The 113,585-nt window shown below is 37.9% G+C and overlaps 10 protein-coding genes and 3 pseudogenes across 10 annotated transcripts; 5 read left to right on the top strand and 8 right to left on the bottom strand.

Annotated features, from left to right (window-relative positions):
* Positions 1-13,057: 13,057 nt before the first annotated feature.
* On the bottom strand, positions 13,058-22,557 carry LOC121762242 (metal transporter Nramp2-like). The gene is made up of 6 exons (XM_042158056.1): positions 22,517-22,557; positions 21,626-21,670; positions 16,472-16,873; positions 15,876-16,012; positions 14,623-15,275; positions 13,058-13,258 (listed from the first exon to the last, which is right to left on the bottom strand). The coding sequence occupies exons 1-6, from the start codon at positions 22,555-22,557 to the stop codon at positions 13,058-13,060; spliced, it is 1,479 nt and encodes a 492-aa protein (XP_042013990.1).
* LOC121761725 (cytochrome P450 81Q32-like) lies at positions 18,766-21,421 on the bottom strand. The gene is made up of 2 exons (XM_042157354.1): positions 20,531-21,421; positions 18,766-19,731 (listed from the first exon to the last, which is right to left on the bottom strand). The coding sequence occupies exons 1-2, from the start codon at positions 21,419-21,421 to the stop codon at positions 19,111-19,113; spliced, it is 1,512 nt and encodes a 503-aa protein (XP_042013288.1). The 3' UTR covers positions 18,766-19,110.
* A 90-nt stretch (positions 22,558-22,647) lies between the features above and the next one.
* LOC121761724 (cytochrome P450 81Q32-like) lies at positions 22,648-25,257 on the bottom strand. Its single transcript, XM_042157353.1, has 3 exons — positions 24,686-25,257; positions 24,115-24,445; positions 22,648-23,292 (listed from the first exon to the last, which is right to left on the bottom strand). The coding sequence occupies exons 1-3, from the start codon at positions 25,255-25,257 to the stop codon at positions 22,672-22,674; spliced, it is 1,524 nt and encodes a 507-aa protein (XP_042013287.1). The 3' UTR covers positions 22,648-22,671.
* A 1,156-nt stretch (positions 25,258-26,413) lies between these two features.
* LOC121761083 (cytochrome P450 81Q32-like) lies at positions 26,414-29,594 on the bottom strand. The gene is made up of 2 exons (XM_042156676.1): positions 28,670-29,594; positions 26,414-27,244 (listed from the first exon to the last, which is right to left on the bottom strand). The coding sequence occupies exons 1-2, from the start codon at positions 29,573-29,575 to the stop codon at positions 26,624-26,626; spliced, it is 1,527 nt and encodes a 508-aa protein (XP_042012610.1). The 5' UTR covers positions 29,576-29,594; the 3' UTR covers positions 26,414-26,623.
* Positions 29,595-32,756: 3,162 nt separating this feature from the next.
* On the bottom strand, positions 32,757-35,049 carry LOC121761240 (annotated as a pseudogene).
* Positions 35,050-40,209: 5,160 nt separating this feature from the next.
* LOC121761804 (agamous-like MADS-box protein AGL104) lies at positions 40,210-42,627 on the top strand. The gene is made up of 11 exons (XM_042157475.1): positions 40,210-40,394; positions 40,465-40,518; positions 40,759-40,774; positions 40,872-40,942; positions 41,047-41,077; positions 41,327-41,388; positions 41,475-41,577; positions 41,660-41,707; positions 41,976-42,118; positions 42,235-42,419; positions 42,533-42,627. Exons 1-11 carry the CDS (start codon positions 40,210-40,212, stop codon positions 42,625-42,627), a joined length of 993 nt encoding a protein of 330 aa, XP_042013409.1.
* Positions 42,628-44,057: 1,430 nt separating this feature from the next.
* Positions 44,058-46,531, top strand: LOC121760222 (putative cyclin-A3-1). Its single transcript, XM_042155869.1, has 7 exons — positions 44,058-44,642; positions 44,978-45,210; positions 45,324-45,476; positions 45,570-45,603; positions 45,686-45,835; positions 45,923-46,057; positions 46,149-46,531. The coding sequence occupies exons 1-7, from the start codon at positions 44,355-44,357 to the stop codon at positions 46,218-46,220; spliced, it is 1,065 nt and encodes a 354-aa protein (XP_042011803.1). The 5' UTR covers positions 44,058-44,354; the 3' UTR covers positions 46,221-46,531.
* A 336-nt stretch (positions 46,532-46,867) lies between these two features.
* On the bottom strand, positions 46,868-54,533 carry LOC121762072 (WD40 repeat-containing protein HOS15-like). The gene is made up of 14 exons (XM_042157834.1): positions 54,367-54,533; positions 52,706-52,851; positions 52,162-52,615; positions 51,907-52,001; positions 51,744-51,790; positions 50,922-51,066; positions 50,749-50,812; positions 49,624-49,782; positions 49,380-49,501; positions 48,746-48,820; positions 48,530-48,583; positions 48,388-48,461; positions 47,435-47,509; positions 46,868-47,352 (listed from the first exon to the last, which is right to left on the bottom strand). The coding sequence occupies exons 1-14, from the start codon at positions 54,425-54,427 to the stop codon at positions 47,133-47,135; spliced, it is 1,791 nt and encodes a 596-aa protein (XP_042013768.1). The 5' UTR covers positions 54,428-54,533; the 3' UTR covers positions 46,868-47,132.
* A 6,170-nt stretch (positions 54,534-60,703) lies between these two features.
* LOC121762241 lies at positions 60,704-64,274 on the top strand (annotated as a pseudogene).
* Positions 64,275-65,497: 1,223 nt separating this feature from the next.
* On the bottom strand, positions 65,498-66,924 carry LOC121760089 (transcription factor MYB44-like). Its single transcript, XM_042155694.1, has one exon. It carries the CDS (start codon positions 66,739-66,741, stop codon positions 65,863-65,865), a length of 879 nt encoding a protein of 292 aa, XP_042011628.1. The 5' UTR covers positions 66,742-66,924; the 3' UTR covers positions 65,498-65,862.
* A 23,346-nt stretch (positions 66,925-90,270) lies between these two features.
* LOC121760098 (probable carbohydrate esterase At4g34215) lies at positions 90,271-91,623 on the top strand. Its single transcript, XM_042155706.1, has 2 exons — positions 90,271-91,075; positions 91,251-91,623. The coding sequence occupies exons 1-2, from the start codon at positions 90,494-90,496 to the stop codon at positions 91,521-91,523; spliced, it is 855 nt and encodes a 284-aa protein (XP_042011640.1). The 5' UTR covers positions 90,271-90,493; the 3' UTR covers positions 91,524-91,623.
* Positions 91,624-92,880: 1,257 nt separating this feature from the next.
* LOC121762240 lies at positions 92,881-93,721 on the top strand (annotated as a pseudogene).
* An 11,738-nt stretch (positions 93,722-105,459) lies between these two features.
* LOC121760139 (cyclin-D3-1-like) lies at positions 105,460-107,420 on the bottom strand. The gene is made up of 4 exons (XM_042155754.1): positions 106,889-107,420; positions 106,604-106,805; positions 105,998-106,128; positions 105,460-105,915 (listed from the first exon to the last, which is right to left on the bottom strand). The coding sequence occupies exons 1-4, from the start codon at positions 107,300-107,302 to the stop codon at positions 105,688-105,690; spliced, it is 975 nt and encodes a 324-aa protein (XP_042011688.1). The 5' UTR covers positions 107,303-107,420; the 3' UTR covers positions 105,460-105,687.
* Between the last annotated feature and the right edge of the window lie 6,165 nt (positions 107,421-113,585).

Raw genomic sequence — 113,585 nt, 5'->3', positions numbered from 1 at the left:
TAGTACCTCTCAAATATCGAAGGATCCATTTAACTGCTTCCCAATATTGCTTGCCCGGATCACCCATGAACCGGCTCACTACTTACACTGCTTGTGCAATAGCAGGCCTCGTACACACCATTGCATACATAATACTGCCAATTGCTGAAGCATAAGGAATTTTCTTCATTTCAACACGTTCTTCTTTAGTACTCGGTGACTCCTTCTTTGACAGCTTAAAGTGACTGCCTAAAGGCACACTTACTGGCTTCGAATTATCCATGTTGAATCTTTCCAAAACCTTACCAATGTAAGTAGCTTGCGAAAGATACAATTTTCCTGCCGCCTTGTCACGCTCGATTCTCATGCCCAAAATTTGATTAGCCTCTCCAAGATCTTTCATGGAGAATCGTTCAGACAATTGCCTTTTCTACTTATCCATCTCCTTTTGATCACCTCCTGCGATCAACATATCATCAACATATAATAACAGGATAAGATAGCTCTTGTCAAACCTCTTGTAGTAACAACAATGGTCAGCGTAGCATCTTTTATAGCCAATCTCCATCATGAATCCATCAAACTTCTTGTACCACTGCTTTGGAGCTTGCTTTAAACCATACAAGCTCTTCTTCAACTTGCACACAAGATTTTCCATTCCTTTTACTACAAATCCTTCAGGCTGTGTCATGTACAACTCATCCTCTAAATCACCATGAAGGAATGCCGTCTTTACATCCATCTGATGTAACAATAGATTTTCTGCAACTACCATACTCAACACTAAACGAATAGTAGTTAGTTTCACAACAGGAGTGAACACATCCGTATAATCAATACCGTATCGTTGCTCAAATCTCTTGACAACCAGCCTAGCCTTGTAACGCTTGCTACCATCAGCTTCACATTTGATTCGATAGACCCACTTGCAATTCAATGTCTTTTTCCCTTTAGGAAGTTCCACAAGCTCCCATGTGCCATTCAGGAGAAGAGAGGCAAACTCGTCATCCATGGCAATTTTCCACCTTCGTTTATCAGGGCCTTCTCCTGCCTCTGCATAACACTCGGGCTCACCACCATCAGTAAGTAACAAATAGAAATTAGAGGGCGAGTACCTATTAGGTGCACGTCGCTCTCTAGTCGATTTAGGCAGCGGAATAGTCGGTGGTGGAGTGCTTGGTTCTTCTTCAAGCACCTCTTCAGCATTCTGACTCTCACGTCGCTCCCACTCGAGTTTGAGATGTCTAGCTCGACCACTTGTGGCTCAAAACTGTTGGGACTCGACGCCTCCAATCTATCCTTGTACAATACCTGTTCATTGAAAATGACATCTCTACTGTGAATAACCTTACGGTTCTGCTCATCCCAGAGTCTATAACCGAACTCATCGCCTCCATAACCAATGAACGTACACTTAATAGATCTAGCATCCAACTTACTTCTCTCAACGGAACTAACATGAGCATAAGCAACACAACCAAAGATGCGTAGGAAAGATAGATTTACCTCTTTTCCTGTCCAAACCTTCTCGGGTATCCGAAACTCTAAGGGAACTGATGGACCTCTATTAATTAGGAATGCAGCTGTGTTGACTGCATCTGCCCAAAAACTCTTTGGCAATCCACTTTTCAATCTCATGCATTTTGCTCGCTCGTTCAACGTTCTGTTCATGCGCTCTGCGATTCCATTCTGCTGTGGAGTTCCTTTCACAGTTTTCTCCATGCGGATTCCATTCTCGGCGCAGTACTCCTTGAACTTTGCAAGTTCATATTCTCCTCCATTATCGGATCTTAGACACTTCACCTTCAGCACGGTTTCAGTTTCAACAAGGGCTTTCCACTTTATAAAAGCGTCAAACGCATCGGATTTACTCTTCAAAAAATAAACCCATAGCTTTCGAGTAGAGTCGTCGATGAAAGTCATATAATATTCAGGGCCTCCTAGGGACTTCACAGGTGCTGGTCCCCATAGATCCGTGTGGACCATCTCCAACTTCTGTGTCTTCAATTTTCTGCCTCCTCTTGAGAAACTCACCCTTTTCTGTTTCCCAAACACGCAATCCTCGCACAGGCCAACTTCAACAGTTTTCAGGCCAGGCAGTAAACCTCTTGAGCACATTATCTTCATCCCTTTCTCGCTCATGTGGCCAAGACGACAGTGCCACAAATCTGCATTATTTGCCTCACTTGCAATATCAATGCAATCTTTGGAGTTAGTTGTGGTATACAACGTACTCTCCTTCTTACCTCGAGCTACTATCATAGCTCCCTTGGTAATCTTCCAATTGTTGCAGCCAAACGTCACGATGTACCCTTCTGCATCAAGCTGCCCAATCGAAATTAAACTTCTCTGCAATTCAGGAATGTGTCTGACTCCATTCAGTTTTATCACAGATCCATTGGACGTCACTACCTTCACGTTTCCCTTTCCCACGATATCTAAGGGCTCGTCATCAGCCAGATGTACCTTCCCAAAATCGCCAGAAACGTAGTCTTCCATTATCTCCACATTGCTGCAGGAGTGGAACGACGCTTCAGAATCCAATACCCACGATTCCATCGGACTACTGACACTCAAGACCAACGCCTCGCCATCGTCATCAGACATGGTAGCGTTTGTTGTCTTCTTGTTTTTCTGATCCTTATTCTTATACTTCTTCGGTGCTTCACACTAATTTCTAAAATGCCCAAACTCATCACAATTCCAGCATTTAACTTTATCCAAATCCTTCTTGGATTGGCTCCTTCCTCTGGAATTTGATCTTCCACGATTTTGCTTTCCCTTCGATCTGCCTCTCTGTTCTGTATTCAGTGCTGATCCCGAAGTAGAAGATCCTGATTCTCTCCGGCGAACTTCCTCACCAATCATCAGATCTCTTACTCTGTCAACTGTTAGGTTTGTCTCTGCAGCAGTAACTGCTGTCACTGTGCCAGCCCAACTCTCAGGCAGAGACGATAGCAAAATCAGGGCACGAATTTCATCATCGAATTTTATATCAACCGAGTTCAGTTGCGAAGTAATCATGTTGAACTCGTTGAGATGTTGTTGCACCAGCTTTCCCTCTTACATTCTAAAATTAAACAATCGTCTAATCAGATGTACCTTGTTTGCCGTTGATGGTTTATGATACATGTCCTCCAAGATCTTCATCATCTCCTTTGTCGACTTTGCTGCAGTCATGTGATAAGCCACATCCTTGGACAACGATAGCCTAATCGCGCTCATCGCTTTTCTGTCCAGCAACTCCCACTCCTCATGTTCCATCTTTTCGGGTTTGGTTTTTAAAGGCTTCCAGAGATCTTTACCGTACAGGTAATCCTCAATCTGCATCTTCTAAAATCCGAAATCAGATCCGTCGAACTTCTCTACAGCAATTTTCTCGTCGATCCCCATCGTGATTTCTGCCTCTTAAACCCTAGGCTCTTGATACCAGTTGTTGGGAAATAAACAGAGGCAATCACGAATATGAAAGAGAATGAACACCAGAAATTGTTTACCCAGTTCGATACAATGTGTATCTACGTCTGGGGGCGATGCCAAGCCAGAGATTTCACTATATAATTTCAGAATAAGCATAATTTAACAATGAGAGAGCACCACTATTTATAAGCAACTAGAGAACCCTAATTCTAGTCAAACTAGGAAACATATATCACAAGAAAAAAATACTTCAAGGAAACAAATCCTAAACATGGTAGGAGATAAATTAGGCTCCATAATTAACTGAACATATATCAACACATTCATTTAATTACCCAAATAGACATATATCTAACATTGTACAATGATTTAAAAAGGAATTGGCATGCTTTTCATAGTGTTCCCACAAATAATGTTATAGTAATATCAGATAATTCAATGTTTACTTTTCGGTAAATAATAAGCCAAGATGAGATTTAAAAGACTAGATCAGATTTAAGATAAAAAGAGATATATATGTATCGATTTTTTTAAAAAAGATACTAAACGTATTATAATTTGTTTTTTTGGTAAATATTAAACGTAGAAGAAATTTACAAAAAGACTAAAAATGGTGTTATGTTTTGCAACAATTAACAAATCTATTTAACACGTCTAAAATCTAATTAAATTCAGTCAACTTTGACGATGTCTTTGATAGTTATTCAACCTTCTATATTAGGTAAATTATAATGTTGTACCACTTAAATTAATCAATTTTGTCTTCCCCAAATTTCAGAATTTAAGTGATTCTCTTTTAGTACTTTCGAAACTTCGTCGAAGATATGATACCCACTTATACATTATGAATGGATTAATTTAATATCATTCAAAGTAGGATTATTATTTTTTAAAATTTTCCATTTGCATCTTTTTTTCATAAATAATTTGTGGTTTATGTAATTTACTTACACTCATAGACTTTATATATATTTATAAAGTTCTATCGCCCTTTATGTTCTGCTTTAGTACTAGTATTTAAATAGAACATTGCCTTAAATAGATAGTTGATGAATCCGCGAAAATTTGATGTAGTGAATGCTGGAAAACACAGATCACGACACGATGAATTTACGTGGTTCGATTTACTGAGGTAAATCTACGTCCACGGGAAGAAAAGAGGGCAGAGTTGTATTGCTTGATCTGTTTTCTACAGCTTACAATACAGACTTGCTATTTTGTATTTTATCTCTAGAGATCGAGAGAATGTTTTAGAAGCTAACCCTATCTATCTGATCTAGGTTCTATTTATACAAAGGACCAAGATCGTGGCATGCAGCTATTTACTAGGTAGTGGATGTCGTGGAGATCGTGGCGATCTTGCATGGGTCCACTATCCTGCATGAGTTAATGACTGCTTGACACCACTAAATAGATCGTGGGTGTAGTGGAGGTGGAACTCCTGCATGAGTCCACTATCTCCTAGTTCGGTCGAATTACTGAGACCGAACTGCTGAATTATTGCCGAGCAGCTTTTTGCCGATCTGAGAGTAGAGCTTGATGCCGACCTGAGAGCAGAGTTTGATTGGTTGGCTTTTACCGAGCTGTAAGCTGGGGCCGAACTCTTTAGTCATGCCGGACTGATACTCTTTAGTCATGCCGAACTGATACTCTTTCTTGGGCTTTAGGCTGATGGGCTTTACTGCTGTTGGGCTTGTTTAGTACGTACTCCATCACTACCCCCCCCCCCGAAAAGTGAAGTGAATCACTTCGGCATTCTGGATAAAGGTACGGGGTAAGTTGATGTTTGTCCTCGGTTTGATGAAGTGAACTCTTCTTTGACCGGACTTGGCTTTGGTCTGATGAAATAAACATCTTTGACCGGACTCGTCTTTGGGCTGATGAAATAAACATCTTTGACCGGACTCGTCTTTGGTCCTAATTTGGCGAGTTTTATCGCTCGGATCGGACTTTCCGTTGTCCTAATTTGGGGATCGGACTTTCCCTTGTCCTAATTCGGCGAGTTTTATCGCGTGGATCGGACTTTCCCTTGTCCTAATTCAGGCAAGTTTTATCGCGAGAATCGGACTTTCGTTGCAGTTCGTTTCAGACGAAGTGCTTGATTTTTAAGCCGAATTGTGGTCTTGTATCCTCTTTAGAAGCTTGGACTTCACAATCGTTGGCTTGTTGCAGCTCGTTTCAGACGAACTGCTTGTTTAAGCTGAATTGTGGTCTTGTATCTTCTGTAGAAGCTTTGACTCACAATCGTTGGCTTGTTGCAGCTCGTTTCAGACGAACTGCTTGTTTAAGCTGAATTGTGGTCTTGTATCTTCTGTAGAAGCTTTGACTCACAATCGTTGGCTTGTGTATGTTCTAAGAAGGGGATCAGCCTTCGAAGAACAAGATACCTCAGTAACATTTGTAAGAGACGACACGCACATAGACAGACAAAACGCATATAGACAAATAAAAAGCACATAGAGACAAAGACCAAGCAAACCAAATAAAGCACATTGACCGAACAGGACTCAAGACTGACTGACCGGACTGTCTCTTACAAATGGAACTTTTTGAGGTTGGAAATGTGCCATGTTCGGGGTACCTGTTCTCCTGACATGTGAGCCAATTTGTAAGACCCTTTGCCGAGGACTTCTGACACCCGATACGGACCTTCCCATGTGGGTTCGAGTTTGCCCAGCTTTTCTGCTCGGCTTACTTCGTTGTTTCTCAAGATGAGATCTCCCACTTGAAATTGCAGCTTCTTCACCCTTTGGTTGTAATACCGGGCTACTTGCTCCTTGTACTTGGCTGCTTTTATGCATGCCAATTCTCTTCTTTCTTCGGCAAGATCTAGCTCGACTCTCAGTCCGTCGTCATTCATTTCTGAGGAGAAATTTAGAGTTCGGGGACTGGGTACGCCGATCTCCACCGGAATTACGGCTTCAGTGCCGTACACCAGACTGTACGGAGTTTCACCGTTGGAGGTTGTGGGTGTAGTTCGGTAGGACCATAGGACTTGAGGGAGATTTTCTACCCATTGTCCTTTGGCTTGTTCTAACCGAGCTTTTAACCCTTTCACCAGGATACGATTTGTTACCTCCGTTTGTCCGTTTGCTTGTGGATGAGAGACTGAAGTGAACCGCTGTTGAATATTCAGCTCTTGGCACCAATTCTTGAACGTCTTGTCGGTGAACTGAGTCCCGTTATCCGAGATGAGGATGTGGGGTATGCCAAATCGGCACACTATGTTCTTCCAGACGAAGTCCAATGCCTTTGAGCTCGTTATCGCAGCTAATGGTTCAGCTTCCACCCACTTAGTGAAGTAGTCCACGGCAACGATTAGGAATTTCATTTGCCGAGGAGCTTGAGGAAGTGGTCCCACTATGTCTATGCCCCATTGCATGAAAGGCCAAGGGCTTTGCATAGTGGATAGATCGGTCTGCGGCATCCTTGGGATATTTGCATGGATTTGGCACTTCGGGCATGTCTTGACGAGCTGCACTGCTTCTTGTACCAAGGTTGGCCAGTAATATCCCCATCTTAGAACTTTTTTAGCTAAAGCTTTAGCTCCGATGTGGCTGCCGCACGATCCTTCATGAACTTCTCTGAGGATGTAGTCCGTCTCTTCTGGTCCTACGCACCGCAATAACGGCTGGAGGTAAGACTTTCTAAAGAGGACTCCTTCATGAAGTTCGTACCGGAGTGCTCGGCACGTGATCTTCCGAGCTTCTCTCTTATCCTCGGGCAATTGTCCTTGATCCAGATACTGCAAGATTGGCGTCATCCAGTTCGGCGAGCTGGACACTGAATGTACCTCGGCTTCATCAATGCTTCGATGCATTAATTCTTCCGCCTTTGAGCTCGGATCTGAGGCCAACTTACTTAAGGTATCTGCTCGGCTATTTTCCGCCCTGGGAACGCGGATTATCCGAAAATAGGAGAAACTTCGGCTGATGCTTTGCGCTTTGTCCAAATACTTCTTCATTCTCTCGTCACGGGCTTCACTTGTACCCAACATGTGATTTACTATGACTTGTGAATCACAATGGACTTTGAGAGATTTGACGAGCAGACTTTGCGCTAACTGGAGTCCGGCAAGGAGGGCTTCGTACTCGGCTTCATTATTAGTAGTGGGGAATAGGAACCGAAGTGAGTAGGTTACCTCGTGTCCGTCGGGAGCGACGAGTAAAATACCAGCTCCACTTCCCATCTTGTTTGAAGCTCCATCTACGAATCCGCTCCAGCAGTCTGGCGGCTCTACTTCGGATTCCAAGGGCTGTGCTAGTTCGGCATTGGCAGAATTTTTCTGTTCGGCAATGACAGGGATTGCTTGATCGAACTTGGCCTCTGCAAGAAAATCTGCCAAGGCTCGTCCCTTGATGGCTTTTCGAGGTAGGTACTCGATTGAGTGTTCTCCCAGCTCTATGGCCCATTTGGCGATTCTGCCTGATGCTTCTGGCTTGGTCAAAACTTGCCGAAGAGGCAGATCGGTTAAGACGCATACCTTGTGAGCATAGAAGTATGGCCGCAGTCTCCTTGCTGCATTTACTAATGCCAGAGCAATTTTTTCCAGAGGTTGATACCTTGTTTCTGGACCTCTTAATGCTCGGCTTGTAAAGTAGATGGGAAACTGCTTTAGGCCTTCTTCTCGTACAAGCACCGCGCTAATGGTTTGATCGGATGCCGCTAAGTATAAGAATATTACTTCGGCTTCGGTTGGAGCAGAGAGAATAGGAAGCTCGGCTAGATAACTTTTGAACTCGTCAAAGGCCTTTTTCTGCTCGGCTCCCCACTCGAACTTTGGTGCCTTTTTCAACACCTTGAAGAACGGCAGTTGCTTTTCGGCTGCTTGGGAAAGGAATCGATTCAGTGCGGCTAGACATCCGGTTAGCCTTTGCACGTCATGTATGGACTTCGGCATTGCCATGTTCTGAACGACTTGAACTTTTGAGGGGTTTGCCTTGAGTCCGTCCTTTGAAACCCAACAACCCAGAAACTTTCCCGAATCTACCAAAAAGGTACACTTTTGGGGATTAAGTTTGAGGTTGGCTTTCTTGAGCACGTTGAGAGTGGACTTAAGGTTGTGCTCGTACTCCGAAGTGCTTTTGCTTTTGACGACTATATCGTCAACATACACTTCGACCTCCTTTCCAATCAGGTGCCGAAAAAGCTTGTCTACCATCCTTTGATAAGTGGCTCCGGCATTCTTTAAACCGAATGGCATCTTTTTATAAGCGAAAATGCCGAAATCGGTAATGAAAGCTGTTTTCGGAGCGTCACTCTCATCCATCAACACTTGATGATATCCTTTGTATAAATCAAGAAAACAGAAAATTTCGAAGCCGATCAAAGCTTCTACTTTTTTATCTATATTCGGAAGGGGATAGCAATCTTTGGGACAATGCTTATTTAGATCGGTGAAATCTATGCACATCCGCCATCCTCCTTCCTTTTTCTTGATCATGACAGGATTGGCCACCCACGAAGGATACTTCACTTCGAATAACACATCCGCCTTCAATAATTGACGGACTTCGTCATGGATGACTTGACTTCGTTCTGCCGCAAAGAGTCTTTGCTTCTGTTTTATCGGCCGGACCGAAGGATCAATATTTAACCGATGAGTGATTACCTCGGGGGGCACTCCGGTCATGTCCAACGGAGACCATGCAAAGACGTCTTTATACTCCTTGAGGAGCTGGATGGTTTTTTCCCGAAGTAGAGGCGTTCCCGCGAAGCCGATCTTAACCGTTCTGGATGGATCGTCTTCGTACAGCTGAACTGTCATCGAGTTCGGCTCCGGTATGACTTCGGTCATCGCCTCCGACTCCGGCTGCTGTGATTGCTATGCTTGATGGTGCCGATCTGACTGCTCGGCACTTCTAAGCGCAATTTGTAGACATTCCTTTGCTCTCTTTTGGTCACCTCGGATGACCGCTATCCCTCCTTTAGTAGGGATCTTGATGGTGAGGTGATAAGTAGAGCAAACGGCCCGAACTGTGTTGAGCCAGTCTCTCCCCAGGATGATGTTGTACGGGGACCGAGCTTTCACCACAAAGAACTCGATCATCGTATTGGAGCTTGTAGGCGCTTTTCCCACCGTGATCGGAAGGCTGATAATACCTTCAGGGCGGGTGTCCTCCTGGGCGAAACTTTTCAGAGGAAGTGGAGCCGGACTGAGCCGAGCTGGATCCACTTCCATTTTATCGAAACATTCTTTAAAAAGAATGCTGACTGACGCTCCTGTATCCACAAATACTCTGTGGATCAATTTGTTTGCCACTCCGGCTTGAATGACAATAGCGTCTTGGTGAGGAGAGATGGCTGGGACGGGATCGGCATCTGAAAATGTAATCACTTCGTCTTTTTTCAGCCTTTTATGTGTTGGCTCCTCTTGACTGGAACCTCTGCGTTCTGCTTTTAGGGACGACTTAGTCTTCCCGGCAGGGAGAGCATCAATAGTCAGGATTACTCCATCATATTGCGGCTCGTCGTCGTCTTCGGGATCCTCATGCCTTTTCGGATCCTGAGGATTGCAGTTCGCACCTCTCTGCCTTTTGTTCTTTTTCGGCTGCTTGCTTTGGTATTTTTTTAACGTTCCTGTTTTCACAAGAACATCAATACCTGCAGCCAAATCTCGGCACTCCTCGGTATCGTGTCCGTGGGCTTGATGGAAGGAGCAATATTGATCCTGAGGTCGCCGCGCGGCCGATTTCGTCATCCGCCTTGGTTTTTCGAACATATCGGAATGTAGTTCGAAAATTTCCGCTCTTGACTTGTTTAAGGGTACGAACTGAGCGGGCGGCTTCTCAGGATTGAGACGTGGTCCCAATCTGCCTTGTACCGGTGCCCTTTGAATTCTTTCAAAAGGAGTTCGGCGAGGAAACCTCTGATCGCTATGATCGGGCTTCTTTTCGTCTCCTCGGGATGAGCTGTCTAAAGACCGTTTTCGACGGTCTGCCTCATCCGCACGGGAAAACTGGTCCGCAATGTCCCACATTTCCTGAGCTGTCTGCGGACCGCACTCAACGAGCTTCCTGTAGAGAGCTCCGGGCAGGATTCCATTTTGGAATGCCGAAATGACAAGTAGATCACTGAGATTATCTACTTGTAGGCATTCCTTATGGAATCTCGTCAGGAAGTCGCTGATCTTTTCGTCGCGACCTTGACGTATAGAAAGCAGCTGAGCCGAAGTGATCCGGGCTTCTGCTTTCTGAAAGAACCTCCTGTGGAAAGCATCCATTAGATCTCGGTAGGATCTAATGCTGCCTTGAGGAAGGCTGTCGAACCACCTTCTGGAGTTCCCGATGAGCAGCTCGGGGAACAGCTTGCACATATGGACCTCATTGAGACCCTGGTTCGCCATATTATATTGATAGCGTCCCAAGAAGTCATGAGGATCCTCTAGCCCGTCATAAGTCATTGACGGTGTCCGGTAGTTCCGCGGCAAAGGAGTTCGGGTGATGTCGTCCGAGAACGGAGTCTTTAATGCTCCGTACATGGCGAACCCGACATCTCTTCGGTACGGAGGAGATGGAGTTCTCCTGTGGTTCCGGTACCGAGGAGGAACTGGAACATGTCGGGGTTGAGGATTCTTTCTCCTGGAAGACACGTCACTACTGCGGTAGTGACTTTCATGTCTGGATGAGGAGGGAGAATCCGCCGTTGTCTTCTCCGGCTGTTGGCTCTTCTGCAGGAAGGTTAAGAACTCCTCCTGCTTCTCGGCCAAGAACAGCTTGACAGCTTCATTTAAATCGGGCTGCTGGGAAGACTCGGTGCGATGACTCCTGGAGTGGCTTGTTCCTCCTTCGTGAGAACCGGAGGTAGATGTCTCCCGAGGCCGTTTTTCAGACCTGCGAGCTGGACTAGCTTCCTCACGGTGATCACGAACGGTATTACGAGTGGTATGTGATCTGGTATGCATTTTTTTGGGGTGGAAAAAGGGTCAAAAATTCGCTTTATCACAAATTTGGTTCTCTGTTTCCCACAGACGGCGCCAGTGATGAATCCGCGAAAATTTGATGTAGTGAATGCTGGAAAACACAGATCACGACACGATGAATTTACGTGGTTCGATTTACTGAGGTAAATCTACGTCCACGGGAAGAAAAGAGGGCAGAGTTGTATTGCTTGATCTGTTTTCTACAGCTTACAATACAGACTTGCTATTTTGTATTTTATCTCTAGAGATCGAGAGAATGTTTTAGAAGCTAACCCTATCTATCTGATCTAGGTTCTATTTATACAAAGGACCAAGATCGTGGCATGCAGCTATTTACTAGGTAGTGGATGTCGTGGAGATCGTGGCGATCTTGCATGGGTCCACTATCCTGCATGAGTTAATGACTGCTTGACACCACTAAATAGATCGTGGGTGTAGTGGAGGTGGAACTCCTGCATGAGTCCACTATCTCCTAGTTCGGTCGAATTACTGAGACCGAACTGCTGAATTATTGCCGAGCAGCTTTTTGCCGATCTGAGAGTAGAGCTTGATGCCGACCTGAGAGCAGAGTTTGATTGGTTGGCTTTTACCGAGCTGTAAGCTGGGGCCGAACTCTTTAGTCATGCCGGACTGATACTCTTTAGTCATGCCGAACTGATACTCTTTCTTGGGCTTTAGGCTGATGGGCTTTACTGCTGTTGGGCTTGTTTAGTACGTACTCCATCAATAGTCAAAATAAAATGTGAAACTAAAGAAACAGTAATAAACAGTGGTATTAAGAGGTAAAGTTGAAACGTTGAATTCAATTGTATGGTAATTTCTACATGCATACGTACACACGGCATCTGGCAATTTCGAGGATGTTTCTTTATTTATATTTTGATTACACTTAATATTTATCAAAAAATTTATGGATATGGTGAAAATCCGTTTGAGTTTTACACTGCATTGGTGGAAATGATGAAAATTGCCTTTCAATTTTAATTACATTCCATGCGTACTTCTGTGACACCACATTTTATCATCACGGACATATAAAGCATTACTTGTAATAGCAATCAATGATTTATACGTGCAATTTCGACGATGTTTCTCTATTTGTATTATGATCCATCTTGCCATTGTAATAATCAATTTAAAAATAATGAAATTTGAATTTGTTATGCAAAAAATTTAGGATGCAATTGTATCTAATATTACAGCCGAAAAATCATAAGTGGGTGTCACACTGCCAATCATGAATTATATAATACTATAGTCTATTCTTAAAATGGCGTTAATTGGTTGAAAAACATCATCAATATATTTTACGCTAGCGATTGTATTTTTTGTGGGATAATTGAGTACAAAATTAAAATTTCATGATTTTTCCAACTGATCATATGTGGAACAGATCTAAATTTGACCAAATTTCATGAATTTTCAGACAATCTACCAATTTTTATTATTATATTTTTAATTTTTTTTTAATCTACCAATTTTTATTCTTTCCACATATATTCTATAGAAAATATATCTTATATTCTCCTCATTTTAACTTCAACTCAAGATAATATTATCTTGAGAAAATTGAGAGCGGATAATGTGTGATAAGAACGAATCTCATCTCTACTTACACCTTATTTTGTTGTAATAAATTTACAATTAAAGAAAAGACGCTCTAAAATAAATATTACAGATCGGAAGCTATACACATTCAATTTACAGTGCATCAAGTATGATTCGAATTTGGAATTTTCAGTGTAAAAAAGTAAATCCATGAAAGCGAGGGAGAGTAGTGCTACGTAAAATTAGATAGACAAGAAATGCTGTATATGAAGCTGCTACGAAACAAACGAGCATTCCATATATGAAACCATGAACTTGAGATAGGAAGAAATCCACCAACACATATCCATTTATGGCAATTACAATTCCAGCCACACACCATGACATCCTCTGCAAATCATCGCACATATAAACCATTATTCATTTGCAATAATTTGTTAGCTAAGTTTGATTAAATAACTTGTTTAATCAATGTTGTTCAAACTATTAATTTGAAGTATATATGTAATTAGTCAATTCAATTTATTGGTCCTAATCGTTCAATAACTAAAGTTTGAAAGTCAATTTATTAGATACAATCACACACTTTCAATTCGGTTGCTCTATTTTTAGAAGTGGGCCAAGAGTTCAACTAAGTTATTAAGGTGAACATTCTACCAATTTTCTTATTCACTTGCTTTCACATTTCTTACGTTCTACTAAATCATTCAATTCGTATTCAATATATTTGAACATATATTCTGATAATCCGTAGTAATAATTTTTCATATTTCTTAAAATTTATGCCATGTTATATGAAAATACTAAAATGGAATACATATATACTGATTAATGGACAAAAATGAATATATATTTCTATCTTGCATATTTTTAACAAAAAATCACATTTACCCTAAATATCAGTGTTAGATCACAAAAAAGCAATTTTTTTAATGATCTCATGAAGTCGAAATCCAGAGTAATGTAGCAAAATTGAACTTGATGCCAAAAATAAAATAACATCGTTTTGAAAACAAAACATATTTATTCATTTTTCACAGTATTTTTTTAATCAACATGACGTCGTTTTTTTACCACACCAGCTTTATTTTGTTAATAATTTGGATTTTGACTTCCTGGGACAATTTTAGAATAAAAATTGAAACTTTATAATTTAATATTTCGTTTTCAAAATTTATTAGACCAGTTAAAATTTAGTCAAATATCATGACTTAAATAATTATTATCTTTATATGAAAATTACTCAATTTGTTGTTTTTGAATTAAATACTCCCTCCATCCCACAATATGAGTCATATTATGGCATTTCGGTCCGTCTCACAATAAGAGTCACATTTCACTTTTAACATAAACGGTAGTAGGTTTCACATTTCACTAACTCATTTCTCTCACATTCTATTTTTAAACCAATATAAAAAAGTGACATCATATTCCACTAATTTTTCCAACCCACTATTCTTTACATATCTTAAAACTCGTACTCACACCAAATGTGACTCCTACTATGAGACGGATGGAGTAACTATTAACTCAAAGTGATTTAAAATGTAAGCAGGATATGCGGTTCCACTTTTAGCTCCCCTCGGTCGTCACTAAATGTCTCATTTTTTTTGTTCATCCGCCTATTAAATATCTCATTTCGCTTTTACTATTTTCGGCAAATAAACCCCACACTCTACCAATTTATCCCACTATTTAAAAAAAATTAAAATGAGACTTTTATCGCGGACCGAAAAGAATTAGTAATTTATTACCTCAATAGTAGTTCCAACAACAAAGCTCCCCATAACATGCTGATCCGCCACCAAATGCAGCAGCGGAATCACCGCAAACGGAATCTGCAGCGCCTGCACCACATTCAGCCACTCATTCAGATCATCAAACATCTCCTCCGACCTATTAAACAACACCGCCACGGCCACCGTCGGCACGATCGCGCAGCTCCTCGTGATCACCGACCTCAGCCACTTGTTAATCGGCAAATCAAGAAAACCCCCCATGATGAACTGCCCGGCGTAGGTGCCCGTGATCGTGCTGCTCTGCCCGGCCGCCAGCAGCCCGATCCCCCATATGTAGAGGATCGGGAGCGCCCCGCCCCCATACCTCCGCTCCAGATACTCCCCGGCGTTCACCAGCCCCAGGTTGCTCGCCTGGGACGTGCCGTGGAAGCCCTTCGCGAAAACGGTCGTCACGAAGAGGTTGATCAGGAAGGAGACGGAGACGGCCGCGACCGACTCGATGGTGTAGTAGTTGAGGGCCTCTTGGATTCTCCAGCGCTTCTTTAGGTCGATTTTTCGGGACTGGACTAGGGCGGAGTAGAGGAACACGTTGTATGGGGTTATTACGCACCCGATGACCCCGACTGCTTTCGGGATCGTCTCAGGATAAAGCCTTGGTATTAGTATTCCTGCATATGTAACCAAACGGAATAAGGTCGGTTATTGGTTAATCGATAATCAAAATTTTTAGTTTCGATTCGATTCCAATTACTGATAAGTTAGTTCAGTGACAGTTAGGGTTTGAGTTAATTCCTTAGTAGGTTGACCGAATAGTAAAAGGTAGTAGTACGTATTAGCCAAATCGACATAGTCATTAATTTTTTTTGTTTCGGCCCCAATATACCGTTGGATTATTATTATTTTTTTGTTTCGGTCCAAATATACTATTGGGTCATTAATGTTTTTTTTTGCGCCCAAATATACTATTGGGTCGGTAATAACTATTGGCCAAAACATTAACTTCAGTTAATGTTTTTTATATTTTAAACCAATCGATGATAAGTGAAGTAACTCATAATGCTTATATAGTGATTCCATTTCTACGTGCATTTGTATGCGCAACATTTGTTTGTTTTTATTTTGTGGACACTAATTCTGAAAAACAACTCATCAATATTGATCTGATTTTCATTTTAGACTAACCTAGAATATTTTGTCAAGCTGTTTAAAATCAAAATCAGGTCGGAGTTTAGTGATTTTATTGGCAATTAGCCCTAGCTAGTTCGTACCGTCTATGAGGTCTTTGGCACGCGGCTCGGCATCAACGAACATCCATGCAAAAGAGATTGCCATGCTTGTGATAAGAACTCCGAAAAAGGCTTCGAGCTTTCTGATGCCATAGTTCTCGAGGAATAAGAAGATGAAACTGGTCAAACATGGTACATAACTATGTTAATTACTTTTCCAAGAATTTGGTCTAACTATTCCTAAACAGTGCTGTATTTACGTTCAATTCCATGTAAATACACATGTGATGATGGAGTATTATTTATACTAGTACTACTTCACTAAGCAAAATATATATACTTCATTCGTCCCATAATAAGAGTCGCATTTCACTTTTATCATAAATGGTAAATAGGTCTCACATTCCGCTAATTCACTTCACTCACTTCACTCACATTTCTTGCTTTACACTCTCTCCATTCCGCTAATTCACTCACATCCTAAATTGGAAACAATTGTATCTCTACTTTTTCATCTCTCTTGCTTTACTCTCTCTCCATCAACACACAAAACAATACTACCGTGCTGATTCTCAAATATTGCATACTTAATGGGTCGGAAGGAGTAGTATTTTTTTACATGGCATAGAAATACTGACCAATCACAAGCGGTTATGATGACGCCAGCCCAAAGAGGCAAGAGGCCATTGCTAAGAATCCTGATGGCAATAGCGCTGCCGATGACTTCTTGAATATCCGCGGCGACCAGCGCCAGCTCGGCCATGAACCACAGCGCGACGCCGGCCCAATACGGGTACTCCTCGCGGCACATCTCCGCCAGGTGGCGCCCCGTGGCGACGCCGAGGCGGAGCGCCAGGAGCTGGATGAGGAGCCCCATGAGCGTCGCCCACAGCAGGAGCCACAGGAGCGAGTACCCGGCCACGGCCCCGGACTGGAGGTCGCCCTCCAGGTTCCCGGGGTCGAGGAAGGCGACGCTCATGAGGAACCCGGGGCCGGTGAATTTCCAGAGCTTCTTCCAGGAGAAGGGCGGCACGGAGTCGCTGGGGGAGTCGGAGCATTCGATTTCGACGGTGTGGATGGTAGAATCGTGGGGAGGGGTGGAGGTGGGGAGGATGGGGTTGGAGGATTGGGGGTCGGCATGGCGGTGGTGGTGGTGGAGGGAGGATGAAGTGGGACTGTTGGGGGATGAGGTCATTGTGTTTGTTATTTTTGGGTGAATTTTGCGTTGACTGTGGAAGATAGAGGTTGCTGTTTTTCTTTTCAACATTCTATTTTGGGGTGATTCTTTTTTGAGGAAATACTTATGTTTAAATATAGTAGAATTCTGATATTTGTCAAAAAATAATTCATTTTTAGGATTTTAAATATAGGATTGATCATATTAGGTTTTCATAATTTTCAGCACTCTCCTGAAAATCGATGTAATTTATTCTCCCTATGTTCATGAAAATTTGTCACTTATTTTCATTTTCGTCCGTCCCTAAAAATTTGTTACCTTTCACTTTTACTATTTTTTGTAGTGGACCCTACATTCCACGAACTCATTCTCACTCACATTTTATTAGAGCATCCGCAATTGCGGACGTCCCGGCGGATGTCCGCTATTGGGACAAATGCGACGGACACGGACGTCAGGGGCGTACGAGAGGTCGTCCGCGGGTGAGAGCGGACGCCCGCCGGGTCGTCCGTCGTGACGTCCGCTATTGTGGTGACACGACGGACGTCCCGGCAGACGTCCCATTTTTCGATTTTATTTTTTTAAAAAAAAACTCTATATATACGGGCTCGTTGCAAACTCTATATATACGATTTTTTAAAAAAAACTCTAACACATGTATTATCATCGAAAATGAAGGCCTAACACTATACAGATTTAAGGCATAACATGTACTTTGTTTGAATTGTTTTTTGGTTTGGGATGGTTTTTTTTTGTAAACTATGTATTTTTTTAAAATTTAAATATGTATCTTTTTTTAAATAAAATGATTGCATTTTTCCCATATTCGTGTCAAAATTTTAATTCCGTAGTTGTTAATTTGTGAATTTTTATTATTGTGTTTGTCCGTCGGGATGTCCTAGGGGATGTACGCTATTGTGCAGTGGAATGTCCTTATGACGTGGCAGGAGGTGTTTTTGGGGTGTCGGTCGGCTTGTCCGTCGAGACATCCGTCCCTATTGCGGATGCTCTTACAAAACTAATACCTCATATAGAAGAAGTATGACCCACACACCACCAACTTTTTCAATTCACTTTCTATTACATTTCTTAAAAATCGTGTCTGGTCAAATGATGAATAAATTATGGGAACAGAGGAAGTAGTATTTTCAAATCTCAAGTGTAGTACGTATAATATAATGCAAAATAACTGACACCATAATACTAAAAACATTACTAGATGCTTTAGACAAATTTCTACATACTGTATTATAGATATAGACGGTATATTTAAAAATAGCAACTATTTCATTTTGGTTCGTTCTAGAACTTTTATATTCTTTCTATTTTAGGATATGGACCCCACAATCCACTAACTCTATTTTTACTACTTTTTCTCTTCCTCTCTCTTACTTCACTCATTTTTCTTTTCTTCTCTCTTATTTTATCAATTCTTCTCTCTTACTTTACCAATTGTGCATTAAAACTCGTGTCGTTTCAAACGTATCTATTTTTTTTTAACACGGAGGCTATTATAAAAAACTTAAATTTGCTAGTGAAAATATCTAACATGTCTACCTTATTCCCTCGTTTTCAATGACTAAGGTTATCCATATGTCTTATAAACTTGATAGTTGATGGCTCTTTGGGACCATCTGTACGAGAGAATTCTGTCCTCAAACTATATATTTTATTCTATTCTAGTATCTTTTGCTCTTCAACAATTCCTAACAATAATAAAACTAGAGAAATAAAATAAAATACTTGTTCCGTCTCTTCTAATACTTTTCACTAATTGATCAGATTTATATTTTAAGAAATACATATAAAGATATAGGGGCAGTCATAAAATGAAAACTCATATACTGTACAAATTCCATATACTGTACAAATTCCAGTCTTTTTAACGCAGTGTAAAATTTCAAGATATTGATATCAACACAATGTCAATACAATGTCAATAAAATATTAACATAATGTCAACACGGTGTCAACCGTTAACACTATGTTGATATTTTCTATTGCTCATAATTTGAATTTTGTATAATATTTAGAGTTTTCATTTGATTACATCTTTATATATAATCAGGTAAAAAGGTAATGAAATTGTTAATCTCAGCCTTAAATATTTGAAAGAAGCGCCTCCGCAACAGATCTCTCTCTGCAATAAGCCATCAACGCCGCCGCTCGCGGCAGCGACACCCCACCGCCTTCGCTCATATCCACCAGCTCCGCCCCCTCTCTCTCCCAATCAAAGCACTGCACAACCGCACCCAGCCCAAGCCCCAAAACCCGCACCGCCAGCGCCTCCCCGGGGCACCTCCGCCTCCCAGCCCCAAACGGCATCCTCTTGCAGCCGCCACCTCCGCCGCCGGACTTCTCAAACCTCTCCGGCCTGAACTCGGTCGCGTCCTCCCAGCACCCGGGGTCGTTCTGTATGGCCCACACATTCACCAGCAGCATGGTGCCCGCGGGGACTCTATAGCCCCCGACGGTGCACTCTGCTGATGACTCGTGGGGGACCAGCAGAGGCGCCGCCGGGTACATGCGCAACGTCTCAGCGATGACGCTGCGCAGGTACGGGAGGTCGGCCAGGTCGGATTCGTCCAGGAGACGGACGTGTCCGACGTGACCGTCGATCTCAGCCTGGGCCTTTTTGAGAACGTGAGGGTTGTTGAGCATGAGGGAGAGGGCCCACTCCATCGTGCCGGAGGATGTGTCGGTGCCGGCGATCAGTAGACTCTGCAGTTAAACAAGATGGATTAATCACACATTTTCACGATAAGATAGATTTTATGCTTTGGTGCAAATAAATTATGTCACGTCATTTTTTATTTTGTACAATAATCTATCAAGGACAAATGGTTGGAAAATTTTCAAACTCTGCCTATCTCACAATTTTAAAAGTCAGTTGAAATTTTTATAAAATTTAAATTTGTTCTCAACTATACCATGTCAAAAAAATGGATGAAATTATACATGATATTGTAACCTAGAAATTTAGGTGGACGTCGTCACAAGTTAAATGACATCGTCTATTCATAAGAAAATTAACATTGTTTGTATTGTTTGGTTGAGAAAAACCATTAATATATTGCATGCAGACGATCATATTTTTGCCGAAAGATAGTTGATAATAAATCCAAATTTTATACTCCCCCCGCCCCCCAAATTTTTTCGCAGTTTGACCGAGCACGGATTTTAATAAATGTAATAGAAAGTGGATTGAAAAGTTGATAGCACGTGGATCTACTTTTAAATTATTAGTTTTATAACAAAATATGAGTGAGAATAAATTAATGGGATGTGAGGTCTATTATCAAAAATGATAAAAAAGTGAAATGTGAGGAGGGAGTAATATTTTAACTTACTTTTAAAGTCACCTATTTATAATAAAAAAAGGCAAATTCATAAATATTTTGCAATTAACCCTAAAAATTAATGTTATTTAAACCAAGGACTTTGCGCAAGCCAAAATTAAGTAGAAATTTGTATTTTCGCCACAATTATCCAAAAAAAAGGTCAAGATTTCGAAATTTACCAGCATGAGGCTTTTAATGAGCTCATCCGTATAATACTCCGGCTCCTTCTCTTGCAATGCCAGCAACATCTCAATCATCGTTTTGTTCCCACCGCCATCGCCGCCATAACTCCGCCGCCTCATCCTACACCCCTCCACAAGCTCCTGCATAAAACTATCCCTCTCCCTATGCAGCTCCACCATCCTTTTCTCGACGCCACCATCCCCCAACCACGGCAAATAATCCCCCTTATTCGACGCCGCCATCAGCCTCATCGTCTCCGCCACAATCTCCCTAAACCGCCGCCCCTCCTCTGCCCCCTCCACCCCCCGGCCATAGTACGCCTTCCCGGCGATCATCCTCATCACCACATTCATCGTCACCTCAAAGAACGCCGCCTTCATGTCCACCAGCCTCCGCTCCTCCGAGCCTCTGGCTAGGGTCCGGACCATGGTCCGGACCTCGCCAGCCCTGATCCCCTGAAGTTCTGTCAGCCTCTGCGCTGACAGAACTTCGAGGGACGAAACCTTGCGGAGGTTTCGCCAGTGGTCGCCATAGGAGGACCAGACGAGGGAGGTGTTATTGTAGCCGAGGTGCTTTCCAACGAGGAGGCGGGGGCGGTTAGCGAAGACGACGTCGTTTTTTGAGAGGCAGTCGGCTGCCGCGGAGGGGGAGGAGACGAGGAGGACGCGTCGGGAGCCGAGGTGGAGGAGGACGACGGGGCCGTGGCGGCTGGAGATGGCGGCGAGGGAGCGGTGAAGGGGTTTTTTGAGGAGGTGGAGGTGGCCGAGGAAGGGGAGGCGGAGGAGGGGGGAGGGGGGGAGGTTTTGGAGTTTGTGGAGGAGGTGTTTGGTGAAGATGAAAAGGGGGATTAGGAGAGGAATGTAAATGAGATAGTGTGAAATTTCCATTTTTTTAAGTAGTGATTGTGTAATGTTTGGTTGAGTTTATGGGATATTTAATAACCTAATGTAATGTGTTATTGCACGTTTTAATAGTTGAATAATAAGTGTGTGGTCATAGATATTGGAATAATTAAATGGGTCAAACAATTGTCCACGTGTGTGGTGGGGGATGTTTTGGAATGGAAAACATTTAAAATATGTTAAAGTTACTCTTTCACTAAATTCTGAGTTTGAATATCAACCACTAAAATTTGTCTAAATTAACGAACAATTTATTTGTTTAGATTTTACAATCAAGCTATAAATTTTTTTGGTTTTGCTTCTGATCAACATTTCGGTTGAATGACAACCAAATTAAATAATAGCATTTGTATAATTGTCATTCATATTAATCCATGTCTATACAAATTTTTTTATGGATTGAAAAATTAAAATAATTAATAATTTGATAATTTATTAAATAGATATACAAAACAAGAATTTGATGAAAATTTAAAAATTTATATTCAAACTATTCTTTTATTGAAACCCAAAATGAAAGATATGACTTTTTTTTTTACGAATGGAGCATATTTTTTTTAACTATTTCTAGATATAAATATGGTATGGATTAAAATGACAATACTCTTTATTGTGACACCATACCACCATTTTAGGTCATTGGATCCGAAAATCGTGTGCTTGTCAAGCTGCCATGTGGCAGTATTTGCTGAATCAATTAAAAACGTGGAGGAGTAAAATAGAAATTTTCTAATTTTACATTACCAGATTGCAATGTTATTCATTAAATATTGCAGTATTACCACAGTAGTATTACAGTTTACCACGCCAGCAATATCTAATACATTAGACTACAATTCGTGTTCTATTCACGAAATTTAATCTTAGTCGTCCATAAATGAGATCTAACAGACTATATTGGTGGTATGGTGTTACCTATATGTAGTGGCACCATAGTGCTATAAATATGAAATAGAAGTAGCACATTTAGAAAGGAAAAAAAAGGCCCAACATATCAGCCCAGAAAGAAAACCAGTTATGAGCAAAGTTTACTTCCAACTCCAAGCCCATCAAACTCAATCATAAACTGATGCAATGTACAAATTCAATGGAAAATCAGCAAACTGCAAACCAATACCCATTACCCTACCTCAAGCATAATAAAGTTAGCTCAAATCCTCAATTTATTAACTAATTAAATTGGGTTTCATCATAAATGATACACACCATCATACTCCAACAACCCTTTTCCCCACTCATATACAAGCCAGAAGCCCGGCCGCTACGGGGCGGGCCCTATAATACGCCATCAGCGGGTTCTCCCTCGGCATGGTCAACCCGGGGCCCTCGGTCATATCGATCAACTCCTCCCCGGGCCTCTCCCAATCAAAGCACTGGAGAAGCGCGCCCAGCGCGAACGCCACTATCCGCACGGCGAGCCCCTCGCCCGGGCACCCTCGCCTCCCCGCGCCAAACGGAATCAGCTTGAATCCGTCTCGATAGCCGTCTAGCTTCTCGAAGCGCTCCGGCCTGAATTCGCGGGGTTCGACCCAGCTCTTGGGGTCGTTGTGCAGGGCCCACACGTTGACCAGCAGTATCGTTTCGGCCGGCACGCGGTACCCTCCCACGACGCACTCCTGGGAGGACTCGTGGGGGATCAGCAGCGGGCCGGGCGGGAACATCCGGAGCGTCTCGTTGATGACGCACCGGAGGTACGGGAGGTCCGCGATGTCCGATTCGTCGAGCAGGCGGCCGTGGCCGACGCGGGCGTCGATCTCGGCTTGGGCTTTGCGGAGGGCGTCGGGGTTGTTGAGGAGGAGAGAGAGGGCCCATTCCGTCGTTCCGGCTGATGTGTCGGTGCCGGCGACTAGCATCACCTGAGTAAAAACACTTTTTTTTATACTAATAAATGTTGCTCCATTAATTTTAAACGACGATAATTGGAGGCCTCAAAATAAGACCAAAACTATTTAAAATTTGATTCATAAGAGAATCTTTGCTAATAAGACCAAAACTAATAACTTAATCAACGCACGAAAAACAAAATCCTTTATTTTATAGATGCCTTGATCTTGTCTCTAATTTCACATGGAGTATTATTTTATACAAGGACAACTATCATTGCAAATTAAACTTCCGACATTTGTTGTTCATCTGCACTAGTATATTTACAGAAGATTGCACTAAATAATACTCCCTGTCTCATTTTTCCATTTTAGGCCGTCCCACATAGTTTGTCACATTTCATCTTTTACCACTTTTTACCATTTTCGGCAGTGGACCTAATATTCCAGTAACTCATCCTTGCTCATATTTTATTATACAACTAATATATAAAAGCAGGACTCAAATTCCACTAACTTTTTCAATTCACTTTTCATTACATTTCTTAAAACCCGTATCCGGTCAAAATGAGACAAACTATCTAGGACGGAGGGAGTACTATTGAGGTCATCAAGATTTATAAAAAAAAAATAACTTAGATTAACAATTCTTAGCCAAATTCTAGTTTTGTATATCAACTTTAAAATCTGCCTATATATTATCAAATGATCGATTTGTTCAAATTTAGCAAATAATCAAGATTTCAGAACGAACATAGCTTAATGACTTATTTACCTGACACTATTATACATCAATATTAATTTTTTAATTTAAAATCAAGATATAAAATTTGAAGAAAATGAAAGAATGAATACCAGCATAAGTGTTCTTATAATATCATCTGTATAATACTCAGGCTCCTTCTCCTGCAACGCCAGCAGCATTTCAATCATCGTCTTCATCCTCCTTTCCTCCCCATCTCTGCCGCCACCGCAATTCCTCTTCCTCTCCTCCACCAGCTCCTGCATAAAAACCTTACTCCTCTCCTTCAACTCCACCATCGCCTTCTCTACCCCTCCAATCCCCAGCCAACTCGCCACCGGCACAAAATCCCCCAATTGCGACGTCGCCAGATGCATCGTCTCCGTCGTGATCTCCCTAAACCGCCGCGCCTCCTCCTCGTCCTCCACCTCCGCTCCATAATACCTGTTGTGACAGAATAGAGCAATTGGTAATCGAGACAAACAGAAACGTAAAGAGACAAAATTTACGTGGTTCACCAACGTTGTGTTGGCTACGTCCATGGACAGGAAACAGAGAACAGATTGCATTCAGAGTGTTTTTCATATTACAGAATTATGCGCTCTACTTCTATATAAATAAGCACACAGCGATACCCCCGTTTGACTAGCGGCAAACAACAGATTCAAGGCATACTAACAATACCTCTTCCCCGCGATCATCCTCATCATCACGTTCATCGTCAGCTCGAAAAACACCGTCTTCATGTCCACCAGCCTCCGCTCGCCCGAGCCTCCTCGGACCAAGGCCCGGACCGTGGTCCGGACCTCGTCCGCCCTGATCCACTGAAGCGTCTGCAGCCGCTGAGCGGACAGGACTTCAGTGGTACAGATCTTGCGGAGGTTTCGGTAGTGCTGGCTGTAGGAGGTCCAGGCGAGGGAGGTGTAGTCGTAGCCGATGTGTTTTCCGGCAAGGATGCGGGGGCGGTTAGCGAAGGTGATGTCGTTTTTGGAGAGGCATTCCTCGGCGGCGGAGGGGGTGGAGACGACGAGGACGTGGCGGGAGCCGAAGTGGAGAAGGAGGACGGGGCCGTGGCGGGCTGAGAGGGCGGCGAGGGAGCGGTACAAGGGCTTTTCGAGGAGGGGGAGGTGGCCGAGGAGGGGGAAGGAGAGGAGTGGGGAAGGGGGGAGGTTTTGGAGCTTGTGGAGGAGGTGGTTTGTGAAGATGTAGAGGGCATATATTAGTGGGAGGTATATGAGAATTTGTAGTGTCTCCATTTTTTGGTCTTTTTTTGGGTGTGTGGGTATAGTATTTATTTTGGTTTGGGAGTGAGTTGGACTAGGGCCAGATAAACGTTTATCCTTAATCCATTCTTAATCCAGTAAATTGGAGGATTTTAGTCCACTGAGAATTATTATTAATATTTTTATATAAAAATAAGTACGATTGGTTGATATTCGTCCACAAATTGTTCTATATATATAGACTTTCCTAATCTAGTTTACAATAAATTGCCACAAGCAAGTTTCATGTGGAGCAATATCTTTAAATACATTTGGGTTGGCGTTGTACTAATTGTGGTTGTGGGCATTAGTCAAATATTGGACTATTACTCGGCTAAAACTAAATTCAGATTATTATATGGTTTTATTTTATTCACATATATATGGTGGGTGTACTCGTGTGTGTTTTACTATATACTTCCATCTAAAAAAAATAGTCTCATTTATGGACGGCAAGTGTTTTAATGAGAAATTGGTAAAATAAGATAAAAAAAGAGAAAAAGTAGGTAAAGTAAAAGAGATATGGATAAAAAGTAGGTAAAGTTAAAGTACAAGAAAGAATCTTTCTATTTATAGAAATTGGACTATTTTTTTGGACATCATGAAATGGCAAAATGAGACTATTTTTCGAGGACGAAGGGAGTATATTCTTTTTTTTTAAAATCATTCTATTATTAACCATTTCCTATAAATTGAAGGTTCGTAAACATACGCAACAACTAACATCTACAAAAAATAAACGACGCATGTGACACGAGTATATTTTAATCGGAGCATGGGATTCACACACGTAAGTGAATACTATATACACATTAATATAATTGTGTGAATCATAATTCATGTTAATTGTGTGAATCATAATTCATATCTGCATGATGTCACAAATTACGTTTATATTTCACTAATTAATTATATTTGCGTATATGATTATATAGATTATTGGTAACACAATTGATATGAAGTAGAATATATTCAAAATTAATTGAAAACCGAAAGTTTAAAATAAACTTCATACGCATATAAAATTGTCAACTAAATGTAGTTTTCATAATTACTTATGAACGGACTACCGGCAGCGGTTATGTGACTGTGTATAGAGAAAATTTTATTTCCATCTCCAAGCCCATAAAATTAAATCCTAAAACGAACATACTACAACTTATGCAATATGAATATAAATAATCACACATAAATACATAAACTCGATGGAAAATCGGCAAATTGCATACTTATATACCCTTACTTACTTTAGATGAGTTGAACTCTCGACCTATTAATACTAAAATTTATCATTTAAAAAGTGTTTCATTTTAAGTGCTATGAAATTTCTAACATATACTATCATTCTCAACATTCCTTTTTAAATACTAGCTAGAAGTCCAGCCATTACAGGCCGGGCTCTGCAGTACGCCATCAACGGCGTCGCCCTCGGCATCGACAACCCGGCACCCTCGGTCATATCGACCAGCTCCTTCCCGGGCCTCTCCCAATCAAAGCACTGAATAAGCGTGCCCAACCCGAGCGCCACCATGCGCACGGCGAGGGGCTCGCCGGGGCAGCCACGCCTCCCGGCCCCGAACGGCATCAGCCGGAATCCATCCCGGAAGCCGTCGAGCTTCTCGAACCGCTCCGGCCGGAACTCGCGGGGCTCGTCCCAGTTCTTGGGGTCATTGTGCATGGCCCACGCGTTCACCAGCAGCATCGTGCCGGCGGGGACGCGGTACCCGCCGACGACGCACTCGCTGGAGGACTCGTGGGGGATCAACAGCGGGCCGGCAGGGAACATGCGGAGCGTCTCGTTGATGATGCACCTGAGGTACGGGAGGTCGGCGATGTCGGCCTCGTCGAGGAGGCGGTCGTGGCCGACACGGTCGTCGATCTCGGCTTGGGCTTTTCGAAGGGCTTGGGGGTGGTTGAGGAGGAGAGAGAGGGCCCATTCCATCGTTCCGGCGGATGTGTCAGTGCCGGCGATTAACATCACCTAAGTAGAGGCCAAGAATTCTTCAATTAGTAAAATTAGAATGTAGAAATAATTGACCAAGAATAACATATGAAATAAAATATATTTAGATATTAGTTGGTGTCAATTTACACGTGGACTCCTATTCGCGGACGAAGAAATATATCTATCTTATTTAACTGAAGTCGTAGAAGTTGGGTAAGTCATGGATGTTGCCAAATGGGCTTCTTATTTTGTTATGCCAAAGGTTGAGTAGGCTGGAACGGCCCATCCCAGATTAAGCCTCGTCAGCCCATGTCCATAATATTGGCCCATCAACTTCAGGCTCACTGGTAGGCTGGATGGGCCGTACTTTTTTCATGCCTTTTTTATTTGTCGTTTATTTTGAATTTTAATTATATATAGTAGTATTAAATAATACTAGGCGGTTAAGTTATTTAGTATATATGATCTTTTAAATTGTAGTATACATAATCGTGTAATTATTTAGAACTATATGAAATACTATAATACTACTCCACTATACTATTATTAAACAAATATGAATGTTTAAGCTAAAATAAATTAAGATAGAAATAAAAATTATATTTTAATATTTGAGTAGAAATAATAAACCTATAGAACTAATACTAGTGAGTCTTATCTAAATCAGTCTTGGTCTTGTGTTAGATATTGGTGACACGTGTGTATCTAATCGTATAGGTGTGCTCTATAAAAACATTATGTAGACATCACGCCTACCAAACATATGACTAAAATTATTTATAATTTGAGTGATTAATGGATCTTGATTCCTTTCTTATTATACTCCCATCTTTTCATAGTGTTTTTCCTTCAGTAGGACCCCAACTTTGACTAGCATATTATAAAAGTCGAAGTTAGAATAAGTTATTCACATCTCACTTTCTACTCATATGATCATATCAATTAATCTTGGCACTCGAATCAATTTACATACACTATGCCGTGTTTGTTCTAGACTCTAGTTTCACATGTTATACCACATATATATACACAACTATCATATCACATTAAATTTTTGCATTTATTGTTCTTATGTACTATTATTCCCTTTGTCCTAACTAAAGATAGAAATACTTTTGGCCAACATAGAATTTTATGAGTTATTGATAAAGGGGTGAAATTGGAGAAAGAAAATATGGGTAGAAGTATTAAAATGGAGAGAGAAAGAAAATTGAATATTTTAATTGGAGTGAGAAAAAATAGCTGAGTGCATTAATTGAAAAGAGAAAACTTCTATAAATAGAAATGGATCATCTTATTTGGAACAGACTAAAAATGAAAACATGTCATCTTAGTTGAGACGGAGGGAGTACTATCAATTAGTTCATACTCCATTATATGAGAATTGAAAAAATTAATAACAATAACACACAATAATGAGAAAAAGAAAAATATTTTTATTTAAAAGGACAGAAAAAATACCAGCATTAGGCTTCTTATGATGGCATCAGTATAATACTCAGGCTCCTTCTCCTGCAACGCTAGCAACATCTCAATCATCGTCTTCATCCTCCCTTCCTCCCCTTCTCCGCCGCCGTAGCTCCTAAACCTCCTCTTCCTCTCCTCCACCAGCTCCTGCATAAACACATTCCTCTTCTTCTGCAGCTCCACCATCCCCTTCTCCACCCCTCCCACCCCCAGCCACCTCGCCGCCGGCACAAAATCCCCCAAATGCGACGCCGCCAGCCGCAGCGTCTCCGTCACGATCTCCCTGAACCGCCGCGCCTCCTCCACCTCCTCCACGTTCTCTCCATAATACCTCTTCCCCGCAATCATCCTCATCATCACGTTCATCGTCAGCTCGAAAAACGCCGCCTTCATGTCCACGAGCCTCTGCTCTGCAGAGGCTCGGGACGAGGCCCGGACCATGGTTCGGACCTCGTCTACCCGGATGCCGTGCAGGAGCTGCAGGCGGTGGGCGGACAGGACCTCGATGGAGGAGACCTTGCGGAGGTTCCGCCAGTGGTCTCCGTACGAGGTCCACGCGAGGGAGGTGTAGTCGTAGCCGATGTGCTTTCCGGCGAGGAGTTTGGGGCGGTTGGCGAAGACGACGTCGTTTTTGGAGAGGCAGTCCTCGGCGGCGGAGGGGGAGGAGACGACGAGGACGGGGCGGGAGCCGAACTGGAGGAGGACGACGGGGCCGTGGCGGGCGGAGATGGCGGCGAGGGAGCGGTAGAGGGGCTTTTTGAGGAGGGGGAGGTGGCCGAGGAGGGGGAAGGAGAGGAGGGGGGAAGGGGGGAGGTTTTGGAGCTTGTGGAGAAGGTGTTTTGTGAAAATGTAGAGGGCATATATGAGTGGGAGATATAGTACTAGATTTAGTGCTTCCATTTTTTTGAAGTGGAGTGGGATTTAGTTCTTTTTTTTTGGTGTGGGAGGGGTATTTATTTTGGTTTGGGTGTGTTGGAAAAATCAATGGAGTGGTTGGCTTTAGGTGTGGGCTCAGGTGGGGTAGATTGATTCCATTGCCGGTCTAATAAGGGTTAGAAAAGTTAATGGGTGTGGTTTGGGTTAAAGGTATGGTAGTAATGATAATCCAAAAAAGTGTAGTTTCTAGCAAGTGTAAATATATATACTTAATGGCGGGTTCAGGTGGGGTCGAGAGCTCGATTGGTCCTACCGTCAGCTTATGAGAATCGGAAATACAATTAATTCGACATTTGGAGTTGTCGTTGATCTCATGTTTCTTTTTTTATTCTTCGAACAGTGGTTCACTTCTATTTTTTGTCCACCTTCTATTGCTATAGTGGTTGCTGTTGTTGCACTGCTTCTGTCTTCCTATGTCAAGGACAACATTCTTTATTGTGTCGGATCCTATAATTTTAGTTTCCTAAATGATTCAGAAATAGGAAAGATTATGACTAAGCGACAAGAAGTATGGTCATGGTGGTTGGATCCTATGTTTAATATTTTTTGTTAATAAATCAATTTATGGTTAAACATAATCTAGAAGCTCAAGAGATAAAGTTATTCTATTGTTGGAAATGTATAGTATCCAAACTAAATCATATTGGTATTAATTTTTTTTGAACGTTTTGTTGGCATCAATAAGAAATTTGAGAATATTACGTATTCTCGAAGACTTCATTAAATTTTTGAAATTTCTCGTCATGCATCTAGAAGAATTTTATTGTTCTTTACCTCGAAGGTGTAGAAAAGTTTGAGTGTGGTACTAATATTGCTACACTAAGACAAAATAATGGAAAGAAAATTATTACCTTATGGAAGACGTAATTGATGTGAAATTACGTTTCCTTTTGGTCACCAGACCAGTACATATGTTTGATGGATTAATAATTTTTAAATAAATTAAATAAGATTATGTTTTATTAATTAAAGTTGTTATATTGGATAAATATAGCTTGTACTTGTGTAGGTAAAATAACATAAATAATCACTAACATAAACGAATTAATTAAACATGTGATTTTTTACCCATTTTGAGTAGAATGTATATGTATGTTTAGCGATGCATGTGAAGTCATATGTTTCTCTATATATTTTAAGATTAAAAAAAAAAGTCACAAGTGTGATCAATACGACTACAGCCTTTTACATTTTCACAAAATATAGTAATTAAATATCTCCATTATGTCACGAATTGCGTTTATATTTCATTAATTAATTACAGTGGCTTTTATGACAACGGCGAAGTAAAAAAATTATATATTCACTTCCTCTATCATTCTTTTTCCACTTTTATTATTTCCATGTGTCCTCTATTTATTGTTCATTTTCACTCTTTTACCATAAATAGCCCCATATTACAATAACTTATTCCACTCATATTTATTATGAAATTTATATATAAAATTAAAATTTATATTTTACTAATTTTTTCAAATATTTTTTTACTTTTCTTAATACTTGTATCTAATATAAAATTACTAAAAATGAGGAAGGGGGGAGTAGATTATTTATTGGTCACCCGAATGAAGTTAAATTAATAAAAAAAAGTACTGAAAATAAAAAAGTGGAGATAAACCTTGGACACTGTCCAATCGTAAAGTAAACGTACGACACGAGTCTTCTTAATTTTTCTTATGAAATGCAAAAGCATGATATAAACTTCAGACGTATTTGTCAACAAAGGTGGCTACGACTTTTTTTTAATTATATTTTACTTTACAATTTTTTATATTATTATAATTTACTCTTAGGGGCATAAAAAATATTTTCAATGTTTCATTTTATTTTCTTATCCCTCTCAAAATTAGTCTTATTTTTATTAATGGAAAATTTAAAACTATTTTTTCCTTTTTTTCGTCTACTTCATCCTTTAATCATTTTCTATCATACCATCCATAAATACAACTATTTTAAAAACGGAAAATGTACTATATGAAATTTATATAAAAAAAAGAGATAAAAGTTTGTGTATTAATTAGCAAATTAACCTTAGGAGACGATATCTTTAATTATAAAGTTATCAAATGACAAATAAGAAAATATGGGGAAAATTATCTCAAAGTTTATGGTTAATTAATTCCCATTTCCCACCTTTTTAATTTCATGTTCTAAATATCAGATTATTATTTAGTTAAAACTTTTACATGGATTGGAGTGAAAACAAGGGAAAATGGGATGTAGGGTGGCCGATATTTTTCCTTCTTGCCTGAAAAAATATTATCGACCATAATAACAATTGAAAATAGTAATAATGGTGACATTATATTTTTTACATCATTTTCCTTGAGTCAGAACATACCATTAGTAAATAATTCGGAGGGTCAAATAAATTGAATTCTTTGCTTTGATTTGGTAAAACTCCAATTGAATTCCTAACCATAAAAAAATACTATTTGAAGAATAAAATATGAGTATTGTTGAACTCCAAGTGCGATTTGAGAGAAAGTGCTACTTATGGATTTGGACATCAAGAATCAAGAATTAATGTATGCAAAATGGATAGTGGAAACTGGAAATCAAAAGTTATCCAATAACTTAATTTTAATTAATTTTAGTTGCTTTTGAGGTCAATAAACTTAATGTTCAATCTCGTATCGGTAAAGATTTGTAATTCTAGTTGTAACATGTAATATCCTACTACGCTTTTGTAAATCGGGACTATTTTACCCCGGCGTCGCACGTCACAACAAATATGAATGATTGTTAGTTGATCAAGTGATAGAGAAGTTAATGTTAAAGAGTAAAGGTCTCAGATTCAAGTCTTTTGTTCTACAACCTTTAAATTTATTTTATAATGAATGATCCACTGTAAATATTTTAACTATTGTGGTACCAGAGTTAATTGACTGCATTTATTTTAGTAGCAATTTTGTTCGATTTTCTTAAATGTGAGGTCTTTCTTTTTAGTTTCTCAAAATTTGCTTCTTAAATAAATGCACATTTTCATTGAAAATATGTTATTGCAGAATTTGTTGGCTTTTGTATTCTTATGACTATTTCTCCAACTACCAATGAAAGAGATATGTACAAAACAATTCCAATATTTACAAATGGAACATAAACAAACATTTTAAATTATTTTGCAAGTAGAAACAAACTATAAACATTTTTCAAAAGGTAGTATAAACACAATATAAATTACATATTAGCTTCCATTAATTTAGTTCAAATATATTGAAGCAATTCTGCCGCGCGTGGCCTACATCTGGCCACGAGCGGCTGAGCCTTGGGCATGCTAAGCTCCGGTGCTCCGGTCAAATCCACCATCTCATCATCAAGTCGCTCCCATTCAAAGCACTGAATGAGCGACGCGAGGACTAGGCCAACGACACGTAACGCCAGGCTCTCGCCCGGGCACCCTCTCCTCCCATATCCAAATGGCATCGATGCATATGACAATTCCTTCTTCCCATCAAAATCAAAGAATCTCTCATGCTTAAACTTCGTCGGATCCTGCCATATCTTCGGATCCCTTTGTATGGCCCACGCATTCACAAACAACATCGTCCCACTGGGCACTCTGTACCCCCCGACTGTGCAGACCTTTGACAATTCGTAAGGCACGAGCATCGGCCCGACCGGGCACACACGAAATGTTTCTTTTATGACCGCTTGTAGATAGGGCAGGTGAGGGAGGTCGGAGTCGTCAACAAGCCGAGAATGACCAATCTGACGGTCAATCTCTGCTTGCGCCTTGGTCAGTGCGTCCGGATTGTTAAGTAAGAGCGATGGGCCCATTCCATTGTCGATGCTGACGTGTTTGTACCGGCTGACAGCATCACCTGTAGATCGTAAATCGTGCCATTTAAAATTCATAAATTGTAGTTTCTTCTATATCTACTTAACTACTCCCTCCGTTCCACTTAAGATAACACTTTTTCCTTTTTAGTTTGTCCCAACTAAGATGACACATTTCCTTTTTGGTAACTTTCTCTCTCCAATTAATACACCCAACCACTTTTTCTTACTCCTATTTAAATATTCATCTTTCTTTCTCACTCTATTTTAATACTTACACTCATATTTTCTCTCTCCGATTAAATACATTAACCAATAACTCCTAAAATCTCGTGCCGACTAAGAAATGTGTCATCTTAGCCGGGATGGAGGGAGTAATTCCGTCCTAGATAATTTGTTCTATTTTTTCATTTCGGTCCTTCCCACATAATTTGTCTCATTTCCCTTTTTATCATTTTTGGTAACGGACTGCATATTCTACTAACTCATTCATACTCATATTTTATTGTAAAACTAATATATAAAAGTAGGGCTCACATTCCACTAACTTTTTTCAACTCACTTTTCATTAAATTTCTTAAAACTCGTGCCAGATTAAAGTGAGACGAATTATCTTGGACGGAGGGAGTATCACTTTCTTAAATTACGTGTCGAAAAGATAACCGTATATACCTGCATCATCCCTCTGATGATTTCATCTTTGTAATTTTGGGGACCGTTCTCTTGTAGCTCCAAAAGCACATCGATCAACGTTGAATTCATCTGTTTCTTCTTCTCCGATTTGCTTCTTCTATGTTCATCGATCAAATCCTGCATGAAATTATCTGTCTTCACCTGCAACTCCTTCAGCTTGCTTTCGATCTTATCCATTCCAATCCACCTCAAAACCGGCACAAAATCCCCGATATTGGTGGCGCCGCTCACCTTGAAACTCTCCGCCACGATCTCCTTGAACCTCGTCCGCTCCTCCGAGTCCTCCGAAACGCCGTCGTAGTATTGCTTCCCTCCGATCATCACCATCACCATCACCATCATATGTAGCCGTAGCCGAGGTGTTTTCCCGCCAAAAGGAGGGGGTGGTTGGCGAAGACGGCGTCGTTTTTGGTGAAGCATTCCTCGGCTGCGGAGGGGGAGGAGACGACGAGGACGGGGCGGGAGCCGAACCGGAGGAGCACGATGGGACCGTGTTTTTGGGAGATTTTTGCTAGGGTTTGGTGCAAGGGCTTCTTGAAGAGGTACATATGGCCTATGATTGGGAGGACCAAAATTGGACTTGGAGGGAGATTTAGGGTTTTTGTGAGGAGAATTGGGCGAAATAGTATATAGAGAAAGGATAGGAGAGAGGAGATGAAGAGGAAATGTGAGAGTGAGAATTCCATGGTTGTGTTTTGTGGGAGTGTTGTGTGTGAAGATGAAGGTATGATGTGTTGCTACTACATACAAATATATAGAGCAAAGTTGGCAAATATGTAAATTTAAGACTCAAATCCTCGTGCTAAAAGAAGGTAGAGGTTCGCGATTTTACGATTTTAATCCTAAACATTATGTTTTGAATTATTACATCCCAAACATTTGAAATCGGGCCGAAATCAGTCCAAAATAGACGGCGTTGTGATAATTAAAGGGTCAACAACTATTAAGCCAATTTTGACCCAATTACGTATATTGTTTACATTGTTTAATTATTTAGAAAATAAAAAAATATTATTCTTAAAAATATACGCGTTTCATCTTCTTCATTTTTCCACTTCATTCTTCTTGTTTTCACCGATGAACCCAAGGTCATCAGGTATGGAGCGTTCGTTGTGCAGCAGAGGTTCCCGCGAGAGTTGCGGCCGACGCGACCTCCGATGCCGGTACGAGTCTTGCAATTGCAAGAAACTTGCTTCACTCTGAATCGTGAAAAGCCATGGCAAATCTTAAAGGGGGGAAGCTCTACTTTGTTTGTGAGAGAAAAGATTGCACCTTTTCAAGTGGTGCGAACCAATTGACTCCATCGACGAAGACGACAGCGGTGACACTTCTTCGCCGTCGCTGGGTGAGGCCGAAAGTGACAGTTTTCGCTTGATTTTGGCATCAATCGATAAAAAAAATCGAGCCATACATAAATTAGATAGTGTTGTGAAGTTTTGATTTTGTTTCTTTATTATTGTAATGTTTGTTTATATGTTGAAGTTGAAGTGATGAAGTTTGAGATGATGAAAAATCTGGAATGGTGAACAATCAGCTTAATTGTAGTGCTAATTGTGAACAATCTGGAGTGGTGAACAATTTGTGTTTTCTTTGGAATGGTGAGAGCAAGAAGTGGTACAAACTTGGTTGCACACCAAGTGTTTGATAAAACGCCCATTCCAAAATTCAAAATAAATTTACTAAATCTGCTCCAATTATGCAAGTAGAATAAGAATATACTCCCTCATCTCATTAGCAGATCTTATTCATTTTTTGATAATTCTATTGATCCATTTCTTTTTTAACAAAATTTAAAATAATTAATTTTTTTCTTTTTCTTACACTTAATTCATAAATATTTTCTTATCTTGTGATCCAATCGAAACTTTCAACCTTAGAGATAAAACGTAAAAAAGCAGTTGAAAAGGAAAAACCCCGGGAAAGTAGAGATAAAACTGTGGGCGGCGGAGTGGTAGGAGAGCGCCACGTGTGAAGGAATCGTGGGAGTTTCAGTTTCAGTTCGCAGAAAACGAGGTTAATCATTCAACACTCAACTCCCTACTTTCGCTACCTTTGTTCCTTCATTTCCGATCAAAATAATCCTTGAAATAAATAAATAACTTGAAATATTGAAAATTGCATAATTATAATTCCAAAAAACACATTAAATTAAATAACAACAAAATATATAATTGCAATTCCTAAAAATGTACTCTATTTAACACAACTCAGTTGAGTCATATTCTTTTACATGATGTTCTAACTTAGTTAAGTAATTTATTTTTAATTAAAAACAAAACATCTAATCACTCTTATTTTATTATTTATCCTTTTACTTTACTCTATTTTATTTCCGTTACTTTACTTAACTTTATCTTCATTTATTTTATTTAACATATCTTTTTAATTTATGTTCCGAAAGAAATACTTTAATTAAGATGGGACATATATAAAAAGTGGAGTATATGAATTGTGATTATTTGATGTTGTATTTATAAATGAAAACAAAACCATAATTTTTGTAGCCTTACCAATGATCTGAGCTCTCTGTTTGTTTTGTCATTAACTTTCTAGGTCATGAGCGATGAAATTTGCAAGGAAAAATCAACAATATACACCACATAAATTAGCGTAGAGCTCAATTTTAAAAACTAAAACTTTAACTAAAAAAATATAAAGGTGGACTCAACTCAAAAAGTTAGATGTTAGATGTGGTCTTTTCTTAATAAATACAGTAGGCAAACCTTTTTTAAGGTCTATTTTGACCACTGATCAGCAACCATGAGTTTATAATTAGGCCTAATCATTTTACTATACACATAAGCTTAGTGAATTTTTTTTATGATGTTGTATAAAATGCTTTGACACTTGGCCTCGTCTTATTTGATGAAGGCGTGGTTGTAGATTCACTAAATTAATTTATTAATTCTAGGAAAGGATCATCCTATTTCAATTAATTTATACATTATTTTGTCACTAGAATATGTAAAAAGGAGATAGCTAGATACTGAGCCGAATAATTGTAACACGCGTCGATGAATCTATCAAACATGAATATTTTATTTTAATATAGTTTAATATATAGAATCATGTTTACTTCTAAGCGGTCGTTTAATAACGGCATCACGTTTTATGGTGAAAATAAAATTGTCATAATAATGAAGTATTTATATTAAAAAATAACAAAACACTTTTACATTTACCTTCTAGTCGGTTTTCTAATTCGAACTCTGCAAGTGAAGAAACATCTTACTAATTATGTTATTGTATTACAAATTTCAATGAAAGGAAACTTCTCATTTCTCACATGTAACTTGTGTAAAACAATATATATGGAATTTGTAGATCAAATGAGTTCCATCTTTAATAGTTTGTTCGAATATTTTGTTCTATTCGATCTTTACCAACGAGGACATTGTGGATATTATATAGATTAGTATTTTAAAATAAATTATTTTATTTAATCCATACTACTAATATTTATAAAATTCTATCTCTTAAGTTCTCGTATTTAATCTTTTGATATTAATGAAATTCTATCCGTGTGGGTGACGCTTTCTTTAATTAACAAATAAAAATTGTTGCATTTCGATCTCCAACCAAAATAATACCACTACAACTCTTCGAGTTTCATGAAGGCACTGATTGCCATGACCCATGAGATTTGATCTACATTAAATTTGACCAATTTCTTTTATTCAATATTTTGCCTAATCAAATTTTACATTAGATATTTATGTATAGTAAATACATATATATAACCCAAAGGGTCTTTATGTTGACAATTGAAACATAAAAATGAATATAATAATATTTCACATCGGTGTACACAAAGAGCTTAATCCACTATATAAGTCTCATGGGGCTCTCCTCTTATCACCAATTGGTTTTAAGATGGAACCCATGGATTTCTATCATAGTATCAGAGCGGGTCACCGACTGTGGGTCATATTTAACTGACCCAGCAGTATATCTGGGCTGAAATCGAAAAAAAATGACTGACCCAGCAGTATAACTGGGCTGAAAATTTGGGCCAGTGGTTCAACCGATCGAAAAAAATTGGGCCGATTGTCCAATCGATCATAAAAAAGTCCAACCCCTCCAAGTTTCAAGGGTTTGAGGGAGGGTGTTGGCGATTGAAATATAAAAATGAATATAATAATATCTCACATCGGTGTACACAAAGAGCTTAATCAACTATATAAGTCTCATGGACCTCTCCTCTTATCATCAATTGGTTTTAAGATGGAACTCATAGATTTTTATCACTTTATTTGTAATAGAAGTATGTTAGTAGTACTTTTTTTATAATAGGTAACGTGTAGCAATATATTTATTTATTACCATTATAAAATTAAATGTGCATTCTAACAAATACTCGTTTAACTATTCAATGAGAATAAATCAAATTTCATTTGTAAAAAAGAAAAAGATGATCTTTGCTGTTAATATATAATGTGACCCCCTCTCTTAACTACAAAAAGAATAGAAATATCACATACTATAAAATAAAAACTTTTTTTTAATAAAATTATAAATTTATTTTCCAATGTAAATGACGCCCATTATAACCGAATCATTTTTCTAGGCAAAAACATCACATGTAATATCTTATACCTTTATTCCTTATCTTCCCTTTTCAACTTTGTTATCTCTTCATTGGACTATAGACCTCATTTAAAAATCACTTGTCCAAATAAATACATCAAATATAACGATAGAAAAAATATTGTATATTTAAGGATAATGCTTAATAGAGATACAATCATGTTTTAGAGGGTAATTGCTCCCGTCAAATTGTTAAAATGACTGAATTTTCATGTAGAGGACTATAAACCAGTTGCCGCTTTGACCGGTGAATATTTTCTTTAAAAAAAATATATTAAAAAGTGTTCGTTTTGAAAATTTTTTGTTTACATTGATATTGTAAAATTACATTTTTATCCCGAACTCCACGATCATTCATTCAATAGAGACTTTCAAAATTATGTTCTCAATCCATCACGATTAAATTAAAGTATAATACTGAAATAGGAATATAATAATGATTTAGGGTCGCGGTCGCCTCCGTCGTAGCATTAGAGTGTCCACTATAAGGCAGACACGCCCAATAGCCCCGCCCCAGTTTTTGTCCATAGCCCTAGTTTTATTGTTCATACTTCATAGCCCCAAAATTCTATTTCCGCCACTATAGTGGACACCTCCAATGGCCCCCAAATTTTATAATCAATTTTCATTTTATAATATTTCAAGTAATTATGAACAAATTTATCGGGCTATACGTAATTAGAAGAACACGACTATACGAAGTAGAAATTTTTATAGATATAGAGTTGGAATGGTGTGAAAATAATGAATGGAGTGGGGTGTATTTATAGGTGAATTAAAATGTAAAAAAAAAAATCGGCTATAGCCGCGGCGGTCGGCGCCGCCACTATAGGCGCCGCGGCTATAGCCGCGTCCTCGCCCATCTCGCCGCGTCCTCGCCCCGGAGCCGGCTGAAGCCCGTCCGCCCCCCTACCGCCCCGATTTCGCCGTCCGCCCGCGCCCTCCGCTATAGCCCGCTCGCCGCACGCCCGTGGACGCGGCTATAGCCGCGTCCATGCCACAGTGGATACCCTAATTTTTGGTTACGGTCGCTCGGAGATGTCGCCTCCCCACCAACAATTTTTTATCGAAAAAAATACCAAAAAACATTATTTTGATATTATTATTTCTAGAAACAAACTTGGATTGCATATTTATATTCTCATCCCGCGATTATTTACTTCATATTATAACTCATTTTCACTAAAAAATCCTTAATATTTAGGGAGTGGAGCAATTGATTTAATAGTGCAACGGTGGCATGTATGAGCATGAATTGGTACGTGTCTGAAATTTGCATCTTCTCTAACAAACCCTCCATTCTCTCTCATCACCAATAGATATACATATACACCGCCTTTCCTTCTCTCTCTCTGCCGTCACCTTTGGCCTGACTGACACACTTCATCTCCTCACCATTCCCATCTCTTTCTCTCTCTCTCCACTCTTCATTAATCATCTCCCATCCCATTCTTTCTTTTCTCTTCTTTCAAACACATAGATTTATATATATATATGTATGTTTGCTAATTTAAGAAGTTAGTAGTGCTAATTTAGTGATGGGGAGAGTGAAGCTCCAAATCAAGAAAATTGAGAACACTACAAATAGGCAGGTCACTTTCTCAAAGAGAAGAAATGGACTGATTAAGAAAGCCTATGAACTATCTGTGCTTTGTGATGTTGACGTTGCCCTCATCATGTTTTCCCCTTCTGGTAGGGTCAGCATCTTCTCCGGTAACACAAGGTTCTTTTCCAATCCCCTCAAATCTCTCTCCTTTCTCCAATCTTTCTCTCATCTAAATGTTTCTTTGTAGCATCGAAGAGATCATGGCGCGCTTTGTTAATCTCCCAGAACATGAGAGAGGAAGGTAAATTAATTTAGATCGACTCTCTACTTAATTCCTTTTCGAATGTCTGAACCCAAATGAGTCAATTAAATTAGTATTTTTATTCCTTTTTATTTTATTGAAATTCTTGTTCTGAATAAATGACTCATTAACTTGGGAATGGTGGGTATAATTTTGTGTGAGCATAAGTAGTTTTCAAGATTGGATTTTTAGTGGTGTCTAATGATTTTTTTGTTTTTGTTTTTTCATGCAATGGGACAGGCTACATAACCAGGAGGTAACATGTTTCCTTTTTGAACAAATCTTTTTTTAGTGATATAGAATTTTTTTAAAATTTTTTGTGATTTTTTGGTTTATGTGGATATTTTTTGCAGTACCTAGAGAGGGCCATTGGAAAGTTGAAAGCTGAAGCGGATCGAAATTATAATCAAGCTGCTGCTACAGGGTAGAATTTGTAGAAAATAAATATCATGTTAATTTTAATTTTATTTGTGGAATTTTGATTTATAAATCTAACAATCCTTTTTTTGTGTGTAGCAGCCCTGCCAGCAATGCTAGCATGATGCATTCTCAGATTGAGGTGTGTTTGATTTTTTTCCTATAGAAATGCACTTTCTTCGTCGACTAAAAATAGTCAATATTGGGTGCGATTGAGTTTTATTTAAAAAAATTTGCATTATTGTCAGTTGAGAATGAGTCCATCTATTAGTAAATTAAAAATTAAAAATGTACAGTGCCTATTTTTTTTGGACAGAGGGAGTATATTTTAAATTTGACGATTGATTTATTCTTATGTCAAGAATTGATTAGTGAGATGATTGAATTGCAGGAAATGCAGCAAGAATTGCTCAAATGCAGGTACCAACTTGAAGATGCAGAGAAAAAATTAAGGTGATTGGTTGCTTAAGTATTTTATTCTTCCAATTTCTTCATTTTTTTTGGATTGGGATGAAAATTGCAAATAAATAAATGTGCAGGGTTTATGAAAGTGAGCTTTGTGAGATTTCTACATTGGGTGGTGAAGCTGAGTATAGAGAGCAAGTTTTGGAAGAAAATCTCAAGCAGATAAGGCTGCGAAAGGTATGTCTTCATCTTCATCGTCGTCGTCATTCACAACATCTCGTGTTTGTAAAGTTAATGAAGTTTCTCCTCTTCTCAACAGCATGTTTTGCAAGATCAGCACAACTCCCCTGGTGCCCAATCTTCACAGGTGCTCTTGAATTTCTATAAATAGTTAGTACTATATTATATTCCCTCCGCCACAAGTTACTGATGATTCCCTTTTAGGCACGTAAATTAAGAAAAGTGACGTTTAATAAGTTAAATAACACGTTAACAAATTAGGCGACATAAGAGAGAATAAAGTAGAATGGTATTTAAATGGTTCATTTATGACAAAATGGGAAATGCATCACTTACTTTGGAATGTCCGAACAAGAAATACGAATCACTTATCGCGCGTCGCCCTATTGTTTCAGGTGATGAGTTATCCCTCACAAACTACAGACATGAATGTTTTGGCTGCAAGAAATCCAGACAATGTGTTGGATTGGCTTCCACAAAGAGATCCACAAACTCAAATCCTCAATTTCTTGGACTCCAATGGCCTACTTCCTATGAGGTTCTTAATCAGTGTTACAATTGATATGTCACACTTTTTTATTAATGGAGTGATCGATTCTAATCGTCCGATCCTTCAAATACTCGAATCATATGTTGAAGTTGATTCGTGTGCAGGGACCAGCCTCCTCAACGGATGGACAACATCCTCCCGCAATCCCTGACTCTCGTGCACGCTCCAAGCGTGCACGTCTACAACCACTTGAGCCCGAGCCACAGCATCGAGGACGACGTGCAGCGGTCTGAATTTGGACCGGCCATCGACGTTAATCTCTCACCGTGGGCTGATTTGTACCCCACAGGTTTGTTCAACTTTGGCCATTAGGCAACAACTCTTATTTTTATTTCGAACAACTCTTATTTTATTTCATCAGTACATGTCATAATTAACGCGTCATGTTTTTTTTTTTTACAGGAAATGACCCTTTCCCGACGGCGCAGCCGAGGGAACGAGCGCTTCTTGAACTGTATCTATCACAGCTTACACCAGTGAATCATGATCATATTTGATAAGATTTCTCAATTTTATTCAAACAATAGAAATAAGATCTCTCGTGACTTTGTTAGCGGTAGATTAATTGTTATTTAAGTTTTTCGAGATCTTATCTCAAGTAGATGTTACATAATGCATCAGCTAAAACAATTTATGTTATCCAATCTCTTGTTCTTGAATTCCTCTTGCATTTTCAGCCATTGCATCTTCTATTTTTGGGCATCTTAGCTCTCCACCATCCTACACTCTACATGTTTTATGCTATTAGTTCATATTGTGTAAATTGAGATTTTGTGATGATACTAATATTTCTTCATCGGGAGTCGTATTCTTTGTTAGGATGTTCCAAACATCTTAAATCATTTTCATTTTGACATAAAAGTAGATATTTTAATTTCTAATAAGCTTACTATTTGAATGAGTCGTATTCTTTGTTAAATTGTTTCAAACATCTTAAACTGTTTTCACTTTGACATAAATTAGACTTTTTAATTCCTAGTAAGCTTACTATTTGAATGAGTCGTATTCGTTGTTAGATCGTTCCAAACATCTTAAATCGTTCACTTTGACGTATAGTAAGCTTACTATTTGAATCTCTTGTTTCTCGGCCCCGTGCCCTCATTCTATGTGTCTTTCCCCTTATAAACGAGCCGTTTTGAAGGACATCACTTATTACTGCCCAAGTAAAGAGAGGGAAAGACACGCTTATAACTTTACACACTAAAAAATAAATGCCATAAGATTGCTCGAATGGAAGGAGTAATAAATAGTGGATTCGGGTACGAAAACAAAATTTAACACAACTATAGTTTCTAGTTTTGTTGAAAACTGTCTTTATGAAGACGGTCACCCGTGTGTGGGTGCACGGTGCGGCCCATCCCATGGTGCGTGGCGCATGTCCTAGGACATAACATAGTACTCCCTCTGTCCCGATTAAGAATCATTCTCTTCTATTTCGGTCCGTCCCCGATTAAGAGTCACTCTTCCTGCTTACTATATTTGGATATCAAAAATACTCTAAAAGTCAAAGAGGTCTCACATTCCACTACTTAACTCCATTTATTATACCACACATTCAAACACTTCCTTAAAACCCGTGCCCAGTTAAAGAGTGACTCTTAATTGGGGACGGAGGGAGTATTTAATATTGAATTACCTTAATTAATATCATAATTACCTTTATCGACAAATAATAGTCTACAATACGGTCAATGCCACATATTAATCCAATGAGTTAATTTAACTAAGAAAAATATCCATCAAAATATCGATAAACACACATGTTTACAAATGTTGAAAATAAGTTGCTCTATAGAAATAAATGAAAGTTTTACTGCATTTGGTTACAAGTAGACATTCTTGGATTCCAGAATCTTGTGAACAATAATAATAATTGATTAAATCACCGAAATAAATAAATAAACAAAAATTCAAAGAACCGGGAAACTCATCCCCTCCAATCCCCAATTTCCAAAATTTCAAAAATCAGTCAAAAAAATAATCAGATTAGGCGCAATATCGGCCTTCAATGTTTTTTATTACCAAAAAATTAAACCCCAAATCAAAATCCCTCTTCAATTTCATTTCAAGATTTCGTGCAAATTTCCCGGCGCCCTCAATTTTTTTCAGAAACAATGGCGGCATTCATACCTTATAATCTCATTTCCATCTCCCATTTTCTGCTAAAACCATTTCTCAGCTCGCAGCTCTCATCGCAACCTCTTTCCCTCTCTCGCAGCTGACAATGTCCGGTCAAGCAAACTGCGTGAGAATCACTCGCTTGGCGGCGAAGAAGAGAGCTGCTGAGGAGACGCTGCAGCGCCCGAATAAGAGAGTGGTTTTGGGTGAGATTCAGAATGTTTTGACTCCGCAGAATCTGGGTTTGGGGAAAGGGGGAAAGAGGAGGAAGCTGGAGAGGAATGCGAAGGGGGTACAGAAGGATTTGAATTCGGATGCGGAAGAGAAATCACATGATCCGCAGCTGTGTGTAGCTTATGCTTCGGAGATTTATGAGTATCTTCACAGAATGGAGGTGAGCTTGATTTTGATTTTGATTTGAGTTGCATTTCCTTTTGTGATTGAATGAGAAGAAAATGAAATTAGCATGGTTCCAGTGTTTGTTGATTGAATTGATTTGGATTTTAATTAGGGTTTATAGTGATGTGATCATTGTAATGTTTACTGTTTTGGATTGGATCTTTTCCTTGTTTAGTTTATTTAGTCAAGAAATGCTGATTTGGTGATAGATGATTTATGATCTTCCAATTTGTTATGTTTCTTGATTTAGGATTGTGTTAATTTGATAACTGTTGGGTGAATTAATTTAGGGATCTATTAGTTAGTAATGAGTGGGAGTTTGTGGTGCAGAAGGAGGCGAATAGAAGGCCGTTGTCGGATTATATTGGGAAAGTTCAGAAAGATGTGACTGCAAACATGAGGGGGATTTTGGTGGATTGGTTAGTGGAGGTTGCTGAGGAGTACAAGCTTCAATCCGATACGTTGTACCTAGGAGTGTCGTACATTGACAGATTCTTATCCTCGAATGTCGTTACCAGGCAAAGGCTTCAGCTTGTTGGAGTTTCAGCAATGCTCATTGCCTGGTGAGGACTAGATTGATTGTGCTGTGTCTCTTCATTGAGCCAATGTGTCGTGTCGTGCTGTGTTGTGTGTAAAGCTGTGCTGAGATGCTTTTGTGTTGGATCTTGATTTGCAGGAAATATGAGGAGATTAAGCCTACCCATGTGGAAGATTTCTGTTACATCACGGACAACACCTATACTAGGGAAGAGATAGTTAAGATGGAGTCGGACATGCTCACATCTCTCAAGTTTGAGATGGGAAATCCAACTACAAAGACATTTCTCCGGTAAAGATTTGCTGTAATTTGTGTTTTGTCATCACTTGTTGTGTTCTCAGTGATGAGGCTAAGAGGGTTGTTTGTTTCGTGTTTGAATTGCAGTCGGTTCACTAGGATTGGTCAAGGAGATAATGAGGTGAGCTCATGCTCGAAAATCTGAACACGCTTACTTTTGTTCTGTCTCATGTTGTTCTGATTGTTATGTTGTCTTTTTGCAGAGTTACAATCTACAGTTGGAGTTCCTAGGTTACTACCTCGCAGAACTGAGTTTGCTCGATTATGAATGCCTGAAATTCTTGCCGTCTTTGGTGGCTGCTTCGGTCATATTCCTTTCACGATTCACTCTCCAACCTAAGCAACATCCTTGGGTACGTACACGCGTTTGAGATAGGTTTAAAATGAATTGAACCATCTTCATTTCATACCTGAGTTACTGAATGTTATGATTACGACAGAACTCAGCTCTGCAGCAATACTCGAAATACAAACCATCCGATCTGAAAGAATGTGTTCACATCCTTTTTGAGCTGCAATCGAGCAAGAGAGGAAGCAAGTTAGTTGCTATCAAGGAGAAATACAAGCAACATAAGGTGTGTATAAACTGTAAACATATCTCCTATGGTTAGTTCATGCTTGTTGAATGCAGATTACTGATTTTTGAAATGATTGTACTTGCAACAGTTCAAATGTGTGGCAACGCTGTCTCCACCTTCACAAGTGCCGGAATTCTTCTTCAAAGATATCAAAGATTAAGTTTAGGGGCTGAAGAGATAAAATCTTTCAGTGTACATATAGCTGTATACCTAAATAATACAGTTTATAGCTGCATTGTCAATGAAATAAGGGTGTGTTTGGTTTCGTTTCGACCTCGGGATAATCACCATCTTCACTAGAGTCCTTTACATTTTATATGACATTCTTGAAAGTTTTTGCTTGATGGCAAATAATATTCTTCTTCTTTCATTCTGTGCTGGTCTCTTTTGGTTAACAGCACTCTTTGATTGTTTGGCAAATAATAAATTGTACTCTTTGAGATTCATCAAATAAATGTTAGTTCAGTTAAATAAGTTTTCTCAATATTTGGACATGTTGATAGGAAAATTTGGACATTGAATTATACATTGATTGTTTCACTTTTATTTATATTTAGGTAAAATAAATCAATTAGATAATATAATAAATTTAGTTTGATGTGTAAACTCAATCGAGATCACTGCATTTTAAATTTGACACATCAAAATGATATGGAGTAAAAGAATATAGAATTGCTGTGTATTCAAATAATTAGACTACAACAATGTTAATGAAAAAAATGAGACAAACAAGCACTTGTTTGGTAGCCTAGATAACTCATCTAAGGATTCTAATGATATAAACACATGAATTTGGACACAGATCAATAGAAAAATTAAGACAAGATCATGCAAACCATGGTCCTCAATAAGAATTTCTACAAGTCAATGACATCCCATATCCCCCTACACAGCATTAATGAGAATTTACATTTAAAAGAAAGCTCTTTACAAAACCACATCAATTAGGTCTGTGGTTTTCTGAAATTCTAAGGTTTTAACAGCACCATTCATAACAGATTGAGGCCTACACTAAGTCAGCATCTAAAAGTAAGGCTTTTAGGACATGAATGCACAAAGAATGCTGTCATCTCTACATTCGGAAGTCCAACACGGACACAACGTTGTTTGCAAAACAAGCGGCAATCTTGTCACCTTCTTTGTTCCAGCAAACTTCAAATATCCCACCATTTCCGCTGAAGGTCTTCACAATCCTTGCTTCCTTCACCGACCACACGTGCAAGCATTTATCTAGTGACCCGCTTGCCAAATACTCGCCATTGGGGCTAAATGCAACGGAATAAACAGGATCCCTGGATTGATAATCGATGAATATCAGTAACATTATTGTTGTTATACAAGTCACTTTAATGGCTCAATAATCTCAGCACATACCTGTGGCCATCTAAGCTGTGCAAAAGATGTCCTGCGTCTACATCCCACAGCTTTATGGTTGAGTCAAACGAGGCACTGCAGAGATCGGTGAATGTGAAAACAAGCTAAGATGAGAAAGGCATATAAAAAACACTACGTTTAGGATAAAGGAAAAAATTAGTGCATAAACACAAACAAAAAAAAAGGCGGCATGGTGCGATAATCTCCTTCTTGAGGTTCATACTCTTAAGAGTTTCCTCCGTGCAGGTTTCCTAGTTTGGTTATTTCAGACATTTCCCATAACTGAACCAGAACATATTGCCGTAGACAAATCTAACATGAGATTTTTTACCTCCTGATTGAGAAAATAGCGAATACATCCCGTTCCAAAACAACTTTGGTTAATTTAAGATGATTATCAATTATTGGAGCCAACCTCTGAGAAGACACCAGAACTCGTTCACAGCTAAATCTAAGCCAAAGGTTCAAGATGTTAGGTCGTTACCCCATGCATAGGCCTTTTCCTCTTATTCTACGAAATAAGCACAAGCAAACCATAGACTTATATCTCTATGATGGTGATGGTGATGGTGATGGTGATGGTGATGGTGATGGTGATGGTGATGGTGATGGTGGTGGGGTGCGGAATGGCCCAGATTTCTACTTCTTTGGTCTTAAATAAATGGCACTATAAACTACGTATTAAGGAGTAGCCAGAATTGCCAACTTAGCCTTATCCTACATGCACCTGACACTACAAATAAGTGTTTTAGGTTTATCATAAGTATTGATGTCTTTCCTTCTCCTTTTGCTGATCTCATTTATTTCGTTTATAATTTGTTCCCCTTGTTTTTCTTTTTTTTAATCTTCGTGGGATTCTGCACATGTGGAAAGGAACAAGAAACAGAAGGTGGCAGCCAGCTAAATGGAAACAGCAGAATTAAAATCATTCCATAGTTGTGCAGCATAAGTACCTTGCCAGCACCAGTTGCTGATTTGGGTTGTTCGTACCAGGCCCTGTTGGACTCCACCTGACAGTGTATATCTCCTGAAAAATAATGTCCATGGATCAGCAACTCAAATCCGCAGTGTCAATGGAAAAAAAGATTAACATACTTTGGAATGTTCCTTTAAATCAAGCAAGCATGTGTCCTGTTTAATACTCCATATCTGCATTACATTTAAACATAACATAGGTTACAAGATGCCAAAAGACAAACATATTAGAAAGAGTCAAATCTAGAATTCATATAAAAACAAGTCATTGGGTTACATTTGTCAGAACATTTGGTTTTGCTAGCTGATAAAAATCCTGTGTCAAAATTGACTAACCTTTGCAGTAGAATCATCAGAGCATGAGGCCAGAAGTGTGCCTGTGGGATCCCACTTGATAGCATTAACTTCACACTGAAGAAGCACATTCAAATGTTAATGTGAATGAAGTTATAGAAAGTAAAACTGAAGTCAATGAAGAACTAATGAGTGAATTGTTTGATAGGATCATTAACAATGTAATTTTAGAAGAGAGCTCAGTAATAAAGGCTTGAGGAAGTGTATGAGATGGGAGAGGTAATAAAAAGACATAAAGGAACTCAAAGTTATCGAGGTGGGTTGCAGAGAGTTTAATAGTGTAGATGTCTTCATGAAGAAAATCCCTTCAGACATGCACCGCTTACACCCTTCTCAAGATTTTCTGCTGAGTACATAGTTCCTTCATTTTTTTCCAATAAAAATTATTTATGTAATTTCGATTTGAAAACCAGTCCACTTTCTGACCTGTTTAGACATTTATCAAGGCCATATATGTGGATGCTGTTCAGGCTAATGCCCTCAAATAAGGGACTGTTCCTTCTAGATTGCCACATGGTACACAGAATAGTATTCAACGAAACCTTGTCTCTTCCAAATGATGGTATATGTCAAGTACAGGTAAAAGGCAGTCACAAATGTAAAAACTGAAAGGAACCTGGTGCCCTGAGAAAGTTTTGATCGGCCGGTTCTCTCCAATTTTACAAACATATATCATGCTGTCAGTCGAGCATGTAGCAAATGAAACATTGTTTCGCCAATCAACATCCAGGGCAGGAGCTGCAAGTATATAATCACAAAATCATAAAAGTTAGAAAACAAAAGCTTCCCAGTATTGTTTTCACCTACAAAAACAGAAGAACAAGCTCAAGCAGAACAGTGGACAAAGGATACAAAAGCACCTGAGTGAAATTCGAATTGTTGTCTCCATTCCCCTGTCTTAATATCCCACACAATTGCAGTTTTATCAACACTTCCACTAAGAAGATAATCTCCTTTCTTATTCCACTTCAAGGAGAAAATAGGCCCCTTATGTTTATTTAGTGTACTGACCAATTCCCCTGGAAGAAAAGAAAGCACGGCACATCATGCACATGTGAAACGAGAGTGGATCCTAATTACCATTAGAGCTTATATATACAACACTAGAATATGTAATTCTGCAGCAATGAATTTTCATTCCAACTTTTAACAACTTAATGATTAGACACCTAAGTGCATGCATACAACTTTAAATTGTATGGCATTGTTACAAGATCAACATTTTCTTCTCCAGATATGTAATCAAGGTCTCCTATCTGTTGTAGTAAATGACAATTATTTTCCAGAACTTCACTAATGAATTTCCTATTAGTCCATATGAATGCCATTACTTTGTTATTTGTTATGTTGTTAGAGAACCACTTACGTGTGACAACTATTGAAAATTGTTTTCTTAAATCTTAAATAACAAAAACATATTAGGATGGAATACTTAAGCAATTCAGTAAATCTCTGAATAGGCTAGGGGAAATCCAACTTGACGGGACCAATCCTGTCCGAAAGTAAAGCACTAAGCTACAACTTTTCCTTCTATGGTTTCCGCTCCTAAATTTAACAATGTTTCTTCTTAAACTATCGCAATACAACTTCCAAGCCTCCACTTTATTTGTGTTTATTTTTATTTTTGAATTACCAATATATAACTAATAGAGACCCTCCTCAAGAGATTTGGACTTTATTTGCTTGATACATCAAGGCCAAGTGCCTTCCACATGCAAAGCCACGACATGCACAACACAATCTAATTTCAAGATACTATATAATTCAACAAAAAAACAAGACGAAGTTTGCAGCAGAATCAGAAATTCAAACACAAAAATATTAACTATAAGGTAATGAGCTGGTTCGTGAAATCAACCTTTATAAAAAATTATACCATAGGCCAAAGTAAAACGGTTTTGTTCACGTGATTTCAGACAGAATGTCAAGATTAAATGAGGCATGGATTTGAATTTTGAACAAATAATATTATGAGGAAGTCTAACCATCTTTACTCCATATCCTTGCTTGGCCATCATAAGAGCCAGTAGCAAGCAGCGTACCGTCAACCTACAGATTGTTCAAGTTTCTTTATAGGCATCAGATTGACCACATCCAGCACGGAAAGAGAAATGAATTAACTGAATAACAAATACAAAATTTCATATATAATACTTACGTTCCAGTCTAGTGTTGTCACATCTTTGCTTTTCTCATTTGTTCTACCCTTGAAATGCCTAAGTACGACATTGGAAGGCCCATTTTCTGTATTGCAACTAGATGGCCCATCAATAGTCCAAATTCTGGCAGTTGAGTCTCCAGACCTATCAAACAATAGCCATAATGAGCATAGGATGAGCCCGGACGACAGTGACTAATCAAGTGTGATATATGTCATTTTCTAAGGGGAAAGCGAACTAGGGAATCTGGAGGGTACATTAATGAATTCATAAGATATAAAACAAACAAGATGCATCACCATGTTAGAAGACTTCCTTTTCTAACTTACCAATCACATTTTTCTAAATTTCTTATAATTTGTAGTTATTCTTTTTATTTGCAGATATAGGCTCAACCGCTCAAGTATTATTGCTTCAAGACAGTTTATTTGTTGTGCCAGATGAGATTTAAACCCTACATGAGAGAAGAGTAGTCTCGGTCTAGCCTTATTAACTATTGGTCATAATACCAGAAGGTAGAAACTGAGAGTGTTATCACCGGAAGGTCTCTTTGACAAACCAATAACTAAGTATAGCCATACCTCATATGCCACAAACAATCAATAATATCATGCACGGTCAGGAAGGAATCCATAAATGAAGAACTAGGATTAGACCCCACACACAGATTGTTCAAATAAAACCAAAACATTTCAAATACATGAAGAAGACCAGGGATGTCTGATAGACAATGGGAAAAATAGAGAGGATTAAAATGCCAAAAAAGTAAGAAAGTGAACATAATTTATCTAAAATAAGTAATATATGAAGTTTAAGCTAACCCAGAAGCCAGAAGTGACCCGGTAGGATTCCATGCACAGGCAAAAACCTGTGAATGTAAAGAAGCATTAGAAAGGCATGCTCCCTAACTACACAATATATTCATCACAGTTCCTCTTTTAATCAGAAATGGAGATTAAGAATTTCGCAATAATATGACCAAACCTCAGAAGTGTGACCTTGCAAAACTGTTACATCGCTGCTTGGGAATTCACAGGGCACGGAAGGTAAACTAGCGCAAATATCCATGGGTTCTGGCCCTATAATATAATATACAAAACAAGTTACATTTCTTGAAAAGTGACAGAAGATGCAACACTGCACATTAAGACACCAAATCTAATCACTCAAGGAAGATTTTATAGTTACAGCATCATATGACAAGTACATGAGTGTAAAAGAATCTGAGATGGATCTTACCTCCATCATTTCCATTCTCCTCATGTTTACCATTAACCTCATCCTCCATGTGATTTACACCACCGACGTCCTCAAAGGGCTTTTCTTTTTCTTTTTCTTTTTCTTTTTCTTTTCCTTTTTCTTTTCCTTTATCTTTCTCCTTCTCCCTCTCCTTTTCCCTTTCCTCCTCTTTCTCCTTCTCTTTCTCCATTCTTTCTCTATCTCTTTCCTTTTCTTTCTCTCTTTGTTGTTTTTCATTCTCCTTTTCTTTTGCACTTTCCTTTTCCCTTTCCATCGCAAGTTTGCGGTCATGTTCCCGACCATTTTCAACATTTTCTTTCTCTTTTCCCTTGGATTTATCCTTCTGTATACTTTCTTTTTTCTCTTTTATAATCCTTTGAAGTTCGTCCACATCTTTTGTTATCAGATCCAAAGGATGCAGGAACTGGAAATCATCATCTGTTTCCAAATCATCCTGAGGATGTGAAAGAATCAGCACAGAATACAGAGACAAGGGAAACATATATCTCTAATTACTGAGATTTTAACAGTATGGCACTCTTACAGTAGTCAAGTTTGCTTCTAGTTCAAGATACTGAATTCCTTTCTGAACAAATGTCACGAGAGCCCCAGGTGGAACAAGGTTACCGTCAATATTACTTTTATTGATCCCAGCCTCATATCCTAAAGCGAACGCAGAATGCGTGAATCCTGAAAACAATTATTCCAATAAAAAGTTAATTATGCTAAGAAATTGTAGTTACAAAGTACGTATTCTCCAAGGAACTTTGCATAATGAACAGTAGAACATATGACTATTGCATAACGAATACTAGAGCATTAACATTATCATGTTCCAATATCTTGCATCCCCACCCAAAGAACAAGAAGAAAGCTATAATAATACACTTTCACAAAATTTATGGTACCCCTGTGTAAAGCTAGTAAATTTTCGTTATGAACCAATAGCTTAGCTTCAGCAGAATAGCAATAAAGGCACGACCTTGATAAAAGATATTAGAAAAATAGCAATAAAATTAATGAAGACGGAGAGGTCAGTACAACACATGAGTGATAAGCAAAAAAATCCATAGAAAATTATAGTATTAATTCTCTACTGAAATACACATTGCACAACCACATTATAGATAATGTAAAAAGGGGACTTGCATAAAATCAATCAATTAAGCCTTTGACCAGTTTCTTGCAATATCTAACAACATGTATTTTAGTGTGACCAGTGTCAGTATTCAAATCATAAGAAAGGCAGGCTTTGTCAAGCTTGCAACGTTAACTTCCTTCTAACGGCCCAATTCCTATATCTCTGGAAGCATCTAGAGGTAACATTACGACTACCTTAAGAACAAGTATACTTCCCTTATCATCTAAGCATAAGGAATCATTTACTCTGTTTACACTCATAAACACTTCATTTTTTCTTACATGCATTTGTCATTACCAATTAACCATAACATCTAATATCTTCAATTAAAAACGGTTAGGATCGTCGACCGCAACATTAGTTTGATATTGTCCGCTTTGGGTCAAGCCCGCACGGATTTATTTTTGGGTCACTCCCAAAAGGCCTCAAACTAATTGGGATTGGACAGGAATTATATACTCCTTCCAACTTCCCTCACTCATCCGATGTAGGATGGGTTTGTACCCAACAAAAACAGTATCCCAAACCTAAAAGAATGAACAAATTCTACTTCCCTAACAAAAAACCATGTTTCCTAAAGCTTCAAATCAAGCTCCACCTCTCTGAGCTGGTCCATAACTAGCAAAAATCCACCCTAAATCTATATTAGAAGTTACTTGTCTGCCTAATTCATAAATTCGTATCGGCCAGTTGGAGAAACATAAAATCTGAATTCAACACAACAACCTAATTGCGCCACCATAATCAATCACTCCAGCAACCCAACCCTCCACCCCAAGAAAATTGAAGTTAATTGGGCTGCTGATTTCAAAATCCTTATCTGAATTCAATTCAACAACCTAATTGCGCCAGCATAAGAAATCACTCCTGCAACCCACCACCAATAAAATGGAAGAAAAACGAAACCTTTCTCCAGTATTAACAATAGCGATACCATATACCTCAATTTGCACCATAAATTAATCCCAATTATGATTCTGGAAACTCAGTACCCAATTCGAGAATGGAGAGAGAGGAAGAGTTACCAGATTCGTTAAGATAGTTGGAGAGAGAGCAAGAGTTACCAGATTCGTTAAGATAGCGGAAGATGAGGTAGTTCAACTCGGCGGAGGTAACTGCAATCATTTTGGAGAATCCCCTGCATGTACAGCTTTCTCTCTCTTTATCTGCAAATTTGGGTGAGAGAGAGATTTTGGGGGAAGAATACTGCTGCGAATTAGGACTGAGATTTTTCCGATTAGGGATTTAGAAGAAACCGGGAGTGTGAAAAGACCTAAGTACCCTCGACTTGCTCAATTGTTACTTTCATTTAGAGCATCCACAACCACAATGGCGGCGAGCGGACAGGCTAGCCGATTACCGACGCTGGCCGGTCCGCTCGCCGAACCATTGCAGCCGGCGAGCGGCAAATTGGCGAGAAAATGACGAGCGCACGCCGATTTGCGGGCGCTAGCCGATCGGATGGCTGTCATTGTAGGCTCCCGATCGGCCAGCTCGACGGCTCTGCCCCTTGGACCCCGCCAGGGGCTGCCGCCCCTTGGACCCCGCTCTCGGGGGCGCTGCCCCCGAACCCCCGTCCAATCATAACGAATTCAAACAAGTGTACACTCCGCACTTCCAACTTATTTGATGTCTCATTATGATCATATTGATCAATCAAGTTAATCCAATTACACTAAAATATCCAACACTGGATAGCTGCGACGACGACGAGGAGTGAGGCGGAGGCGGGGGGCTCGTGTGTGGAAGATGAGTTTTTTTTAATTAATGTAATTTTTTTAATTAATGTACTTTTTAAATTTTTTAATATTATTATTGATTTTCCCCTATCTGTGTCGTACATTTAATTCCGTATTTTGTATGATTGTTAATTATTTATTTTTATACTTTTGTTTATTGTGGCTAGGCTATGGCTGGGCTATTGCTTGTCCAGTTGTTTGTCCTGATGATGTTGCATGAGGAGTTTTTAGTGCTGCTGATGTGGCAGGAGGGGTTTGTGGCTAGGCTATGGCTGGACTATTTTTCTATTGGGGATGCTCTTAAAAAACAGATAGATGTCACGTTTATCCCATAGTTTGGCACTTTTTCCAATTTTATCTCAAATATTTGAAATTTGGCCAAGTTTATTTCATCTTTTTGGTTGGTTAGAGAGATTTTGGTATTCAAAATGGATTGTGGATTTATAGATACATTGATTGATACGATCTTTGATGATCACTTGATGATGAAAAGTATGTCTTGGACCATTAACATGATCGATGAAAGAGTGGACGATAATACGATCTACTGACCTCGAAAAGCTACAAGCAATAATAAATGTAGAAGCCTCTATGATGCAACAAGAAATACAATATCAAAAGACGAAAGTTGGTGGAATGGCGACACAAATAGGATTGAAAAACGTCAAGTCAAATGGATTTACGCTATGAGTACTATGCTATGAAGAAACGTAGAAGAGATTTTGAAACTCAAAATTACAATGGTTAAATCGAAATAGGCTTTCCTAAAACTACAAAGAATATACTTATTTATAAGGCAAATTAAAAATCTTATATATCCTAAAAAAAGATAATATTAAAACAAAAAGGGAAACATTGTTTACATAAGAAATTAAATTATACTTTAACTCAGACCTCAAACCCCAAGTCTTATCACTTTTTTTAAGTTTATTTCAGTTGCATCACACATGATCGTGATTGTCTGACTAAGTCAGTCGAGTTATAACATTATTAACTTTAGAAGTTCACTGCAAAATAACTGAAAACTATACGAGTTAACAACCAATTTATTAAAAGTAAAAGTCGTCACTCAAAACTCATTGAATGTGCATAGAAACTTGAAATTAGTTATATTTGTGACTTTGCCAACAACCTTGACTTTGGTACTTAAATTCAGTTGGCAACTTAGTACACATGATTGCATAAAATATGCATGTCCTTGAGAGTATGTAGTGTGATGATAATTTATTCAAAGCAATCAAAGAGTGAACTATGCTAGATAAGCACAATTAAAGTCACACAGAAATAAAAAGAAAAATTATAGAGAAAAGCGAGAACGATCTTAGATAGAAGAAAAAACTCAAATTTTAAAGAAAATGAAGAACGGTCTTCGATAGAGTGTTGTGACAGACTAAAATAATTGTGTAATCGAGACAAGCAGAAACGTAAAGAGACATAGATTTAATGTCACGGGGGATGAGCGAGAGTATATCACTCTAAGTGACTCCTCGGCAACCGCCTCACACGTCAACGGTCGACGCTCGTGATCCACGTGAAGCGACAATTGGCAGCAATCGAGCGGGGATTTTTTGGGCCGGTCTAAATAGAGGTGGGCCAAAGTTAATGGGCCATGACATCAATTCTAATTGCATAGTAGAAATTTATGTTGGATCGTTTAGAAATTAATTTTGTTTCTCTATACAATTAAAATAAGAGGGGTTCCGGTTAAAAGCTGGCGGCGTTGAGCCGTTTAGTGTCATCTATCACTTCTTTTTCGTGCTTATATAAATCAATCACTATCTATCACGTCAACTAGATCTAGTTATCAACAAAATCTATTGCATTGTAAGTTTTTATTTAAAAATTATAATGATTTAATTTTTGAATTCAATATTTTATTTTTTTTCCTTCTATTTAGGAAATTGATGTAACTAATCAAGAAGTGTAGCCCATGGAATAATAAAAAAATCACACTTGACTTTGATTGTTAGCCGCTAAAAGTTATATGAATAATAAAATTGTTTTAAAAAGATGGAGTAACATATTATATATAAGATGGCCTAAATTAGAATATTAACATGGCAGTTATTATAAAGACACATGGAGTATATTAAATTCTCGTGATACACCCAAAATATAGCATACTGGAGTATGATAAAATAAAGTAATTCTAAACTTGAAACCCCCTTCCTGTAACGGGCCCTATGTTTGGGGTGCTTAACAATAAAATATATAATATAATATAAAGTTAAAAAATTTAAAAATAAATATATACTAAGTCATTAATTGATTTTGGAATAAATATATATTATCGCTTCCGCGAATGAAACTTTTATTTAGTTCCCATAACACTGCACTACAGATATTTAATAATATCCAGTTGCACTTCAAAATCTATATTATGTCTTCCTTAATTGATGAGTATTAGAATTTTAAATCTAAAGGAAAAGCTAAAATTTCAGTTTTTACTTTTTACATTTTATCCATAGGTTACTAGCAAGAAGGATGACCACAAATACATATCCGTACATACTCTATACATATAGGACCGTGCGTGTGTGTTTAATGTTAACAGTGTTGGCTTCAAATCATCAAATCAAATTAGGTGAATCCCATTCATTACCTCTAAGAGTGTCCACTATAGGGGGCGGACAGCCCCCTCCCACCGCCGCCCCCGAATCGAACCGCCGCGCCGCCGCGTCAGCCGCGGCTATAGCAATAGACAGCCACGGCTATAGCCCCACTCCTTCTCTCTCCAGCCACCCTCAGCCGCGTCCTCGCCCCGCTCGCGGTGATTCCGCGTCCGCCGCCCCTCCCCCCACCCGCCGCGTCCACCCCCGCGGCGGACACCCCCTCCACTATAATAGCCGCGCCTACCGCCCCGCTTCCGCCCCGCTCGCAGTTATAGCCGCGTCCACCTTACAGTGGACGCTCTAAAAAAAATACTCCTACTACATTCAAAGAGAAAGAGCCATCTATTCCAAACACTTTAAATTTTAGCATGTGTAAGTGTCCATTGGCACTAGGAGTGGTGGCCCTTCTTCGGAGCCTATTTTCATTTTTTTCATGTCACGTTAGCAGATCCATCTTAGAGTAATGAGAGCTCATCTCAGAACGTATCTCAGAGCCCATCTGATTTTCACATCAACACTATATTTATATTTTACTTTTAATTGTTAGTCTGAAATAAATGATAAATAGCAAGAAAAATAAATTAAAGACAACTCAATAAAAAATAAATTTCATTAAAAAGAAAATATCCTACATTTATAAAAAATACAGAAAAAAATAAACTAAAAATATTGATAAAAACATTAAAAATATTGTGATTAGAGAAAAGTAAAATGTAGAGTGAAATAAAATAAAATGAGATTAAATGTGAATAATTGGTGGAGAATGGAGTATATGTAGAGGATAAAAAATAAATTTTTTAAAAAAGGAAGAAGAATAGGCCTAGCCGATACATCGGTTGAGGCGTGGAGGCCGAAAAGAGTGGCCATCGGCTCCCTCTCCACAATGGGAGCCGATGGGGGCCCGATCGATCGGCCCCATTGCCACTGCCCTGACAAGTAAATTCACAGTAATAACTAATAAGTAAATTAAGTGTTGAACCGATATACGACATCCTATGTCAACTAGACTCCAACATTTTTTGGTCAAATTCGTTTTTTTTTTATAAATTTTGAGTCAAAATCTTTTGTTCTCCGCCAGTTGAATAAATTGTACAGAACCGAAACCAAACCAATAAAATTAGTATACCAGTTCTGATTCAGCCTATGAAAAACGATTACGATTGACGATTCCAAAATCAAAACCAAAACCAAAACCAAAACCGTTGATTCGGTTCAATTTAACCCTACTATTCTCCATTTTCTCTTTCTTAATTCGCCCCACACGTATGCAACACTAAACAGGGCCCTCAAGATCTTGAATCTCTCCTCCTTTTACATCTATATATAAACACTACCACCTGTGCTAAAAAAACAATCCCTTTTGTACAAAACCCTCCTTCCCTTCCAACAACACCATGCACTATTTTACACTAAAAAAATTCGCCATTTTGTTTCTGCTAACGTTGTTGCTCTCTTCCACAATGCTTGTCTGCAGCAGGCAAATCTCCTCCTCAAAAACCCAACACCAACATTTGCAGATTGAAGAAACCGTGAAGCGAGATTTCGATCCTCTTTTCTCCAGCAAAAGACGAGTTCCGAATGAGTCGGATCCTCTTCACAATCGCTGAAGACTACTCACTGAGTTTATTTGTTCAAGAGAAGAGTGAGAAAGATGTGTGTTAATTAGGAGAAGAGTATGTATCATTGTATATGAGTTTTTGTGTATATTTTCAGAAAATATTAATGAATTAATCGTGATGCTTTGTTTCCTTATATATTATTCTCTCCGTCCGAGATTTAAAGTTTCATTTTGACGGAATCCACGTTTTAAGAAATGTAAATGAAAGTTAGATAAAAAAAATTACGTCACTTTTATTAGTTTTATTAATTGATATAAATGTAACGATTTAGTGAATTAAGAGATCCATTTATTTAAAAATTAATAAGCTATGTAATTATATTTTTAATATATTAAAATTAAAATAAATAATGCTAATATGAAATGAATGAAAGCAATGCACATAGATGATGCTAATGTAGGTAACATCATCTATTTTTATCATGTTCTTGTTTAATTACTTCTACACATTGAAGTGGGTGACTTTCTTTTAAAAATTTTTATGCAAAGTGAAGATGCTGTGTCCTTTTTACACCTAAATTTATCAGCAAATTTTCTTTTTTTATGTTGGTTTTTTTTCCCTAAGTTTACAAGTTCAATTTTTTCACACACTTTCACTTGTTTTTCATTTGATTAGATTAATTTTATCTACCACTTTTTTGTTACTCCATAACACTGCTTACAAAATAAATGGGCAAGACAGGAGTACTTAAAATGTGGATAAATGAGAAGAAAATGGAAAGAGTTAATGGTGGGTTTTTCTCTTTTGTCTGGCTCCATGTTTCTTGTCCTTTTTTTGTCTCTTCTATTTTTCTTATTCAGCTCCATAACTTTTTCACTTTTACAATACTTGTTCTTTCTATTTACAAACTAAATTTTGAATTTTTTGCAAAGGGAAAAGAGTGAAGTGAAAAGAATATGTTTGTGTTCCTTTGCACAAGTGCATGCGTCCATTGGCTTGTGCAATAATTAAGCTATTGTTATTAGAGACTTAAGCATTGATTCAAATCCATTTTCTTTATTTTTTCCTGAAAGTATAAGCTAGCTAATTAATTTAATGGATTCGTATATTGGCTATACATTTCAGCAATTAATGATGTAGCTATAAGGATCCATATGATCTGAAATTCTGAATGCATTTGGATGCATAACGTAACATGAAATTGACCATTCCTGACCAATAAAAAAATCATCAAACACATGCTCATGAACATGAACAGATTGGCTAAATCGAAAATTTCCATATATACATCATTAAACAAATAGTAGGAGTACTACTTTTTACCAAAAAAACATAAAAATAAATAGTACTAGTACTCATTTAGATATTAGAATTTGATGGATATTTTTATATTTACATGTGAGCTAATGGGGCATGTTTGATCGGATTTAACAAGATATCGAAGCATGCCCATGTTCGAGTTGAATGAGCCGTTGGAGCCTCGGAGGTAACATGGTATTGGAAAATATCTGCCGTGCTCAAGCCAAACGCACCGTCCGAGGTGACAGAGCATGGGTGATCAAATCCAACATGGTATCACAATTTGCCCATGCTCGAACCGAATGTGTCGTTGAAGGCAACAGAGCATGAGTGATCCTGTTCAAATGTACACTAAAATATCAACATATACTATTATAGTTTATACTTAATTAATTATACTCTATTATAGACGGTTTAATTACACTTCATATTTGGAAAAATCATCTTCTTGAATATAGTTAGCTATATTACATCCTTAAACCTAAAGCATAAAATCTCCTTCAATTCATGCCAGGACGGCAATTTGACTGAATGAGCAACAAACAAATGGATTGAAGCAATTAACATCCAAAATATTCCTTTTCCCATTTTAATAAACTATATGTTGCCGTCTAAGCTTACATACTAGTCAAGAGCCACATTTATTAATTCCCAAAAACTTAAGTTATAAATGATCAAACAAAGTCCACACATACATCACACACTAAGCTGAGCCATGGAAGTACAAGCAAGACAACGATCGATCTGTGTGATCTCAGAAACAAACATGAAGGTGATGCTCAACAATTTTCTTACATTGATTTTGTTTGTATATATGTTCCTAAATAGTACATGAATTTTTGTAGGAAGAAGCAACGGATTCGACATTGGTCACAAATGGCTGTGTGGATTATAAAGGGAGGATTGCAAGCAAACAAACTACTGGAGGATGGAAAGCCTCCCCTTTCATCATAGGTTTGTTTTCTCGTTTGATATATAATATCGGAGCTTTTATTGAGAGGTCCAACAACTCTGACCATTGGCAACGAGATCGTTTGAAAGCCAACTCAGAGTGGTGGCTAAGTAAAAGAAGTCAGTTGTGATCAACGTGGCAGTGACCAACGAGTCAAAGTTTTTTAATGTAGACTAGTCTTTTAAGACGAATAATCATGTTTGATTTGTAACAAAAATCAATATCATCATGTAGTATGTAATGAGAAGTTAATGAAAAATGATTGTGTTTAATTTTTCATGGTAGTGAACGAGGTTGCAGAGAGATTAGCATTCTTTGCTGTTGCTGTAAACATGGTGGGATATCTAGTGAGAGAGATGCATCAGCCATTCCCAGATGCAGCAACTCATGTCACTGATTGGATCGGAGCTGCATATGTTCTTACACTCTTTGGAGCTTTTCTCGCAGACGCCTATTTAGGCCGTTTCAGGACCATCATCATCTTCTCTGTCATCTATGCATTGGTGAGAATTTTATCTATTCATCCCGGTTTCTTCGATCCTCTTATCTTGATTTCTTAAATCGACGAGAGATTCATGAATATGTTGATAAGTAGCCAACTTTGTTGACTTTAGTTGGTACAAATTTTATAAGTATTTATGATAAATACTCCATCCGTCTCAGATAATTCGTCTCACTTTGACCGGGCACGAGTTTTAAGAAAGATAATTAAAAGTGAGTTGAAAAAGTTAGTGGAATGCGGGTCCTACTTTTATATATTAGTTTTATAATAAAATGTGAGTATGAATGAGTTAGTGGAATATGGGGTCCTCTACCAAAATTGATAACAAGTGAAATGAGACAAATTATGTGAGACGAACCGAAATGGAAAAATGAGACAAATTATCTGGGACCGAGGGAGTACATCATAATTGATAAGTTCTGTCTAGAGTCTGGGATTTAGGTGGGACAACGCCTCTCCAGTCTTTATTTAAAATAGTAATTTTATGAAGAGACTCATATAGCCGGTCAAATTGGAAATTACTGAATCGGTTCATTTCACTATTTGAGATAAAAAATAACCCGATTTTCTCAACTAAATCTTGATTGTTTACATACTAGGGAATGGTGCTCTTAACCCTCTCAGCAACCATAGACACTATGAGGCCGCCTCGGTGCATCCGACTCCCCTGCATTCCATCAACAACAAACCAGAAGGCGTTCCTCTACTGTGCACTAGCCCTCATCGCCCTCGGCACCGGGGGCATCAAGCCGTGCGTCTCCTCGTTCGGAGCAGACCAGTTCGACGAATCCGACCCCAGCGAAGCCCAGAAGAAGTACGCCTTCTTCAACTGGTTCTTCTTCGCCATCAACATGGGAGCCCTCCTCGGGATCACGCTCATGGTGTACATCCAAGACGAGTTCGACTGGGCCTGGGGCTTCGGAGTCCCCACCGCGGCCATGATCACCTCCGTGGTCATCTTGGCCGCAGGTTTCATGCGGTACCGCCACCAGAAGCCCATGGGCAGCGCTTTCACTAGATTCATTCAGGTTTTAGTAGTTGCGGTCAGAAACCACGTCAGAGGGGTTGAGGCGGTGACAGATGCAAATGACCTTTATGAGGTTAAGACTAAGGAATCTGACATTTTTGGTGCAAAAAAGCTTCATCACACCAAACAGTATAGGTATGCTTATTCAGTTACATTAGTATTTCACTAACTTTTTCCATCAACTTTCCTTTATATTTTTTAAAATTCGAACCAGTATATTTTTTAAAATTCGAACCAGTATGACACTTATATACACTATTTGTAACGGTTTTTTGCAATTCTGACACAGGTTTTTGGACAAAGCCGCGATCATAACAGATCAAGATTTCGACGAAACAAACCGCTGGAACATCTGCACAGTAACCTAAGTCGAAGAATTCAAATCCTTCGTCCGAATCCTCCCCATTTGGGCTTCCACGATCGCCCTAGCGATCTCCTTCGCTCAACTCTCCACCTACTTCATCATCCAGGCGGGCACCACCGACCGAAAACTCGGCTCTATCTCGATCCTGGCGAGCTCGAGCCCCGTCTTTGCGGTCCTCAACGCCCTCCTCGTCGTCCCTCTCTACGAGCACCTCGCGGTCCCCTACCTCCGCTGCAGGACAGGCCACCCCAGGGGCCGGATGGGGGTCGGCCTCTTCGTCTCGATCCTGGCAATGGCCTCGGCCGCGCTGGTCGAGGCGAAGAGGAGGGGCATGGCCCCAAGCCAGAAGATCAGCATCTTCTGGCTTTTCCCCCAGTTTTTTTAATAGGATTGGCGGAGGTTTTCACGTACGTGGGGCAGCTTGAGTTTTTCTACGATGAGGCGACGGATGGGATGAGGAGCATCAGCAGCGCTTTGTTCCTTAGCGAGATCGGGAGCTGGCTGAGCACTGCGATTGTTAAGGTGATAGAGGGGACTACGGGCGGGGCGGAGGAGGGGTGGCTGAGGAATGATTTGAATAAAAGTAGGCTTGAATATTTTTATTGGATTTTGGCGGGGATTAGTGCGGTGAATTTTTGTGTGTATGTGTGGGTTGCGCGGCGGTATAAGGGGCGGGGCGTGGGGCGGGGCAGCGTGAGGGATGAGTCCGCGGAGACACGAAGTGGTGGTGGTGGTAAGGATGAGTTTCGGAGTGTGGTTATATGAAAGAAGGGAGTGACATTTGCTTGATGTTTTATTTTTTTTAGTTTGGTATATTTGTTTTCATGTTCTTGAATTCTTTGATGTAAAATCTCAACTTCTTAAATCAATGTCATTAAATTTCAATTCCAAATTATCTTAATTTGAATTTAGAGCTAAATTAAATGTTTGAAACTTCAAATAATTATAAAACCGAGCATATCTCAAACATACACTCCATACTAGGGTGTATACTAGGGTGTGATCAATTGCTAACTTTTTAAGTTGTTAACTCTGCTAACTCATCAACGCCGGTGGTGTTCGGTTTCCAAGATAAAATAATACCAAGATACAATTTAGGATTGAGTTGTGAGATTATTTTAGTCATAAGGGGTTAGCTATGACTAATTATCTCATGATTATCCATCTAGGATTGAGTTGTGGGTTGAATCTCATGAACCAAACACACTACAAATTTAATCCTGGATATGATCTTGTAAACCGAACACTCCCGCAGTGTATTAAAAATGTCAACACATAATTTTATCGACATTTCAATATACTATCTTGACATTTTAATGTCCCCGTATTAATATTTTTAATACATTGTAATGATAAATTAGTAGAGTTAACAATTTAACGCACCCCTCCACACTATACACATATGTTGATACACGACATATTCATGCTAAGTCGGTCGCAAATTTGAATTGGAAATTAGACCGACAGTTTGAATTTTAGAACTGAAATTGTCATAAATGGGTTAATGAGAATTGACATTATTGTTCGGGTGATCTGATTCCATTTTCAATATTTTCAAACCATGAACTATCTATTTCGGTTTTTATAATAAAAGTTGAGGATAAATCATTATGAAAAAAAAATATTCAACCGTTTGAAACCATCATACCCACACCAATCCATATTGGTTAGAACTTTCAGCCCATATAAGCCCACCAACCCAACTCAAGCAAAACCCAATACAACTACTACTAGTATTCCTCTTTTCAAATTGGACCTTGAATTGATAAACATGTAATCAACCATAAATAAGACAAGTTAAATGCTACTAAGTTGATGTTGAATTTAGTAAAATATTGGTTTCCATTTGAAAATGTTTAATAAGGTCATACACGACACGAATATGGTATTCAAATCTAATCTTATTTGAAAGCGTAACGATTAACGGATGATTTGCTCAAAAACTAACGGTTGAAAAGTCGTTAACCAAAGTTCAATGATGCATCATTTACCACCAATTAAAATATTTTTTTCTTCGAAGTTATAAAATCAGAATTAAGTACTACTTAAAAACTCGTTTCCAAAACACAAAGACATAATCTTTAAATTCAAAATCAAAATATTTCCATAAAAAAATCAGAAATAAAAAGAATGCAGAACGATTTTGTGCTCAATTAAATCATTGCTTTTTAGTTCAAAATCTTAAAACAAAAGACCAACTTATATTAAAAAAATTAAACAGCAAAGAAAATGTAAATATTGAATTTAACCATCTTAAAACTTTCTTTTCCCCAATTCATCACATCGAAATTCACCTCACTGAATTTCTCGATCACCACCATTTTCCACCTCCCTTTTCTCTACTGTACAACCCCAGTGTTATTTCTCCCTCTCTCTAACCAAATATTGAAATCAATCTTACTAATCTTCAAATTAAACCAAAACATTTCCTCTCCCTAAAAAAAAGTTTTTTTTATCATTTCCCCTTCACTGAATCCCCAATCTTCTTCAACCTCCGCCGATTCAATCAATCAATCTTGCTAATTCCCATCCGCTTCACCACCGCATTCCTAATCGCCTCGCTCTGCATACACAAACCCTTCTCCTCCGCTCCCGCCATATAATTCCTCACCTCCGTCCTCACCATCTCCTGCATCACCGCCAAAAATTCCGCGCTGAAAAACTGCTTCTCTGCCGCAGGGCCAAATTGGCGATTCTGCACAAACGCCGGCGGCGGAGGAGGCGGAGGAGGCAGATTAACCACCGGAACCGGTTTAATCGAAGGAGCCGCCACAATTTGGGGGTCAATTTCCGAAACCGATCTCAAATCAGGACTCGGGCTCGGGTCGGATCCGGGTAGCGAGAGGCTAAGCGAAGTGACCGGGTCGGGTCGGGGAATAGACCGGCACATAAAATTGCCCGAATCGCTGACATCCGACCCGTCAGGGCTGCCCGGGTTGAAAAAGAAGCCCGAAGCGGAAGGGTTCGAGCCCGGCCCGAGGCTGGCCGATCGCTTGAGCGGCGGGCGGGCCTCGGGATCGAAGTCGTTGAACTCCTCCGACATGGAGACGCACTTGCGCTTGAGCGTCGAGTTCCAATGGTTTTTGATGGCGTTGTCGGTCCGGCCCGAGAGGAGGCGGGCTATGGTGGCCCACTTGTTGCCGAACCGCGCGTGGGCGCGCACGATCGTCTCGTCCTCCTCCGGCGTGAAGGCGCGGTGCTCCACCTGCGGCGAGAGCTGGTTGCACCACCGCAGCCGGCACGATTTCCCCGATCGGCCGGGGATCGATTTGCTGATCAGCGTCCAGTTCCGCGGGCCGTGCTTCTCCACCAGCTTCTGGAGCAGCTCGTCGTCCTCCGGGCTCCATGGCCCCTTTATCCGATCCGATTCGCTTCTCGCCGCCATAGCTCGAAATCGAAAACCCTAGCTCAAAATTGAAAACCCTAGATTTTAGGATTTGATTTTGGAAAACTGAAATCCCCTAAATTTATGAATTTGTGACTGATTGGATATGGAATTGATAGTTTATGTGTAGGTTTGAAGAGGCGGAGGAGCCTCAGTCGCCTTCTGCACTGAGACGAAGGCGGAGGAAAGGGGTATACATATATATATGTGAGTGCGGCGGTAGGGGTGATGGGGATTACCGGGTGGGCCGGTGACGGTTACCAGCTGAAAGGGCAGCTACTAGTGTACAGCTGGCATGGGACACGCGTCACATTTACATAAATTCCGGAGTAGAAGTATTTTTCAGTTTGGAAGCTAAAATATGTAATTATGTACTTATGTACTTACTAATGAAATTTGGATTGGTTCACAAATATTTCAAAACATAATTTTTAAAGATTTTATAAGTTATATGGCAGAAGAAAAATTGTAGTACTTTTATTCACAAAAAATAAACTTTTTATTTTTAATATGGAGCTAATTTGTTATAGACATATGAAAATAGGAGATTGAGATGATTTTTTGTGGATAGATGCAGTGCATGAACATCTTAAAAAAATTTCAACAAAATGTTGTACGTTAGTGTTAGATGTTGTATTTGCCAGATAATTGTGAAGAAATCATAATTCTATAAAAAAGTTTCAATAATTTTTAAAATTACATTACGAATTGAAATTCGACTAAAATCATAACTGGGAATAAAAGAAGCTACTAGAATGTATAAACTACTTATCAAATACTACTATAATAAAAAAAAACGAAATATATACTTACGTTTTGTAATAAATTTCAACAAATCAATTTTTTTTGAACTCTTAAGAAATTCACAGGGGTAAATTCATGAGTTTTTTGACTAAATAAAATTTAAGAAAAGTATATCATGCCAAAGTTTATAATTGGGGGGAGTAATTCATTTTTTTTATTTACTCACCTACCGTTTTGGTAGTTAATACCACGATTAAGGAGAGAAGGGTTGTTTACGGTTAAGGAAATATGGTTTGACTCAGCCAGACTGGCAAGCATTAACGATATTTTTGGAGAGAGAAAAGGTTGATAGAGAGAGGATGGTGAGCTGGCGCAAGACGACAAAATTAGACTAGCAAACGGGGAAGAAACGGCAAAATCCAGCTGTAGACTCTGACACTCCCCAACGGCCTCCGTTAGAATGGCCACGTGTCTGTTAAGTTTATTCGAATATAAATTATGCAACTTATTTTTTGGTTAAGAATAACAGTATAGTCTATTTATTGGTTAGTTGATTTTTCGGTTTTTTTTTAATCATTAAATACTTTGGTTGAGCGTACGAGATTGATGTATTAAGTTGAATTAAATGTAATTTATGATCTGAAATCTGAATTTGGAACAGTTTGTAAAATAGGCTGGTACGTTAGAAATATAAATAAGTAGTTATGTTAGTAGATTAAATTTATATTATTATTTGATTATTATAGTATTTGTGATATAGGAAATGAAATATTTTAGTGATTAAAAGTTAAAATTAATATAAATTATTATTGATAATTAGTTATATTTGAGAATTAGGAATTTATTTAATCATATGAGTTTAATCTTGAGGCTAATTAAGTTTTCTGTCTTTGTTATTTCTGTTTATATTACTAATATTAATATAAAAAAATATAATAAATGTAAAATTTTTGGAAATTTATTCGGATAAGTCGAGTTTAATTTGTTTTGATTTCCAATGAAACTTTAATAAAAAAAAGTTGAACTATTGTTTTAGGCCCAATGTGAATGTCTAGATGCACTGTATTCACGTATTTACTCTCTCCGTTCTATAAGAACATGTACTTTTTGAATTTAAAAACTCATTTTATTTTAATGAGACGAGACTCATTCTACATTAAAAATACTTTAATTATTTTTTCTTTCTATTTTTCTCATACTTTAACAATTGAATATTAAAATTAGTATTCAACCAAAAGTGTATATGTATTATGGACAGATGGAGTATTTATTTATGGTTAATTTAATTACATCATGATTATGTATTTCAACATTTATTTGACTTTACCGTCAGAGCCGTTATTCATTCAATTCGGTGCTTTCCTATTTTTGATAACCAATTTTTTTAAAATGCTAATTTAATAACTAATATGTAACAGTAATCTGATTAAATAAATTAAATAAATGACACTATTACTCAACAAAAAGTGATAATTTCATTTATTTTGATTTAATCGATGACTTATATTCCATTTTTTGTTGATGTTTGATACCAAATCATTTCAAGAAGATTATTATCCACTTCTAGATAAGAATTTAATGTTTAGCCCTGCCTAGTGGCTACGAAATTTTAAAAATGTTGTCTATTGCTTTTATTTATTTTTAATAAAAATGAAACCAATTGCTAATTTCACTACGCAGTGGACAACTGCACATTTTCTGTCATTGTACAAAAATTGTTTGTTTTTATTTATCATTGTTGTCATTAGAGTAATTGGATATATGTGCAATTTACATAGCTAGTACAATAGTACATAAATTGTGCATATTACCATATGACCAATCAATTAGTACAATTTTGACCCTAGTGGTTATATAAAAAATAAAAAACATAGAAATATCCAACTTAGAAATTATTTGGAATAAAATATATATTTTTCCTTCATGAGTCAGTAGCGGTAGATTAGTTAATGTGAATTATTTTGTGCTCTTCCCTTTTCATATAATTTGATATGTAATTTGACTACATATCAAATTTATGCACACTTTTATATTGCTCATTTTTACCATAATTTCTACGTAATAACAAAATTTCTCTTTAGCATAGTCACCCTTATTTGTTTTGTATTGGTTGTGAATTAGTCATTTTATTCTATAGTTCATAAATATATATAGGGATATTAATTACTAAGTTTGCTACAATTTATACTTTTACTAATCAAGTAAAGTGCAACCACTATATTGGTAGTAGTCTTTGTTGCTTTGTTGTGTAGTTTTAACCTTTGTTAGTTCTGTATGTTGAATTAATTTTGATGTAATCTTTGCAATTTTTTTGTGATTTGAGTATTTTTATTTATAAAAAACAATTAACAACGCATTTTCCATTATATTAATAAATTGGAAATTCGTATTACTCCCTTTATATTTACAAAGTAATGTTCCATTTGCTTTTATTCACTATTTAAATAAAAATATTTGAGTTTTTTATGAGTGGTATAAATACCTTATTTTATACTCTCTCCGTCCGCGAATATGAATCTCATTTCTTTCCAGCACGGATTTAAGAAATGTTAAGAAATGTGAGTGGAAGAAAGTTAGTGGAATATGTATTCTACTTGTATATATTGGTTTTAAATAATATATGAGTGTAATGTGTAAGTGGAATATGATGTGCTTTCACTAATATTGTGTGATTAATAGAAGAATAAATCATGGAAGAATAAAAATTTATTTAAATGAATACGTGGCAACTGAAGTCATCTCCTATATATTTTGCGCACGAACATTTTGTTGCCTCATCACGTGACCGCTACTGATCCACACGTGTATTTTCATTTAACCCTATGAAATTGCGGTTTCCATTTATCAATTTCCTTTCTTTTATAAATTGCATTACATGATTTTTAGTAGTATAATTTTATTGCTAGATGCTATAATCTCATCGTCTATATAAAATTGCAAATACCTGTCGAATATGAAGTCTGAAAACAAGTTCATTTGTCCACGACCATGGCAATCGTATAATTTATAAGTAAGTATTTAGGATTAATTCAATTCCTATTATGAATGGGACTAGAGTTCATAAGGTATGGCTGCATGGGCGGACGCAGAAATTTTTGATAGTAGGGGCTATACTATATTCTCTCCATCCACAATAAAATAGGCAATTCAAGAACGACATAAATTTTAATACATAATTAATAAAGTAAGAGAATGAGAAAAAATATAAAATAATATACTCCCTCCGTTTCCGGTCACTTGTGCGCACTCATTTTATAAAAAACGACAATAAATAATTAAAGTGGAGAAATGGTAAAGTACGAGAGAAAATAATGTTGAGAGGATTATCATTTTTGTAAAACGAGTGCGTAAAAGTGACTGAAACTCTTAAAATTGGACGAAGAGAGTAATAAACAATAGAACTCATAAATTATAAAAGTAAGAGTGAAATAGAAAATGTTTCCATAAATTAGTGTGCACTCCTAAATAAAAAGATGAATTTAATACGATGAACTTTTTAAAGCATCAGTTTTATTAAAAATACATTTGAATTTTCGGTTGGACTTTTAATTTAAAATAATAAGCTAATAAGTGAAATCATTTAATGCAGTCGGTGCTTTATTAATAAAATAATATTATATTTTAATTTTTTAAAATTAAGTCTCTTCCTCAACAAGACACAGCTGCCATTGTTCTTTCTTTCTATCGCTGCAAATATTCAGTTCAGCCCCTCTTCTTACTCAATTTCTGATGATTTACTCTTCAATAACCTAAATTTGGTGAGGGCTAATGACCATGTTAAAAATAATTACAAATTTTAGAAGTAGAGAAAACATAAAAATAAGAATTTGGGGAAGGGCTTAAGCCCTCCCCTTCCCTTTACTGCGTCCGCCCATGGGTATGGGACTCTGGGTATGGTTTTTAAAATTGAAACTGATTATGGGTTTGGTTTACAAATTAAAATTGGTAACTTTCAGATTCGTTAGGCTAATCAGTTTGTTACTGATATCACATTAATATAGATTCAGTACAAAATCGAAAAACATGAAATTTAATTATCGATTAATTGATATCATGTCGGCTATCATTTTCGATTCAATTACCGCTAATCAAGTTACTCGTTTAATCATCCGGTCATCACTAAGGGCATCAGCAGTTTAGTGCTTTGAAAAGCACTTCAATTTTAAGCGATTAATTGTGTGGACACCTTTTAAATTTTATTTACTTTTTTTAAATTTTCTATTAGTAAAATAATTTAAGCACATAACATTTAACATTTATTATTATTCTTATATTATTTTTTCCGTTATTATATTAAAATGAAAATTTATGAATATAATGAAAAAAATTCATTAAGCAGCTAAAATAAAAATACAGAATTAAAATTACACATTTTATTACATTTGAGCTATATATTAATTTTTTTATTTATTTTAAATTAGTTTACTAATAGAAAAGTAAATAAAAATTAAAAGGTGTCCACATTTTCACCATAAAATGGTTGTTGTAAATCGTAATCGATCGTGAGCTTTTGCACGCGTGGACGCTAAAGCGTGCTTGTTGAGGGCAATTGCAACGTCGTGCTTAAGCGCGGGATATGCTGATACAGATGCTCTAATAATAGATAATTGTGTGACATATTAAATTCAATTACTTTAATTTACGTATTTACGGTAGTTTGTACCTTTCAATCTCTTTCTAACAGCCTTAAGAGCATCTCCAACAAGGAGAGGTAAATGAAAGAGGTATATTATCTATTTACCTTCTCATAAAGTGAAATATACCTTTCCAAAAAATAATGCACTCCAAAGGAAAACGGTATATAGAAAGGTAATCAATAAAATAATAGTATAAAATGTATTAAAAAAAATATAAAGTCTTTTACCTTCTCAAATAATTTCCCCTTGGAGAATGATTTTTCATGAAAATAAGGCAAATATTGTAGTTATAAGATTTTACCTCTCAATTGATGGAGATGTAAAGATACATCTTCAAAATGAGAAAAGGTATAATACTTTCTCATATACCTTCCCCTTAGATAATGATTTTTCATAGAAAAAAGGTAAATATGGTAGTTATATGACTTTAATTCTCTATTTAGATCTCCAAAGGGAGATGCTCTTACTAAATGCTTTTCCCCTTCAAATGTAAAATTATTGGTTTGATTTCATTTCAGCAAGTGGAAGTATAAAATATTCTCTCTATTCTTTTGATAAACTGCAAAAAAAAAAGAATAATTCCATTTATTCTCGAAAACATAGTTTATTCTTCAAAAGATTCGTATGTTGACTTTTGGACATATTTAAATTTTAAATAAATGATTCACTTGTTACGGATGGATAGAGGAGGCTTCCTCTCAACTCCATTTTATTTGGAAAATTGTTTAGAGCAGCTTTGTCTTTTTTTAAACACCAATAGATAAACTTAGATCCACATGAAGCCAATTATTTCAGAGATATCAAGTACTATAATATTTGGATCTAATAACAATTAATATAATACTACTAGATTAAGTATTCAATTATTTTGTTGCTTTATTGGGCACACTAAAACATTGTGCTCCACTTAGTTTTAATTTTTGATTTGTATTTTTCTTTGTTTTTGCAATTATTCCAAACGGCCACTTTAGTTAAAGTGTGTTATTTTTTGAATAAAAATCATAAGTGCAATTAATCAAGATTGTAATAGAGCATCATTAATAGGCAAATGGAAACTACACTTTATTTCCCCCCTCAGATTCACAGTCTCCGAAATTACCAATAGTGTCAACTATCCATCGTTAAACATGATTAACAAAATTAAAGTGTGCTCTTAGTAGACCTGCCCAAGTTACTGAAACCGTGAGAATTTATTCGAATCGAAACCGTCGATTTTTGAACCGTGGTTCAATTCAGGTTCATAAATTTTCGAACCGAAACCGTGTCAGAACCGGTTTCAAACCGGAACCGTGAAAAACCGCCGAAAAACAGTGAAACTAAGTCCGAACCGCAAAAAACCGGCGGTTCGAAACCGTAAAAAATCACAGGAAAACCGCCGGTTCGGAACCGAAACCGAAACCATCGGTTTTGGAACCGGAACCGGAACCGCGAAACACCCTCGCGGTTCGATTCCGGTTCGGCAATTTCTAAAACCCGGACCGGCGGTTCCGAAACCGTGGGCACCTCTAGCTCTTAGTACAAGAAATACCATATACTCCTCTCAAAAAATTTGCTACCATTTGACCCGACACTGATTTTTAAGAAATTTAATAGAAACATGTTTAACGAAAATTAAAGTGTGCTCTCAGTGCAAGAAATACCGCATACTCCTCTCTAAAAATTTGTCACAATTTGAACCGACACAAGATTTAAAGAAATTTAATAGAAAATGGATTTAAAAAGTTGATAGAATGTGGTCCTATTTTTCTATATTAGTTTTATATTAATAAAATGTGAGTGAGAACGAGTTAATGAAATTTGTGGTGCACTATCAACAATGATAAAATTAAAAGGTTACAAAATTTTGGGTAGATAAAAATAAAAATAAATGACAAATTTTCAGAGATAGAAGAAGAAGTAATAGTATTTATCGAAAAAACTAAAAAATTAATAAGACGTGTTGCCTCAACTTTATTAATCATTAGAAAAAATGAAAACGAACATAGTAGGTCTTTTGTTATTTATGATGAATTTAAATTATTTAATAGTACTCCATATTTCAAACCTTAATCATCCCAAAATCAAAATATTAACCATGCTAAAATCAAAACCTTGTCAATCCTACATCAAAACCTTAACTACCTAGAGAAATTTAAGGTCCAAGAAATAGCTGTTGGTTTCTGGGATTACAAGATAACAAAACCGGGCGTAATACAACCCAAAAGAAGGAATACAAAAAAAAAAGAACTGAAGTTACAACGAAAATGAAACAACTAAACCAGTATGCTATGACAGCCGAGTCGAGGAGGCCTCTTCCCGCAAGACGAGATACGCCCCGGTAGTGCTCTCGGTTTGGCGTGTCGTCCCCAAAGGTAAAACGGCTACGTCTCTTCTGATGCAGCACCGCAATCAGCAGAGCTCCGGCGAACGGGATGGAGGAGAGGGCAGAGCTTATGATGCAGAATGCTTTTTGAATTGTGTGTCCTAATGCAGTGGTATGGCTAGCCTATTTATAGGCCAACCACCATGCAGGGTCAACCAGCCATTGAAGGCTCATCATGGCAAAAACGTAACCGACGTCGGTTACAGGCGTGTGGCTGTAATGTGCCACCCGTGTGTGGAGCGTGTGGATTTCTCACGTGGCAACCGTGACTGTGCCTCGCTTGACGACGTGTCAAGCCACTTGGATTGCTGACTCGGTGGTGGTCCAAAAAGAATAGTTTGGGCCAAGCCCCAAGCCCAAAGACCACCCAAAGACCAATTGCCAAGATCCAAGATCCAAGATCCAAGTCCAAGATCCAAGATCCAAGTCCAAGTCCAAGTCCAAGATCGGGATCGGGATCGGGCTCGGGATCGGGCTCGGGCTCGGGCCCGCGACCGCGACCGCGAGCACGAGCACGAGCACGTGCACGGGCACGGGCTCGGGCTCGGGCGGGCGGGCGGCGGCGGCGGCGCGCGCGTGTGCGCGCGTGTGGGCTCTTTCACCCATCTTGGTCCACTATAATTATTAAGTAACATAAAGTCACTTAATTTATACACATTAAAGATGTGTTAATCCTCCAATGTGGGATAATTAACACTAGTTAATTATTCCCTAAGCTCCATCTCCAAGCTTTAATTAAAAGCTAATTATGCCCAACTTTAATCCACTATTTCTCACTCACCGGAAATCGGATTTGAGAAAGTGAATATACTACATTTACCTACGTAAAATGTAGATCGACGCTATGTCATTTAATTTCACAAAATTAAATGTCTCGTCACATTTATTATTTGGTCAAAATCCATTGACCGGGCATATTTAATCCATGATTTTTACAATCCCCCACATGAGTGGAAATAGCCGAATGCATATGCATGCAGACACAAGCTCAACCCTCGCGAGGTATATAAGCATAAGGATAGGTAGTTGTTGACTTTGAACCCTCCATAGTCGACACCATCGGATACACAGGCGGCTTAGTAGCGCGATGCTTTGAACTAATCCCCCACGGCGTGCACCGAGACAATGGTGTTAACACTTAAACACCTCAACCTCATCCGTTCTCACGTTTTGTGTCCATTGCGGTCTTGGACACCACTTTGGATTCATAAGTACGTTTTATGAAGCGACCACACTTCGCACTTACATAGGTGATTCTTAGTCAAGTACCTTGCCATACTTGGTCTCTTTGAGAACTCCATCTCTTTGAGATCCTTAAGAATCATTAAAAGTCATAGACTTAGCCTTTACCACAAGGCAAGTTCTCCAACACTCTATTGCTCTTAGGGAATAGATATAGTTGAGTGTTTCTCTTGAACTCTCATAGCTTAGTTGTCCCTTTGAACCAAGTTCTTGGGATCTCCAGTCATCATGGTTGGGTTACCACTATGATAATTCTTTAGTTTGTGGATTTCAAACCCATTCCCTCTAGCAACTTATTCATTTGATCACGGTTTAACCCTTTGGTTAGCGGATCCGCTAGATTATCTATTGACTTCACATAGTCAATTGTAATCACCCCTGTTGTGATCAAATGTCTCACGGTGTTATGTCGTCGACGTATATGTCGAGACTTACCGTTATAGAAGCCATTGTTTGCCCTTCCAATAGCTGCTTGGCTATCGCAGTGGATCAGCACTGGTGGCACTGGCTTAGACCAACATGGAATGTCTTCAAGGAAGTTCTTAAGCCACTCGGCTTCCTCACCAGCCTTATCCAAGGCAATGAACTCCGATTCCATTGTTGATCGGGCTATACAAGTCTGTTTTGTGGATTTCCACGATACAGCACCACCCCCAATAGTAAAGACGTATCCACTTGTTGAAAGTGAGTCTCTATTATCGGATATCCAATTGGCATCACAGTACCCTTCAAGCACCGGGGGGTATCTCGAGAAGTGTAGCCCAAGATTTTGAGTGTGTTTTAAATATCTCAAAACCCTCACAAGAGCTCTCCAATGCTCTTTGCTTGGATTGCTCGTGTAACGACTTAACTTGTTCACGGCACAAGCAATGTCAGGTCGAGTGCAATTAGTCAAGTACATAATGCACCCGATGACCCGTGCATACTCTTCTTGTGCAACGGGCTCGCCTTTGTTTTTGCTCAAGTGAACGTCGAGTTCAATTGGAGTCTTTACCGGCGCGCCATCATAGGCTTTGAATTTATTCAATATCTTCTCAACATAATGTGATTGTGTTAAGATGATTCCATCATTCGTTCTTAGAATCTTCATTCCAAGAATTACATCGGCTAGACCCATGTCTTTCATGTCAAAGTTTCTCTTTAACATGGCCTTTGTATCGTTAATTACTTGAGTGTTGCTACCCAAGATTAACATATCATCAACGTAGAGACACACTATAACATGACCGTTATTATTGCTCTTGATGTAGACACATTTGTCGCACTCGTTGATTTTAAACCCATTTGATAACATCACATTATCAAACTTCAAGTGCCATTGCAATGGCGCTTGTTTCAATCCATATAGGGATTTCACGAGCTTGCATACCTTTTTCTCTTGTCCAGGTACTACAAACCCTTCGGGTTGTTCCATATAGATTTCATCTTCTAGTTCACCATTTAGAAACGCGGTCTTTACATCCATTTGATGAATCTCAAGATTGTGCAATGCAGCAATAGCGAGAAGCACTCGTATAGATGTAATCCTTGTTACAGGTGAATAGGTATCGAAGAAGTCATGTCCTTCTTTTTGTTTAAAACCCTTTACTACTAATCGGGCTTTATACTTATCAACTGTTCCATCGGCCTTAAACTTTCTTTTAAGAACCCATTTGCATCCTAAAGGTTTAGCACCTTCGGGCAAATCAACCAACACCCATGTGTGGTTTAGCAAAATTGAATCAATTTCGCTTTGAACAGCTTCTCTCCAATGCAGCCCGTCTGGGCCAGCAAAGGCTACTTTTATCGATGTTGGTTCTTCATCCAACATGAAAGCAATGTAGTCAGGACCAAAAGTTTTTGGTGTTCTGACTCTATTACCACGTCTTAGTACTGTATCTTTTGGATCGGGCCTTGCACGCTTGCGCGATTCAGGTTCCGCATCTGTTGATTTAGAACTAGTGGCTTCTTCTTCCACTTGTTTAGAACTAGTGGCTTCTTCAATTCTTGTCTCAGAATTGGTTGATACCTTTTCCTTATCTTTGCAAGGAAAGGTATTTTCGAGAAATACAACATTCCTCGACTCAATTGTTGTTCCTACTGTGATAGTCGATATTTCAGACTTGTGAACAACAAATCGATATGCACTACTGTTAAGTGCATATCCAATGAAGATGCAATCAACCGTCTTAGGTCCGATTGTAACTTCTTTGGGCGGAGGAACCATCACCTTTGCCAAACACCCCCACACTTTGAGGTATTTGTAGGATGGCTTCCTTCCCTTCCACAACTCATAAGGAGTAACATCTTTTCCTTTGAGAGGGATTTTATTCAAGATATAGTTTGCTGTCAAAACAGCTTCCCCCCACATGTTATGTGGTAATCCTGAACTGAGTAGCAGTGCATTCATCATCTCTTTTAGAGTTCGATTCTTGCGTTCTGCAACACCATTAGATTGTGGTGAATATGGAGCAGTTGTTTGATGAATTATACCACTTGCGTTGCATAACTCCTCAAACGGGGCTACATATTCGCCTCCTCTATCGCTTCGAATCATTTTGATTTTACAACCAAGTTGATTCTCAACTTCGTTCTTATAATTTTTGAACGCCTCTATTGCTTCATCTTTGCTTTTTAAAAGATAAATGTAGCAATATCTTGTGCAATCATCTATGAAAGTGATAAAGTACTTTTTACCACCTCTAGTTTGCACCATCTTTAAATCACATACATCCGTGTGAATTAATTCAAGGGGTTTTGTGCTTCGTTCAACCGAGTGAAACGGCAACTTAGTCATTTTTGCTTCAAGACAAATTTCACATTTATCTTGGATATCCAATTCATTAGCCTTTAGTAAATCTAAATTTACTAATCTTTTAATGGCTTTTGAATTTACATGTCCCAATCTACAATGCCACAAATTTGAACACTCAGTCAAGTAAGAGGAAGTAGATGCTTTATTATTATTAGCCAATGGCTTTGCAACACTTCGAGTTGCTACACTAAGCTTGAAAAGCCCATCGGTTACATAACCTTTTCCGATGGATTTTCCAAACTTATACAAGACAAACCTATCGGACTCAAATACAAGTTTAAACCCTTTATTAACTAGTATTGATCCTGACACTAGGTTCTTGCGGATGTCCGGGACATGCAGCACATCCTTCAAAGTGATAGTTAGGCCAGACGTCATCATGAGAATCACGTTGCCAACGCCGAGGACTTCGGACGATGCTTGATTCCCCATGTTGATCTTCCTCCCTTCAACAGCAGTGTAGGAGGCAAACTTGCTCCTGTCGGAGCAAACATGAGCAGTAGCGCCGGTGTCGATGTACCAGCCTCCCTTGTTATCAACAAGGTTAACCTCTTCAGTGACCACTGCAATGAGGTCGTTCTCATCCCAGTCCTTGAACTCCTTCTCAACGACGTGGGCAGCCGGCTTTCTCTTCTTGCTGCGGCAGTCTTTAGCAAAGTGGCCTGGTTTGCCACACTTGTAGCAGTCGCCTTCAAACTTCTTTGAAGGCTGCTTTCCCTTCCCTTTGTCGTTTGGACGGTTTGGGCGAGGGCGTTTGTTGGAGGGACCGCCCCGCTCCAACAGATTGGCTTTGGCTTCATTTGGGTTAAAGCCTTTAGCCTTTTGATCACTTTTGCGCACGTCGGCCTCAATGCGCAACTTCACGATCAAGTCTTCAAGGGTCATCTGCTTTCGCTTGTGCTTGAGATAACTCTTGAAGTCCTTCCAACTTGGAGGGAGCTTGTCAATGATCGTGCACCTTAGGAATTTGTCGGGCAAGGTCATCCCTTCAGCCACTAATGAGTGGATGATCATTTGGAGCTCTTGGACTTGCTCCATGACGGGTCGAGAGTCGACCATTTTGTAGTCCATAAATTTGGAAGCTACAACTTGCTCCGTCCCTGCAGCATTATCTATGCTATACTTCTTTTCTAGGTTTTCCCACATTTGTTTAGATGTGGTTACATTGGAGTATACATTGTACAAACTATCATCTAAAGCACTTAGAATGAAATTTTTACAAAGGTAATCTCCTTTCCTCCAAGCTTCATAATCTGCCATGACTTCGAGCCTAGTCTCTTGGTCGCTTGGTGCGGGCGGCTCGTTCTCCGTGAGGAAGTTGGCGACGCCCAATGTTGTCAAGTAGAACAACATCTTCTGGTACCACCGCTTGAAGTCAGATCCTCCAAACTTTGGTGGCTTCTCGGCGGGTGGCATCATTCTTGGTGCCATAGGTGCCGCACTTGGTCCATTGAAGGAACCAATTCCGTTGCCCCCGAAGGAGCCAACAACTTGGTTGGGCATAGAGCCCCCCATGTTCATGTTGGGCATAGTACCCCCCACATTCGTGTTGATCCCGGAAGATCCAACACCAGTATTGAGCCCGAAGGCACCAACACTCGATCCATTAAAAGATCCGAAGGAACCACTAAAAGTGGAACCAACCGAACCACCAAAGGTGGAACCAGTGGACGCCCCGAAGGGGTTGTCCCAAACCCAAGGGACAGAGGATGAGGCAGCTGGGAAGCCGGGAGTTGGCATCATCGAGGGAGCCGATGAAGTGTTGACCGGTCCAGTGGTTGCCATGGTGGAGGGAATAGCGGAGGTGGTGGTGGCAGCAGCAGTGTTGGAGTCGGTAGACATCTCCAGCAAAGGTGTTTAATATTTCGAAAGTTTTAGTTCAGTTTAGAAGTCCAAATTCCTTCAAAGGCAAGTTATCTCGTCTTGCGATTGTTGGTTTCTGGGATTACAAGATAACAAAACCGGGCGTAATACAACCCAAAAGAAGGAATACAAAAAAAAAAGAACTGAAGTTACAACGAAAATGAAACAACTAAACCAGTATGCTATGACAGCCGAGTCGAGGAGGCCTCTTCCCGCAAGACGAGATACGCCCCGGTAGTGCTCTCGGTTTGGCGTGTCGTCCCCAAAGGTAAAACGGCTACGTCTCTTCTGATGCAGCACCGCAATCAGCAGAGCTCCGGCGAACGGGATGGAGGAGAGGGCAGAGCTTATGATGCAGAATGCTTTTTGAATTGTGTGTCCTAATGCAGTGGTATGGCTAGCCTATTTATAGGCCAACCACCATGCAGGGTCAACCAGCCATTGAAGGCTCATCATGGCAAAAACGTAACCGACGTCGGTTACAGGCGTGTGGCTGTAATGTGCCACCCGTGTGTGGAGCGTGTGGATTTCTCACGTGGCAACCGTGACTGTGCCTCGCTTGACGACGTGTCAAGCCACTTGGATTGCTGACTCGGTGGTGGTCCAAAAAGAATAGTTTGGGCCAAGCCCCAAGCCCAAAGACCACCCAAAGACCAATTGCCAAGATCTAAGTCCAAGTCCAAGTCCAAGTCCAAGTCCAAGTCCAAGATCAAGATCGGGATCGGGATCGGGCTCGGGATCGGGCTCGGGCCTGAGGCCCGCGACCGCGACCGCGAGCGCGAGCACGTGCACGGGCACGGGCACGGGCACGGGCACGGGCTCGGGCTCGGGCGGGCGGGCGGCGGCGGCGGCGCGCGCGTGTGCGCGCGTGTGGGCTCTTTCACCCATCTTGGTCCACTATAATTATTAAGTAACATAAAGTCACTTAATTTATACACATTAAAGATGTGTTAATCCTCCAATGTGGGATAATTAACACTAGTTAATTATTCCCTAAGCTCCATCTCCAAGCTTTAATTAAAAGCTAATTATGCCCAACTTTAATCCACTATTTCTCACTCACCGGAAATCGGATTTGAGAAAGTGAATATACTACATTTACCTACGTAAAATGTAGATCGACGCTATGTCATTTAATTTCACAAAATTAAATGTCTCGTCACATTTATTATTTGGTCAAAATCCATTGACCGGGCATATTTAATCCATGATTTTTACAATAGCAATATTATTATTATTACTATTATTATTATTATTATTATATTTTTATTATTATTACAAAAACTGATAGCCCTGTCCAAAGTGCAATGAAAGGATATCAATCAAAATAACATATTTTTACAAAAAGAAAACACTATTTTTTCTATTAAGATTTTACATCGAACAACAAATGTGTCGTTTTTGAGAAGGCTATGAGAGTTTTAGACTTCAAATTCATGACATATAGCCATGATAATATTGAATATTATCAATATATGTTAAACGTTAGTGACGTGGCGCCCGGACAAAGGAGACGCGCATTTTAGCAAGTGCCACGCAGGCAGGTTAGTGAAGTTCCGACAAGCTCGCAGCTCAATGATGACCCATATCCAACCACGTCATAGGTTGTTAGGTGGCCCCCACCAAAGCCGATTTGTCGGTTTGTTGCTCTATAACTAGCCTAAAACCGCTGCTTCGAAAATTCCTACTCTCTCTCAATTATGTCTAGGCCAGCTATAACGCACTCTTCTCACCACTAATTCCAAATCTCAATAAAACTCCTCATCTCTCATTATCTCTAGATATTTTTCTCATAAAAATTTTTTAAATTGTTGGGACAATGTACGAGTATTTGATCATATTATTATTGTTCATAATATACGGAGTATTTCTTTTTAAACTTATAAGAATGTGCGTATAATTATTTATATTAATATATTTTCATTGCTAGTAATAGTAGTCATAATTAGATAGTACTACTAGTTCTTCACCGGGATATATATATATATAAGTAAATAACAAGTTTATAATGTTAAACTTATTTTATTCCGCTGATTTATAACTTCAGATTAAATTAGACTAATCAAAAGCATATTATGTGTCTAATGTAGTACTCCTAGTATTTCATTTGCTGATATTGTTAAATAAATCTCTATTTGATTAATAAAAAGTCATGTTCTTGCTGAGACTATCGACCATTAATTAGTCTGAATTATCCTTTTTGGATTAAGTCTATTCACACGAATTTACTTTTAAGTCATTCCATAAAAATCTCAAATTATTTGGGATTTTAAACACCACTTTACTTATATGGAGTAGTAATTTAAACTTCCCTCCATTATTCAACGTAATATATATTTATAATCTAACAGTATTATCCAAACACTATAAATTTATACAGCAGAGAGTTCAATGATTTGCATAATATTTAAGACTAATTGTTGCTCATGATGTGCCATACAATGATTGTTTGGTTTTCGACAGTTGTTAGTAATTGATGGGAGTTTTTATGGCTCATTCAATACTAGAAAGTGACATCAAATGTCATATATTGCATATAATAGCATTCCACTAACAATGACTCAAAAATCGGTGGGTGATGATTTATTTCTTCCATTATAATATTTGTCACATTATTTTATTAGTGGATGATTGTCAATCATATACATACAAGAATTCAATCTTTTATGATGATGGATGGCGATATTTTATTTTGTATTTCGACGGGGAGTCTGAAACTACTTAGTTTCAATTGATTCTTAATTTCGTGAACTAATCTAAACTTTATAACTAATGGATAAAACTAGTTACTACTCCCTCGCTTCGTCCACGAAAAATAGGGCTATTCCATTTTTATCTCTCGTTTAACTATTTATTATCATTTTTTTCAAAACGAAGGATAAAAATGAAATAGTCCTATTTTTCGTGGACAGAGGGAGTATAATATTTAAATAAAAGGGTTAAGTAGAAAATACACACTTAATAAATACTAACTGCAAAAACAAATAGGACTTTTAATATTATAGTTATACATTGATTAAGTATAAATAAATATAACAAATCTTTTTTTAATTTTTAATTATAAATTGTGTGCATACTTTCCCTAGGTCTAAACCTACAACCAAAATAACTGTTAAGTAGATCCTATATTAGACCTTTTTCCACCTTTCACATTGGTTGCTTTCACATTGGTTGGCAAATGATAAAAGTTGAACCACAATTTTCAAAAGTTGAGAGTTCCCAACTAAACCTAACCTTAAAAGAGGCAAACATGTCAACATCTGTATTGGTCTAAAGACTTTGAGGATAAGAACAAGTTGAGTAATCTTAACTGTGAAGTTGTTTTTAACTTTACTCTTTCCTTGATTTCACAAATCACAAGGTTTGCTTTCTCTACACCATCATATTAAGAAATAGATAATTATAATTATAAATAAAGGAGTACAAAAATTGTTTGTCCAGTTCAATACGATGTGTATCTAAGTCTAAACGTGATGCAAACCAAAGAATTTTTGCTACCATGGTCGTGGACTGATTATTCGATAAATTGTTGACATGATCATGAATTAATTAACTTCCTTTCATGCTCCATAGTCAACATACCAAACAACAAGGCCATAATTTAAGTGTACGAAGATGACGAATAACATAAGGATATTTGTTACTCATTTGTTTATGGTTTCATGTGTTTGTGGATTAATTTTTTTTCGACAATAATTTTAGATATAACATTTGTTTTGTTTATTCACTAATTTCGTTTTTTTATAGTGAATAGTCTACTTCTATACAATTAATCCGATCACCAGTTTTCGGCAGTGGGCATTTTTTTGTATAAAAAACAAGGCCATAACTCAATATCTAAGTAATCATTACTTATATCTAACAATTTAACTAATCATTAATCCCCAAATTCTCAATAAATTCTACTTGGCCACGACTTTTTTGGCCTATCTATATAAATTGGAACCATTCGAATTTTGGCTGTATAGCTGGAAGAAGTGTATTCTATCGAGATTATATTTTGATAAGATTGTTACCAAATAGAATTGTTTTGCTCTTGGGGCTATAAATTGACACCTAATTAAATTATTTCTGAAAATGTGTGTGATCCACGAGTGTGATTGACTCAATGATTAACCAGCCATCGAATTGATCAAAATATCTTGTGCCTCTTATAACGAGTTACCTAATTTAACACTATTAGCATAGGAGTATTTTTTTTGTGAAAATTACAGTGTCTTATAAACATTTTAACAAAAAATATCACACACTATTGATTATTACAATAATTTTTTAAAACTAATAAAATTCTCCAAATTAATTTATAATAACAATAATATACACGAATTATTTCAACGAGTTATTTCGACACCTCATTTAACACTTTTAATCGATATACCATGTTAAAATATTAGAATAAAAATTCCATGTTGAAGGTCTATGGATCAAGTCAAAATGGAAATCAAATAACGAGATAATATTTTTGTTAGTTTTTTGATAGTTCGTATAATTGATTGATTGTCTTTTATAAGAGATTATATTATTTGGTTGATAATCAGAAAACACAAGATTATGAATTTATAACAATTTATTTTACCTGAAAAATAAGAAATTGCAAGTGGTGTTGCCGAAAAATTGTTTAGCATATCATGTAAACGCGTGATTCTCGTGACATAATTAAAAAAGAAAAGATTCGACAATAGTATACATATTAAGATTGGACTGTTTTCAAAACCTAGTCCCTTGAAAATAGAAAATGATACAAGAGTTTTAATAAAAGTGATTGATTTATCATAAGAAAATATATATAGTGTAATAAAAGTGATTGATTTATCATAAGAAAATATATATAGTGTTTTGTTGTTTTTCTTTAAAACTATTCTTTGATTTTGAGTTGTTATGAGATCGCTCCTTTTTGTTGGTTGATGTAGTTGATAATGCAAGGAAGTGTGATATCCTTTTGATTTTGTTTCTTGTGTTTGTTTGCTGCTTTTCTAATTTTATGGTTTTAGATAGTAGGTTTGTTTTGTGTCAATGGCAAATTGTTTGAAAAATCATAGAGTTTTGTCAAATTCTGACCCATCCTGCAATTCTAAAAGGTAGTAAAAAAAATCATAAAGTTTGGATTCGTTCTCAATTATCTCTCAACGAAAAAAATCTAATACCCTAGGTGTAATTTATTGTTGATATTTTTCAATCAAACATCGTGTTTTCTGTACGAATAGGCGACATCCTTCAAGTCACCGGCGACGACGTCCACATATGATTTCCCGACTAATATATCAAAGACAATGTCATCAAAATTTTTTGTCATGAGATGATTGAGAATAAATCCAAACTAACTTATATAGTTTTTGGACTAATTTTTTTAAACTTACTAGGATAGGTTAGAACTTGATTAAACTTCTTGGCTTTGTCGGTAATTTGCCATTTTGTATATTTTTTATGTTGATATTGTTAGTTTTTTATTAGTGTTATTGTAGTGTAATATATTAAGACGTAGAAATGTAATCAAATGTAAACTCTAAATATTGTACAAACACCAAACTCTGATTTGGACTGTTAAAAAATGTCAACAGATGTCAAAATACTAGCAACAGAATATATCAGCATAGTGTCAACAGTTGATGCTGTGTTGACACTGCGTTGACATTAAAATCTTGAAATTTTGCACTGTGTTGACACTATGTTGATATTGTGTTGAAAAGTTTGGAGTTTGTACCCCTTAAAGGTATATATACATAGAAATAGACTATATTTTTATAGACGTCCAAATTTTTTTTAAAAAAAAAAACTATTTTTAAGAGAAGAGGAATTATTAAAATAAACAAACGGCCGAAAGAGGAGGTCTAATCCGTCTCCTAACTATGATTAATATATACGCTAACCTAACTATAAACTAATTTTTTTGTGGTTTACAGCTACCGCCGGTATCAAGTTTCAACTAAAAACTATCAAGAATCAAGATTAGTCCCACACGTTTCCACCAAGAATTTTAGGTAATTACTCAATATAATTTATTAGTGTATGTGTATTCAAATGCATTTGGTACTTAATTCTAGTGATTTTATTTTTGCGATAACCTCAACGGGGTATGATTAATTGAATCCGTCCTCAACAATATTGGCAAAAGTGAAAAAGAAATTAAAAGAAAAAATTGATTGAATTATTATTAGTGGAAAATGAGTTTCGTTTTATTCCAGAGGAAGAATTACGATAAATAAATAAACTGATTTTGGTAGACAGATAAAAAATAATGTGGTGTCTAATGAAAATAAGTAAAGATAATATGATAAATAACTGAAAAATAAAATAGAAGACATTAAAATGGTTAATTTTTGTCAAAAGAAGAAATTATAAATTAGCTATAGATGTTCCAAACCCTAATGTTCCGGTCTATAAGAAATAAGTAATTTGATAAAACATTTTTTTCTTGTAAATGAATTTATATTAACAACAAAACAATTAATTAAGGTTTAAAAACGTAAAATCGAGCCTCATAATCTATTCAGATATATAAGATCTATAAGTTAGATTGGTTACTATTTTCTACAAATATCCATCCTTGTATATGGTCAATGGGATCTTATCAAATAAGTTGATTAAGATTATGGGTTGACTTGACCCAATAAATAGATTGAGTAAACGTGTTATATTAAGCTTCCACATAATAATATTAGATGGGCCACTTTCTTCTTGCGTGGAATATTCTAGTAGAGTCCAATTTTACAAGCCTAAAGTGCAACATTTTTACCACTATAACTGTCATTCGAGAAATTTAAAAATAGCCAATATAAATGCGAGAATAATGTAAAGAAGACTCTTCTCTACATTATTCTCTCTCTTATTTTACTATTTCTTGACTTTAACTATTTATTATCATTTTTACAAAACGAGTGAAAAAAATAAATGTGACAGTTAATGCGGGACAAATGTAGTAGTTCAGTTACTTTATAGGATGCGATATTGAATAGGATTTTCATAAATATCATCTTGTTAAAAAATTCAACAAATTATAATGTCCCAAGTCCCAACTACAAACTTCCAACCTATGTACTATGTGGTCAGTTGCAGCTATATTAATTTTCAGATGCAATAACTTCTATTCTAGAAAATACATACATAGGGGGAAAATGCAAGAGTCCTTTGACTAATATATAATCCAACTTATTTCAATAAATATTTCAATTGATACCTTGGACTTTTGATGTGTAATTGAAAGATATGAGACATTGACATAAATATTTGTTGGAATTTGCAATAAGTAGTTGTCATTGAAATAAATGCTATACAAAAATCCACAAACAGTTTAAGCAGTAGAGTTTATTGGTAATGGCTGAAAAGTTTGAACTTTGAACGATATTTTTTTGCTAAACGTCGTTTTGCAATTATGTTTTAAGGGTCCATCTAAATGTACAATATTATATCCCAATTCACTATTTAATCCATAATAGTACATGAGTTTAATCAAACTTCAAAATGTATCTTTCATCAAAGTTTAAAGATTTCATCAAACCTTGATAAACACCCAAATATGTTTTATTCAATACTCCCATTGTTACAAAATTCATTTTCAGCATGAACTTATACAAATATACTCTCCGTCCACTATCTCAATAATTTTAGTAAAAGATATGGAGTACAAGTTTACGAAATTCTATCCTAAAATCAATTAGTAACTTTAAAAATTATATTTTAATTATTATTTATAATAATATGAGATATTGTTGTTTTTACTATCCAACGCTCTCCCTTAAACTCTTTGAGATGAACCCTTAAGGAATTAGACTATTTTTTTCTGATTGGGTTGGATCAGACCTTGTTAAATTAACCAAAATCGAAACCCAAATATACAAATGTGTCGGTTATTTTTGTTGTTAATTGTTTTGCACCAACTATATCGATGAGTCGGTTGTTTTTTTTTTGTTTCGGCTCAACTATATTGTTGTTGGCCAGATAAATTTTAACCTACATTCGGTGACCGTTCTGATACCATGTTAGAAGTTCATGAAATGATTTCACTTTTCTCTTCATATAGATGGTTTTTACTTGTAAATAGTATAATAAATTTTTACTAACGAATCAAAATGAATAAAAGATACTTACACTAGTATTGATTATACTCGGAGCATTTGTGTGTTCAGATTCCTTTCGTTTGTGTGAAATAATAACTGGAAATAGAGAATTGGGTACACACGATTATAAAATTTAAACTTAATCTAGAAATAATTTTTGTGATTAATAAACATCAATCGAAGACCTTACATGAAAAAAGCAAAACCAAAGAAAAAACTTGAGTTCTCGTACATATTTTTGTCTCACATAATATAGTTGGAAACAGCTGCATTTTCATCAAAAAGTTATCACAAATAGTGAAAAAGATAACAAAGACAAGGGGTCGTTAATGAGGTGTTTGCCTTTATATTTTTTGGATTGATTCAAATCTTTTTGAATACTTGAATCCACTAGTTTGGTATAAATTGACTGTGACAAAAGCATGGATAAGATGCCAAGGCCATGGATTGTCAATTCATGAATTATATAAAAATATTTCTCACGTTTAGTTCATATCTTCGAAGTTGAAATCGATTCTAAAAACTACAACTATTATAGTTGGATAAGTATGCCATAATAAAATACTTTAACATCGTACTCCATAATTTACAAGAATATATGTTACCCTATTCATTATGAGAACTAATGGAAGCCATGCAATTGAATTCATGTGATCGGATATAATAAAGAACTTGATCACTAGGATCAGATAACAGATGCAATGTGGCGGTTGTCGCTAGTAATGGATGACAGACAAATAATAAAAGTAAACCTCAATCTCAAAGGATTGTGAAAGAGTTGCCGCTTCGTGAGATCGGCGACATATTCAAACACAGTTTTATGTTATGGAGTTCTCAAGTTTTCATGGGCTAACAGTAGGATCCGAACGACCGACTTATGAATAAAAATTAAGTGTAAAAGAACACACAATCTTGGACTAGCAAAGCCAGGCCAGGCCCAATTATACGTTATGGGTTGGGCTGCTAACAGAAAAGCTCTTAATTGGGCATTTAATCTCTCTGAAATATTTTTAATCTAAAGATATGTGGGCCACTTATTTTAAAATTTTTATACAACTCAAATTAGACCATGTTCAATTCTAATTTTTCTAGTCACACTATTCAGTTTTTTAAAAATACTGTATTGACTAAAGGGGAATAATTTTACAATAAAACTATGAAGCAATAGGATTGGTCACACAAAATTATTTTAATAATATATTTAATTTTTAAATGCATACTTATCTTTCTCCCCAATTTTTGATAAAATTATTAATTTATTTTAGGTAAACTAATTTTATTAAATCAATATTAAGTTTATTTTTTTGGGTTTTTTTTGTTTAACCACAGGTGTACCGAATCTGCCTTTTGGCGGAATCCGACTAATCATGCTCGACCGGGCTTGCACATTAAGGCCGAAAGTCTCCCAGCGGGTGGCGGAGTTTGAACCCGTGACCTTCACCACAACTCCGCGCTGCGACCCGTTGGTTCAATAATAAGTTTATTGATTTTGCTTGCTGGCCACATTACGGCTGTTAAACTAACTCATAAATTTATTCATATACTTAGAAGTCATGACAATTGTTTTTGACAATTGAAAATAGAAAAGTTACTAAACTTTTACTTTTATAATGACAAGTTGCCCTCATATTAAAAGAAGTGCAATTGTTATAATCCATTCGAATGTTACATCTCAATAATCTCACACTCCCACTTGCTATAATAATTAGTATTGAAACTAGGATTTCTACATTATAAAAAATTCCCAACTTGAAAAAAATAAAAATATAATGTTAGAACTACTACAACGTTGTCTTTTGTTACAAATCTCTGAGAAAACCATGTTACCTATGACAAATCACAAGTATTATTAATTCACAAATCAAATTAACCACCCTCCATTATTAACACTAAATCTCAACTAAAATAAGAAGAAGTTGCAAATTTTTAATAAAAGATTCTACAAGCCAAAGTAGCATAATTGTGATGAGTAAGAAACAATGTTCCTTTCCCTTGAAAACATTCCTACATTAAGTAGCTCTGTTTTCTTGCATTTGCCTCTGCCTCCGCGCCAGCAATGTTTCTCCTCATTTTCTCCCTTCTTTTAGCCTCTCCGGCTGCCGCCTCGGCCGACAATGCCGCCGGGCCGAAGAGCATATTCCTCCTCGCCGGCCAGAGCAACATGTCCGGCCGTGGCGGCGTCGTCAACGACACGTGGGACGGCGTCGTGCCGCCCCAGTGCCGCCCCGACCCGATGATCCTCCGCCTCAACGCGGCCCTCGCGTGGGAGGAGGCCCGGGAGGCCCTCCACCGGGACATCGACGCTGAGAAGACCTGCGGCATCGGCCCCGGGATGCCGTTCGCGCACTTGGCGCAACGGAGGGATCCCGGGATCGGGGTCATCGGGTTGGTCCCCTGTGCCATCGGGGGGACCAACATTAGCGAGTGGAGGCGCGGCGGCCGCCTCTACGGCCAGTTGATGGCCCGGGCCAAGGCCGCCGTGCTCGGCGGCGGAGGGCTGATTCGGGCGGTTTTATGGTACCAAGGCGAGTCCGACACCACGAGTCACGAGGATGCTAGGTTGTATAAGAGGAGATTGGAGAGGCTTTTTAACGATCTCCGGTCGGATTTGCTTTCTCCGGTGCTGCCGGTGATCCAGGTACGATAGTCGGGAATTTACCCGTCTCGTTATTTGAGTTCGATTTAGTAAATTTATATGTATGGGTAATTGGTTTAATTTTGTTTACTTATTTCGGTTCGATTCGGTTCGGTTCAATAAATTTATATGTATGGGTACTTAGTGTAATTTTGTACCCTTTTTGTGATTAGTGTAGGTGGCACTAGCTTCGGGGTCCGGACCCTACGTGGATGTGATAAGAAAAGGTCAGCTCGAACTCGAACTCCCAAACTTGAGATGTGTAGATGCCAAGGGATTGGATCTCGAGCCGGATGGGCTCCATCTCTCGACTAGAGCCCAAGTCCGGCTCGGGCATATGCTCGCCGACGCCTTCCTCGGGATTACGGCTCCTCTCCCAGTCCAAAGCAGCGGTGCTCACCGGAGGTGCAACAATTTTTTCCTTGACCTCTTTCTTAGATGGATTAGGTAGACATTTTTTATCAAGATTAATTATATCCAAACTGAATTGTATTTTAAGTTTTTCGATTTCATTTCATCATACATATCGATAAAATACGAATTCTTTTTTAGCTATATGACATTAAGGCGTTGCAGGTGGTTGGGTAAGTTTCACATCAGTGTAATTGTGGTTGTACTATTATAGTCAAGAATTGGTATTGAATTCACAATGCCAAAACGTTGGGTTGTCATTTTCTTTAATCCAACTTAGATGTCTAAGTATGAACTGGAAATATAATTAAATTTGGAAATTGTAAAATAAAAGTTGTAAACCAAAAAGAATGTGCTAAAGGGCTAAAGTGTAATGAAAGAAAGAATGAGAAGCCTTGACAGATGAGCAAAGCTACACTCCATTATTAGTAGTTCAATATCATCAAATCAATTCTTCGATTCAGGTCGAATTTTGTTAATTGGATTTATATTCTGTCTTATATTTTCATAGTCTTACTATATATTTAATGAACTCAGCTCAATAATTCCTAGATTCAAAATTGGTCAACTTGAATAATGATTTCCATTGTAGATATTTATTTATTACTATAAAATGACAAACTTTGTACATCACAGATGTCTGGGAATTGTCGGGGTTGGCTGGAAACATATGGGCAATGTTATTTTGAATAAAAAATAAAACACAAATTACTATCAATAAAACTATAACTTGTAAAGTAAACACAGGGAGAAATATACTTTAGAATTTGGAAAATCTTATTGTGCTACAATAAAATAAGTTTAATTGCTTGTAAATATATAAACTATTTCCAAATTTTGGTTGTTAATTAATTCTATTATTTTAATAAAAACAATACACGAGACTTTTATTTTTCTTTGGAATTTGACATAGTCCAAATTTCGTAAGGCCAACAACTCTATTCGCCAGAATTTGATGTAAAATAAAAAGTATTGTTAGACTAATCCAGTATGTAAGCAATATATATTTTAATTAACGGAGGCTTAAGCAACTAAATCAAATTAAAATCACAGACTTATATTTTGGCTCAACTAAAGCGTTCATCACTTTGTGCTCAATATACTTAGAGAAATTAAGGTGAATAATCCATACCTTTCACTGCTCCTATATCCTACTGTTAGTAGTATTAAAATTTATGGAATATTTAATACGCAGCGAAATACATGTGTCACGTGTTGAAACCACTAAAATACGAGATTGAAATATAATTCGCAAACCACTCTCTAAATAATAAAGAAGTATTCCAATTATTTCTGATTTCAAACCATCCGTGCATTGTGAAAAAGAGGCCAAAAAATAAACCTCCAAACTTAAGCCTCTTTTCTCAATTTTTGTTGCATTTTGTTCCGACCAAAATATGAATCCCATTGGTTGGTTAACCATTTTGTGTTGCTCAACATTTTTGAGATGCCTTGACCAACCCCAAAACATATTCATATTGGCCGGACAAAGCAACATGGCCGGACGAGGCGGCCTTATAAACGGCGCGTGGGACCAAAAGGTCCCTGCAGAGTGCCAGCCCAGCCCGAAGATCCTACGGCTCAATGGCAAGCTTGCGTGAGAGGTGGCCCACGACCCTCTCCACGTGGACATTGACCATAAGGTCTCTGGCATTGGGCCAGGGATGTCCTTTGCCAACCCGTTGCTGGCAAAGGACCCCACCATCGGAGTGATTGGTTTGGTCCCATGCGCAATTGGAGGAACCAAAATTGAGGAGTGGGAGAAAGGGATGAAGTTGTACAACGATATGATCGATCGGACCTAGGCCGCCCTCAAGGACGGAGGGGCTCTCCGGGCTCTCCTATGGTACCAAGGCGAATCCGACACGAAGTTTTTGCAAGATACTGAGTCGTACAAGGCCAATTTCGAAAAGTTTATTGCTGACGTGCGTGCTGATTTGCAAATGCCCACATTGCCTGTTGTTCAGGTACAATAAAATAATTGTAATTGTTAACGTTTAATGGCGGACAGAGGGAGTCTTAAACTTTTTTATGTTGTTAACGTTGTAGGTATTAGTGACATCTGGCGATGGTAAGTTCGTAGAAGAAATGAGAGAAAATCAGCAAGCGATCAAAGTTGCCAATTTGAAGCAAGTGGATTCGAAGGGGCTTGAGCTCATATTCGACAACGTGCATCTCTCGACTGCGGGGGCGATCAAGCTTGGCCAGATGTTGGCCGACGCCTTCCTCCAATTTTAGTCAATCGAGCCGCTCGCCTCGTCCATGGATGGTTTGGAACAATATATGTAATTGAACGTGATGCATATGATGTATACGTTGAATTTTTGCAATAAAACATGTTCATCATATCAATACACTAACATAACTCATACCTTATGTCACGCTTGGATTTGAGTCCTAAGTTTTATGATCTCCAATATGATAAAATACTAAATTTAAGCTACAATCAATAAGACGTTAATATGCTTTTAATTGACTGTCATCGCATATATCACTAGTTTCTATAACTAATCCTCTAATTATTTCTATGGTAATCGTCTTTATGTCTCGCTATTCCTACTCACATTCCGCAACTACTTTTGGCGACACCGGTAACAATACCGAAAAATATCTCATAACTATAAACATTGTTTTAGACTCCCAATGTAAAATTTCTGGCTTCGTCGCAGATTACAACAACAAAAACTTCCATAGATAGTGATGGATTGAAGTGTATGAAAATCGATGAAGCATGTTTCGTATTAAAGATTGAATTGATCTAAAATTAGCAGTCAATATTGAATTGGTGTGAGATTAATTTTATCCTTTCAACCTAACCCCATTTTATAAAAACTAAAACTTATATAATCCACAATATTGCCGTTTGCTCGATCAAATATGGGAGCTAGTTCTTTTATAACTTTATATCTATTATTAATATCGAGAAAAGGTATGTATATTGAAACTTTAATTAGGCAATCGCCACTTGGACCTTTTAATAATAATTTAATGAAAGTTTAGCTTCACAAAAAGACAAAATAAGAATGCTTATTTCTAGAAGTCTCTACGTAACAAACATGACTCATCCTATTACGTGTCCAAACTACAAATTTCCTCACCTTAATTAAAGCACTACAACTTTGCACATATATATTCAATGAATTGAGGCATCTAAATTCTTAGATTAAATCCTAGTTACATAGTAAAATTTAAGTCGAAGACTCATCTCATGGATACTACTACTAAGGTAAGTTTCTGTGTTATTTTTCTTTTTTTTAAAAAAATTTAAAATTTACATTAGTGTGTGTGTAATTTATGGTTTTTCACATGTTTAGGGTAATGAAAGAGTTAACGATGAGGGAGTGGTGGAGAGAAAAGTGGAGACCGTCGATTACCGGAAGCCGGCGGGAGAGGAGGAGCCACGGCCGGAGAAGGTGGCGGTGACTCATCTCGTTCACGACGACAACAACGGCGGAGCGGCCGCTAAAGTGGCTGAGAAACTGCCAGCTGTCAGTGAAGCCGTCGGTGACACTATTAGCAGGAAGCAGTAATTTAAATGAATTACTTATTGAATAATTACTATGTTAATTATATTATTGTCTTCGCCGTATGGCTTTGATCCGGAGCATGGCAGCTCAACGGCACGTTTGATTCTCACACATCTACAGAGAGGGAAACTGGGCTGCTGATTTTCTGGCAGGTAGGGGGTCCATACCTCTGCCCTTACATATTTTGATCTAATCTTTGCGGCTCGGTACCTGAAGGCGCTAGTTAGGATGGACCAACTGGGATATCCTAACTTCAGTTTTTGACGTAGAGATGTGGGTTGATCTAACTCTTCTGGTGGTTGATTTTGGTCCTTTTTCATTTCTCCCTTCAGTATATTTAGTCATCTTCTTTCCACTTGATAGAATGGAGGATCCCGGCTTATGGGACCTCTACTTTGCATCTTCATGTTCTGGTTTAGATCTTAGTCACTTTTGGGCTAATATCATGCTTTTAGAACATTACATTTTGATATTAGGTTATGGGTCTCCCTAAACCCTGTCAAGGGTTTTTTTTAAAATATAATAGAAAAGAAAAATATGTAAATAAAAAATCTACAGCATTTCTGAGTCTGAGTAAGACTGGTGGGTAACTTTCCGGGCCGGGCCCAACATGCAACAATTTGGAGTTGAGCCCATAATATAATAAGTGCAAAACAAAATATGGGCATGGGCCAATAAAGAATTTTCGAATTGGATATTTAAATTAGGGAAAATCCGAAAAAATTGGTCAAATTAGTAATAAGAAAATCGCAATTATAAAATGATTAATTGTATTATAATTTTGTGATATTTTTTATGGTCTTCTGGTAAATTTTCGACATGCTATGAGGGTTTGAATTTATTGATGTGATACGTAATTATCCTTAAATTTGGGATTAAAAGATAATTAAGAACTATATCAAAATTATAATAGTAATTGATGCGAGTTGTGACGCATGATTTTCTTTAATTTGGGATTATAAGATAATCAATAAAAAAGTCAAAAATTAATAAATATAATTTTCCTTTTATAAAAAGTGGCATGATTGATCAAAATTTTGAGCATATTTTGCGCTTTTGTTTAGCTATTTTCCATTTACAGATAGCCTTAGGGAATAGTTTATTATTTAAATAGTAGATAGATATAGGTTTAGAGATTAGTTTGATTTTATTTGGCTATAAAAGGCCAACTACCGTACCAATCTTAGTCAGTTTTTTATTTTGTTAATTGAAGTTCCAACATCAACGACATCGAATGAATAACAGTGATTTGGATTCCACGTCAAAAAAATTCTGGCTTCGCCGTTGCGATTGCATATCTATTCGGCTAAGTAGACGTAGACAGTAGAGTAAACATCATTTCTCCTAAAGATCGATAAGGGCATCCGCAACACTGTGCCGTTGCGGTTCCTATGCCGTTCCGGCGGAACGGTTCCGCGGCGGCACGCGTTGCGGGGTGCGTTCCGTCGCCGTTCCGTGCCGTCGCCATTCCTATGCCGTGCCGCGTTCCGTTCCGGAGGAACGCGGAACGGAACGTTCCGCCACGCGCCGAGGCGACGTGACGGCCTCCCATTCGACGCGTGAAGCCCACTCGCTGCCCCGCGAGTGGGCTTCGTCCGATGACGCAATAATTCATTTTTTTTAAATTTGAATTTAATAAAATTTTTTTTTTGCAACGGTAATGAGACCGTTTTTTTATATCCGTTTTTTTATTTTATTTTATTTTATTTTATTTATTTACTCTATAAATACTCCTATTTCATACTCATTTCAATCACAAACACACATCTATTTCTCTCTATTTCCACCCCAATTTTCATCTCAAATCAACTCTATTTTCCTTCTCTCAAATTTAATCAAACTAATGGATCCTTATGAACAAATGCGTCAAATATTGGAACAATCACTTGAAGAAGATCGACGACGGGAGGCGGAAGAAGCCGCGCCGCCCCAACGACGCTCCCGTACGTACATCCATCGTAACCGGGAGGAAGCCGCCGCAAGGTTAGTACGCGACTACTTCTGCGATAACCTGATTTGGGGAGATACGTACTTCCGTCGCCGTTTCCGCATGGGGAAACCGCTATTTCTCCACATCGCGAATACTTTGGCAACCAGGGAAGAGTTCTTTCAGGAAGGGTTCGAAGCGGTCGGCCGTCCCAGCCACACGACGCTGCAGAAATGTACTGCAGCATTCCGCCAGCTTGCGACGGGACAAACGGCCGACATGTTCGACGAATACCTCCACATCGGAGACAGCACTGGGCGAATGTGCTTGCTCAAATTCTGCAAAGGCGTTCGGGCAGCCTTCAGCGACGAATTTCTCCGGAGGCCAAGCTCGGCCGATTGTCAGTTCCTGCTCGACCTTCACGAAACAGTGCACGGATTCCCCGGGATGCTCGGCAGCGTCGATTGCATGCACTGGCAATGGAAGAATTGCCCGGTGGCATGGAAGGGGTCCTACACGAGCGGCCACAAAGGCACCCACCCAACCGTTATACTCGAGGCCGTTGCCGACTACCGACTTTGGATCTGGCACGCGTACTTCGGGGTCCCCGGGTCGAACAACGACGTAAACGTGCTCCACCAGTCCGACCTCTTGACCGAAGTTTTGGATGGTAAAGCGCCGGCCATCAACTTCGTCGCCAACAACCGGCTTTATAAAATGAGGTACTATCTCGCCGATGGCATCTACCCGAAGTGGCCTACCTTCGTGAAGACGTGCAGTGGGTCTGCGAACCCAAAGCAGGCTCTTTTTGCGCAGAAGCAGGAGGCTGCTCGCAAGGATGTGGAGAGGGCGTTCGGGGTTCTCCAAGCGCGCTTCAACATCATCAAAGCCCCGGCTCGTACGTGGTTCATGGAAAACATGGTCGACATCATGTATACGTGCATAATCTTGCACAACATGATTGTCCAAGACGAAGGACCCGAGGCGGGAAATTGGTTTGACGACGAATCCCCCGGAAGCTCAACCGCAAGTAGTCCGCCTCGAAGTGGAGCGCATCCGTCTATACAAGAACGGTTATCTATTCGTGCAAGGACACGCGACTCTAGTGCCCACACCCAACTCCAACAGGATCTAATTGAGCACATTTGGGCAAATTTTGGCGGATGAAATTATTAAAATTGTGTACTTTTATTTTTTTAGGATTTTTATTGTGTGCTTTTTATTTTTTTAGGATTTTAATTGTGTGCTTTTTATTTTTTTAAGTTTAAGTTGTAATTTTTTTTAATGTTGTGTGTTTTTTAATAAAGTGTGTTTGTTTTTTTAATAAAGTGTGTTTATTTAAATTGAATTGGGTTGGAAATAAAAAAAATGAAATTGAATGAATAGTAATTTAAGGAACGGTTAAGGAACGGAGGGTTGCAGGTTCCGTTCCTTAGTTAAGGAATGGAGTAAAAAAGTACAGTGGGGCCCTCAAATAGTGGTTTAAGGAACGGTATAGGAACAGCGTTGTGGATGGCCTAACTAACACGTAGCATTAGGAAAAGACAAATTCTCATAATAAAAGGTAAGATATAAAAATAATAAAAGAAAAGGTGAAGAAGAAAAAAAGAGGTAGACCACATTAGCCTTGACATGGTCAAATATGTCTCAAAATGGAGGAATTATTAACAGCAACCCACTCCATATTATTGAATAGAATAGAATAAAATAAAATAGTGGATGAGTGTCTTTTCTTACATTTAATTATTTGGTTTGAAAAAAAATACTAAAGTCTATTCGACCAATGACCAAAAGAGCCAACAAAAGCATCTAAACCCTTAAGCAGAAGATACTGTCTCCCAACCTCTCACTCCCACCTCTTCTAATTTTCTTGAATTTATGTGATTTTTGTTAGGTGAATCTTAATTCCAATTTTAGTCCGATCTTAATCCACCTCTAACCTAATTCCAATTTTCTTGTGTGAAAGTGTGTCCATGCAAACTACTGATTTGATCGAGTGGTGGAGCCTCTGCAGCTCAAAGAAGAGATCAAGAAATGAAGCTCGGCTTTGAGCTAGCCGAGAAAGGGAGTTCGGTTTTTGAGCCGAGAAGGGAGTTCGGTTTTGAGCCGAGAAGGGAGTTCGGTTTTGAGCCGAGAAGGGAGTTCGGTTTTGAGCCGAGTAGCGGTTATAACTAACTTTGGGAAATAGAGTTAGTTGGATTTTATTTCTTGATTGCATCTTGTATAAATAGCTCGATAGAGCTCAGTAGTGAAGTAGCAGAATTACACCATATACACACACACCCAGAGAGATTAATTCTCAAGATAGCGAGCGGTTGTGAGCGGTAGAGTGTGAGTGTGAGTTCATTGTAATTGTTAAGAGTTCATCAATAAGATTCCGGTCATCTTCTCCGTGGACGTAGGTGGTTTATCACCGAACCACGTTATATCGTTTGCGTGCTTTATTTTCTCGATTACGTGTGTGAGATCAGCGGCATCGCAACCCAACAGGTGGCGCCGTCTGTGGGAATTTCCCAAAGGAGTTCTTGATTGCTTTCTGGGATAGTTAGGGTCCAAGAATTCCGGTACTTGAGCTGATCTTGGCGATTGCCCACCGTCTGTTTGAGAAATGTCTACAGCTAAGTTTGAGGTGGAGAAGTTCACCGGGAAAAATGACTTTGGGCTGTGGAGGTTGAAGATAAAGGCCATCTTGATGCAGCAGGGCCTATGAAATATCTTGAAGAATGAAGTCGATGCCGAGAAAGAAGCGGAGGTCGATGAAAAAGAGAAAGGAAAGCTTCAGGATATGCAGTATAGAGCCTACAGCACCCTAATCTTGAATTTGTCAGATAGGGTTCTGAGGGAAGTCTCCAAAGAGGAGACAGCTGCGGGAGTATGGACAAAACTTGAGTCATTGTACATGACCAAGTCCATTACAAATCGTTTACACCTGAAGCAGAAGCTCCTTGCATTCAGATTCTCAGATGCGAGAGGAATTACAGAGCAACTTGAAGAATTTGGTAAGTGTGTAGATGATTTGGAAAATATCGATGAAATGATCAAGGATGAAGATAAAGCCTTGATGCTGCTGAATTCGCTTCCTAAGAGTTTTGAACACTTCAAGGATGCGGTGTTACTTGGAAGAGAGTCCAAGGTTACATATGAAGAAATTCATTCTGCTCTGAAAATGAAGGAATCGCAGAAGAATGATTATTCCACTTCTACTAGACAAAATGATCCAGTGGCTGAGAGTCTTTTCTTGAAGAAGGGTCAGAACAAGAAAGTTTTCAACAAGAAGAAACAAAACAAAGATAAGGCTGAGGGAGAGAGGGAGACTAGAAGCTGCTACTATTGCAGAAAGCCGGGTCACTTGAAGAAGGCATGTTTTGCTTGGAAAAGGAAGCAAGAACAAGCGATTAATGCAGGTTCAAATACTGCAGATCTTGCTCAGGAAGTGGAGGCCAATGAGGCCTTGAATATACTCTCAGGGGCAAGAATTGAAGAATGTTGGATCATGGACTCGGGTTGCTCCTTTCATATATGCTCCCACAGATCCTGGTTTCAAAAGTTGACAGCACACACAGGATCAGTAATGTTGGGGAATGATCAGGCATGTGATGTTAGAGGGATTGGAGAAATCAAGCTGAAGGTGAGTGATGGTAGTGTAAAAACTCTCACAGAAGTGAGGTTCATACCTCAGATCAAGAGAAACTTGATTTCTTTAGGGCTGCTGGAGTCCAAGGGCTACAGGTTTGAGTCCAGTAACGGAGTGCTCAGGGTGACAAAGGGTCCCAGAATAGTCATGGAGGCCAAAAGAAAGAATAGCCTGTATTACTTGGTGGGTGAAACCGTGATCAATGCAGCAAATGTTACTCAGTCAGAGAGCCTGGATCTGTGGCATGCTAGACTTGGGCATGTGGGGGAAAAAGGCATCAAGGAGCTTGCTAAGCTGGGTGTAATGAGGCTGGGGACATCAGAGAGGCTCAACAAATGTGAGTCTTGTATTCTTGGAAAGGCAAAAAGGCTACCATTCTCTGGTGGAAAGCACACTACAACAGCTCCCTTTGTATATGCTCACAGTGACTTATGGGGGCCTTCTCCAGCAGAATCCATAGGTGGAGGTAAGTATTTCATATCTATTATAGATGACTATTCAAGAAAGGTATGGGTTTACATCCTCAAAGAGAAGTCTCAAGCATTTGAGAGGTTTAGAGAATGGCATACTAGATATGAAAATGAGAAAGGGTCAGTGCTGAAGTACTTAAGAACTGATAATGGGATGGAGTTCTTATCTACTGAGTTTGATAGCTTCTGTAAAATGAAAGGGATAAGAAGGCATAGGACCGTGCCAAGGAACCCTCAACAGAACGGGCTGGCAGAGAGGATGAACAGGACGTTGCTAGAAAGAGTGAGATGCATGTTGTTCTACTCTGGAATGCCAAAGAAATTTTGGGCAGAGGCTGTTTCTACTGCAGCTGATCTGATTAACAAATGCCCCTCTTCATCAATTTCTAATGAGACTCCTGATCAGAGATGGTATGGAACTTTGGGAGACTACTCAGGCTTGAAGATTTTTGGGTGTGCGACTTATGCACATATCAAGCAGAATAAGTTGGAACCAAGAGCAAGAAAATGTGTGATGTTGGGATACCAAGATGGAGTGAAGGGGTATAGGTTATGGAATATGGATGAAGGGGGTCAGAATATCATTGTGAGTAGAGATGTAGTGTTCGATGAAGGAGAAATGCCATTCAAGAAAAGTAGAGCACCCCCTGGTGGTGACAGTAGCTCTAGCATACAAGAGTTTGAGTTTGATGAGAAATCTGCTTGGTCTGATGCTGATGAGGATGTTGAAATCTCTGAACACCAAGAAGAAGGTGGAGCTTCCAGTTCTCAGTCAGATGAAAACACAAGAGGTGGAGATCCATCAAATCAAGGAAACAGAAGAAATCCAAGGAGGAATGCAGGCTTGCCCAGCAGGTTTTCAGATTATGATATGAGCTTCTTTGCTCTTTGTGTAGCAGAGGTGCTCATGTTCTCAGAGCCTTCAACCTATGAAGAAGCCATAAATTGCAAGGAAAGTCAGAAGTGGATCAGAGCCATGGAAGAAGAAATAGAGTCCTTGTTGAGAAATGGGACTTGGATTTTGGTGAATGACCCAGGGACTCAGAAACTCATAAGTTGCAAGTGGCTATTTAAGAAGAAGGTTGAAGTTGGGGAAGTTGAAAGCATACGTTTTAAGGCAAGGTTGGTAGCTAGAGGATTCACACAAGTAGAAGGTATTGACTACACTGAGGTGTTCTCTCCAGTGGTAAAACACACCTCCATTCGGATCTTATTGGCCTTGACAGCTCATTTTGATTGGGAGCTGCATCAACTCGATGTAAAAACAGCTTTTTTACATGGGGATCTAGAGGAGACGATCTATATGATGCAGCCTAAGGGTTTTGAAAGGCCTGGAGAAGAAAAGAAGGTTTGCTTACTTAAGAAAAGCCTATACGGGCTCAAGCAGAGCAGTAGGCAGTGGAACAAGAAGTTCCATGAGCAAATGGAGCTGATGGAGTTTGAGAGATCCAGCTTTGATAGCTGTGTATATGTCAAGAGAAGTGGAGATTTGATAATAGCCTACCTGTTACTGTATGTAGATGCTATTCTACTAGCTGGATCAAGCTTGAGTGAATTGCAGATTGTAAAAGATGAGCTTAAACAAAAGTTTGAGATGAAGGATCTTGGGGAGGCAAAACGAATCCTAGGCATGGACATTGTCAGAAATAGGAAGAAGAAGGAACTGAGGCTTGTGCAAGCTGAGTACATCAAGAAAGTGATAAGGAAATATCAGGTGACAAATGCAAAGGCAGTCTCTACTCCATTAGCAGGCCATTTTAAGTTGAGCAAAGAACAGGCGCCTAAAACCGATGAAATCAGAAGGGAAATGAGTGCGATACCATATGCGAATATAGTGGGAAGCATAATGTACTTGATGATATGTACAAGGCCGGATGTGGCTCATGCTATAAGCGTGGCTAGCAGGTACATGGCTGATCCGGGTAGAGAACACTGGATGGCTCTGAAATGGATCTTGAAATATTTGGGAGGATCTGTTATGATTGGTTTGAGATTTGGTGGAAAAGCATGGTCTGAGAAAGATGAGATTCTTGTAGGCTACTGTGATTCTGATTATGCGGCCAACTTGGATAATAGGAAGTCCCAAAGCGGCTACATATTCACTTTGTTTGGTACAGCCATTAGTTGGAAGTCGAATCTACAACCGGTGGTCGCATTGTCCACAACTGAGGCAGAATATATTGCACTAACAGAGGCCGCAAAGGAGGGAAAATGGCTACAAGGAATCTTACAAGATCTGGGGATAGAGCTGGGAGCAGTAATGATTAATTGTGACAGCAATTCAGCCATATGCTTAGCCAAGCACCAAATGTTCCATGAGAGATCTAAACATATCGATGTAAGGAGGCACTTCATCAGAGACGAAATTCAGAGTGGGAAGATCAATGTGGTGAAGGTTCCCACTGAAGAAAATGCCTCAGACATGTTAACCAAGTCACTGCCAACTTTGAAGTTCAAGCATTGCTTGAAGTTGGTGGAAATTGTGGAATGTTGAAGTATGGAACAGGATTGAGAAGGGAATCTAGATATTGATGGAGTTTTGCAAGGACAAGGTGGAGATTTGTGAAAGTGTGTCCATGCAAACTACTGATTTGATCGAGTATCCAACCAAGCTGCTCTAGTGGCTTGGGAGTTGATATCAGGGAGCTTTCACTTCCTAGGAGGTCGCAGGTTCGAATCCTAGGAAGTGCAGATTTGGGGATTAATTTCTCCTTGGGCCTGTGGGCCCAGAATGACAACGAAGCGCACCTACGGGGTAAGACGCTTCACCTCCAACTGTTAGGTCGGGGGTCCGAGTCACATCGGAGGGTAGATGGGGAACCATCGTCGATCCTCCTTTAAAATTAAAAAAATTAAAAAAAAAAAAAAAAAAAAACTACTGATTTGATCGAGTGGTGGAGCCTCTGCAGCTCAAAGAAGAGATCAAGAAATGAAGCTCGGCTTTGAGCTAGCCGAGAAAGGGAGTTCGGTTTTTTAGCCGAGAAGGGAGTTCGGTTTTGAGCCGAGAAGGGAGTTCGGTTTTGAGCCGAGAAGGGAGTTCGGTTTTGAGCCGAGTAGCGGTTATAACTAACTTTGGGAAATAGAGTTAGTTGGATTTTATTTCTTGATTGCATCTTGTATAAATAGCTCGATAGAGCTCAGTAGTGAAGTAGCAGAATTACACCATATACACACACACCCAGAGAGATTAATTCTCAAGATAGCGAGCGGTTGTGAGCGGTAGAGTGTGAGTGTGAGTTCATTGTAATTGTAAAGAGTTCATCAATAAGATTCCGGTCATCTTCTCCGTGGACGTAGGTGGTTTATCACCGAACCACGTTATATCGTTTGCGTGCTTTATTTTCTCGATTACGTGTGTGAGATCAGCGGCATCGCAACCCAACATCTTGTATTTCCAAATTTGATAAAATCCAAAAATTAAGTGCCCGTCACCCATGTATTTGCTCACACATAGTCCACAAATAATAAGGGAAATCGATCACTTTCATTAAAGGGAAATTAAAAATAGGCGATCAATAATTTTGACAAGCCAACTTTGCCAGCTTAAAGTTGAACACAATAGAGGAAAATGATGTAATAATACAAACAAAGTGTCACGTTGCTTAATAATAATTCATTTTATATACAACCCACAGTCCACAAAGATATATCAACTCCACAAACAGTCAGATTCAGCGGAAAATGAACTTACTTTAATGAATATATTATTCATATAAATGTTGTTCATGTATAAATGCTCCCACCGCCATTCACGCTACTTTTAAGATCAATGGTCCATTATTTAGTTGGCTCCATAATCTAAGCAATCATACTTAACCAAATTAAATATTTAGTCGAATTTGGACATCCATGTATAGTTCGTACTAACTTTCTTAAGTTGTTAACTCTAACTTTAAAATATATAACATAAATTTAGTTGATATTTTAATATACTGTGTTGACATTAATATTTAAAATGTTAATACAAGTACATTTTAATATAATCGTGTTAATATTTTTAATTCATTGCGTTGATGAATTAGCAGAGCTAGCAACTTAAGAAAGCTAGAAATATAATGCATCTCTACCGAAAAAAATATAACTCTTTGAGGTTATTATTCCAATCGATCTAGAGATTCATATAATAACAAGCAATATTACAATTATTTGCACTAATGTTAAAAGTTTGGGCTATTTTATCTCTTACCATAATAATATCACAAAAATAAAAGATCCAGGTTGGAAAATATATACCAAACTGTCTGCAAATAATTTTTTTGTGATTAGATAAGCACTATAATTAACACCACCATTTAATGCGCACACAAAGCATACACCTAAAAAATATTGAAATAAAACACGTATAGTATAATATTTTATTCAATCTTACATATCCAAGAATCATGCACAGACAAAACTTGTGTAGGCGATTCACAAAATCAATTTACAAATCGCCTTATTTAAATAATAAAATACCAAGTAGTACAAATTTAATTTCTCTGCATTCTATTCCCTTCATTCCCTTAAAATGCCAATCATCTTTCCCCAAATTTTTTAAACATGGCCCACAATATGAATTTCTTGCAAGGGTGATTGGCATTTAAATACAAACATTAAATCAACAAATATATCTAATTATAAATAAATATACTACTACTACTACTATACTAGTAACTTTGGCGATCTGAGTTCTTGATTTTCTTCAATTGTGGCGATGAAGAAACTGAGGAAGAATTCGAAGCAACTGCCCAAGAATCGTTTGAGGAAGAATCTGAGATGAATGAGAGATCAAACATCCCTTTTGGGCTACAAGGCAAAGATCCAAACTTTCTTTTGTTGATTCTGACATTTGTAGCCACTTCTTGAATTAGCATAAAGCAATCTTGAACTTTGTCCTAATTTCATAGCACATTGCAAGAGTTTTAGTATTTACATTTCTAAAAATTGAATCCAATTTTTTCATGGAAATTGTCGTACCTTGTTGATTCCAAGAATGCCCAATAATCGATTGTGGTGTTCCAAATCGATTGAGGGTTCAATGGTGGTGATCACATGGATCATTGTAGCTGTTGCCATTGTAGAAGGTAGATATGCCATGAATCTATTGTCTGGATTTAATGGAAATAATTATTAAGATAATAGAATTGAAAAAAAAAGATAGGTTAAAAAAATCTATTATGGTCTATCAACTTTAGATAATAGCCTAGGAAACAATAAAATTAATATGGAGTAGTATATTGTTTTTATTTTTGAATCAAATAACATAATTTCTTTATAAATAAAGAACTTCGTTTAACACACATGTGATTTATAACATAGTAGTACTAGACACTATTTGACCAAAAAACTCACCATCATAATTCCTTTTAAAAAAACTACAGTAATTCTTTATTTTAAGTCATCCACATAATTTAGATTCATTTTCTAACTATTTTTCTTTTTTCTCATCATCAACTTTTTTTTTTCTTTCTACTTACTAATTGTTTATTAAAATTCATGATTCTAAAATAAGACTAAATTAGACCAAAAATTAATTTTTGTAACAATTCACCGAAAAAGATGGGATTTTTAATGCTAGATTACCTGCTATAACAGAGAGAATCAAACGCTCGCATCTCGCAAGAAACTCTCCACAAAGATGTTCATTCAACAATAGCCTTCTTGCAATGTAATCAAGAAACGAAAATGGGGTGATGAGATTCATCTTCCACTCCAGCGTCGAAAGAATCAGAATCTCCATTTTCTGAATGTTTCTGGGCTCAAACACATAAATGGGCTCCTCCACCTGCACAAATCAGCCACACCCATCTCATCAAAATCAAGAAAATCTCAAAAAAAATCATAAAGATTGGATTTTTATCGACATACTTGGAAGTCTAGAAGAAGAGGGACATCGGTTTCTTCAACTTTGGCGGCGAGGGAGAGAGAAGCGACGGCGGCGAGCTGAAACATCCATGGCTTGTCGCTGTCGGATCGGTGGAGGAATCTATTGAGATAGGTGACTGCAAGAACTGCAGTGAGAGGGGAGAAGGAATAGTAGGCAATGGCTCTGAGCATCCATTGAATTACTTCTTCGGTTTGGGGTTTAGTTTGGGGTCTGCGGTGCGGTTCGTTTTGCTGCTCTTTGTGCAGTAGTGAGCGAAGTTCGTCGTCTTGTTCGAAGGGAGTGGAGAAGGAATCGAAGTTTAAGGAATGTTGGTGTTGAAGGAGAGTGTTTTCGGTGGTGTCGAAATGGTCTTCGTTGCAAAGGAGCGTGTCGAGGATTTGTGTGTGGGGAAGCATGTTGGTTGGGGGAGGTGGGGAGGAGTCATTCTAGTTTATTGTAGTAGTAGTAGTAGTCAAATAGAGATGAGAGAGAGAGAGAGATGGGGAGGGAGATGTGGTGTGAGACATGTGTGAGAGTGGGGGATAGTAGATAAAGATTGGATTTTTATGGGTGGGTTTTGTTCTCATGGACTTTTTTTCGTGATTATGTTCCTAAGGGCATCCACACTGGTGCGAATGTCCCGGCGGACATCCCCTCGTACATCCTAAAAACACCTTCTGCCACGTTATAAGACTTCCCACTGCACCTCGTGATTATGTTCCTAAGTGATAGTTTGTGTATGTGTGTGAGAGAGAGTAAGTTCCGGCCCCATATCAAACTGGAAAAATATCATTTGCCCCGTTTCAAGGAAGATGATTGATTCTGAGCAACACAAGATTTTATATAATATTGTTGTTGTGTGTATTAATTGGAGAGAAAATAAGGTATAATTAAAATTAAGACAAATGTATTTCTATTTTTAGTAATAAATCATCTTAGTTTGGAAAAATAGAAAAAAGTTACTCCCTCCGTCCCCCAATAATTGTCACTCTTTTCCATTTCTATCCGTCCTACAATAATTTTCACACTTCATTTTTACCATAAATGGTAAGTAGGTCTCACATTCCACTAACTCACTCCACTCACATTTTATTAAAAAATCAATATAACAATATGGGTCTCACATTCCACTAACTTTTTTTTCCCACATTCCACTAACTTTTCCAACCAAGTTTTCTTTACATTTCTTAAAACTCGTGTCCACAATAAGAGTGACAATTATTATGAGACGGAGGGAGTATCTTCGTTGGGATGGAGATAAGAAATTTTTTTTTTCAGAAACAAAATTATACCAAATCGAATCTGAATACAATTGAACCTAGACTGTGTGTGAAAGAGAGAGAGTAATCGGTTCCAGATCGTTCGGAAAACCATTTTTTTCTAAAATATAAAATCGAACCAAATTGAATTTTGAATAAATTGAACCCAAACTATGCTCCTCTTGTCCCATTAAAAATGAAACATTTTTGTTTTTATATTGTCCCATTAAAAATGAAACGTTCTCTAAAATGGAAACAATTATATCTCTATTTTTTCTTCTCTCTTACTTTACTCTCTCTTCATTAACTCACAAAAACAACACTATATTAATCATGCCGATTCCCATATGTTTCATATTTATTGGGACAGAGTGTGTGAGAAAGACCATTCGGTTTCAACTAAACAAGTACTATAAAAATGACTAAAATTTTGTGAAAAATAAAACCAAATCAAACTGAAATTGAACAAAAATAAAATCAAACCAAGCAGAAAAATTAAATTACACGATAATATTCAAAAAAATTGGAGATTTTGAAAATCTAAAACTCGAATATGTGTTTAATAAAAAAAAAGTTCTTTTATAATATCATCTATGTGCTGATGTGCATAGTTATACAAAAGCCACATCTTCATAACCTAACATATGATAAATAGTATCATAAAATTTTAAATTCAAAATTTAAAATACATGACTCCTATCAACATAATTTAATATATGTACATGTTAAACCACTCAAGTGTTGGAGAAGTTACAACAGATGACCCTATAGGTGGTAGTACTTTGCATTTTGTGTATATAGACAAGTGGTGAAAAATGGAGTTAATTTGTTTTACTTAATATTTTGTGTAGAATTGGTATGATATTTGTACTATTGAGTAGATCTTAATAAGTACAATATGTCACCTTTTTATGTACAATAATCTGCAATGAACACTCCTGATTTTAAATAAAAAAATTTAATAATATATTCTAAAATTATTTGAGATTTCATATTAGTACATCATCCAAGTTCTAGATCCCAACTTAATGATTATACACCGTTTGATTAAGAGGAATCACGAAAATGAAAGAGAATGAAGACCCATGATTAAGTTAAGTATCGATAGCTTTTGGGGCTATAATTATAAGCGAATTAATTGCATTTATTGGAAAAATAATTGTGTATTATTATTATTATTATTAGCTGTTTAATTAAATACAAGGCAAAACGAAATACAAACTTACATTTATAAGTAGTGAGTAGTCAATTTAATATGTTGCGCCGAATTTGGATGAATAGTCATGAATATTAGAAATAATCAAATAATCGTGGGCGTCATTAAATTTAACGAATTATTGCCACCAACAATAAAAATTTAATTCTGTTATAGTGACAACGAAATTATCACATTTTTCATCATCCACCAAGTACGCCAATGGTATATTCAATGCAAATGTATCATTTTTAATTTATTTTTTACATATAATAAAGTACAACATACAAGATTGCAGAATATATTAAATGCATTCGTATAGGTGATACTTTATAGGTCACGAAAAATTATGGCAAATTTTCATTTCTTTTCTATAAAGAAATGCCGGGAGTCGAAAATTAGCGAGCAATATAGAAATAGTTAAGACCGAAACAATAAAGGTGGTGCTCGGTTAGCAAGATAAAATAATACCAAGATACAATCTAAGATTGAGTTGTTAGATTATTTTAGTCATATGGGATTAGCTATGACTAATTATCCCATGATTATCCATCTAGGATTGAGTTGTAGGGTTGAATCTTATGAACCAAACACATTACAAATTTAATCTCGGTTACAATCTTGCAAACCGAACACCCCAAAAAGTAACGAATCTCGGTAAAGAAAGAAGTAAACACTTTATTCAAAGCCATTGCATAAGAAAAGCTTTGGACAATTATAAGAAAGAGAAGCAAATTGTCAATACATATCCAAACCGTTCAAATAGCAAGAAACTAAAAACACGTAAAGGTGATTGTTGAGCGTGTTTGAAGATGAATTGGTTGTTTTTTTTTTGCTCTGTATGTTCTTTGATCCGATCTCTCCTCTTGTCTATGTCGCGCTGGTAGCTTGTGTTGGGTTGTGAGTTTTAGAGGCTTTGGTATAATGTCGTTATGCTTGTTTTTTATTCGTTATTACTTGTTTATATTTGAACACTTTTAAGTATTGAAAGAAAAATGCAAGAATGCCAACAACAACCAAACCATAACCCAAAATCTCGGTCAATTAATGGTTAGATTTTGTTAGATTAAATCAGGGTTTAGGCAATGAAATTTATTTAAAAAATAGCATAATTGAATTAATAACATGTACAAGTTGAAGTTGTAATAGTAATAAGTACATACTTAGTTAAAAACAATGAATATACATAGATTTGGAGAATAGTTTTGGCAGACATAATTCAAAAAGAAAAGACATATATATATATATATATATATATATATATATATATATATATATAGAGTTGTGATCAATGTCGAACCAATTTTAAAGACCGAACTAGAGACCAAATCGGAGCCATTAGATCTAGTTTTTTTGATAAGATGTGCTGTTGTGTAAATTTTTCGGTCTTCATTACAAGCGCATTTTACTTCATTGTATAGGTTTATTACTTCATTCCGTACGTAATACCTTGAAACTACAACATGTTTTTACTTTCTTCCAGTAGGTTTTGAAATGATTCAACATATGTTTCATTTGAATTCATTGATCTGAGTTTTTACTTTATTTACATTAAAAAATGCAATTTATTCAAGTGCGTTGATTACTTCATTCAGAAACGTTATTACTTCATTGGATAAGGTTTTTACTTCATTCCAGTAGGACTTTCAATGCTTCTACACATACTTCATTCCAATAATTTATTACATCATCACATGTGTTTATTACACCATATCAGCGTTGTGGCGGTGGTGATAGAAATTGTAGAGAGAAAGAACGGCACGCGACGGCGAAACTGCATTTACATACTAGAATGAAGTAATAATCCTACTGGAATGAAGTAAAAACCTACTCGAATGAAGTAAAAACCTACTGGAATGAAGTTAAATCTTCGTAACATGTTAGTATGACTTATTTACCTTCGGATGAATTAAAATAGGCTCGTGATGAAGGCGAAAATAATTGATAAATTTGTGTCTCTCATCCATAAAAAACTAGATCTAAAAACCCTAATTTGGTATGGTTCGGTGGTTCGGTCTTTAAGAGTGGATTTGTGAATAATGGGACTCTCTCTCTCTCTCTCTCTATATATATATATATATATATATATATAAATATGGTAGTGTTAAACTCCTTTTCTCCCCTTAGATTTAAGTTTCTTCGCAATCTCGGTCGTTGGATCTGGAGGATGAACGTTCTAGATTAATAGCATATTTATCATCCCGCGCTTCATTATTTGACCAATTTGGTGCATCATGGGGGTGATTTAGTCATTTTGTGTAATCAAAACAGCTGAAAACGTATTTGGCGAAAATTAAGCGGGATCTTCCACTACTTTCCATCATCACACGCATTTACTCACAATCTCGCTCCCGATTCTCTCTCAATAAGCGTCTTCTCATTTTCCAAATTTAGCAAAAACCCTAGCCGCCGCCCAGTCAAAATCGCGACGATTTCTCGGAGATTCACCGCTGGTTCCCTTGCTTTCCAATATCCCTTCCCGGTTTGAACAAGATTTCACTGCACTACAACAGCAGGTAGGGTTTGGTCGTTTATTTTACGTTTTTTAACAAGCGTTCACGATTCAAACGATTTCAATTAAACCGCGAGATTTGTTGCCAAAATTTTGTAGGTTTTTCATTGTTTGCTGTTAAGCGCAGATTATGTAATGACTACAAGAGGAAGACCTTCAAATCCCCAACAATCCCAGAAAGAGGGTAAGATTCTGTTCGGCCGTTGCTCTGTTTCTGTGCTTGACATATTTTAAATTTAATTCTTTAAAGATGTAGTCGAGTTTGTAGATTATTTGTTCATAGCGCAGAATGCATTATGTTTACTACTGTTTGTTCGTTACCTGATATAATCTATGCATTATTTTCCTATATGATTGCATTATTTGCCTATATGCATGCATTATGTTTACTGCTGTTTTATAGTGTCAAAGAGTAAATGGAATATGTGTATGTGCATTACTTGTTATAATTTCTGCATTATATGCATATACGACTGCATTATGTACCTATATGAATGCCATTATATTCAGTGCTACAACCTTCAATCAACTGCCGTTGGTCATTGGTGAAATAATGAATGCAATAGTTTTATGCTCATTAATTGAATGAGTCTGTGCATTATGTGTCTTTTTTTATTCATTATATATCATGTATCTTGCATCATGTCAATGCTGTGTTATATTAGTCAAAGAGTATATGGAATATTTGTTTGTTCATTACCTGATACTCCCTCCGTCCCCCAATTTGAGTCACTCTTTTCCATTTTGGGCCGTCCCCCAATAAGAGTCACTCTTCCCACTTACCATTTTTGGACATCAAAATTACCCTTCATTACACCAAAAGTCAAAGGGGCCCCACATTTCACTACCTAACTCCATTTATTACACCACACATTCAAACTTTTCCTTAAAACTCGTGCCGAGTCAAAGAGTGACTCAAATTGGGGGACGGAGGGAGTATAATCTATGCATTATTTGCCTATTTGATTGCATTATTTGCCTATATGCATGCATTATGTTTGCTGTTGTTTTATATTGTCAAAGAGTAAATGAAATATGTGTATGTGCATTACTTGTTATAATCTCTGCATTATATGCATATACGACTGCATTACGTAACTATATGAATGCAGTACGACTGCTGTTGGACATTGGTAAAGTAGTGAATGCAAGTTTGATGTTCATTACTTTGAAGTATCTGTACAGTATATATCTATTTTCTATGCATTATATTGCATGTTTCATGATGCATTTTACTGTTGTTGGACAGGGACGAAGCAGTTAAGGATTGACATCGGAGACGCAGTCGATGATATCCTGCCTGTGGGAATCGCCCAAAAATTCCGCAAACGACTGTTAGAAGCAATAACTAGTTCAGCTCAAATTAGTTAACTACCACTTTGAGCATCAGTCAAACAAACTTGTACATTATCTATGTTCAGGGATGCATGGTATATTAAAAGTGGATATAAATTCATCGGTAGACAGATATATGCATTATTTGAGTAAAACGTTGCATTATGTAGCGAGAACTTGTCATTATTTTGAATGTTGTAGGGAATACGAACTATCAATGGGCTAATGGGTACTTCACTGAGTTAATTATGCACCTAAGAATTACTTTACTATTTATAATATGTACATTTCATAATACGTTAATTATGTATAACTTCAACACGCGCTATTTTTAAACGTTGGTATTAATGAGTACGTACTATACCCTAGCCCCTATGCTTATTAAACCCTTAGGGGAA

Source organism: Salvia splendens, chromosome 13 (assembly GCF_004379255.2).
Source record: "Salvia splendens isolate huo1 chromosome 13, SspV2, whole genome shotgun sequence".
Classification (NCBI taxonomy): Eukaryota; Viridiplantae; Streptophyta; class Magnoliopsida; order Lamiales; family Lamiaceae; genus Salvia; species Salvia splendens.
Note: the sequence above shows the minus strand (reverse complement) of the source record. Positions and strands in the feature narration are given on the sequence as shown.

Coding starts and splice junctions, on each gene's coding strand:
- LOC121760089 (XM_042155694.1), bottom strand. CDS start 66,741: ATGGCGGCGAGAAGCGAATCGGATCGGATAAAGGGGCCATGGAGCCCG.
- LOC121760139 (XM_042155754.1), bottom strand. CDS start 107,302: ATGCTTCCCCACACACAAATCCTCGACACGCTCCTTTGCAACGAAGAC. Junction 106,806..106,888: donor CTCTTCTTCTAGACTTCCAA/GTATGTCGATAA, acceptor TGATTTGTGCAG/GTGGAGGAGCCCATTTATGT. Junction 106,129..106,603: donor GATTCTCTCTGTTATAGCAG/GTAATCTAGCAT, acceptor CATTAAATCCAG/ACAATAGATTCATGGCATAT.
- LOC121761804 (XM_042157475.1), top strand. CDS start 40,210: ATGGGGAGAGTGAAGCTCCAAATCAAGAAAATTGAGAACACTACAAAT. Junction 40,395..40,464: donor ATCTTCTCCGGTAACACAAG/GTTCTTTTCCAA, acceptor GTTTCTTTGTAG/CATCGAAGAGATCATGGCGC. Junction 41,389..41,474: donor GATGCAGAGAAAAAATTAAG/GTGATTGGTTGC, acceptor ATAAATGTGCAG/GGTTTATGAAAGTGAGCTTT.
- LOC121760222 (XM_042155869.1), top strand. CDS start 44,355: ATGTCCGGTCAAGCAAACTGCGTGAGAATCACTCGCTTGGCGGCGAAG. Junction 45,211..45,323: donor TCAGCAATGCTCATTGCCTG/GTGAGGACTAGA, acceptor CTTGATTTGCAG/GAAATATGAGGAGATTAAGC. Junction 45,604..45,685: donor TTGGTCAAGGAGATAATGAG/GTGAGCTCATGC, acceptor GTCTTTTTGCAG/AGTTACAATCTACAGTTGGA.
- LOC121760098 (XM_042155706.1), top strand. CDS start 90,494: ATGTTTCTCCTCATTTTCTCCCTTCTTTTAGCCTCTCCGGCTGCCGCC. Junction 91,076..91,250: donor CGGTGCTGCCGGTGATCCAG/GTACGATAGTCG, acceptor TGATTAGTGTAG/GTGGCACTAGCTTCGGGGTC.
- LOC121762242 (XM_042158056.1), bottom strand. CDS start 22,557: ATGGGTATTGGTTTGCAGTTTGCTGATTTTCCATTGAATTT. Junction 21,671..22,516: donor GCTGATTTTCCATTGAATTT/GTACATTGCATC, acceptor TCGTTAATTTAG/ACAAATTTTAGTGGTTGATA. Junction 15,276..15,875: donor TGCCAAAGACCTCATAGACG/GTACGAACTAGC, acceptor TTACATATGCAG/GAATACTAATACCAAGGCTT.
- LOC121761725 (XM_042157354.1), bottom strand. CDS start 21,421: ATGGAAATTTCACACTATCTCATTTACATTCCTCTCCTAATCCCCCTT. Junction 19,732..20,530: donor TCATTAAAAGCCTCATGCTG/GTAAATTTCGAA, acceptor GTTTAACTGCAG/AGTCTACTGATCGCCGGCAC.
- LOC121762072 (XM_042157834.1), bottom strand. CDS start 54,427: ATGATTGCAGTTACCTCCGCCGAGTTGAACTACCTCATCTTCCGCTAT. Junction 51,067..51,743: donor GGGTCACTTCTGGCTTCTGG/GTTAGCTTAAAC, acceptor ATTGTTTGATAG/GTCTGGAGACTCAACTGCCA. Junction 47,353..47,434: donor CACAGCTTAGATGGCCACAG/GTATGTGCTGAG, acceptor TTATCAATCCAG/GGATCCTGTTTATTCCGTTG.
- LOC121761083 (XM_042156676.1), bottom strand. CDS start 29,575: ATGGAAGCACTAAATCTAGTACTATATCTCCCACTCATATATGCCCTC. Junction 27,245..28,669: donor TCATAAGAAGCCTAATGCTG/GTATTTTTTCTG, acceptor GCCTCTACTTAG/GTGATGTTAATCGCCGGCAC.
- LOC121761724 (XM_042157353.1), bottom strand. CDS start 25,257: ATGGAGACACTACAAATTCTCATATACCTCCCACTAATATATGCCCTC. Junction 24,446..24,685: donor AGGATGATCGCGGGGAAGAG/GTATTGTTAGTA, acceptor CTGTCACAACAG/GTATTATGGAGCGGAGGTGG. Junction 23,293..24,114: donor TTATAAGAACACTTATGCTG/GTATTCATTCTT, acceptor GTTTTTACTCAG/GTGATGCTAGTCGCCGGCAC.